Source organism: Nicotiana sylvestris, chromosome 9 (genome assembly GCF_000393655.2).
Source record: "Nicotiana sylvestris chromosome 9, ASM39365v2, whole genome shotgun sequence".
Classification (NCBI taxonomy): domain Eukaryota; kingdom Viridiplantae; phylum Streptophyta; class Magnoliopsida; order Solanales; family Solanaceae; genus Nicotiana; species Nicotiana sylvestris.
Window position 1 is genome coordinate 150,495,166 of NC_091065.1, and position 144,179 is coordinate 150,639,344.

At 38.5% G+C, this 144,179-nt stretch overlaps 6 protein-coding genes and 2 non-coding genes across 12 annotated transcripts; 2 read left to right on the plus strand and 6 right to left on the minus strand.

The window, feature by feature from the left end:
• Positions 1-57,697: 57,697 nt before the first annotated feature.
• On the minus strand, positions 57,698-57,804 carry LOC138878792 (small nucleolar RNA R71). Its single transcript, XR_011402568.1, has one exon. It is a non-coding gene; the product is annotated as a small nucleolar RNA R71 (small nucleolar RNA).
• Positions 57,805-67,374: 9,570 nt separating this feature from the next.
• Positions 67,375-67,446, minus strand: TRNAQ-UUG (transfer RNA glutamine (anticodon UUG)). The gene has a single exon. It is a non-coding gene; the product is annotated as a tRNA-Gln (tRNA).
• A 2,712-nt stretch (positions 67,447-70,158) lies between these two features.
• LOC104232826 (phosphatidylinositol 3,4,5-trisphosphate 3-phosphatase and protein-tyrosine-phosphatase PTEN1) lies at positions 70,159-75,833 on the minus strand. The gene is made up of 8 exons (XM_009786107.2): positions 75,603-75,833; positions 73,716-74,037; positions 72,829-73,005; positions 72,498-72,611; positions 71,834-72,025; positions 71,231-71,467; positions 70,897-70,998; positions 70,159-70,555 (listed from the first exon to the last, which is right to left on the minus strand). Exons 2-8 carry the CDS (start codon positions 74,001-74,003, stop codon positions 70,409-70,411), a joined length of 1,257 nt encoding a protein of 418 aa, XP_009784409.1. The 5' UTR covers positions 74,004-74,037; positions 75,603-75,833; the 3' UTR covers positions 70,159-70,408.
• Positions 75,834-76,586: 753 nt separating this feature from the next.
• Positions 76,587-85,637, plus strand: LOC104237211 (uncharacterized). Of its 2 annotated transcripts, none has more exons than XM_070155879.1 (6): positions 76,587-76,897; positions 78,213-78,362; positions 83,786-84,044; positions 84,133-84,351; positions 84,541-84,683; positions 85,206-85,637. In XM_070155879.1, exons 1-6 carry the CDS (start codon positions 76,598-76,600, stop codon positions 85,503-85,505), a joined length of 1,371 nt encoding a protein of 456 aa, XP_070011980.1. In that variant the 5' UTR covers positions 76,587-76,597; the 3' UTR covers positions 85,506-85,637. The 2 variants fall into 2 exon arrangements, with proteins under 2 accessions (XP_070011980.1, XP_070011981.1); XM_070155880.1 differs by having other exon boundaries at positions 76,587-76,784; positions 78,205-78,362.
• On the minus strand, positions 85,580-89,523 carry LOC104237210 (uncharacterized). 3 transcript variants are annotated; one of them, XM_009791319.2, is made up of 6 exons: positions 89,364-89,523; positions 89,146-89,271; positions 87,860-87,933; positions 87,640-87,719; positions 86,867-87,018; positions 85,580-86,026 (listed from the first exon to the last, which is right to left on the minus strand). In XM_009791319.2, the coding sequence occupies exons 1-6, from the start codon at positions 89,509-89,511 to the stop codon at positions 85,944-85,946; spliced, it is 663 nt and encodes a 220-aa protein (XP_009789621.1). In that variant the 5' UTR covers positions 89,512-89,523; the 3' UTR covers positions 85,580-85,943. The 3 variants fall into 3 exon arrangements, with proteins under 3 accessions (XP_009789621.1, XP_009789620.1, XP_009789622.1); XM_009791318.2 differs by having other exon boundaries at positions 89,343-89,523; XM_009791320.2 differs by having other exon boundaries at positions 85,825-86,026; positions 86,930-87,018; positions 89,343-89,523.
• Positions 89,524-95,639: 6,116 nt separating this feature from the next.
• LOC104237209 (probable galacturonosyltransferase 13) lies at positions 95,640-101,527 on the minus strand. 2 transcript variants are annotated; one of them, XM_009791316.2, is made up of 6 exons: positions 100,689-101,527; positions 99,378-99,433; positions 99,084-99,242; positions 98,098-98,688; positions 97,129-97,431; positions 95,640-96,535 (listed from the first exon to the last, which is right to left on the minus strand). In XM_009791316.2, exons 1-6 carry the CDS (start codon positions 100,906-100,908, stop codon positions 96,254-96,256), a joined length of 1,611 nt encoding a protein of 536 aa, XP_009789618.1. In that variant the 5' UTR covers positions 100,909-101,527; the 3' UTR covers positions 95,640-96,253. The 2 variants fall into 2 exon arrangements, with proteins under 2 accessions (XP_009789618.1, XP_009789619.1); XM_009791317.2 differs by having other exon boundaries at positions 99,084-99,239; positions 100,689-101,406.
• Positions 101,528-109,860: 8,333 nt separating this feature from the next.
• On the minus strand, positions 109,861-110,439 carry LOC138878405 (uncharacterized). Its single transcript, XM_070158082.1, has one exon. It carries the CDS (start codon positions 110,437-110,439, stop codon positions 109,861-109,863), a length of 579 nt encoding a protein of 192 aa, XP_070014183.1.
• Positions 110,440-118,764: 8,325 nt separating this feature from the next.
• LOC104237208 (lichenase-like) lies at positions 118,765-121,054 on the plus strand. Its single transcript, XM_070156297.1, is given in 3 exon segments — positions 118,765-119,824; positions 120,098-120,300; positions 120,303-121,054. Coding segments are annotated over 3 exon segments (969 nt in total). The 5' UTR covers positions 118,765-119,582; the 3' UTR covers positions 120,827-121,054.
• Positions 121,055-144,179: the final 23,125 nt, after the last annotated feature.

The following is a 144,179-nucleotide window of genomic DNA, read 5'->3' on the forward strand; positions in this document are numbered from 1 at the left end:
TCTCCAAAACGATTGGTAAGTGATTTCTAACTTAATTTCTTTATTCCTTGACATCTTTTAACATGATTTCAAATTCAAATCAAAGATTTTCATGGGTGAAATTGAGTGTTTTGGGTAGAACCTATGTTTTCTACAAATGGAGAAGTTGGACCTCAATTTGGGGTCCGATTTCAAAACAAATCATATATTTGGATTCATGGGGGAATGGGTAATCGGGTTTTGGTCTGAACCTCGAGTTTCGACCACGTTGGTCCGGGGATATTTTTGACCTTTTTGGGAAAAACCTTGAAAAATCTATTTTCATGCATTGGGGATGATTCATTTAGTAATTATTAATGTGATTAAGTAACTTATGACTAGATTCGAGCGGATTGGTGGTGGAATCAAGAGGTAAAGCTATACTAGAAGCGTGAGTTGAGTTTGGAGCATTCGAGGTAAGTGTTTGTTCTAACTTTGGCTTGAGGGAATAGGATTAGGATGTTATTTGCTACTTGCTAATGTGGAGTACGGTGTATAGGCATGGTGACAGTTATCTATGCACCGGAGTCTAGCATGACCGTGAGTCTTAATTGTTTTTAATTCGAATAATGTGACACAATCTCCATGTTTACTTGATGAGTTTCATATAATGTGAACGATTGAGGTAAAATTGTGATTGGTGTACTTTTGGAGCGTTAGCTCGAACATGAATGTGTTAGTTGAGGAAGAAGTGATTTAAAAAGAGAATGTGTTGTGAGTACTCCCTTGCCGGGATGTGTAGATTGATATATACTCTCCCTTGTTGGGATATTTTGGGTTGTTAGTTGTACCCTTGTCGGGTTAAAGTTATTGAGTTGTTATCCTCCCCTGAAGGGGTCTACTATATGAAGTCAGATATTATATACTATATTATGGGATCGTGTGGCACGCCATCCACTTGGTTATTGGCCTCCGTTGCCGGTGACATATTGAGCACTGTGATAAAGATGAATTGGGATTGTGTGGCACGTCGTCCACTTATATATGATATTATGGGATCGTGTGGCACGCCGTCCACTTATATATGATATTATGGGATCGTGTGGCACATCGTCCACTTATATATATGATATTATGGGATCGTGTGGCACGTCGTCCACTTATATATGATATTATGGGATCGTGTGGCACACCGTCCACTTATATATGATATTATGGGATCGTGTGGCACGTCGTCCACTTATATATGATATTATGGGATCGTGTGGCACGCCGTCCAGTTATATATGATATTATGGGATCGTGTGGCACGCCGTCCACTATATATATAAATAAATATATATTATGGAAACTGGAGTTTCTTCTGTTTATTTCCGATATTTCATTTTTATCTGTTACTCCCCGATAGCATGTCCCCTCCCAGCTTTACTTTGTATTATCTTATTATTGTTTTCTTGCACTTGTTATATATATCTGTACAGGTTAATTGTGGTAGGTCCTGTCTAGCCTCGTCACTACTTCGCCGGGGTTAGGCCAGGCACTTACCAGCATATGGGGTCGGTTGTGCTGATGCTGCACTCTGTGCATTTTTGTGCACAGATCAGGGAGCAGCTTTCGGACCGCAGCAGTAGGACTTTTGGGAGCTATCTTCAGTCCAGGGACTCTCGAGGTAGCCTAGCTTGTGTTCGCATGCCGAAGTCCCTTTCCATGTTTTTCGTTTGTTTATCTTGTATTAGACAAACATGATGTATTTTCCTTTCAGACATTGTTTGTAGCATTCTGTAGTAGTCCGTGAGCTAGTGACACCAAACTCTGGGTAGCATTTTGGTTCAAACTTCCGCACTTTTGGTTTTCAGTTGTGTTAAATTTAAAGCCTTCCGCTTAGATTCTGTCTCGCTTATTATATTGTTGAAAGAAAGCAGGAAAGGTGTTTTAAACATTTGGCTTGCCTAGCTTCGACAGTAGGCGCCATCACGACACCCGATGGTGGGAAATCGGGGTCGTGACAAGTTGGTATCAGAGCCCTAGGTTACTTAGGTCTCACAACTCACAGACAAACTCAGTAGAGTCTGAGGGATCGGTACGGGAGACGTCTGTATTTATCCCGCAGAGGCTACTAAGTTAGGAAAACTTCACTTTGTTCATTCTTGTCGTGCGATTCTGTTTCTCAAGTACTGATTGTCTTTTCACTCTGTTCTTTCGCATATGGCGAGAACACGTGCTTCCTCTTCTACCACGCAGCATCCTGAGCCCCCAGCACCAGCTCCTATTAGGGGCAGAGGGCGAGGCCGAGGTCGTGCCAGAGGCCGAGGCCGGGGCAGAGCTCAACCCCGTGCAGCAGTCCCAGCGACGGAGCCTCAGGTCGATTTTGAGGAGGAGGTTCCAGCCCCAACTATTCTAGTGGGCCCAGCTCAGGTCCTAGAAGGTTTCATAGCCACTCCAGTGCTTCAGGACGCTTTGGTCTGACTGGTAGGATTTGTGGAGGACATTTCTAGAGCGGGTTTGCTTCCCATAACTCCAGCCACATCTCAGGCTGGGGGAGGAGTTCAGACTCCCGATACTCGTACTCCAGAGCTGGTAGCTCCTCAGGTTCAGGTTCCAACAGTTCAGCCAGCCGTGGCAGTTCAGCTAGTTGTGGCAGCCCAGCCAGGTATTGTGGCTCAGTCCAGTGATGGTGTGGCTATGTCCGCTGATGCTTTGTGGAGGCTTGATCGTTTCACCAAGATCTTCACTACTACATATAGTGGCACTCCCTCAGAGGACGCTCAGGATTTTATATTCAGCTGTCATGAGGTTCTACGGACTATGGGCATTGTAGAGACCAATGGGGTTGACTTCGCCACTTTTCGCCTGGCAGGATCCGCCAAGACTTGGTGGAGGGATTTCTATTTAGCCAGGCCAGCAGGGTCGCCATCATTGACCTGGGATCAGTTTTCAGAGTTATTTCTGGGGAAGTTTCTTCCAGTTACTCAGCGAGATGCTCTTCGCAGGCAGTTTGAGCGTCTCCAGCAGGGTCCTATGACGGTCACCCAGTATGAGACCCGGTTCATTGATCTTGCTCGTCATGCCATTGTGATACTCCCCGCCGAGAGAGAGAGGGTGCGGAGGTTTGTCGATGGGTTGGTTCAGCCGATCCGTGTTCAGATGGCCATGAGTGCCAGGAGTGAGATTACATTTCAGGAGGCGGCAGATGGTGCCCGTCAGATAGAGCTGGCACTTTCTCAGGGAGGTGGTCATGGGTCTGATAAGAGGCCCCATTATTCTGGTAGATTCAGTGGTACCTCATCTGGAGGTAGGGATTCTTATGGTAGAGGCCATCCTTCGAGGCCCTTTTAGTCAGCTCTCCAGGCATCTCATGGTACACCAGGTGGTCGTGGTTCTCAGCCGCAGTATTCTGACCAGCAGCTCTTCAGTTCACCATCAGCACCTATCAGTGCACCACCACTTTGTTATTCTCAACAGCCAAGGGCTTGTTATACTTGCGGCGATGTGAGTCACATTGCTAGATATTTCCCTCGAGCTTCCATCAGCTCACAGCAGCAGGGTCCTCGCCCGATGATCCAGGCACCAATTGCCCCACAGCCTGCCCAGCCAGCTAGAGGCGGGGGTAGAGGACATAGAGGTGGAGGTAGAGGTCTTAGAGGTGGAGCTCAGACCGCTAGAGGTAGGGGTCAGCCAGCAGCAGATCGTCCCAGGGATATGATTCAGGGAGGTAGGGCCCAGCCCCGTTGTTATGCCTTGCCAGCCAGGCCAGAGGCTGAGTCATCAGATGCTGTGATTACAGGTACTATTCTGGTCTGTGATAGGGATGCTTCTGTGCTATTTGATCCCGAATCTACGTATTCATATGTGTCGTCCTATTTTGTACCCTATTTGGTTATGCCTAGTAACTCGTTGAGCATTCTTGTTTATGTGTCAACACCGGTGGGTGATTCTATTATGGTCGACCAAGTTCATCGTTCTTGTATCGTAGTGTTTGGGGGTCTTGATACCCATGTTGATTTGTTGCTTTTGGACATGGTCGACTTCGATGTTATATTAGGGATGGATTTGTTGTCCCCGTATCATGCGATCTTGGATTGCCATGCCAAGACCATGACCTTGGCGTTGCCAAATTTGCCCCGACTAGAGTGGAGAGGGACTCCTGGTCATTCTACTCGCAGCGTTATTTCTTATGTGAAGGCTCGACGCATGGTCGAGAAGGGGTGCCTAGCTTATCTGGCCTATGTTCGTGACTCCAGCACTGAGGTACCGTCTATTGATTCTGTTCCTATTGTTTGGGAGTTTCCCGAGGTCTTCCCTTCGGACCTGCCGGGCATGCCGCCCGACAGGGATATTGATTTTTATATTGATTTGGCTCCGGGCACTCAACCCATTTCCATTCTGCCGTATCGTATGGCGCCGCCAGAATTGAAAGAATTAAAGGATCAGCTTCAGTATTTACTTGAGAAAGGTTTCATTAGATCCAGTGTTTCGCCTTGGGGCGCACCGGTGCTATTTGTGAAGAAAAAGGATGGTTCGATGAGGATGTGCATTGATTACCGGCAATTGAACAATGTGACGATTAAGAACAAGTACCCACTGCCGAGGATCGACGACTTATTCGACCAGCTTCAGGGTGCAAGGGTGTTTTCAAAGATAGATTTGAGATCTGGCTACCACCAGCTGAGGATTAGGGCGTCTGATGTCCCTAAGACAGCATTTCGCACTCAGTATGGGCACTATGAGTTTTTGGTCATGTCATTTGGAATGACTAATGCCCCAGCAGCGTTCATGGAGTTGATGAACCGAGTGTTCAGACCTTATTTGGACTTGTGCGTGATAGTCTTCATTGGCGATATTCTTATATACTCCCGCAGTCAGGAGGAGCATGAGCAACTCCTCAGATCGGTTCTTCAGACCCTGAAGGATAGTCAGTTGTATGCTAAGTTATCAAAGTGCGCCTTTTTGCTGAGTTCAGTCGCATTCCTGGGTCATGTCGTGTCAGTAGCAGGTATTCAGGTAGACCCGAAGAAGATAGAGGCAGTCAAGAATTGGCCTCGACCAACTTCAGCTACGGAGATTCGGAGTTTCCTGGGGTTAGCAGGTTACTACCGTCGGTTCGTGGAGGGGTTTTCATCCATTGCAGCCCCTATGACCAGATTGACCTAGAAAGGTGCCCAGTTCAGATGGTCAGACGAGTGTGAGGCAAGCTTTCAGAGGCTCAAGGCAGCTCTGACCACGACACTGGTGTTGGTTTTGCCCACAGGTTCAGCGCCCTATACAGTCTATTGTGATGCATCTCGTATTGGACTTGGTGCAGTGTTGATACAGGATGGCAAGGGTATTGCCTATGCTTCGAGGCAGTTGAAGGTTCATGAGAAGAACTATCCAGTGCATGATTTGGAGTTGGCACCCATTGTTCACGCATTGAAGATTTGGAGACACTATCTGTATGGTATGGCATGTGAGGTGTTCACGGATCATAAGAGTCTTCAGTATTTGTTCAAGCAAAAGGAGTTGAATTTGAGGCAGAGGAGGTGGTTGTAATTGTTGAAAGATTATGACATCACTATCTTATATCACCTGGGTAAGGCCAATGTGGTGGCCGATGCCTTGAGTAGGAAGTCAGCCAGTATGGGCAGTCTTGCTTATATTCCGGTCGGTGAGAGACCGCTTGCTTTGGATGTTCAGGCTTTGGCCAATCAGTTTGTGAGGTTGGACATTTCTGAGCCTAGTCGAGTATTGGCTTGCACGGTCGCTCGTTCTTCGTTATTGGAGCGTATCCGTGATCGGCAGTTCGATGATCCCCATTTGTGTGTCTTGAGGCACACGGTGCAGCGTGGAGGTGCCAAGAAAGTGACCTTAGATTATGATGGTGTATTGAGATTGCAGGGGCGAGTTTGTGTACCCAATGTTGGTGGGATTTGAGAGTTGATCTTAGCGGAGGCCCACAGTTCCCGGTATTCTATTCACCCGGCGCCGCGAAGATGTATCAGGATTTGAGGCAGCACTATTGGTGGCGTAGAATGAAGAAAGACAATGTTACATATGTGGCTCGTTGTTTGAACTGTCAGCAGGTTAAGTACGAGAATCAGAGGCCCGGTGGTTTATTTTAGTGGATTGAGCTTCCCGAGTGGAAGTGGGAGAGGATTACTATGGATTTTGTTACTGGACTTCTGATGACTCGGAAGAAGTTTGATGCGGTTTGGGTTATTGTTGATAGGCTGACCAAGTCAGCGCATTTTGTTCCTATTGCAGCCACCTATTCGTTTGAAAGGTTAGCCGAGATTTATATCAAGGAGATTGTTCGCCTTCATAGGGTGCCGCTATCTATCATTTCGGATCGGGTACGTAGTTTACCTCGCATTTCTAGAGAGCGGTTCAGTGAGAGTTAGGCATCAGGTTGAGTTGAGTACAACATTTCATCCCTAGACGGACGGTCAGTCCGAGAGGACTATTCAGATCCTTGAGGACATGCTCCGAGCCTGTGTCATTGATTTTGGAGGCTCGTGGGACCAGTTTTTGCCTTTAGCAGAGTTCGCCTACAACAACAGCTACCAGTCCAGCATTCAAATGGCTCCATATGAGGCATTGTATGGTAGGCGATGTCGGTCTCCAGTTGTATGGTTTGAGCAAGGAAAGGCTCGATTATTGGGTACGGATGTGGTTCAGGAGGCCTTGGACAAGGTCAGGATTATTCAGGATAGACTTCGTACAGCTCAGTCCAGACAAAAGAGTTATGCAGACCGCAAGGTCAGAGATGTTGCTTTCATGGTTGGGGAGCGGGTATTGCTCCGTGTATCGCCTATGAAGGGCGTGATGAGATTTGGGAAGAAAGGCAAGCTCAGCCCTAGGTTCATCGGTCCATTTGAGATTCTTGATCGTGTGGGAGAGGTGGCTTATATACTTGCCTTGCCACCTAGCTTGTCAGCTGTGCATCCCATGTTTCATGTATCTATGCTCCGGAAGTATCGGGGAGATCCATCGCACGTGTTAGATTTCAGCACTGTCCAATTGGACAAAGATCTGTCATATAAAGAGGAGCCGGTGGCTATTCTAGACCGGCAGGTTCGACAGTTGAGGTCGAAGAGTTTTCCTTCGGTGCGTGTTCAGTGGAGAGGTCAACCTCCCATGGCATCGACCTGGGATTTTGAGTCCGATATGCGGAGCCGTTATCCTTATTTATTTCCCGACTCAGGTACTTTCTTTCTTTTGTCCGTTCGAGGACGAACGGTTGTTTTAGAGGTGGAGAATGTGACGACCCAAAGGGTCATCACCGTAGTTCTTCCTTGTTATGCGCTTCCGAGGCCTTGAAAACCTCGTTTTTAATTGCCTCGATTTGCGTGCGCAGTTCGGGCGCGTAGCCGGAAAGTTTTTTTATGTTAGAATATGCAAATTTTGTGAAACATTTGATGAATTTTGATATTAATATGCATAATATTGACTTTGGTCAACATTTTGGGTAAAACGGACCCGGACCTGTGATTCGACGGTCTCGGAGGGTCCGTAGAAAAATATGGGACTTGGGCGTATACCCGGAATCAAATTTCGAGGTCCCAAGCCTGAGAAATGAATTTTTGTGTGAAATTGTTTTCTGAAATTAATTAAGGAAAATGAAGAAGAAAATTGATCAGAAAACTGTGGTATCGGGCTCGTATTTTGATTCCGACGCCCAGTACGAGTCTTAAATATGTGTTAAGCACTATCTGTAAAGTTTGGCTAAAAACGGACGTCATATGACGTGTTTCGGACTTAAAATGGGGAATTTGAGTTTTATGAAAGTTGAGAGAAAATCATGTGTTTGAGGCTTGATTCTATGTATATGATGTTATCTTGGCGATTTGATCGCACGAGTAAGTCCGTAAGATGTTTTAAGGTTGTGTGCATGTTTGGTTTGGAGCCCCGAGGGCTCGGGTGAGTTTTGAGTAGGGCCCGAGAGGTCTTAGACTTAGAAAAATATACAGGTTCAAATGTTGCAGGCCCAGCTCGGCGGCGGCCATTTCCGCGCAGTACGCGCTGGCAGCCACGCGGTCGCGGTGCTTTTCTGTGCGGTCCGTGTGGTGGGGTTCAGAGGGTCGACCAGCGCGGCCACGCACCAAATCAGTGCGGTTCGCGCTGGGTGGGTTCAGAGAGAGCCCACTTCTCTCTTCCCTCAGCGCGGCCGCGGTGCATTTCTGTGCGGTCCGCGCCAGCCCCCAGCATATATATAAATTCAGGATTTTCAGTCATTTTTCCACTTTTCAAAAACCCAAAACTTAAGATGCGATTTTCCAAAGAACTTTTCTTCTCCAAAACGATTGGTAAGTGGTTTCTAACTTAATTTCTTTATTCCTTGACATCTTTTAACATGATTTCAAATTCAAATCAAAGATTTTCATGGGTGAAATTGAGTGTTTTGGGTAGAACCTAGGTTTTCTAAAAATGGAGAAGTTGGACCTCAATTTGGGGTCCGATTTCAAAACAAATCATATATTTGGATTCATGGGGAATGGGTAATCGGGTTTTGGTCCGAACCTCGAGTTTCGACCATGTGGGTCCAGGGGTATTTTTGACCTTTTGGGGAAAAACCTTGTAAAAATCTATTTTCATGCATTGGGAGTGATTCATTTAGTAATTATTAATGTGATTAAGTAACTTATGATTAGATTCGAGCGGATTGGTGGTGGAATCAAGAGGTAAAGTCATACTAGAAGCGTGAGTTGAGTTTGGAGCATTCGAGGTAAGTGTTTGTTCTAACTTTGGCTTGAGGGAATAGGATTAGGATGTTATTTGCTACTTGTTAATGTGGAGTACGGTGTATAGGCATGGTGACGGTTATCTATGCACTAGAGTCTAGCATGACCGTGAGTCTTAATTGCTTTTAATTCGAATAATGTGACACAATCTCCTTGTTTACTTGATGAGTTTTATATAATGTGAACGATTGAGGTAGAATTGTGATTGGTGTACTTTTAGAGCGTTAGCTCGAACATGAATGTGTTAGTTGAGGAAGAAGTGATTTAAAAAGAGAATGTGTTGTGAGTACTCCCTTGCCGGGATGTGTAGACTGATATATACTCTCCCTTGTCGGGATATTTTGGGTTGTTAGTTGTACCCTTGTCGGGTTAAAGTTATTGAGTTGTTATCCTCCCCTGAAGGGTTCTACTATATAAAGTCAGATATTATATACTATATTATGGGATCGTGTGGCACGCCGTCCACTTGGTTATTGGCCTCCGTTGCCAGTGACATATTGAGCACTATGATAAAGATGAATTGGGATCGTGTGGCACGCCGTCCACTTATATATGATATTATGGGATCGTGTGGCACGCCGTCCACTTATATATGATATTATGGGATCGTGTGGCACACTGTCCACTTATATATGATATTATGGGATCGTGTGGCACGTCGTCCACTTATATATGATATTATGGGATCGTGTGACACGCCGTCCACTTATATATGATATTATGGGATCGTGTGGCACGCCGTCCACTTATATATGATATTATGGGATCGTGTGGCACGCCGTCCACTATATATATATATATTATGGAAACCGGAGTTTCTTCTGTTTATTTCCGATATTTCATTTTTATCTGTTACTCCCCGATAGCATGTCCCCTCCCAGCTTTACTTTGTATTATCTTGTTATTGTTTTCTTGCACTTGTTATATATATCTGTACAGGTTAATTGTGGTAGGTCATGTCTAGCCTCGTCACTACTTCGCCGGGGTTAGGCCAGGCACTTACCAGCACATGGGGTCGGTTGTGCTGATGCTGCACTCTGTGCATTTTTGTGCGCAAATCAGGGAGCAGCTTTCGGACCGCAGCAGTAGGACTTTTGGGAGATATCTTCAGTCCAGGGACTCTCGAGGTAGCCTAGCTGGCGTTCGCAGGCCGAAGTCCCTTTCCACGTTTTTCGTTTGTTTATCTTGTATCAGACAAACATGATGTATTTTCCTTTCAGACATTGTTTGTAGCATTCTGTAGTAGTCCGTGAGCTAGTGACACCAAACTCTGGGTAGCATTTTGGTTCAAACTTCCGCACTTTTGGTTTTCAGTTGTTTTAAATTTAAAGTCTTCCGCTTAGATTTTGTCTCGCTTATTATATTGTTGAAAGAAAGCAGGAAAGGTGTTTTAAACATTTGGCTTGCCTAGCTCCGACAGTAGGCGCCATCACGACACCCGATGGTGGAAAATCCGGGTCGTGACAAATTAGTTTTTAAAAATAAGTCTAAATCGTTTCTCAAATTCCCTAAATACATTATCTTAAAGTGTAGACAAAAACACCAAATTTCCTTTCAAAATTTCACGTTTTAAGTGTAGAAATCCATGGATAATCACTATATAAAATCAAATCCAAGTGAAAATTGCTCTTCAATGTGGTAGTAAAATTACTCTACAAAAATATCCTTTTCTCGAAGTATAGGGCCCAAAATATAAAATAATAAGCAAGGTGCCAAAAATAGCAACTTAAATGCACTTTTCAACAGTACCCTATGTGATCCCGGTAGTACCCTCGCTATTGCGAAGGTCAAACTGCCTCCAGCTCCAGCAATGCTTCGCAAACGCAAAGCCTTCTATGCAAACTTGCAGGTCCATCCTGCCCAGGCCTATGAAAACGCGATGTTGCCTGCACGAACACGGTGGCCAAAACCTTGCCTAACAATAAAGCTCCACGAACGCGACCACTTCATCTTGAACACGATAAATAAATCAACAAGGAGCTAAAAACACACTTTGTGATTGCAAATCTCCTACTGTTGTCACGATGCTCATCAGAATAGCACCAGAAATCAATAATGCAATGCAACCAAAATGGTCTGAAACCACCACAAATTACACCTGAGCCCCACGGGACCCTATCCAATCATTTCAACAAGTTCAAATACATTATACAAACTTATCCAAATGCTCAAAACTCCACAAATAATATCAAAACCAATAATCAAAGATCAAAATCGTTCGCTTTACTTCAATAACTTCCAACTTGTAACCAAGCGTCTGATTCCCGCCTAACCACATGGATTCTAATCAATCTTTGCACACAAGTTTAACCAACCTAATGAACCTATCCGAAGTCTCGAAATACCAATCAAGTCCCGATAATACCAAATTCAACTTCCGGCCAAACCTATAAACTCTCTAGTTCTTCAAATTGCCAACTTCCGACAAATAGAGCCCAAATTATCTAGGAACATCCAAATTCAAATCCGAACACACGCCCCAAATCCAAAATTATTATACAAACCTATTTAAACCATCAAATCTCGTTTCTCGGGTTGTTTACTCAAAAGTCAAACCTTGGTATTACAAATTAAAGCTTCCAAATTGAAAATTATTCTTCCAAATCAACTCCGAACCTCTCTGAAATTCAAATCAACCGTAAACGTAAATTTTAATGCATAATATGAAGCTACTCAAAGTATCAAACCCCAAATGAAGTGCTAGAGCTCAAAACGACCGTTCGATCATTACACTAGACCACTGCTAATGAGGATAAATTTTCCCCTTCCGGTGTGGGGGCATGCTATTTTGCATGCAGTAGCACTTGTGCTCATAAGGCCAACTAGTTATCATGATTTCTCCCCATTGCAATTATGTTTTGGCCAGGAGTCCAATATTCCCATCTTAGAATTTTTGGATATGCGGTGTATGTTTCAATTGCTCCATCATAATGCACAAGGACGGACCCCCAAAAAAGTTAAGAATATATGTTGGTTTTGAGTCTCCTTCTGTTTTTAAGTATATGGAGCCTATGATAGGAGATTTGTTTATAGCCAAATTTGCTGATTGTCATTTTGATTAATCTGTTTTTCCAACATTAGGGGTCGAAAATAAAAGGTTGGAAAAAGAGATAGAATGGAAACCATTATCTCCATCTCACTTATATCCTCATACAAATCAATGTAAACAATATGTTCAAAAGATTTTACTTAAAAAATATTAAAAATCAACTACCAGATGCATTTGCTAACCTCCCAAGGGTTACCAAATCGCATATTCTCATTGAAAATTCTCCAATTCGAGTTGATGTCCCAATTGGACAATATGATAATGCAAAATGAGTCTGAGCCACATGGTAGACAAATTGGTTCTATGTCACGACCCAATTTTCCCTCCGTTGGGTTACGTAATGGCACCTAGTCTTAGGGACTAGGTAAGCCTAACAGCTTCAACATAGAAATCTTTATGAAATATACATCATCCCAAAATCGGTGGTACAAGTCATAAGCTCTACAGAGTTTTGCTACAACCTCTAAACACAACTGTATGGAAATAAGTACAACAGTGTGAGTACAAAATAGGAAGGTGACTCTGAAGCCTGCGAATGCAGCAGCAGGTTTACCTCTAGTCTCCTCGGCAAGAATCCACTCAGCTACTAATGATCAATACCTGGATCTGCACAAAATATGCAGAAGTGAAGTATGAGCACACCACAGTGGTGCCCAGTAAGTATGAATACTAACCTCGGTGGAGTAGTGACGAGGAACAGTAAAGACACCCACTGGTCTAATAAGCAGAACAAGTATAAGTATAGAAACAACCGAACATGATATCTATATAAAGACTAAGCTATATTGCTAACAATACAGTAACTACAATAAGGAAAGAAAACAGCGGAACACCATAATAAAGCACATAAAATTGAACGGAAATACAACCCAAATTCGAAATCACAAATACAGTAAGGACACATCATAACTCAGCAATTATGGCAATTTTCATATTAGGTCATAGCCAACAAACTTCAATCAATTAGTTGAATTCTTCAATTGATAAAAATATTTCGTAATATACTTCCTTCAAGTAAATATTTTTCCAACATAGTTCTCTAAAAATGAATACCTTTCGAATATAACCCTTTCAAATAAATATCCTTCGAATATAAGTCGCCCTTTGACACCTCATCTCATAATCATAAAATACGGGTCTCAATACCTGAACCCTAACACTTGGTATCCTGTGCCCTCATCACACCTCATAATCATACTGACAACTCACGTGCCCAAAAGAGTCATTCTCACATGGAAGGCAAATAAACAAGGGTGTGCATATATAATCAGCAATATCAAGGAGCCTCCTATCCGATAAGGGTTCTTAGCCACGTGTATGCTTGTGCAATTTTCCTAACATAGTTTATACTAGCCAGTAAGCATAAGGATAAGAACGGACATCACATATAATGTTTACACAGGGATAAGATCAATGAAAACAACAGCTCAGAACACAGTGATAATAACAGGGGATCTCCCAAGATACCGTCTCGTAGTCCCAAATATAAATGTGCAGGGGGATCTCCTGGAATATCATTCCGTAGTCCCAAAGTAAATATGCAAAACAGGGGATCTCCCGGGATACCGTCTCGTAGTCCCAAACATAAATGTGCAGACGGATCTCTCGAAATACCGTTTCGTAGTCCCAAAGTAAATATGTAGCGCAATCAAAGAGATAACAATTACAACACGGCAGAAAACTCGTACATCACCACAACACGTACAACAACAACAATGATAATAATACAAGGTACGACAGGTTAATCAACTCAAGAACTGTAAATCATGGTAGAACCAGATCACAAGGAATAACCACAGAAAAGAATGTTGGCATAAAGGGAACAATTCAACAAAGGGAAAACTAACATGTAGCAACGATCCCATAATATACAAGTCAATAACAAGGAAAATCAACACGAGCCAAGCAGTCCTAAATAAAGGCAAGTCAACAAAGATATAGGTTTTGTAACTCTTTTTAAGGTTGGATAATTACGAGTATATTCGATAATTCAATTAAGGAAACATGATCTTAGTATCACTTAAGACTAAACAATTTCAGGAGGGATAATGATAAATTCTCAATAAGGCAAGCAGTTATAAAAAGATAGCATGACAATAGGAGAGGCGAAATTCTTCAGTTAAATCAAATAGGAGTCAATTAGGCAATAAGAGGGAATCATGAAGCAATTAAATTCCAATTAAGCATGTAGAGGTGAAACTAGTAAATAGGAAACTCAGTCATATCAAGAATAACTTCATACATAGTGAATATAAGGACCTAAGAACCCTAAAGGCCAATTTCCCACAAATAAATCCGAGTACGCACTCGTCACCTCACGTACACGAACTACAATCAACATAGAAGACTCGAACCCTAAGGGGAAGTCCCCCACACAAGGTCAGGCAAGATACTTACCTCAAAGACGACAAACTGATACTCTACAATGCACTTCTCGGGTGAAAAGACATCCGAACGGCTCAAATCTAACCAAATTAACTTCAAAGCACAAATAAAAAAATACATAAGAAACTATTCCGAATCATAGAGTCACAATCTTTAACAAAATCTAAAAATCGGTCCAAAAGTCGACTTTCGGGCCCGCACCTCGGAACCCGACAAATTTTACAAAATCCGAATACCCATTCCCATATGAGTTCAACCATAAAAAATATAAAATTCCGATACTATTTCGTCCCTCAAATCATGAATTTTCATTTTGAAAATTTTCTTCAAAAACCAACATTTTCCTCAACTCAAAACACAAATTAAATAATGAAAATGAAGCTAAAATCATGGAATATGTTAGGTTCTAGGTGAAGAACACTTACCCAATCGATTTTCTTGAGAAACCCCAAAAGAAGCTCCCAAATCCGAAGTTTAAAACTCAAAATATGAAGAAATGGCCAAACCCTCGACTTATATGATTCTGCCAGGACTTCCACATCTGTAGTCAAGAAAATGCATCTGCGGGACCGCATTTGCGAGAGAGAGTCCGCATCTGCGAACTTAGTTGACCAGGCCAGGGACCGCATCTACGGATGTACAGCTGCATCAGCGACACCGCAGAAGTGAAAGGGAAATTGCAGAGGCGAGATTTCATTGTAGGTGCGATAGCTGGACCGCAGAAGCGGCCAGGCTCATGCAGAAGCGGAGTTGCACCTGTGCTCCAAGGTTGCAGGTGCGAAAATACCAGAAATCAGACATGCTCAAAACTATGCAAAACATCTGAAACTCGTCCGAATCACACCCGAGGCCCCAAGGACCCCATCTAATAACACAAACAAGTTCTATAACCTAACACAGACTCGCTCGAGGTCTCAAATCATATCAAACAACACCGGAAATGCCAATCGCGCCATGAATCGAACTATGAACTTCCCAATCTTCCAACTTCAAAAACTCGTAATGAAACCAATAAAACCAATCCGGAATGATGCCAAATTTTGCAGACATGTCGAAAATCACCATACAAAGTTGTTGAGATTATCCAAAACCCATTCTGAGTCCATTTGCACAAAAGTCCAATTCCTGTCAAATTCTTACCGCTTAAACTTCCAAAACTAGAATCCTTCTTCCAATTCGATTCTGAATCATCTAGTAACTGAATTCAACCATGCATGCAAGTCGATACACATAATATGAAGTTGTTCAAGACCTTATGCCATTGTATGGAGCTTAAATTCTTAAAATGACCGACCGGGTTGTTACATTCTCCCCCTCTTAAAACAAACGTTCGTCCTCGAACGTGCCAAGATTCGCATCGAAGTCCTCAAATCATTGAATGCAGACTTCCAACATACACTCGCGGGTGATCCCACGTCACCCCAATCTACATAAGCCTGATGACACCTTCTCGACTGTAATTTTGCCTTTCTACTAACATCGATAAGCCTTATAGCCAAAATTATCATCTTCTATTCACTTCCAAAACACCCGATTTGAAAATCATATACGGTATCAGTCTCAACCAGCTGTATCAACCCATGCCTACACCCAATAGAGTACAACCACACAATATGACACATCACACATAGGTCTACACTAACATTTTTGATCACAATATTCGCCCGAAATCAAATTCCAACACCTACCATAAGCCTTATATTCAATAGGAACCCGTTCCAAACCTTCACAACACTGAGGATGATTCAAGAACCACAAAAACCTCATAACTAACACCCAAATCAACAAGCCACAACTAACATCATTGGGCACACACCCCGTAAAGCTAAAATTTAAGAAGAACAAAATGAAAATGATTGGATATGTAAAGAGAATCACACAAGAGAACTACCAAACAAGCCCGACATGCACAACTCTCTATCAGTAAAAATTCTACAAATTAACACAAGGAATAAAAATTAAAATATATGAACAAATTGCAAGGATCTCATCCCGAGATAACTCTCTACTACGGCATGCAGCCTGGCTCAACACATCAAATCACATGAAATCACGAGGGTCTCACCCTCAACTCTGAATCACAAGTAGGGTACACATCAAACCAGCTGAAAACTCTCACTAGATCAATTTCGTCACAATTTACAACAAGTGCTGGCTCCCACACTGGTGGAGCATAAAAAAAGTCACAGCTCGTAGCCAAAAATACTCATAAATCACATCAAGCCTACCGAAATGGACAACAGAAATGTACTACTAGTCTCATAACTCTCAACAATGACTAAAAACAGACGATAGACACAACTATCACTCATAGAACCTCCCAACATGGTAACACATAAATAGAGTGCAAATCATGAAATGCACCCATAAGTGGAGCAACAAATAGGGGAACTTACCCCGATAAGCAAAACTGTAATGAACTATGGATGGTGCTCCTATATAACCAACCAAAATCATTCCTGAATGGCATCATCTGGCGTAGCGGCCTTAAACCTACTATATGAAACACATCAACGGGTCGGGCCGCCCCCTCTTGGGCGCCCTCTACTCACCTGAATGCCTCGCTATGACGTATCTATCCGAAGTATGGGGCAATATCTCACCACGTGGCTAGTATCTCCACAATCAAAGCAACCTTGTTGCTGACGTGGCTGTAGGAACTGTGCGGTACGGGTACTCTGAGACCCATGAACACCTGAATCACTGTGTGAAGCCTGAAGCGCAAACTGAACTAGCTGACCCACGAAACCTCTACTAGGCCGCACCCTACCTCCAAAATAAGGACCAACAGATCCCTCCAATCTACGACTCCTCCTCACCTCCCCGTACTCTCTCTCCTGATCTCACTTGTCCTCTCGGTCCCAATCCCACATGCTCTCTAACCGGCGAGCAATCCCTACCACCTACTAAAATGAATCACCTGACTCCAACTCCCGAGTCATGCTAAGCTGAATATCATGCCTAAGCCCCCCAATGAATCTACAGACTCGCTCTCTAATTGTAGCGATCAAGGCAGGTGCATGTCTGGCCAAATCACTGAATCTGGCGGCATACTCTAACACTTACATAGTGCTCTAGAGCAGCTACTCAAACTCCATGCGCCATGAATCTCGAAGGTACCAAGGTGCAAACTCTCTCAAGAACATCTCTGAAAACTGATCCCATATAAGTGAAGTTGCATCAGTCGGGCTACCCAACTCATATGCCCGCCACCACTGATAAGTTGCTCCCTGAAGTTGGAACGTAGTAAAAGTAACTCCACTCGCCTCAATAATACCCATAGCGCAGAGAATGCGATGGTACTCCTCTATGAAACCCTGTGCACCCTCTGAATCCAAACCACTGAATGTAGGAGGGTCCTAGTCCTTAAACCTTGCAAATCTAAATTGCCCTTCCTCAAATGTTGCTAACCTGACTATGGGCTGAACTGGAACCACAGGTTGTGTTGCCATGACACCTAGAACCTGACCAACATGAACTCGCTGCTCTAGAGTGTGGGTGATAGGAGTCTGAGTCCCTCCCCCGATCTGTGAAGTAGTTGGTGCAACCAGAATCAACCCCGCCTAAGCCAATATACCAAACATGCTCAGGAACTGTGCTAAAGTCTCCTGAAGTCCTGGGGTAACAATAGGTGCCTCCGGTACCTATCCCCCTACTGGATCTACTGGCGGCTCCTCAACTGCTACTCTGGCAGGTGTTCTAACTGCGACACGTACTCCTCGTCGGCCTCTGCCTCTAGCGACACCTGCTCTTGGAGTAGTGTCGTCGATAACTGCAGCTTGTGTCCTCACTGTCGGTGAGAGAATGGAATGATAAAAGTTCAAACTCCAAGATCAATAAGCTCGCACGGTAGGAACGAAAGAAGTGAGGTCGTCCTAATAGTTCTGTAGCCTCTCGAAGATAAGTACAGACGTCTCTGTAACGATCTGCAAGACTCTACTAACCTCGCTTATGACTCGTAGCACCTATGAACCTAGAGCTCTGATATCAACTTGTCACAACCAAATTTCCCCTCTGTTGGGTTTCATGATGGCACCTAGTCTCAGGGACTAGGTAAGCCTAACATTTACTGAATATCAACCATAATAAAGAAAGTCTAACAGCTTCAACATATAAATCTTTATGAAATATACATCTTTCCAAAACCGATGGTACAAGTCATAAGCTCTACAGAGTTTCGCTATAACCTCTAAACACAACTGTATGGAAATAAGTACAATAGTATGAGTACAAAATAGGAAGGTGACTCCGAAGCCTGCGAACGCAGCAACAGGTTTACCTTGAGTCTCTTCGGCAAGAATCCGCTCGGCTAGTAACGATCAATACCTGGATCTGCACAAAATATGTAGAAGAGTAGTATGAACACACCACAGTGGTGCTCAGTAAGTATCAAGACTAACCTCGATGGAGTAGTGACGAGGAACGGTCAAGATACTCACTGGTCTAATAAGCAGAACAAGTATAAGTACAGAAACAACCGAACATGATATCTATATAAAGACTAAGCGATATTGCTAACAATACAGTAACTACAATAAGGAAAGAAAACAACAAGTAACAGTAGAACACCATAATAAGGCACATAAAAGTGAACGGAAATACAACCCAAATTCAAAATCACAAATACAGTAAGGACAAATCATAACTCAACAACTACGACAGTTTTCACATTAGGTCATAGCCAACAAACTTCAATCAATTAATCGAATCCTTCAGTTGATAAAAACATTTCAAAATATATCTCCTTCAAGTAAATATTTTTCCAAAATAGTTCTATAAAAAAGAATACTTTTCGAATATAACCTTTTCAAATAAATATCCTTCGAATATAAGTCACCCTGTGACACCTCAACTCATAATCATACAATACGGGTCTCAATACCTGAACCCTAACACTAGGCATCTTGTGCCCTCATCACACCTCATAATCATACTGACAACTCACGTGCCCAAAAGAGTCATTCTCACATGGAAGGTAAATAAATAAGGGTGTGCATCTATACTCAGCAATATCAAAGAGCCTCATATCCGATAAGGGTGCTTAGCCACGTGTATGCTTGTGCAAGTATCCTAACATAGCTCATACCAGCTAGTAAGCATAAGGACAAGAACGGACAACACATATAATGTTTACACAGGGATAGGATCAATGAAAACAACAGCTCAGAACACAATGATAATAACAGGGGATCTCCTAGGATACCGTCCCGTAATCCCAAACGTAAATGTGTAGGGGGGTCTCCCGGAATACCGTTCAGTAGTCCCAAAGTAAATATGCAGAACAGGGGATCTCCCGGGAATACCGTCCCGTAGTCCCAAATGTAAATGTGTAGGGGGATCTCCTGAAATACCATTTCATAGTCCCAAAGTAAATATGCAGCGCAACCAAAGAGATAACAATTACAGCACGACAGAAAACTCGTACATCACCACAACACGTACAACAACAATAATGACAATAATACAAGGTACGACAAGTAAATCAACTCAAGAACTGTAAATCACAAAGAAATGGTAGAACCAGCTCACAAGGAATAACCACAGAAAAGAATGCTGGCATAAAGGGAACAGTTCAACAAAGGGAAAACTAACATGTAGCAACGATCCCACAATATACAAGTCAATAACAAGGAAAATCTGTTACACCCCGTAAGCTTAACAATCTTGATATCATTATATATGTACATTTGATATGACATTTTGAGTGGAACATTTTTGTAAATAAATAAATAAATGAATAAATAGTTTGAAAAATATGATTTTTATATAGTTATTAATATTACTACTTTCGAATATGTTTTAAATTATACACATAATATGAGAAAGTTTATAAAGGAGATTTACTTTATTATAAAGATAGAAATTATTTACTCACGGGAAAATAAGGTTATTTTTTTACCATTTTAAGAATTGAGCGTACGAAAAATTTGTACTCTTTATATGAGATTAGGAAAATTATAAGTTGAAAATATATATGTATTTTTATATGGATGTTTTAATAATAGTGTACATATTTATTTTATATGGTACCACACTACCATGATAGTAGGGTATAAGGTGTATTAAAGGTTAATGATATTTTAAGTAAATTGAGATAATTCTTAATTTTGCGGGTAATTGATTAATTACCGGATAACATAACATTACCTAGTTAACTAATAAATTATCAGATAAGACAAAAAAAAAAAAAAAACTCCCAAAACGTGGCAACCCCTCCTATAACTTAAGATGACTCTTACACCATTAAATAGGTGGCAACATTTAAAGAGATAAGAACCTTATCTCATTTGGTAAAAAAAAAGGTGTTATCAAGAAAGCAAAAATAACATGTCTATAACTCTCGTAGAAATACCTCACATATTCATATATTCATACATATACAAGCGTGTGTATGATCTTTTGGAGAGGAGATGAGTGATGCGAATGCTGAAACTACTTCACTTACGGATATACGAGGATTGATCATGGCAGCAGCATGAATAACCAAGCAAATATGTAATGTTTTAATACTTACTTATTGTGGAACCGCTTTACATTAATTTGGTAATGTTTGAGTTGTCATACATGATTTTGTACTACGTACTTTAGCTTGATATGTGTTTGAATCTGTGATATACATGTTTTTATGGAATTTGATTATGTTATGAGTTATTCAGTAAACCAAAAGTATTGTGGCGAAACAAATCGCACTAATTTAGTTTTTAGAATAAGATTATATTGTGGAGGTTATCAACTCCCACAAGTAATTTCCTTTTTAAAGCTTGACATTCATATTGTTGGGGTTACAAACTCCTACCAATTGTTTTTGGAACCGTCACATATTACAAATTTATTTTGTGGCATTCGTTACAAAGGTTTTGAAAAACTCCAGCAAAAATGCTCGTGGCGAATGTAACTATTGCATTTTCTAAAACCGTCACAATTTATTTTGTCAGGGTCTAGAACTGTCACAATTGAAAAAATAACTGTCACAAAAAGAGCATTTTCTTGTAGTGTAAGAAAATAAATTTAGTGCAATTGGTAGTGAACATGACTTTTCATGATAAAAGTACTACTATCAATTTCTATGCTTGCGGTCATTTACTAGTCAACATCTATTAAAAACAGTTTCACAGCCTCCTATATGGGTTAAAAATTCAAATATTTGAGCTTGGCTTAATTGTGCTTTTAATTTGTAAAACAACCAACCTTCTCATCACGTGTTGTGTCGCAATTAACATGTGTGAGAGAGATTGTCAAGAGAATCGACTCAGGTATGTTAAGGCTAATTCTTCCTTCTTTTTGGCATGACCTAAATAACGATACGTAAATGTAATACTACTCCATAAGTAGTTCTACTCTTAGAAGTTAAGGATATCTACATTATTCATTCTTATAAAGTAATATTTAAGCATGTCTAAGTATGTCTTGATTCCCTATATGTCCTACAACCATATTGTCTATTCATGAGTCTCATAATATTCCAAGAGATCATATTGTCTTACTTCATTATGCATTGCATTCATTTATACATGTGCATTCAGACGACGTTATATACGTGTATATATGTATATTTATGTATATGGGATATGGGAAAAGGTTACGGCGTTATATACGCATCACCACCTGATCAGCTGGTATACGATGATGATTTTGCCCATAGTGGCCGAGATGATATGATGGGATGCTCTCAAAGGCGTGATAATGTTATGGCGCTATATACGCATATATATATATATATATATATATATATGTATATGAGATATGAGAAAGGTCATGGCGTTATATACGCACCACCACCTGATTAGCTGGTATACGTTGATGATTTGCCCACAGTGGCCGATATGATATGATGGGATGCCCTCAGAGGCTTGATGATGTTATGTACGTACAAACCTATACATTACATGACATTTATACGTATATGCATGACCTTATAAATATTTCATGATTTACAGAACTATCTAGAATTACAGGTATATATAATCAGTTGAGGAACCCTCATAGTAGACGAGATTGGCATTCAGCGAAGGATCGGCAAGACTCCACCTCATTCGGAGTGCAGCCGAGTCTATGAGTCATCGTGTCAGAGTTTTGCGACAGACTTATGGGTAGGTCGGTACCCTGTCCCATTTTATGTCAAATAATCTTAGAGGCTTTGTAGGCAAAGGTTCATTTTGTACAGTATGTCAGAGGCCTTTCTGGAACATATGTATTAATGTTTTAAGAAAAATTGTTCAGTAATATAGTATTGCCCACTTACAGTTGTACATTATTAGTTGTGGGCAGGTTGACCCATGATAGTTAGAGAAACAAAATGAGTTACAGAGTAGTTCACTCGGACCAGTTAGGCACCAGGTGCCAGCCATGCCTCCCAAGGTTTTGGGGCATGACAAAATCAACACGAGTAAAGTTGTCCCAAATAAAGGCAAGTCAACAAAGATATAGATTATCTAACTCCTTTTAAGGTTGGACAATTACGAGGATATTCGACAATTCAATTAAGGAAACATGATCTTAGATTCACTTAAGACTAAACAATTTCAGGAGGGATAATGATAAATTCTCAATAAGGCAAGCAGCTATGAAAAGATAGCATGACAATAGGAGAGGCGAAATTCTTCAGTTAAATCAAATAGGAGTTAATTATGCAATAAGAGGGAATCATGAAGCAATTAAATTCCAATTAAGCATGTAGAGGTAAAACTAGTAAATAGGAAACTTAGTCATATCAAGAATAACTTCATACATAATGAATATAAGGACCTAAGAACCCTAAGGGCCAATTTCCCACAAATAAGTCCGAGTACGCACTCGTCACCTCGCGTACACGAACTACAATCACCATTGAAAACTTGAATCCTAAGAGGAAGTCCCCCACACAAGGTTAGGCAAGATACTTACCTTAAAGACGATAAACTGATAATCTACAATGCATTTCTCGGGTGAAAAGACCTCCGGGCGGCTCAAATCTAACCAAATTAACTTCGAAGCACAAATAAAACACATAAGAAACTATTCCGGATCAAAGAGTCTCAGTCTTTAACAAAATCTAAAAATCGGTCCAAAAGTCGACCTTCGGGCCCGCACCTAGGAACCCGACAAATTTTACAAAATCCGAATACCCATTCCCATATGAGTTCAACCATATAAAAATTAACAAACTCCGATACTATTTCGTCCCTTAAATCATTAATTTTCATTTTGAAAATTTTCTTCAAAAACCAACATTTTCCTCAACTCAAAATACAAATTAAATGATGCAAATGAAGATAAAATCATGGAATATCTAGGTGAAGAATACTTACCCAACCAATTTGGTTGAAAACCTCCAAAAGAAGCTCCCAAAACCGAGTTTAAAACTGAAAATATGAAGAAATGGCCAAACCCTCGACTTATATGATTCTGCGAGGACTTCTGCATCTACAGCCAAGAAACTGTATCTGCGGGACCGCATTTAAGAGAGAGAGAGTCTGCATCTGCGGACTTAGATGACTAGGACAGGGCCTGCATCTGCATATATACAGCCGCATCAGCGACACCACAGAAGCGAAAGGGAAATCGCATAAGCGATATTTCACCACAGGTGCGATAGCTGGACCGCAGAAGCGGCCTTCGCACCTGCGTGCCAGCCTCCACAAAAGCGAGCAAGCTCCCAAGCCTTCATGACCGTAGAAGCGGCCAGGCTCACACAGAAGTGGAGCCGCACCTGCGCTCCAAGGTCGTAGGTGCGAAAACACCAGAAATTAGACATGCTCAAAACCATGCAAAACATCTGAAACTCGTCCGAATCATACCCGAGGCCCCCGGGACCATGTCTAAGCCCATAAACAAGTTCTATAATCTAACAAAGACTCGTTTGAGGTCTCAAATCACATCAAACAACGTCATAAATGCAAATCGCGCCATGAATCAAACTATGAACTTCCAAATTTTCCAACTTCGAAAACTCATGCCGAAACCAATCAATCCAACCTGTAATGACGCCAAATTTTGCAGACATGTCCAAAATGACATAACGGAGCTTCTCCAACTCTCAAAATTCAATTCCGACCCCGGTATCACAAAAGTCAACTATGGATCAAACTTCTACATTTTCCAAACTTCAATTTTTCCTACTTTTGTCGAAATACCTCAAATTACTCTACGGACCTCCGAATCCGAAAGTGCGCCTAAGTACAAAATCACCATACAAAGCTGTTGAGATCATCCAAAACCCATTCCAGGGTCGTTTGCACAAAAGACCAATTCCGGTCAAATTCTCACCGCTTAAGCTTCCAAAACTAGAATCCTTCTTCCAATTCAATACTGAATCATCCGGTAATTGAATTCAACCATGCACACAAGTTTATACACATAATATGAAGTCGTTCAAGACCTTATGCCATTACACGGAGTTTAAATTCTCAAAACGATTGACTGGATCGTTACATTCCAAGGATAAGAATCCTCGAAAAAGGAAATGAGCAAAGATTAAATTGATCATAATGTGGTGCCAATTTCTCAAGAAGAGCATCAATATATAACAATTTATAAGATCTAAAGGGAGGTCCAGGTACCTAAAAATGATATAAATGAAGAGATCTCAATAATGTATGTCTCAACGGAAAAAAAGTGGAACCAAAATAATATTGTTGTTGACAACAACTTTGTATATAACGTGGTAGTTAAAGTAACACAACAAGATGAGGATACCGATCCAAATTCTTTTTATGAATGTAGATAGAGAAATGATTCGCCAAAATGGAACACCGCAATTCAAGCGAAATTGGCTTTACTTAGAAAATATGAAGTTTTTGGTCCAGTAGTTCGAACACCTGAAGGTGTCAAGCTAGTGGGGTACAAATGGGTTTATGTGCGAAAACAAATTGAGAAAAATAAAATCATAAGATATAAAGCATGACTTGTAGCACAAGGGTTTTCGCAAAGGCCTGGCATTGATGATATGGAGACATATTCTCCTATGGTGGATGCATTTGCCTTCAGGTATCTAATAAATCTGGCAATTTATGAAAAACTTGCTATGCGGCTGATGGACATTGTCGCTGCCTATTTATATGGCTCATTGAACAACAAAATTTTTGTGAAAATCCCTGAAGGATTCAAAGTGCCAAAAACATGAAAAAGTTCCAAGAAAACTTGTTTAATAAATCTTTAGAAATCCTCATACGACTTGAAACAATTAGGGAGGATGTGGTACAATCACCTTAGCGAGTATTTGCTAAATGAAGGGTACAAAAATAATCCTATTTGCCCTTGTATATTTATATAGAGGCACGGATATGAATTTGTCATTATAGATGTGTATGTTCATGTATTTGATGAAAGTGTGTTCTAGTCTTATTTGGATTTCTTTGTTATTGTGTTCATTAATGATATATTGGTATATTCCCATAGTAGGGAGGAGCACGAGCAATATTTGAGGATTGTGCTTCAGATTCTGAGGGAGAAGAAGTTATATGCTAAGTTCTCCAAGTGTATGTTTTGTTTGGACTGAGTGGAATTCTTAGGCTACATAGTGTCTAGTAATGGGATCAAGGTGGATCCGAAGAAGATTGAGGTAGTTCAGAATTGGGCCAGAACTTCGACCGCTACAAAGATCAGGAGTTTCTTAGATTTGGTTGGTTACTATCATTGCTCTGTAGAAGGGTTTTCATCTATAGTAGCTTCATTGATTAACTCAGAAGGGTACTTTATTTAGATGGTCAGACGAGTGTGGGGGAGAGATTTTAGAAGCTCAAGACTGCTTTGACTATGGTTCAAGTTTTGGTATTGCCCTCAGGATCGAGGTTGTATACTATTTATGACAATGTTCTGCGTGTTGGTCTTGGTTTGTATTGTTGCAAGATGGTAGGGTGATTGTCTATGCATTGCGCCAGTTGAATCCTATTGAGAAGAATTATTCGGTGCATGATTTGGAGTTAGTAGCTATTGTGTATGCGCTCATGACTTGGAGGCATTACTTGTATGGTGTGTCTCATGAGGTATATACTAATCATTGAAGTCTTCAGTATTCGTTTAAACAAAAGGATTTGAACTTGAGGCAGCGGAGATGGTTGGAGTTGTTGAAGGACTATGATATCTCTATTTTGTATCATACGGGAAAGGCTAATATGGTAGCGGATGCCTTGAGTAGAAAGGCAGAGAGTATGAGGAGTTTGGCATTCATTCCAACTGTGGAGAGGCCTTTAGCCATGGATGTGTGGGTGTTTGCTAACAACTTCATGAGATTAGATATTTTTGAGTGCAACAGAGTTCTTGCTTGTGTTGTTGCGCAGTCATCTTTGTTTGAGCGTATCAAGGCTCGTCAATATAATGATACCCATTTTCTTGTCCTTAAGACACAGTGCAGCAAGGTGGTGCTAAGGAGATGGCTATTGGTGATGATGGGGTGTTGCAAGGATCGGGTTTGATTTCCTAATGTGGATAGTTTGAGGGAGTTGATTCTTAAGGAGGCTCATAGTTCATGGTATTTTATTCAGCAGGTGCTATGAATATGTATCGTGATGTGAAGCAACATTATTAGTGGAAATGGATGAAGAAGTATATCGTTGGGCATTTTTACGGCATTTGAACTGTCAACAGGTCAAGTATGAAAATCAAAAATCGTGTGGTTTGCTTCAGAAGATTAATAAATTGGAACGAAAGTGGGAGCGAATTATTATAGACTTTGTGGTAGGTTTGCCACGTACTTTGAGGAAGTTTGATGCCATTTAGGTCATTGTTGATCGGTCAATTAAGTTAGCGCATTTCATTCCGGTTATGACTTTCAATACTTTAGAGAAGTTTGCTCACATCTACATAGAGATTGTTTGCTTGTATATGTACTTGTTTCTATCATCTTGGATCACAACACTTAGTCTACTTCACACTTTTGGAGATCTGTTCAGCATTAGCTGGGCATACAAGTAGAGTTGAGTACTGCATTTACCCTTAGACGGATTAGCAATCTGAGCGGACCATTCGGATCTTGGAGGATATGTTGAGGGCCTTCGTTATTAATTTCTAAGGTCAGTGGGATCAGTTTTTAACTTTAGCATGGTTTTCGTACAACAACTATCATTCTAGTGTTCAGATAGACTCTTATGAGGCCTTATATGGGAGGCAATGTTGTTCTTTGTTGGTTGGGACTGGCGAGGCTAGGTTGTTGGGCACAGATTTGGTTCGTGATGCATTGGAGAAAGTGAAGTTGATTTAGGAGCGACTCCGTACAATGTAGGCTAGGCAAAAGAGTTATGTTGATACAAAATGTTCGTGATATGGCTTTCGTGGAGTTGAGAAGGTTCTTCTTAGAGTTTCACCTATGAAGGGCGCAGTGAGGATCGTAAAGAAGGGCAAGTTGAGCCCGAGGTTTATTGGTTCATTTGAAGTGTTGGAGAGAGTTGGCGAGGTTGCTTATAGACTTACTTCACCTCCTAGTCATTGGGGAGTTCATCCAGTGTTTCATGCATTTATGCTTTGGACGTATCATGAAGATATGTCGCATTTTTGTACTTCAACACAGTGCAACTAGATGAGAATATGGCTTATGAGGAAAAACCAATGGTCATTTTGGATAGGCAGGTTCGGAAACTCAGGTCTAGGAATCCTTTAGTGAAGGTTCAGTAGAGAGGTCAATCAGTCTAAGAAGCAACTTGGGAACCATATATCCTCACCTTTTTAGCATTCCAGGTATGATTAACATTTGTTTAAGAGGGGGATAATGTAACAATCCGACTGGTACTTTTGTGTATTTAAGCTTTGTACCCCTATTTGATGCTTCCCGTATGTTTTTCATTGTTTTGTGACATGCGAGGGTGGTTGGTTTGTCTTCGGGAAGGTTCAAGGATGAATTGAGATACTTAGTCTCATTTTGGAAGCTTAAGTTGTAAGAGTTGACCAAGGTTTGAATTCTATATAAACAACCTTGGATTGGTAATTTGATGGTTCCAATAGGTTTGTATGGTAATTTTGGATATAGGCGTATGTTCGGATTTGAATTTAGAGTTTGCTATGATGTTTTGGCTTATTTACCGAAAGTTGGCAATTTAAAGGTCCGGAGAGTTCCTAAGTCTGATCGGGAGTTGACTTTGATGATATCGGATTTTAATATTATTTTGAAACTTGGAATATGTTCGTTTTGCTATTTGTAACTTGTGTGCAAAGTTTGGATGTAATTCGGACTGGTTGGCTAGAATCGGATACTTAGTTGGAAGCTTGGAAGTTCTTGAACTTAATAGAAGTTAAACTTGTGCTTTGATCTTTGATATGTTGATGTGATGTTATTTTATGTGCTTGGAGGATTTGGATAGGTTCGAGTAGTATTTATAGACTTGTTGGTGTGAGTGAATGTGGTCTCGGTTGGCTCGGGTAAGTTTCAGAACACCCAGGCATTCTTGGTGTTGCAGATTTTTGCTGGTGGCAGGTCCTTCATCACGATCTTGAAGGAAGTATCGCGAGCACGGAATGCATTTTAGAGCTGGGGGAGATTGTTCTTCGCATTTGCAATTGGTGGGTCACATCCGTGATGGTAGGGGGAGTTGCTCTTCGCGTTCGCGCCAGGATGGTCACTTTTGCATATGAGAGCTGGGAGTTGAAGGTTAGGCCTTCACATTTGCGAAGGCTTGATCGCATTTGCGTATAGGGGGAAGACTTGGTCATTGAGTTCACGAGGGTTTATGAACTTATTGGTGTGATTGAATGAGGTCTCGAGTGGCTCGGGTGAGTTTTGGAACACCCGAGCATTTTTGGTGTTGCAGATTTTTACAGGTGGTAGGTCCTTCATCACGATCGCGAATGAAACATCGCGAGTGCGGAATGCATTTTAGAGCTGGGGGAGATTGTTCTTCGCATTTGCAACAAGGGGTTCACGTTCGCAATGGTAGGGGGACTTGCTCTTCGCGTTTGCACCAAGATGGTCACGTTCGCATATGAGAGCTGGGAGTTGGAGGTTAGGTCTTCGCATTTGCGAAGGCTTGATCACGTTTGCGTAAAGGGGGGAAGACTTGGTCATTATGTTCGCGAGGGTTATTCTGCAAACAAATAGTGTTATTTTCTAGGCAGAAGTTTTTGTGTTTCGCGAACATGCCCTGGGCAGAACATTTAAGTGTTGTATTTCGGGATTTTGGCTCATTCTCTCATATTTTGATCCCTAGACTTTGAGAGGAGCGATTTTGCTTGGATAATTTCATACAATACTTTGGAGTAAGTGACTTCTATCCATTTTTGGTATTATTTCAAGAATCCACATAGATTTCTACACCTAAAACATGGAATTTTGAGGAAAATTTAAGGATTTTTTCCTACAACTTAATAGAGTAAAAATTGAGGATTTTAGGATCGATTTGGACTTGATTGGAATCTAATCACATATTTGAACTTGTGGGGTTATGGATAATCGGGATCTGCCCATTGACTCGAGTTTTGAACATGTGGGCCCCGACTGATTTTTGTTGACCTTTTGGAAATTGAATAAGGATTGAAGTTTTATAGTTTGGAATTGATTCCTAGAGCTTTATTTGAATTTATTGAGTTATGTTTTGCTATATTCGAGCTAGTGGGAGGCTTTTTTGAGGTAAGTATCTTGCTTAATATGGTTGTGAAAAAAATACCCCTTAGGATGTGATTTATTTGGCTAATTGGAATATGTGAAAAGCGACGATATGTGAAGTGATGAGAATATAAGTATTATGTGTGATTGACCGGAATAGACTGAGGCTTCTATTATGCATTGATTTGATATCTCGGTTGATCATGATACTTGTTGTGAGCACGTGATTTTTGCCCTATGAGAACTACTCCCAAAAATTCAAAATAAAATGGTTTTGTGTTGTTTGTGATTTATTTATATTTTGTCTTTGCATGTTTATTTCTACTTTAATTAAGAAAAATACAAAAATATGCGTTGCATGTGCATTTAGGATTTAATTTTACAATTTAGGAATTAATTAAACAATCAAGTTTGTTTTACAAAATGGAAAAATCACAAAAAATGTACTTTGCATTTTAACATTTAATGTCCAAATTGTGTGATTGTCTTTGTATTTAATTTTGGGTGATAATTATTATCAAGGGTTAATTAGTATTCTTTAAAGTTAATTTTGAGTTTTGGTAATTAAATATCAAAAAGAAAATAAAAGAAAAAGAAGGAACAAGAGAAGAAGGGTTAAAAACGGATTGGGCTGGTTTTTAAAAGGAAGTTTCAGGCCCAATGTCACCCCAAATCAGCCCAATACACGCCCCAATCCAGTCCGGCTCCAGCCTCAGCCAAAACGAGGCCGTTTCAGGCATTTCAATCTGGACCTTTGAAGTTAACTTGATCTAACAGTCCCAGGCTTCCCTCACAACCTGACCAACTTGCCCCCGGATCAAACCGCCCCAGTACTACTCCAAACGACGTCGTGCCTATTAAGTGAATTGATCCAGGATGTTGATCGTGCTTGATCCAACGGCCAGGATTAAAACACCCCCTCCATATATAACCCTAATCCCTTACCCCACGCCCCAAAGCCATACCCCCCCTCACCTCTTCGTCTCTGAGCTTCAGAGACCAAACAGATCCCCCGCCTCTTGCCACCGTGCACCGCCCACCGGAAATCGCCTCACGGCGGTTCCGGTGGTCCAAACGACCCCATCGTTTCACCACTGATTCCCCTCGACCTCCCCATTCCGAATCCCTAACTCTTATCCCTCGAATCTCAGCCATGTGCTTCGAATATTAGATCGAAAATTAGGCCGGAACCCTATCTCGTCCAATAGCCTCCAATTTCACACCACAGCTTCCCCAAGTGTTCCTCGTTCCAGTCCCACGCCCAGTTTTCTTCGAATCACCCCCGAGATCCTCGAATCTTAGATCTAAGGAATCAACCCAAACCCTAATCCGTTCAAATGCCACCAAACTCACACCCTGTGATCTCCTGGACCCCCTCACCATGAATCCCTGATCGACTCTTTTCAAATCATCGTGGGGTAGCTCGGATTCCAGATCGAAGTTAGGCAGGCCAGGTTCCATGAATTTTGAGCCAGAAATTGTGTCTGTTTAGTTTGTTCAAGTTCAGGTTACCAATTATGTTGTCATGGTGATCCCTTAATCAGCAATGTTAGCCTGTACAATAGACCTAATGCTTAGGAAATGGTTCGTGATTGTCTGAGCCTAGACTCGTTTTATTAATCAGGTTTCATTTCATGACACTCGCTTTGCCTCATCTCTAATTGCAGTCACATGTTGATAGTAGTTGGGTTTAGACAAATTGTTGTGAATTAAAACTTATTCTATAGTGTGTGATTCCCTTTGCTTGCAATTCATGTTGTTGATTGCTTGTCTAGATGGTTATCAGGGAGTCTATTGGTTTTTCAAATCTGAAGTTTTGTAATCTGTCCAGTTGAGTTAGGAGTCAGTTGTTAGGAATTTGATAGTTTGGATTGGCTATAGCTGTTTGGGGTTGTTACCAATTGAAGGGATTGGGTAGGACAGCAATTTCAGGGGCTTTAGGAGGGTAATTTGGGCATTGAAAAGTTTAAAAATGGCTAGTTTAAGTGGGTTGTCAGTAAAACACTTAATAAACATTAAACTAATACTTTGTCTAGTAGTAGTGGCTTGGGAAACATAATATCATGGGGATTAATTGAATATTATAAGCTGCCCATGCCTTTGGACACAAGACACTTGATAATGGGCTGTCAGGGAATATCATGGGCAGAAATACTTTCCTAAGTGCTCCTTAGAGCTGAAAAATGGGCTTTGGGTTTAAATATAGAGATTAGTAGAGACATTGGGGAGGTTTTTTGGATAGGAGAGAGGGGGCTGGTTTTAAGAGAGAAGATCAGTTTTCTTTAGTTTTTTTGAGTCTGGTCTGCCTGTTTCTTTTGGGCAGACTTTAAGAGGAGAACATTCTGAAATCTTGAGGGTATTTGAGGATTCTGAAAAATTAGAGGAGAGACCAGGAGGGAGGAAAAGTCAATCTGAGAGAACATTTTTGAATCTTGAATCAGTTCTAAGAGAGAGTTTAAGAGAAAGGATACTGTTCCATTGAGTTCTAGGCAGAATTTAGATTCCAAGCACTGGTTCTTGCCCCTTTTGATTGTTGAATCTATTTGGTAGTCTATTGATTCTGTTTCTGAACTTATCCAAGCACAGTTTGTTCTGTTTTTGGGTGTCTGTATTGCTGTTGGTTGACAAACTCATTCTGGGTTGTGGTTGAGTGTTATTCTGGTTTTAAAACTGGTTTTTGGAGCTGTTCTGAATCCCATTGCTGCTGTATTGTCTGCTGCTTACCTGCTGCTGACTTCTCCTTCTTCTTGTCCTGTTTTCCAATCCAGGTACATGTTGAATCTCCACATCATGTAGAGTTTGGCTGAAATAAAATGAAATGGAAACCTAACTTCATTGGAAAACTTCAGTAGCTACTATATCTTCCTTATAATTGAATGTAATGGTTTGAATTGTAATTAGGACTGTTTGCTTAAGTAATTTGGAATGGCTGAATCTACAACTTGTAATAAACTACCTTTGAACTGCTTCGAACCAATTCAAATTTGTGACCATCTAACTACAATTCAGTACAATGGGTGTATGTGTAGTTTAGTGTTCATTTATGTTTAAAAAGAAAAGTCGGAAACAGTTGGATTTGAAATCGAGTGTGATGTCCAATTGAGTATGTATTGTATTGCAGTAACTCATATCATGCAGATTAGTTCTTAATATATATGTGTTAACTAGTGTTGGTAGAAGTGTATGACCAATAGTCTAACCTTGAAGGCTTGATATGCAATCTTGTTGTCGAACTCAAAGCTACCTCTTAATTTGCTCCTTCACCTTTAGTAAAAATGGACCAGTAGTTAAAATAATCTAATCTTCAAACCATGTTCTGTTCATTTGAGTAAAAGGACACAGTAATTTCGATGGGTACTTGATTTGATTCAACTGAAGCTGCGTCAGTCTAGTGGTCAGCCTAATTCCAGGGCATCTGAGCTTTAGCACTTTAACGAATGGCTCGGGTTTTACCTTATTTGTATACTCGCATGGGCCTGGGCCAAAGACTATGTTGGGCCGGCTTTTGGTAGTGCCAATTCACATTTTTCGGGCATATCCTTGAGCCCTGAGACATATTTGGTTTACAATTATTGTTTTAGGCCCTTGACAAATCGTTTAGGATTTTTCCTTATTTTTAGAGACAAATTAATTAGAAAATCTTAGTTCATTTAGGATGGGCCTATAAATGAAATGATACGAGCCTCGCTAAATAGGACACATAAGTCGCGGGGCCCTCATTAAATGTATATTTGAAATACTTAGATTCCGAGGCGAGCCGTTTAGCAAATTTCACGGTCTTCCCCAAATAACCACGCGTTAGTCTCTTTAGGCGCGTACTTTAATAACATTACCTTCTTAAACGCGGGTGCACATTTATGTGACCCAAATCCAAATCTCAACAAAGTCGAAATGTGTCTCTAATCACGGGTACATTGATTGTGACGTGGTTCGCGATGCATTTCCACGACGTTGTAAATTCTTTTAAAAATAATGAGTGAGACGAGCCTCGACAAACAAAAGTATACAAGCTGCGGGGCCCTCTATACGTGTTGGTATAATTACTTAGACTTCGGGATGGGCCATATAGCAAAATTTCACGGCCTTACCCAAAATAATGATACGCTAGTCGCTTTATGCGCGCCTTTAATAATTTACTTTCTTAAACTCGGGTGCACACTTATGTGACCCAAATCCAAATCTCAATGGAGTCGAGATGTATCAACAACCACGGGTGCATTGATGTGACGTGGTTCGAGATGCGTTTTCACGACGTTGAAATTCTCGTTGAAAAATAATAATAATAATAATAATAATAATAATAATAATAATAAAAGCGGTAAACAGTTAAAATTTGCACATAGGTTCAATATGAATTAAAATCAGATAAATAAGCCGAATATGACAGTTGAGCGACCGTGCTAGAACCACGGAACTCGGGAATGCCTAACACCTTCTCCCGGGTTAACAGAATTCCTTACTCGGATTTCTGGTTCGCGGACTGTAATATAGAGTTAATCCTTTCCTCGATTCGGGATTCAACCGGTGACTTGGGACACCATAAATCTCCCAAGTGGCGACTCTGAATTAATTAATAAATCCCGTTTTGATTGTTCTTTAATTGGAAAAAACTCCCTTTTACGCACCTTTGCGGGGCGCAGGTGAAAAAGGAGGTGTAAAAGGAGGTGTGACAGCTCTGGCGACTCTGCTGGGGACAAGGAGCCCCGAACTTCTGGTTCAGGGTTCGAGAATTTGAGCTTGGAATAATTGCTATAATTGGCTTTGTTTATTATCTGATTTTTACATGTTTGGGCCTAATGTGCTAAATGCTGCTTTTACCGCTTTGATATTATCTGAACTATATATAAACTGTGTCGAAACCCTTCTCTTCTTACCTCCGGGGATGTGCTTGCTGGTCAAGACTCCCTATTCTGTTAGTGTCATACCTTGGAATAAGAAAGAGGCCGGACAAGTTACAAAGTCGGACGATCCCGCGGGTCCCCGGTACGTAGCCCCCTCCTCGACTCGAGTTGTTCGCTCGGGTACACAGTCTAGAACAAATACCCAGGTTACGAACCTAGAATAACTAAGCTTCATGTCGGATCCCTAGTAGGAACGTTTGTTTGCATCATGTGCATTTGACTTTGGAGGCTCAACACAGGGGTTGGGTTTGTCTAGGACAGGTGTACCAAAATGACAAAAGACCATCCTGATGCATCCAACTTGCTACCCGTGCATTTGTTTGCTTCGGACTTGCATGCTGACCGGCTTTTGAATCGTTTGAGGAAAGAGAGATAGAGGTAGTTAATCGCCTGTTTTGAAAAAATCAATGTCCAAATAGCGTCGAAACTCTGTCGAATTTTTGAGAAAATGAAAAACAAAAGAGGGTTTTGTTTATGAAAAATGATTTTATTTGCCATTGGAAAGAGTCTTGTTTTCAAAAGAAGTTTGTTTTATCTACCCGAACTACGCCGGTTTGATTCTCACAGGGTGCGGGATACGTAGGCAATCCTCATCGGGTCCAACCTCCCCTTTTAAAAAATAGCCAAAAAATGTCAAATTTTAATTGTCAACATAAATAAGTCGGGTGATGCCGTTTTTGGCAGGAATAGCCGAATGTTCCCGAAAGGGGCGCCGGAAGGCTGACTTTGCATAAATGGCCACTTTTAGTCATTTTTGGATTTTTTTTTTTGACCAGTTGACTCACCCAACTTTAAAATCTTCGTTCCCGAAGTGCTGAAAAGTTGTGTGCAGAACCGGATCTTCCTTTTAATCTGTGGAAAATTAAAAAATATAGTCAATTTGTTGAGTCAAATAAATTTTATTTCTTAATCACCTTAATAAATGTGCAGGATGAGCACGATGCAAAATGAACCTTTTTCAATAATGACTAAAATCCCTTTCAAGTTGCGGCTATGGTGGGATGATTTAGGTGGTGAAGGGCAAGAAGAGGTCAAGAAATATCTAAAAGGTCTTACGGGTTTATTGGAAATCCAGCCTCGGGGGATATAATAAGAGCTTTGGTCACCTGCTGGGACCCGGCACACAATGTCTTCCACTTCTCCGATTTTGAACTCACTCCGACTTTGGAGGAAATAACCGGGTACATCGGAAATGCTGAAGTTCCGTTGAGGCAAAAATACCTGGTTGCTCCGAGAGTTGTCACTGTGCATCGGTTTTTAGATTCATTAAAGATATCCAGGACGGTCCATAACCCAGATCTGGCCGCAGGTTTTTGTAATCCGCGCTTCATATACGACAGATACGGTCATGTCAGAGGATTCAACAACCCACGTAACAAGTTATGCAGCAAAAGTAACCGTCAGAAATGGGACGAGCATAGACGAGTGGCTTTTATGATAACCTTTTTGGGCCTTTTGGTATTTCCAAGGAAAGTGGAAACATTGATCTGAAAATAGCCGGGGTCGTCAGTACCTTGCTCATTCAAGATAAAAGCACTCTTGTGCCTATGATAGTATCTGATATCTTCTGAGCTCTCACAGCTTGCAAAGCCAGAGGGAACTTTTTCGAGGGGTGTAACTTGTTACTACAAATATGGATGACTGAGCATCTCTGCCACCGTTCCCAGCTCTTGAGTTATGGCTCCTCGAAGAAAACTTGCATAGAAGAGTTCTACACAAGAATCAAGGGGTCAGTCTACCCGAGGGAGTTACGGCATGGACATCATTCTTTCGGACCCTCACCGCCAGCCAAATACAGTGGACACTAGGATGGTTGCCCGTTGACGAGGTCATCCATATGCCAGCAGCTAGGACCCACTTTCTATTGATGGGGCTCAAGAGCATTCAGCCTTACGCGCCATATCGGGTTTTGAGACAACTCGGGAGACGCCAAACAGTGCCACAGGAGGAAGATCTTAATGCTCAAGTAATTGAGATTAGCCCTGACGGACAGTTCCCTGAAGCAAGAGTCCGTCAGATCTGGAGTGAATGCCAATGTTTAAAAGCAAATACTTGTGTGCAGGATCAGGCCAAAGGCGAAGTGGTGCCAGGATATCTTGCTTGGTACATGAGAGAACTTGAGCACGAAAGGCCGGCTAAAAGACCCCATCCTCAGGAGTTCGTCGAGACGTCACAAGAACAGTGGGATTGGTTGGCTAAAGAAGATAGTTACAGGGCAGAAATAGGCAAGCTGAGGCAACAGATTAGAGACCTGGAATTTGAAAATAGTCTGCAAGTTGATGCCGGCCGGGGAGAAAAGAGCAAATTGGCCCAAGAAAATGAGGTGTTGAAAGCCCAAATCCGACAAATGAGGAGAGATGTTGACAAACAACAAAGGATTCGGTCGGATGAGCGGTTAATAAAAGGATTGGAAAAGGAAATCGGTGAGTGCCGGGTTGATTTGAAGAAATCTGAGAATACCTTAGCACAACTCCAGGCACAATGGGCAAAGAGAACAAAAGAGCGCGCACAATACTTACAGCAAGCAAGGAAAGATTATGAAAAGACCATTGTCAGTCTAAGAAGGAATGTGACCACCCTAGAGAGCAAGGCGGCTAAACAATCCAAGGCTTTTGAAACCGAGAGAAAATACTGTTATAATCTGATGGCTTCGATGGAAGATGAAATACAACAGTTACGGAAACAACATCTGCATGATTCTCGGGTTTTGAAGGCTAGAGGAGATCAGATAGAACGCCTACTCCTAGAGAAAGACTGAACCAGGAACAAGATTCTAACTATTGCTCATATTATTACCAGGAAATGTCGGGAGTGTGAAAACATGACCCGCACTACCTTCTTCTCGGCGGTGATGATATTTGTGAAGCAAATCATGTATGAATTGGAAAAGCTGGAAAGGAACCTTGCACCTAAACCCGCGACGAGGCCGAACGAAACCCCGCGGGCGCCAAAATTCAAAACTCTGAAACATTCATAGTTTGAGTCTGTATTTACCTTTTCTTCAGAGTCTGTTGTCCGTCGGAGTTTGTATTTCCCTTTTGGCATAAAGTCTGTAGTCTGTATCGAGGCTGTGAATTTCCTTTCAAAAAATGTTTTGCCTTGTAATAAAATATCTTGCTAATAAAGGTTGAAAAATCCAAAAAATGGTGTCTTTATTTTCCGCACTTGTGGCAGAACTACGCCCGATCTGATTCATGCGGGGACATGATACGTAGGCAATCCACATAAGATTCGACCACCACTAAAAAGAGAAAGAAAAAAAGGCAAAGTGAACAAAAGAAAGGAAAAGAAAGAAATAAAAAGAGAGATAAAGAAAGTTTTGGAAACACTTAAACAAGGCACAAACAAAGTAAGTTGGAATGATGCATGCGGTCGAAGCAAAGACATGTTAGAAATGGTTAAACTGCCTAGGAACATTGCATCCCCCAACGTGAAATTGCAATATGTGTTAAACTCTAACGCTAACAAGTTTGTTGTTTATTCAGAGATTTCGAACCAGTTAGTTTGTTAGAACATTCTGGCATATTACCATTACCAAACAAGATCCAAAGGGCCCATACTAAAAAGCATGACTAGTTTAGACCAAAGTGTCGAGGATGAAAGGATAGAGAATCAAATGCTGAAAGAGGAAATGGATAAGATGAGACAGGAGATGAAAGAAATGCAGCTGGCCTTAGCTAGGGTACAAAAGGTGCCTAACCATCCCGTTACTCCCTCTCTCCCACCAGGACACCCGCCGGAATACCCTCCCTCCGGCCCTTCGACAAGCTTCCCCAGTCACCAATACTATCAGGGAAGAAACGCCTATGACCCCCAAGCTTCACAACCCAATCAGAACTCTCCTCCACCAAATGTTCTTATTTTTGTGGCACCCCCACCAGCCACGCTGCAAAGATCATCCAGCGAGCCATTGTTTCAGGATCACGATAACTAATATTACCCCCTGAACCAACCTTCAAAGCACCCGAGCCTCATACTTATAATACTCACTTCGAGATCCCGGTAGAGACTGAAAAGTCGGCTAAAATCCCAGAGCAAGACGAAGTGCTTCGAAAGTTTAAAAGCCTGGAGCAGTCCTTCAGGAATATCCATGGGTTAGGCAACCAAGTCAGTGTGGCCTACAAAGATCTGTGCCCATTCCCCGACATTCAATTGCCGGCAGGGTTCAAGATGCCAAAGTTTGATCTGTACGAGGGGCACGGTGATCCAATGGCCCATCTGCGAGGTTTTTGTAGTAAGATGAGAGGGGCCGGGGGAAAAGACGAGCTGCTGATAGCTTACTTTGGTCAGAGTCTGAGCGGTTCTGCACTGGAATGGTACACAAGACAGGATCCGAGCAGGTGGTACACCTGGGACGATTTAGCACAAGCATTTGCAGGTCACTTTTAGTACAACCTTGAGATCGTCCCTGACCGTCTCACATTGCTGAAACTTGAGAAGAAGCCTGGGGAAAGCTTCCGAGAATTTGGGTTCTGCTGGAGAGAGCAGGCAGCAAAAGTTGATCCTCCGATGATAGAGGGGGAAATGGTGGACTACTTTCTATAGACTCTAGAGCCAACTTACTTTGGTCACTTGGTGATGTCAGTTGGCAAATCTTTCAACGAAGTAGTAAAAATGGGCGGTATGATTGAATAGGGACTCAAGTCCAACAAAATCTTGAGCTATTCGGTGATTAAAGCAACCACTCAGGCCATCCAGAGTGGCACGGGAGGTGCGCTCGGAAAGAAGAAAAGGGAAGATGTCGCAATAGTCGAGGCAGGTACTTGGTCCAGATCCACAGGTCCCCTCCCTCACTACCAACCTAGACCCCATCACCCAAATTACCCACACACTCCAAATTACCCTCCACAGCCCTACTACCCACCACAAGAACCACATTTCTCCATCCATCAAGCCCAGACATATACCCAGCCTCCGGCTCGCCCGTAATGGCGTGCGCTGGCTCCCCAGAATACATATCCACCTCCACAAAACACGTATCCACCTACACAAAACACTTATCCACCACCAAGGGCCTACAGGAATCCTTCGGGACCAGGTTTCCGCGGGAATCAGACTTTCAGGAATGAAAGGGTGCAGAGGCAAAGAACATTCACTCCGCTGGGAGAAACCTATACTACTATGTTCCACAAATTGAGGCAGTTAGGCCTATTGAGTCCTGTGGAGCCCAAATTGCCAAATCCCCTTCCCAAAAATCTGGACCACTCGGTAAGTTGTGAATATTGTTCGGGGGCTCCCGGGCATGATACTGAGAAGTGTTGGAAGTTGAAGACTGTCGTACAAGATCTTATTGACACAAATAGGATCGAGGTCCAGGAGCCAGAGGCACCTAACATCAATCAGAACCCGTTGCCGGCACACCATGAAGCCCACATGATCGAACTAGTGCACGAAGGAGGGAAGCTCAAGAAGCCCTCGCAAGCGGTAATGATGATCTGTGCCAGTCCGAAAGAAAAGTCGATCAGTGGAGAGGCGGTAGTACAGTCGGAAAGGGAAGAAGTCAAGCCAGTGGTGGTGATGGGGAAGAGTTCGTCTGATGTTGCCAAGAATCCAGAGCCGGTCAAAGTAACGGTGCAAGGGATATTAAGCAAGCCAATAGCCGTGAAGGGGGCATGCATAGGACCAGTTGTTATCAAGCCAGTAATGCAGTTGCCGATAATCAGCGAGAAAGTTGTGTCGTGGAGCTACAGTCAAGTAATGGTAATGCATAAGGGGAAGGAGGTTGTGGAAGAAATATGTAAGGCACAGGAGTTAACTCGTTACGGAAGGTGTTTTGCTCCTGCAGAGTTAAGAAGGGCCAATCCAGTAGCGACAAAGAATCCAGTTACCGAGGAAGAGGCGGAAGAATTTTTAAAGAAAATGAAGGCGCAAGATTACTCCATTGTGGAGCAGTTGAGGAAGACCCCGGCACAGATCTCATTGTTATCGTTATTGATTCATTCAGATGAGCATCGCTAGGTATTGATGAAAATTCTGAACGAAGCCCATGTTCCGGATAAGATCTCTGTGAACCATCTGGAGAAAATAGCAAACAAGATTTTCGAGGTCAACATGGTCACTTTTTCAGACGACGAGTTGCCCGTGGAGGGTACAGAACATAACAGAGCCCTTTATCTGACCGTGATGTGCGAAGACTCGGTAGTTACTCGAGTACTGATTGATAATGGGTCCAGTGTCAATATCTATCCTTTGGCCACATTGAACAAACTGAATCGATGGTGATAGGATTCACAAGAATAGCATATATGTTCGAGGGTTTGACGGTGGTGGTACAGACACGGTGGGTGACATCATACTTGAATTAACAATTGGTCCAGTCGAGTTCACCATGGAGTTTCAAGTGTTAGACGTGGCAGTGTCATATAATCTTCTGTTGGGGCGACCCTGGATCCACGCCGCCAAAGCAGTGCCTTCTACACTACATCAGATGGTCAAATTTGAGTGGGATAGGCAAGAGATCGTAGTACATGGGGAAGACAATGCAAGCGCCGTAAGTAATGCCATCGTACCCTTCATAGAGACTGATGATGATAAGGGGTCGTGGGTTTACCAGGTTTTCGATACGGTTTAAGTGGACAAAGTTCCCGAAGGTGAAAGCATCCCACTTCCCAGAATAGCAGCTGCAACTGTCATGGTAGCCTCGGAGATGTTGAAGAACGGGTTTGTGCCAGGCAAAAGTTTAGGGGCTGATCTTCAGGGTATTGTTCAGCCGGTTTCTTTGCCCAAAAATCTGGATACTTTTGGGTTGGGGTTCAAGCCTACATCGGCGGATGTGAGGCGGGCCCGCAAGTTGAGGAAAAGAGTCTGGGTCCTTCCCAAGCCAATCTCGCGCCTATCCATATCATTTGTCAGAGCAGGTATCAGAAAGTTGTCGGTCCCAAAAGTTCTCGGACCACTGATTGGGCCAGATGGAGATTTGAATAAGGGCTTTGAAAGGTTGTTCGCCGATGTCAACATGATAGAAGCTGGAGAAGGGTCCAGTAGGTTAGATGTACAATTTGTGGGGCCTAGGGCAAATATCAACAATTGGATGGCTACTCCCCTTCCTACCCGGAGGGAGTTTTGGTAGTGGGCTCTGATTTTTCTTTCTTGTCTTTTGGATTATTCCAGGGTTGTAATCCAGTTTTGTTTTGTTTTTTGGCAAAGTGTGAAACTCTGTTATCCCGTATTTTAATAAAGTGAAAGCTTTTTCTTCTTATTTTGTTTTAACTTTGTTTTCTTCTTTTCTCTTTCTGAATAGTTCTCTTTATATTGGTTCTAATGATATGGCATGCACAACGGATCTTCAACCCAGTCTAAAAAATCAATCTGATTCCGAACTAATCGTACAAGAGGTCGATTATGATGATGAATCAGAATACGATGAGGATGAAGCCTTCGAAGAGATAAACAAGGAGTTAAGCCAGTTTGAAGAGAGATCCAAGCCCAACTTAAATGACACAGAAGCCATCAATTTAGGGGATGCAGATGATATCAGGGAAACTAAAATAAGCATCCACATTGCACCGAATATCAGGGAAGAACTAATCAAAGCACTTATTGAGTTCAAAGACATTTTTGCATAGTCGTATGATGACATGCCGAGGTTAAGCACGGATTTAGTGGTTCACAAATTGCCCATTAACCCAGCATGCCCTCCCGTCAAGCAAAAATTGAGGAAGTTCAAAACAGACATGAGTGTGAAGATTAAAGAGGAAGTAACCAAACAGCTACAAGCAAAGGTTATTCGGGTCACTCGATATCCTGATTGGTTGGCTAATATGGTGTCAGTGCCGAAGAAAGATGGGAAGATCAGGGTGTGTGTCGATTACCGCAATCTGAACAGGGCAAGCCCAAAGGATAACTTTCCATTACCCAACATCCATATCTTGATCGATAACTGTGCCAGACATGAGATCGGGTCTTTTGTAGATTGCTATGCTGGGTATCATCAGATTCTGATGGATGAAGAAGATGCGGAAAAGACGCTATTCATTACGTCGTGGGGGACTTATTGCTACCGGGTAATGCCTTTTGGCTTGAAGAACATTGGGGCAACGTATATGAGAGCAATGACTACTGTGTTTCATGACATGATACACAAAGAGATTGAGGTATACGTGGACGATGCGATCATAAAATCCAAGAATCAGGAGGACCACGTTGCAGACCTAAGGAAGTTTTTCCAAAGACTTCGAAGGTACGATATTAAGCTCAACCCGGCCAAATGTGCATTTGGTGTTCCATCAGGAAAGCTGTTGGGATTCATCGTCAGTCGGCGAGGCATTGAGTTGGACCCGTCAAAGATCAAATCCATCCAAGATTTTCCACCGCCGAAGAACAAGACAGAAGTGATGAGTCTATTGGGAAGGTTGAATTATATCAGCAGGTTTATTGCTCAACTCACGGCAACTTGTGAGCCCATTTTTCGTCTATTGAAGAAAGATGCTGCGGTAGAATGGACGGCGAAATGTCAGGAAGCATTTGACCAAATCAAGGGATACTTATCAAATCCACATGTGTTGGTTCCACCTGAGCCTGGAAGACCGTTAATTCTTTATCTAACGGTCCTAGAGAATTCGTTTGGCTGCGTACTGGGGCAACACGACATTACAAGAAGGAAGGAGCAAACCATCTATTATCTCAGCAAGAAGTTTACAGGCTATGAGGTTAAGTACACTCAACTCGAGAAGACATGTTGCGCCCTAACTTGGGTGGCCCAGAAATTGAAGCATTATCTGTCATCATATACTACTTATCTCATTTCACGCTTGGATACACTGAAGTATATTTTTCAGAAGCCTATGCCCACAGGGAGATTGGCGAAATGGCAGATATTACTCACAGAATTCGACATCGTCTATGTGACGAGGACGGCCATGAAGGCCCAAGTATTGGTTGATCACTTGGCCGAGAATCCTGTTGATGAAGATATGAGCCCTTGAGGACGTATTTTTCGGATGAAGAAGTGAAGCATGTAGATGAGTTGGAATTATCTGAGGGACCAGGTTGGAAGCTCTTCTTTGATGGAGCCGCAAATGCGAAAGGAGTTGGAGTAGGAGTAGTACTTATTTCTAAAATAGGACATCATTATCCTGTTACGGCACAGCTACGTTTCTATTGTACCAATAACATGGCTGAATATGAGGCATGCATTTTGGGCTTACGGTTAGCTGCAAACATGGATGTCCAGGACGCCTTGGTCTTGGGAGACTCGGACCTCCTGGTGCATCAGATTCAGGGTGAACGGGAAACAAGGGATTTGAAGCTCATACCATATCGACAATGCTTGCTTGATTTCAGTAAACGATTTCGATCAGTGGAGTTCAGACACATCCCAAGAGTTCATAATGAGGTTGTCGATGCTTTGGCCACTTTAGCATCGATGTTGCACCACCCAGACAAAATTCATGTTGACCCATTGCATATCCAAGTTCGTGATCAGCATGCTTATTGCAACATGATAGAGGAAGAAATGGATGGCGAACCGTTGTTTTATGATGTCAAGGAATACCTCAGGATGGGGATATACAAAGAGCAGGCCACCGGAGATCAAAAGAGAGCCATTCGGCGATTGGCAAATGGATTTTTCCTCAGTGGAGGAGTGTTATACAAAAGAACACCAGATTTGGGATTGTTGAGATGTATAGATGCTGGTCAAGCCACGACAGTGATGACAGAGGTACATGCGGGAGTTTGTGGGCCACATATGAGCGGATATGTATTGGCGAAGAAGATTCTTCAAGTAGGGTATTATTGGCTCACTATGGAGCGTGATTGTATCAATTTCGTGCGAAAATGCCATCAGTGTCAGATACACGGAGATTTGATTCATTCTCCGCCAATAGAATTGCATACAATGTCAGCACCATGGCCATTTGTTGCATGGGGCATGGATGTCATTGGACCGATTGAGCCGGCAGCTTCTAATGTTCATAGGTTCATTCTGGTCACCATCGATTATTTCACCAAGTGGGTTGAGGCTAAAACTTTCAAGTCGGTAACCAAGAAGGCGGTGGTGGATTTCGTTCATTCCCATATCATCTGTAGATTAGGGATCCTCAAAGTGATCATCACGGACAATGGCGCTAATCTTAACAGCAGTTTGATGAAAGAAGTATGTCAATAGTTCAAGATTACACACCGTAATTCCACCCCATATCGTCCCAAGGCGAATGGAGCAGTTGAGGCAGCCAACAAAAACATAAAGAAGATACTTCGGAAGATGGTAGAAGGTTCGAGGCAATGGCATGAAAAATTACCATTTGCATTGTTGGGTTATCGCACTACTGTCCGTACTTCAGTAGGTGCAACTCCTTATTTGTTGGTATACGGAACTGAAGCAGTGATACCAGTAGAAGTTGAAATTCCATCCCTTCAGATTATCGCTGAGGCTGGGATTGATGACGATGAATGGGTCAAAGCCCAATTGGAGCAGTTGAACTTGATTGATGAAAAGAGATTGGTAGCTGTATGCCATGGCCAGTTGTATCAAAGGAGAATGTCAAGAACCTACAACAAGAAGGTGCGCCCCAGAAAATTTGAAGTAGGACAACAGGTGCTGAAACGAATCTTGCCACATCAGGCCGAGGCAAAGGGCAAGTTCGCCCCAAATTGGCAAGGGCCATTCATTGTAACCAGAGTGTTGTCCAATGGCGTTTTATGTTTAACAGATATTGGGGGAAGGTGCATCGACATGGCTATCAATGATGACGCGGTCAAGAGATATTATGTGTAATTCCTTTGATTGCAATTGATGTTTGTCTGTTTGTACTTGGCATTTATCGGAGAATGAAATGACGGAGGCAATTCTTTCTTCTATCCAAACACTTTAACCTTTGCTTCATCCTTTGAGCCTTATTTATTATTTCATACCCCTCTCTTGGAATCACTAATGAAAATGAAAAACAAAAAAAACAAAAAAAAAAAAAGAAAGAAAAGGAAGAAAAATAATGATAATAAAGACAAAAGAAAAGTCACAAGAAAAACAAAGGAATTGGGAACTACGTTTAACCTGATTCCTCAAAGAGGATACGTAAGCGCGTCACGGCTCGGTCATAATGTAAAAAAAAATAAAAAAAATCCCCCAAGCAAAAAAAAAAGGGGCAAAAGTTGTGTTTATAATTTTTGGGAAAGAAAGTTGATTCCAAGAGTTGTAATATTTTACCCATCAAAATTATTTTGAACCGTTTACCCTTTTCTTTTATCCATACAAAAAAACCCATATTGATGTCCAAAAAGACCTCCCGATCAGTATCCGAGAAGTGCCAAGTCATGCAAACGGAAGTCGGGAATAACACTCTGATCCCCAGCAGAGAAGAGGATCATAAGCTGGAAATGAATTGATAGCCGAAAGAATCCCCGACGGAGAGAGTCATATTGGTAACACTTCAATCCCCAACTGAAAAATAAAATAAAATGAGAGAGAGACTTATCGGTGAAAACCTCCACATGCACCATAAGGCAACGTAAGTTGAGAGAAATAAAATGAGAGAGTCTTATCGGTGAAAACCTTCAAAGGCACCATAAGGCGGCGGGAGCTGAGAGAAATGAGAGAGTCTTATTAGTGAAAACCCCTCGAAGGGCACTATGAGGCGATAAGACAAGATTGGCGGAAAGGATCCGCATTTGGCAAAGAGTTGAGTGTTTGTTTATCCCCAGCAAGATAAGGTCGTCCTAAAGATTGATTGATACAAATAGACTGGGATGATCAATCCGGAATGCACGACATGATCGTTGGGATCGGTTATATCATTCAGATAAGTTCTTTTCTTTCTTTTTCCCCAGCATTTGTTCAGAAAGACTTCTTCTTTTTCTATTTTTTGAAATCATCACTTTTTCATTTCTTGGTTTAAAGACTTTACCTCCCCAGCAGTTTGTTTTTGAAAAGGATTTTCAGAGCTTATTACCAGTTGCCAAGATGGTGCAAAAGCACAATGTGGATAGGACGGGACAAAGATAATGCAGTGGAACGAGAAAGACGTTCGTTGCAAGACTAAGTGATGGATTGGTCTAGGATTCCAGGGGAAGTTGGAGAAAAATAGAAAAACAACAGTGGAAAAGTTATGGATCAAAGTCCAAGAGGATCCCCAGCAGATTTGCGAGATGCAGGAACAACTCCGACAGATTATCGACCAAGTTCCGCGATGGTCGGACAACACAGAGCGGGGAAGGAAGAGAAAAGAAAAACCATCCCCAGCAGGAATATCATCCCCAGGAAATAATATCATCCCCAGCAAGTTTTGTAATAAAACGCAAAGTAGGGAAAGGAAAAAGAGAAAAACCATCCCCAGCAGGAGTGGCATGACCACTCACCACGTTTTAAACTAACAAATTTTTCTTTGATTTGAAGTAGGGAAAGGAAATGTTATTGACAGCGGGAAGACATGGCCACAAAGAAGATTATCAAACTGGGGCAGAAAATTTTCTATCATTGCGAAAATTTTCTTGAAATCAGATACCCACTTAGGGAAGATGGAAGATAACACAAGTTTTGAAGGAGGTGGAATCCCCAGCAGTTTACGGGAGAAGGCAATACAAGTTTTAAAGAAAGCAATCTTGGAAGAAGCAAGATAACCCGAGTTTTAAGGGTAGTGGTCTTTGAATCAGTGCCATCCCCACCATTGTTAAAAGGAGGGAAGTAACTAGTCTTAAAGAAGGAAGATAATTCCCCAGCAGTGTTATCCCCGGCAGGTTTCAGAGAAGTGAAAACACCAGTTTGAGGGAAGTAGCTCCAGTGGAAGGAAAGCGCCAGCTTTAAAGGAAGTAGTCTTTGAATAAGGAAAATAACATATTTTTGAATAAAACACCGGTGTTATCCCCAGCTGTTTTCAGAGGAATGAAACACCAGATTTTAGGGAAGCAGTTCTGAAAAAGGATGATTCAAGTTAGAAGGAAAATGGTTCGGGAGGCAGGAAGGAACAACAGCAATAAAACGCATTGTTTAAGAAGAAGTTGAAGTCAGGAACCCGCCTGGAGAATGGAGGTATTACATTTTACAAAATAGTTGAAGTTAGGAGCCCGCCTGTAGAATGGAAGTGTTATATTTTAAAGTTTATAGAAGTCAGGAGCCCGCCTGGAGAACGGAGGTGTTATAATTTTAAGAAGTTATTGAAGTTAGGAGCCCACTTGGAGAACGGAGGTGTTATAATTTTAAGAAGCTGTTAAAGTCAGGAGCCCGCCTGAAGAACGGAGGTGTTACATTTTAAATTGTTTATTGAAGTCAGGAACCCGCCTGGAAAATAGAGTTTGTTATATTCTCAAGTTGTAGTTGAAGTCAGGAGCCCGCTTGTAGAACGGAGGTTGTTACAATTTCAAGTCGAAGTCAGGAGCCCGCCTGTAGAATGGAGGTATTATGTTTTGGGAAGTAGTGAAGTCAGGAGCCCGCCTGAAAAATGGAGGTGTTATGTCTTTAAGAAATTGTTGAAATCAGGAGCCCACCTAAAAAATAGAGGAGTTATATGTTTAAGAAATTGTTGAAATCAGGAGCCCGCCTGAAAAATAGAGGAGTTATATTTTTAAGAAGCTATTGAAATTAGGAGCCCGCCTGAAAAATAGAGGTACTATATTTTTAAGAAGTTGTTGAAGTCAGGAACCCGCCTGAAAATGGAGGTGTTATATCTTTAAGTTGAAAGAGTCAGGAGCCCGCCTGTAGAATGGAGGTGTTTATCTTAAAAGTTGTTGTTGAAGTCAGGAACCCGCCTGGAGAATGGAGGCCGTATTATCTTTTAAAGTCAAGTTGGAATCAGGAGCCCGCCTGTAGAACCGAAGAGTACATTTCAAAACGAAGTCAGGAGCCCGCCTGTAGAACAGAGGAGTAAATTTCAAGATTGAGGTCAGGAGCCCGCCTGTAGAACGGAGGTTGTTATATTTTTAAGTCATTGTTGGAGTCAGGTGCCCGCTTGGAGAATGGAGGTATTATATTTTTAAGAAGTAGTTGAAGTCAGGAGCCCCCCTGTAGAACAGAGGAATAAATTTCAAGATTGAGGTCAGGAGCCCGCCTGTAAAACGGAGGTTGTTAAATTTTAAAGTTGTTACATTCGAGATCCCACCCGTAGAACGAAGGCGTTACTTTTTAAGTTGTTAAAGTCATGAGACCACCTGTAGAACAGAGGAATACATTTCAAGATCGAATCAGAGGTCAGTAATGCGTAGGGTTACAACAAAATACCCCCAGCATGAATCCCATCGCAGAAATCAGAAAGAAGACTACAAGAGCAAGTTGGAAGATAGATAAGATGTTGTAATCCCTAGTTTAGTCTAGCTTCTTGTTTTTCTTTTAGCACGGTGTAATAAGGAGATCGAAAAGCAGTAGCCACAGCATGCAGTAGCAGTAACAGCAAAAAGGCAGTCCCATGGTAGTCCCAGCTACCAAAACTTCTCGAACTACATTAACCTGATTCCCTTTTAGCCAGGGATATGTAGGAAACCTTTGAAGCAAAGGTTCGGTTAAATCTTTTCAAAAACGCTTCACACGGAGTATTCCAACGGGCAAAAAATCTCTCGTATCCGCTCACTTTATCTTTGCACGAAAAACTTTTTGTGTTTTCGGACAAAGAGGGCAGCTGTGAGCACGTGATTTTTGCCCTATGAGAACTACTCCCAAAAATTCAAAATAAAATAGTTTTGTGTTGTTTGTGATTTATTTGTATTTTGTCTGTGCATGTTTATTTCTACTTTAATTCAGAAAAATACAAAAATATGTGTTGTATGTGCATTTAGGATTTAATTTTACAATTTAGGAATTAATTAAACAATCAAGTTTGTTTTACAAAATGAAAAAATCACAAAAAATATGTACTTTGCATTTTAGCATTTAATGTCCAAATTGTATGATTGTCTTTGTATTTAATTTTGGGTGATAATTATTATCAAGGGTTAATTAGTATTCTTTAAAGTTAATTTTGAGTTTTGGTAATTAAAAATCAAAAAGAAAATAAAAGAAAAAGAAGGAACAAGAGAAGAAGGGTTAAAATCGGATTGGGGTGGTTTTTAAAAGGAAGTTTCAGGCCCAATGTCACCCCAAATCAGCCCAATACCCGCCCCAATCCAGTCCGGCTCCAGCCTCAGCCAAAACGACGTCGTTTCAGGCGTTTCAATCTGGACCGTTGAAATTAACTTGATCTAACGGTCCCAGGCTTCCCTCACAACCTGACCCACTTGCCCCCGGATCAAACCGCCCCAGCACTACTCCAAACGACGTCGTGCCTGTTAAGTGAATTGATCCAGGCCGTTGATCGTGCTTGATCCAACGGCCAGGATTAAAACACCCCCTCCATATATAACCCTAATCCCTTACCCCCATTCCCTAAAGCCATACCCCCCCTACCTCTTCGTCTCTGAGCTTCAGAGACCAAACAGATCCCCCGCCGCTTGCCACCGTGCACCGTCCACCGGAAATCGCCTCACGGCGGTTCCGGTGGTCCAAACGACCCCATCTTTTCACCACTGATTCCCCTCGACCTCCCCATTCCGAATCCCTAACTCTTATCCCTCGAATCTCAGCCGTGTGCTTCGAATATTAGATCGAAAATTAGGTCAGAACCCTATCTCGTCCAATAGCCTCCAATTTCACACCACAACTTCCCCAAGACTTCCTCGTTCCAGTCTTACGCTCAGTTTTCTTCGAATCACCCCCGAGCTCCTCGAATCTTAGATCGAATGAATCAACCCAAACCCTAATCCGTTCAAATGCCACCAAACTCACACCCTGTGATCTCTTGGAACCCCTCACCATGAATCCCTAATCGACTCTTTTCAAATTATCGTGGGGTAGCTCGGATTCCAGATCGAAGTTAGGCAGGCCAGGTTCCATGAATTTAGAGCCAGAGACTGACTTTAGCCATGCTGTTTTCCTTCGAAAACACATGGTTAAAGTCCGTTTCGGCTTGAAAATGGGAAGAGCCTCGAGTTTTTTTTATCGAGTTGTGATTCGGGTAAGTCTTTTACATCCAGTTTGATTGTTCACTCTTGCAGTTCCGTTTGTTTACTTTGTCCCTTACCCTTCTATAAATTAGCATGAATTTCCTGTTTGAATTATGATCAGTAGTCTAAGGTCCAAACTTGGGCCAGTTTGCGAGTTTGTGTCTGTTTAGTTTCATTAGTCTAAGGTCCAAACTGGTTGAATTTGTGTCTGTTTAGTTTGTTCAAGTTCATGTTACCAAGTATGTTGTCATGGTGATCCCTTAATCAGCAATGTTAGCCTGTACAATAGACCTAATGCTTTGAAATGGTTCATGATTGTCTGAGCCTAGACTCGTTTTATTAATCAGGTTTCATTTCATGACACTCGCTTTGCCTCATCTCTAATTGCAGTCACATATTGATAGTAGTTGGGTTTAGCCAAATTGTTGTGAATTAAAACTTATTCTATAGTGTGTGATTCCTTTTGCTTGCAATTCATGCTGTTGATTGCTTGTCTAGTTGGTTATCAGGGAGTCTATTGGTTTTTCAAATCTGAAGTTTTGTAATCTGTCCAGTTGAGTTAGGAGTCAGTTGTTAGGAATTTGATAGTTTGGATTGGCTATAGCTGTTTGGGGTTGTTACCAATTGAAGGGATTGGGTAGGACAGCAATTTCAGGGGCTTTAGGAGGGTAATTTGGGCATTGAAAAGTTTAAAAATGGCTAGTTTAAGTGGGCTGTCAGTAAAACACTTAATAAACATTAAACTAATACTTTGTCTAGTAGTAGTGGCTTGGGAAACATAATAGCATGGGGGATTAATTGAATATTATAAGTTGTCCATGCCTTTGGACACAAGACACTTGATAATGGGCTGTCAGGGAATATCATGGGCAGAAATACTTTCCTAAGTGCTCCTTAGAGCTGAAAAATGGGTTGGGGTTTTGGGTTTAAATATAGAGATTAGTAGAGACATTGGGGAGGTTTTTTTGGATAGGAGAGAGGGGGCTGGTTTTAAGAGAGAAGATCCGTTTTCTTTAGGTTTTTTTGAGTCTGGTCGGCCTGTTTCTTTTGGGCAGACTTTAAGAGGAGAACATTCTGAAATCTTGAGGGTATTTGAGGATTCTGAAAAATTAGAGGAGAGACCCGGAGGGAGGAAAAGTCAATCTGAGAGAACATTTTTGAATCTTGAATCAGTTCTAAGAGAGAGTTTAAGAGAAAGGATACTGTTCCATTGAGTTGTAGGCAGAATTTAGATTCCAAGCATTGGTTCTTGTCCCTTTTGATTGTTGAATCTATTTGGCAGTCTATTGATTCTATTTCTAAACTTATCCGAGCTCAGTTTGTTCTGTTTTTGGGTGTCTGTATTGCTGTTGGTTGACAAACTCATTCTGGGTTGTGGTTGAGTGTTATTCTGGTTTTAAAACTGGTTTTTGGAGCTGTTCTGAATCCCATTGCTGTTGTATTGTCTGTTGCTTACCTGCTGCTGACTTCTCCTTCTTCTTGTCCTGTTTTCCAATCCAGGTACATGTTGAATCTCCATATCATGTAGAGTTTGGCTAAAATAAAATTAAATGGAAACCTAACTTCATTGGAAAACTTCAGTAGCTACTATATCTTCCTTATAATTGAATGTAATGGTTTGAATTGTAATTAGGACTGTTTGCTTAAGTAATTTGGAATGGTTGAATCTACAGCTTGTAATAAACTACCTTTGAACTGCTTCGAACCAATTCAAATTTGTGACCATCTAACTACAATTCAGTACAATGGGTGTATTGTAGTTTAGTGTTCATTTATGTTTAAAAAGATAAGTCGGAAACAGTTGGATTTGAAATCGAGTTTGATGTCCAGTTGAGTATGTATTGTATTGCAGTAACTTATATCATGCAGACTAATTCTTAATATATAGGTGTTAACTAGCGTTGGTAGAAGTGTATGACCAATAGTCTAATCCTTGAAGGCTTGATATGCAATCTTGTTGTCGAACTCAAAGCTACCTCTTAATTTGCTCCTTCACCTTTAGTAAAAACGGACCAGTAGTTAAAATAATCTAATCTTCAAACCATGTTCTGTTCATTTGAGTAAAAGGACGCAGTAATTTCGATGGGTACTTGATTTGATTCAACTGAAGCTGCGTCGGTCTAGTGGTCAGCCTAATTCTAGGCCATCTGAGTTTTAGCGCTTTAACGAATGGCCCGGGTTTTACCTTATTTGTATACTCGCATGGGCCTGGGCCAAAGACTACATTGGGCCGGCTTTTGGTTGTGCCAATTCACATTTTTTGGGCTTATCCTTGAGCCTTGAGACATATTTGGTTTACAATTATTGTTTTAGGCCCTTGACAAATCGATTAGGATTTTTCCTTATTTTTAGAGACAAATTAATGAGAAAATCTTAGTTCATTTTAGGATGGGCCTATAAATGAAATGAGACGAGCCTCGCTAAATAGGACACATAAGTCACTAGGCCCTCATCAAATGTATATTTGAAATACTTAGATTCTGAGGCGAGCCGTTTAGCGAATTTCACGGTCTTCCCCAAATAACCACGCGTTAGTCTCTTTAGGCACGTACTTTAATAACATTACCTTCTTAAACCCGGGTGCACATTTATGTGACCCAAATCCAAATCTCAACAAGTCGAAATGTGTCTCTAATCACGGGTACATTGATTGTGACATGGTTCGCGATGTATTTCCACGACGTTGTAAATTCTTTTAAAAATAATGAGTGAGACGAGCCTCGACAAACAAAAGTATACAAGCTGCGGGGCCCTCTATACGTGTTGGTAAAATTACTTAGACTTCGAGATGGGCCGTATAGCAAAATTTCACGGCCTTACCCAAAATAATGATACGCTAGTCGCTTTAGGCGCGCCTTTAATAATTTACTTTCTTAAACTCGGGTGCACACTTATGTGACCCAAATCCAAATCTCAACGGAGTCGAGATGTGTCAACAATCACGGGTGCATTGATGTGACGTGGCTTGAGATGCATTTTCACGATGTTGCAATTCTCGTTGAAAAAATAATAATAATAAAAGCGGTAAACAGTTAAAATTTGCACATAGGTTCAATATGAATTAAAATCAGATAAATAAGCCGAATATGATAGTTGAGCGACCGTGCTAGAACCACGGAACTCGTGAATGCCTAACACCTTCCCCCGGGTTAACAGAATTCCTTACTCGGATTTCTGGTTCGCGGACTGTAATACAGAGTTAATCCTTTCCTCGATTCGGGATTCAACCGGTGACTTGGGACACCATAAATCTCCCAAGTGGCGACTCTGAATTAATTAATAAATCCCGTTTCGATTGTCCTTTAATTGAAAAAAAACTCCCTTTTATGCCCCTTTGCGGGGCACAGGTGAAAAATGAGGTGTAAAAGGAGGTGTGACACTTGTTATTGGATGGCGTACTGCCTAATTGGAGTTGTGGTTGTACACTTAGCACATGCATACACCTTAACATGTTATTAGCCATAGTCCATGAGTATGTGATTTGATATCCATTGTTCATATACATGTATTCTTGTATATGTCTTTCTGAGATATGGACTGGTTTGACACCACGTGAGTTGTTCCTATGATTGCTATGATTATGGCATGTGAGTTGCATGTGCAGCACGTGAGTTGTCCATCTAGTTATTATTGTTATTTGCAAATGAATTGTATGGTAGGCTATGAACCCATGTTTTAGCTACATTTTTCACTTTAATTACTACACTTTATTCGTATTTGAGCTTAATTATCAATACTTTATAATTATTACGTGTGTTATACTGTGTAAAATGTGATTTCAAGTTAAGAAGAAAGTTTAAGCTAAAATGGATGAATTAGAGCTTTGAAGTCTGAGTAGAAGCCCAAGTAATTAAGTCGGGATCATGTTCGGGGTTCGAGGACCAAGTATGGATATCAAAAATTGAAGAAAAATTCCTACTCTGAGAAACATACACTACCGCATAGCATGACGTCCAGAGTTCCTGCAGAGTAAAAGAATTAGCACTCTGATAAATCCTACATGTGTGGCGCATGGGGCGGCTCATAGCGCACCGCGCCTGTGTATTTTTGCTTTCCAGTTTTCCCACTTCGGCTTGGAAAGGTAGTTCAGTCATGTCTATTCCTACATGCTATAAATATAACAAATAGATGTTTTTAGGGAACTTTTCACCTAGGGAGCTTTGGGAGAGCATTGGAGGCTTCAATACACAAGATTTCATCATCTTTCCGCCAGTTCAATACGGGAGTTTAGATTGTAGTGTTGGATTGATGCTTTCTTATTCTTTAACTCTAATTGTGATAACTTCCTCCATGATTATGGAGTAGTTTACCTTAGGGTTTGACATGATTTGGTGACTTGATTGTTATCTATGGATTTGATTGCTTGAATTTGTTGAAGGAGCTTTAACTCTAGTTCTAATTTTATTAATTATCGTGTTTAATTAGAAGAGGAGCATATTGAATATTATTGCAACCATGCCTTAATTTATTTTGGTACCTCTTTAAAGTAATCGAAAGAGCTTTGTGATTTACCGTTTGAATTAAGAGTGAGAAATATTTGCGAGAAGTTTCTCTTAAATCATTCCTATCAATAGATTCTTGCAAGTTTCACCGCACTCCACATTAGCATATTTGTATGGTTAAGGTTTAATCGAGAGAGGAAACTGAATAAGAATAATAGGATAATAACCTGTTGAATTAATGAGAATCAATAGAACACTAAGAGTGAAATTTAATAGTGTCAATTCTAGGATAACAATCTTGCACCTATCATGTCATGACCCTTATTTCTCATACTGATAACAAACTGATTTTGCAAATCTCTAGTTCTCCGTGATCATCCGTTATTTGCTTTACTTTTAATAGTTAATTGTAGTTCATAATTGTTCTAAATCAAAGTGTTAAGTCATCTTGAAGAGCGTTTAACTAGAAATTACTTGAACATTATTTAAATCTAATCCCTGTGGAGACGATAATTAAACTATACTATTTTTGGCTAGCAAGTATTAATTTTCTTATTGTGTTTTGCGCTCGTCAAATTTTGGCGTTGTTGTCGGGGATTCAGGGGCTATTTTTATTTTCCTTGTACTTGTGATTTCTCACTAGTATGCAGGTAACAGATTCATTTGGTGCATGACTAGATCTTCTTCCAAGGAAGTGATTCCATACGATCCAGAGTTGGAAAACCTCCTGAGATAGTTAAGGAAAGAGAAAAACTAACCAAAAATTTATTGGGTCAATCTTCAACCCAAGAAAACATGGCAAACAACGGTGATAATGCAGTTGATTTAGTTGTATGGGTAGCATCCCAACAGGAAGCAGCCGGGCAGTTGCTGAAGCAGCTTTAAGAGCTGATGAAATGGTTGATGGGTACCTGAACCGACCTCTGGTTGAAGATGAATTTGAGAATAGTATGCCTAGACCTAGACGATCACTAGGAGACTACACCAGACCAGTCTACACTCTACAGCCAAGGATTATCTAGTGTGAGACCTCTTCTAATTATAGCCAAAAGTTTTAAAATCAAGCAAGGGATACTTCAAACCATTCAGAACAATTGTTTCTTCCGAGTCAAACCCAAAGAAGGTCCAAGTACTCAATTGATGGATTTTGATGAGTAATCGGGTCCAACCCTACACCACTACAGAGTGGCGAGAGCGGTCGATGCAGCTTTTACCCGAGAAGGTCGGGATCAAATCCACAGGGAGCTAGAATGTCTGGGAGTTGGATTCCTATCTAAACTAGCAGTGTGCAGTGCTCTTGATTACACTTCCAATCATACTTGTTTGTTACTTCTAATTTTATACTAATGATGTGCAAAATTAAGCTAAGTATAAATGTTTGTAAGGTTTTCTAAATAGTTAAAGAGGCACTAGGGAAGTGACTTTCCCCTATGTGAATACTATATGGGTTCTAAAGCCTAAAGCAAAGTTGTTACGGTTGGGATCGCGATATAGCCAATGCACGAAACTACTCACTCTATACTTCTCAGTAGCTTGAGTGACTATGACATAATTGACTTTTTGAAGACCAATTGGGTGTCAAAATTATGCAAGCAATATAGTCTCAAGTCGAGTATTACTATCTCTAAGTTTAACCCTTTAATTGGGGCTATCAATCTCTTGAATACTCCCCAATTCCTTGTTGGTCTGATTTTCCTAGAATCAAGCTCTCTTTCTGAAGAAGATCCCAAGTCAAAAAGGCATAAATTAGTATTTGCAACCACTAATTCAACATGAAAAACACAAATCAGGCCAAATATCAACCACCCATAAACATCTAAGCCCTAAAACAAGAGACCCATCAAATACCCACACTAGAGTTGAGCCACAACCCTAGATAATGGGTATAGCTACTCATAATAATAGAAGAAATCAGATATTGAGATGAAGAATAACCCATAAAATATAATTACAAGCTAAGATTCGAAGATTCAATGTTAAATTAGCTACACAATTACTCAAAATAGCTAAAAAACGGCGTTCACGTGCTCAACTACAGATAAGATGACCTAAAAATCTGAAAAAGAAGTATTTATACAAGACCGAATTTTCTGGACAAAAATGCCCCTGAAGGAGGTACCACGGACCGCGAAAAATGGACTGTGGTCGTGGTGAGGCTTTTTGGCTTCAATTCTTATTCTCTGAAACTGGCCACCGCGGCTACGATGGCCTCACCGTGGACCGCAATAAATGGACCGCGGACCGCGGTGTCTTGAAATTTTTGAACTTAATATTCTCTGAATCTCTTCTTCGCGGACCGCAACAAATGGACTGCGGCCAAGATGAGGCTACCGCGGGTCGCGTTGCTTGAAATTCCAGAAATGCATCCTTTCTGATCTTTGCCACCGCGGACCGCAATAAAAGAACCGCGGTCGCGGTGGGTCTATTGCAGCTGCGGTGGATTTACTGCTGTAGCGGTGCTTTGACTTGTTCTTAGCACTTGTGCAGGTTTCACTCCTTTTTGATCCGGTTTTGACTTCTTGTCACTTTTTGACCAAACACTGCAAACAAGCACAACATGTAAGCTTTCGGGATTACTTGTATACATTTTTAATCCAAAACTCAAGCAAAAATGAGTATAAAATAGACTAGAATCCCTAGTTATCAATGAGATTATGAATACCTTCCAGTATAATGGGGTATCTAAAGATTCTATATAGTTACGGACATTTCCTTTTTCACTGAGAGATGATGCTAAGTACTGGTTGCAGAGTTTGCTAACTAGTTCAATTCAAACTTGGAATGATATGACGAAGAATTTCCTTGACAAATATTTTTCTACTGCAAAAATAAGAAAATTTTGAACGGACATCCACAACTTCGAGCACAAAGATACAGAAATGGTATTTGAAGCATGGGAAAGGTTAAAGGATATTGTAAGAATATGTCTGCATCAATAAGTCGACTTGTGGTTGCAACTCCTAGATTTTTGGGATAGACTAACACCCTCTGCTAGGAGGACTCTAAATAAAGAAGTTGGAGGTCCACTTATAAAGAAAACTCTTGAGAAGATTGTCGCAAATTATCTGAATATGCAAATAAATGGCATACAGATAACAATGAGAGAAGAAAAAAGTTTGGGGGTACATCAAGTGGATTCTAACACTTTTGTCCAAGCCCAGCTAGACTTCATAGCAACAGAGATCAAAAAGTTGACTTTAGCAAAAGTCTAGAGCCAACCACAATCAATTTGTTAACTTTATGGAATGGGCCATCAAAACCATGAGTGTCAGGCTCAGCGACATATGAAGTGGTAAAAGTTGTGACAAGCTTTGACAGAGGCAACTATCAAGGTGGTAATAATTTTAACTCCATGGGTCAGGGTACCTAGGTTTTTCTGGAGTTCACCAAGTGTAGTCTGACCTCGTGGTAGCAGAATAATCCGAGACCCCAATGACAAGGAGCTATAGGTTTTCAAGATCACCAACGATAGCTAAACCAGCCTCAACAGTCCAATCAGTCTAATATAGAAAATCTTATGAAGGTTTTCATTATTAAGACAAATGAGAGACTTGAAACTTACGGTACAGTGATTCGAAACTTAGAAAGGCAAGTGGGACAAATTTCTAATTTGATGTCTGAGAGGGCTCAAGGAACCCTTCAGCTGACACCGAGAAAAATCCAAAAAAAATAATTAATGCGGTATTTTTTGAGGAGTGGACAAGTATTGAAAGACCCTGTTGCAAAAAAAAGGTGAGTTTATTAAAATACAAGTGGAGACTGCAAAGAGCAGAAAAATAATGAAAATCAAGAGGGTGAAGTAAGGGTAGACACAAAGAATGGTCTAAAGAAGAAGAGAAAGACTGGGGCTTTGACAAGGAAGAATAAGAAAAATCAATAAATGAGGAGACCGAGGAATGCAAATATATGCATGCTCTACCTTTCCCATAGAAGCAGAGAAGAGAGAAGTTGGATAAAAATTTTGGATGTTTTCTTGAAATGCTCAAGCATGTGCATGTTAATCTACCTTTCACAGAGGTACTCTCGCAAATTCTAGCGTATGTTAATTTCCTGAAGGAGATATTGTCCAACAAGCGAAAAGTGAAAGAAACATCAGTTGTCAAGCTCACAGAGTATTTTAGTACTATTCCGCACTATAAGCTCCCTCAAAAGTGTGGAGATCCAGGGTACTTCACTATACCTTATTCTCTAGGAAGTACTAAATTTGGAAATTCTTTGTGTGATTCAGGTACTTCTATTAATCTTATGCCCTTGTCTATTTTCAAGAAACTTGAGAGAGAAATTGGAGTAATCATATCTATACATGTGTCCTTGCAGCTGGAAGATCAGACTATAATAATACCCGAAGAAACATTGAAATATGTACTAGTTCAGGTAGATAAATTTGCGTTCCCTGTGGACTTCATTGTGGTAAATATGGAGGAGAATAAGGAGGTCCCTCTGATTTTAAGGAGACCCTTTTTGGCTACTGGCAGAGCTAAACTAAATATTCAAGAAAGGCAACTCATGCTAAGAGGTGAGAAAGAAAGAGCGGTGTTCAAGATGAAGGAAGCAATAGTGGCACCTAGAGAGGATTCAGCTGCTTACTTTGATTTTAAAGCGGGTGCCCTAAAGAAGCTAGATTAAAAGGTAAAACATGATAAGTGTGGGGGTGCTCTAGAAGAAGTCAGAGAAGAAAATCTCGACATAATTGTATGCACTAGGTCGGGCATGCAAAGTAGACCCTGACATCGTTTTGGACCATGACTAGACAATTTAGGGAGTTTCTTTTACCTTTTGCTTTTTGCTTGTATGTTATGGGGACATGTCACAATTTAAAGTATAGCGTGGGATGTATATATGTATATGTGTGTTTTTTTCTTATCTATGTATGTGTATATTTTCGTTATTCTTTAAAATTAAAAATTAAAACATTTTGATGGACTTTTTCCAACGATGAATTTTTTTGACCGTGTTCTTGAGGAATTAAAGTTGAACAAAAATGCAAAAAAAATATCTTTTAATTTATTTTTTTCTAGGTAGCGCAACAAGTCCCCTTTGATTTTTTTTTGTGCAGCGGTACTTTTTCAAGGATTTTGCTTGAACTGGACGTAGTTAGTTTTTGTTATAGGAGTAACAAATCTTGTGTGATAGTGCGAATTGGAGGCAATATTTCTTGGCTTTGTTGTGCTTTGAGTATAATGAGCGCCTTAGTTGTGACACCTAGGCTCATCTTTGGACTCATATTTTGTAGTGCCTTAAAATGCTTGATTTTGTTAAACTGATTTGATTAGAGAGTCGGGATAGATCCGGACCTGATAAAGTTGTGTGTCAATGTGCGTGTGAGGTTATTGTTGATATTTGGTGCATGTCATTTGATGTCTAGAACTTTCCCCACGTATTTAAAAATCAAAATGGTAGTCTTGTTCAGTTTAGAAAGTCATAGAGGCGTTTCTTTGTTGAGCTAAACATGTACTTAATACCCACCTAATTGTAGGTATCCTAGTCATCCCATTTGAGACTTTAATCCTATTTTATTTGGTAACCATATTACAAGTCTGACCTCTTCGGTTGAATTGATTATCTATTTAAACATTTTACCTCTCTTGGACACTTGAAATTGCTATGAATCTGTTAAAAGCTAAGTGAAGGTTTTTGAGTGGAATTAACAAAAATAGAGAAAGATGCACTATTTGAAAAGAATCGTGAGAGTCACTTATAGGAAATTTAAAAAAAAAAGGGAATTGCTTGAAGAAGAAGAAGAAGAAGAAAGAGTTTGTGTATGTATTAGAAAAGAAAAAAAATTAATTTCTTTGCTAATGGTAGTTCTCATCTTGTTTGTGCTTAAAGATATTGTGAGCTTGGTGTTATTATTTTGTAAAGGTTAGGGTATAGTTCAACACAGTGTAGGGTTTGAAATTTTAATATATATGTATTAAAGTACTTAGGGAGGTATAGTCACTATATCAAAATGTATCTTACCCATCCCGCAACCTACATTACAACCAAAATAAAGTGTTATTTGATCAGTGACTGAGCGAGCTCAAATTAGTAGAGTATTACACCACGGACAAGCCTATGGCAAATCTTCTGTGGCACATGAATTTTGTTTCTAAGAGTGAGAGAATTCTTTCTATCTTGAGTTCCTAATTGTTCTTGAACTTTTTTGAGTATGGAAATACTCTCTATTGTTTGTGTGAGGATACATGACTTGTGAAAGAAATATAATATCTTTGGCTTCTGTACTAGAGTAAGTGAGTGGGTTTGAAAAATAATTAGTGTTTTTGAGTCGAGTCTTGAGGCTAGGTTGTTATGGTATGGTGCTTTGTCTGTTTTAAATATTCTTGGCATGATGAGTAGGAGAGTTGCATGAAAAAAGTCGTCTCTATTTGAAGTGTATAGTTTGATTGCTCGGGGAAGAGTAATTATTTAAGTGGTGGGTGTTGAAGGTAGGCTAGGAACCCATATTTTAGCCATATTTTCACTCTAATTATTACACTTTATTTATATTTGAGCTTAATTGTCAATACTTTGTACTTATTACATGTGTTATGTTGTGTAGGATATAATTTCGAGTTGAGAAACAAGTTTGGAGCTAAAATGGATGAATTGAAGCTTTGAAGACTGAGTAGAAGCCCAAAGAATTAAGTCCGGATCGTGTGTGGAGTTCGAAGACCAAATCTGGATATCAAAAATTGAAGAAAATATTCTCCTACTCTGAGTAAAATACAATACCCTCCGCGCTAGTTCAAAATACCTACAGAGTGAAAAAATTAGCTCTCAAATAAATCTCACGTCTGTGGTGCATGGGGTGGCGCATGCAGCTCCGCGACGGTATATTTTCGCCGTCTAATTTTTTCACTTCAACTTGGAAAGGGTAGTTCCATTAGGGCTCGTTCCTACATGGTATAAATACAATAAAAATACATTTTTAGGGGACTTTTGACCTATGGAGCTTTTGGAGAGCATTGGAAGGTTTAAGACACAAGATTTCATCATCTTTCCAAATTGAATAGGAGAGTTTGGATTGTAATATTAGATTGATGTTTTCTTATTCTTTAACTCTAATTGCAATGACTCCCTCCATGACTATGGAGTAGTTTACCTTAGGGTTTGATATGATTTAGTGAATTGATTATTATCTATGGATTTGATTATTGTTTGATTGCTTGAATTTATTGAAAGAGCTTTAATTCTAGTTATAATTTTATTCATTGTCGTGTTTAATCAAAAGAGGAGTATAATATTAAATATTGTTGCAAAAAATGCCTTAATTTATTTTAGTACCTCTTTAAAATAATCAAAAAAAAATTTGTGATCTACCGTTTGAATTAAGAGTGAGAAATATTCACGAGAAGTTTCTCTTATATCATTCCTACCAATAAATTCTTGCAAGATTCACCGCACTTGATATTAGCTTATTTAAATGGTTTAGGTTTAATCGACAGAGAAACTTGAATAATAATAGGATAATAACATGTTGAATTCGTGAGAATCAATAGAACACTAATGGTAAATTTTAATAGTGTCAATTCTAGGATAATAATTTTGCACCTATCATGTCATGACACTTATTTCTCATACTAATAACAAACTGATTTTGCTAATCTCTAGTTCTCCGTGATCAATTGTTATTTGTTTTACTTTTTTTTAGTTAATTACTGTTCATCATATTTCAAATCAAAGTATTAATCATACTGGATAGTTTTTAACTAGAAATTACTTAGACATTATTTAAATCCAATCCATGTGGAGACAATAATTAAAATGTACCATCTTTGGCGAGCAAGCATTAATTTTTTGGTTGTGTTTTGCACTAGCCATCGGTGCAGCACGTGAGTTGTGCATGCGTTTGTTATGATTATCAGCATGTGAGTTGTCCGCAGCGTGTGGATAAGGACCTGTTCCCTAAGTCACGCTCTCATATTTCTCTCTTGATAGCGTACACGTGGATTATGGAAACGGATTGTGTTTGTCTGGTTCGTTACCTTTTAAATATGTATTAAATATTAGTACTCGTTCTTTAGTCTGCTTGTTATTGTATATTAATTTTAGGCATATCTTAAAATTTAGAACTTATATACTTCAAATTTTATAAGAACAAAGATGATATCTAGAGTTGTAACAATTATAGGGGTATCAAATTACTGAGTCATACCATGAAAGTGTGGGAGAGGGTGGCTGAAGTGAGGGTGCAGATGACAGTGTCTATATCCGACAACCAGTTTGGGTTCATGCTGGGTCGTTCAACTATAGAAGCTATAGACCTTGTTAGGAGGGTGGTGGAACTGTGCAGAGAGAGGAAGAAAGATCTGCATATGGTGTTTGTTGACCTTGAGAAAGCGTATGACAAGGTTCCTAGAGAAGTTCTCTGGAGATGCTTGGAGGCAAAAGGTGTGTTAGTTCCCTACATTATGGCAATTAAGGACATGTATGATGGGGCTAAGACTCGGGTTAAGACAGTAGGAGGCGACTCTGAGCATTTTCCGGTTGTAATGGGGTTACACCAAGGTTCTGCGCTCAGTCCGTTCTTATTTGCCCTGGTGATGGACGCGCTAACACACCATATTCAAGGGGAGGTGCCATGGTGCATGTTATTTGTTGATGATATAGTTCTTATTGATGAGTCGCGAGCCGGTGTCAACGATAGGCTGGAGGTTTGGAGACAGACTCTTGAGTCTAAGGGTTTTAAGCTGAGCAGGGCGAAGACGGAATACCTGGAGTGTAAGTTCAGCGTTGAGCCAGTAGAAGTTGGCATGGATGTGAGGCTTGAATCACATGTTATCCCAAGTAGAGGCAGCTTCAAGTACCTTGGGTCGATTATCCAGGAGGGAGGGGAGATCGACGAGGATGTTACACACCGTATTGGGATAGGATGGATGAAGTGGGGGTTAGCATCTGGAGTCTTGTGTGATAAGAGAGTCCCACTGATACTCAAGACAAGTTCTACAAAGCGATGGTTAGACCGACCATGATGTATGAAGCTGAGTGTTGGTCTGTTAAAAACTCACATATCCAGAAGATGAAAGTAGAAGAAATAAGGATGTTGAGGTAGATGTGTGGGCATACTAGGATGGATAAGATTAGGAATGATGTTATTCGGGAGAAGGTGCACGTAGCTCCTATTGATGCCAAGATACGGGAATCGAGGCTAAGATGGTTAGGGTATGTGAAGAGGAGAAGCCCAGATGCTCCGGTAAGGAGTTGTGAACGGCTGGTTGTGGAGGGCACGAGAAGAGGTAGATGGTGACCTAAGAAATATTGGGGGTGAGGTGATCAGGCAGGATATGGCGAGGCTTCGAATTTTCAAGGATATGACACTTGATAGGAAGACGTGGAGGTCGAGTATTAGGGTTGTAGGTTAGGAGGTAGTTGAGTCTTTCCTTACTTCACACCTTTGTAAGACTAGTGTTAGAGTTTTTTGTCTAAGATAGTTAGTGGCAATGTTGTGTCTTACTATTTCGCTTTTCAATGCAGGACCTTTTGATTAGCTTTCGCTTTTGCTTTGCATCTTTTTTTTAGATTTCATATTGTTCCTATTTTTTCTACGATTTCTGTAGTGATACTAATATTGTCTCATTTTTGTCTTTTTATTTTCTTGAGCTGAGGGTCTTCCAGAACAAGCTTCTCTACTCTTTTGGGTAGGGGTAATGTCTGCGTACACACTACCCTCCCCAAACCCTACTAGTATATTTTACTAGATTGTTATTGTTGTTGTTGTTGTATACTTCAAATCTTAGTTTCGTCTCTGGTCTTTAACAAAACTTTTCATTTGCAAACGTTTTCATTTTGGCATATATATCATTACATTGTACATTAAAGAAACACTTTCAACTCAAAAGAATTGCGTAAGTTTTCTTTTTTGGTATTAAAGTATTGTAGGAGTAGATGTTTAAGTGAATGATACAACGGTCTTTTAGTTTTTAATGGATATTTCAGTAATTTAATTTGGCACTTTGGTTTCCCACTTATAACATAGTATTATGATACTATGATATATGATGATTAGGTAGATAATTGTTAAATTCAAACTTGTCAATTCAACACATTGACTTACGAGTTTATTAGATGGTTAGATTAGTTTAGCGTTATGCCTCCTTCTCAAGTTGTCAATCATTTCTCAATAATTGAATTAGCTTGTGAAGCTCGAGAGTAGGGGTGACAAATGGACGGGTTGAGCTGAATTTGGGCGAGCCAAGATGAGTTAGGTCAATAAATGGGTCATTGTCCAACCCAGCCCAAAGTGTATTTGGGTTAAGATGGGCTGAGTCAAGATGGGCTAAACAATGAGTCATAACCCAACCCGCCCAATTTGACCCATGTTTTCGAATCATGCTCATCTTGCATAAAAAACCTTTTTACTTTAAAATATGTAAGTTGACAAATATTTTATGGATGGGGGAGGGGGGATTGGAGTGGGTGGATGGTGCAGAAAAACGAAAAAATATAAAACAGAAAACAGAAAATTGAAATTATAAAAAAAAGTAAAAAAAAAATGGAGGGGAAGGTGGGTGGCGCAGAAAAACTGGTGCAGAAAAAAAATAGAAAATTAAAAATACAAAAAAAAAGTAAAAAAATTTTTTTGAGGGGTTTGGGGGGGGGAGGTGGATGGGTGGTGGGTGAGTGATGCAGAAAAATAAAAAAACAGAAAATTGAAAATACAAAAAAAAGTGAAATTTTTTTAGGGGTTTTGCGGGGAGTTGGGGGGAGGGTGGGATGGTGCAGAAAAACAAAAAAACAGAAAATTGAAAATACAAAAAAAGGTAAAAAAATTTTGGGGGGTTTTGGGAGGGGTGTATGGTTGGGTGGTGTAGAAAAACAAAAGAACAGAAAATTAAAAATACAAAATAAAATAAAATTGGGACAACTAAGTAAATTTCTAGATAAGTTGGGTTGAGATCCTTTGTTTTGAGTGAGTTTCATGGGTTGTATTTAGGCTGTTAAATGGGTCAGAATGAGCTATAAAAAATTATGGGTTAACTTGGGCTCAACCCAAATTAACCCATGAGCTAAAATGTTTGTAGCCCAACTCATTAATCTCTGGGCTAGTTGGGCGAGTTAGATGGGCTTGAACTCAAATTGTCACCCCTACTCGAGATCTAAAAAGGTCCAATATTAGTTGAGAGGATTTATCTCATAATTGCTTATAATGTAAATAATACTTTTACCTAATCAGTGCAATTCAACTTGCGTAAATATTTATTTATCTTATGTTTAAGCTATTAATGTCAGAAACCATGAGTGACTGTCTTTAATTACCTTTAAAGTAAATTGATAATGTATTTTTTAAAACTATATATGGAAGTTAAAGTATCTACAGACATAGAGTAGACTTTATTGAGTAGGATAGCACTCTCCCTATGAAGTGATCAATCAAAAGCATTAGATTTCCACCTTTCAAGTCCCCTCCAACCCCAACCACCAAAAAGAAAGGAAATGAAAAAGGAAAAATCAATGCGAAACAGAGAATGCATTAAATAAAAATTATCCGAGGATTAAAATTAGTATCGGGGTCGTTTGGTATGAGATGTAAGAAGGTATAGTGCTGGTATAAAAATTTAATACCACCTTAATCTTTTGTTTCATTAGCAAATCTTGTATAAGTTACCTTGGGATTAAAATTAGTACCGAAATAACTTATACCTTGTAGAGGGTGGAGTAATTAGTGTCGGGATAACTTATACCTTCTTCTTAAAAATTATGCAATTATCATTTTAATAAACATACCAAATAGTGAATAAAAAATAATGCCAAGATAACTAATTTCAACATAACTATCCCAGTATAACTTATCCCGGCATAAGCCATATTCAAACCAAACGAGAGTAGAACTTTTTATATGTTCCAAGTTGACTCAAGTGCAAACTATCATGTTTTGGTGTTCCAAATTTAGACCCTTGAAAAAAGCAGTTTTTTTCTTTCTTCTTTCCATTTCAATAAGACAGAGGTCTTTGACCTACTTATAAATGCAAGAACATGTGTTTGCTTTTCTATAACTTGCCAACTTGGATAATCATTTAATTTAGCCAATTTGCTTTATACATCTGGAATCGAACACTTCCATTGACCTACAAATTCAATTTCAGTGCTACGTACATTCACTAAAGAGATTAAGCGCTTTCTATTAAGAACTTTGTTTCAAGACCTCGGACTCGAAAGCTCTTATTAAGGTGAAAGAATATCCATTTCCAAAACTCTCTTTGGCTTCAGCAAATTTGAATTAGCGTTAGGTAGATCCATTATTGAGGTAAAGTGCTTCCTATCAAGAAATGTCTTATTCTAAAATCTTGAAGTTCGGACCTCTAATTAAATAAAAAAATCTCATCAACCAACTATACTAATTGGTGGTAACAAACACCATTTTGCATCTCAAATCTGGTTAAGGTATCATTTTTGTTGTCCTAAAGAAAGTCAAAATGGAAATTATTCCCTTGATCAGATATATTACAGCTACGTTAAAAAGGAACTCACCAGAAAATATGTCCACTTTCCCATTGAAATTTTCAAATTCCATTATGAATTGATGCAAAAAAGGTCCTACCGGGAGTCGAACCCAGGTCGCTGGATTCAAAGTCCAGAGTGCTAACCACTACACCATAGAACCCTGCTCTTTGCTATGGTGAGTCTCTTTATTTAATGATATCAACTGATTTTTTTTTTGGTTTATGTACAAAATGGTACTTCATCCGTCTCAATTTATGCGGCGATACGGATTTTGAGAATCAAATAAATTAATTTTCATCATGAATTGAGATACATACTCTTAAGTTTTTTTGAAATAAAATTTGCATATTTGAAAACTATATAAAAAGCAATATAAGACACAATAATTACTAATTACAAATTTTTTAAAAGAACGAAGAAAAACTTTTTAAACTCTGAAAAAAGCGAACACGATACAAAAATTGGGACGAGGGAGTAGCGGTAATAAGATATTTATTCGAACTTCTTCCCATGAGTGAGAAAGACACCTCTAGGTTATCTCAAATTTAGCGTCATAAGACCATCTCCAACCCTAACACTAAATTTCACACCAAAATGTTGTAACACCAAATTTACTCCAACCATTACACCATCTTTTACACCAAAAAAGAATATTTCTTTTTATATTCTTTCCTCTCTTCTTTATTATCTTATTATCTTCTATTTAAATTTTATTTTTTATTTCCTTCAAACAAATTCTATCTTTTTTATTTTTTTCATATTCATCACATATAATTCACATTCACCACTTATATAATCATTTATTACAAAATTATTTTAAAGGATAAATCAACTAAAAGTGAAATAATTGATAAAAAATAATTACTTAAATATTACATCATAGTTAAATTTAATTTAAGTACCACATAAATATTCAACTTTCGCCTCTATTTTCCCATAAATGCTCGATTAATGCATTACGAAATGCGAAATGCGCATCTTTATCTTTAAATTTTTTGTGTAGAGCTAAAAATTGTTCAAATCAGTGATCTTCATCTACTGTCATTTCTACCGCAGGAGCTGGACATTAACGTGCATCTTGAATTGGTGCATTAAGATCACGCTCGTCCTCAATTATCATGTTGTGCAGTATATTACATGCGGTTATATTTCTTTTTATACAATTATAATAATAATAAAATTAACTTATAATTTTATATAAATATAATATATATATATATATAAGGATATAAAATTTAAATTATAAAGATCTTAATATAAAAATTAATTATATACACAATATATGATAAATTAAAAGTTCAAAAAAATAAAAAGATGAAAAAAAAATAATAAATCAAATTTGGTGTTGATGAATAGTGTCACACCAAATTTGGTGTGACACTATTCACACACTAAAATGGTGTAAAATTTGGTGTTCCATTGGAGCCAAAAAAAAAACACCAAATTTTATACCAAATTTAGATTTAGTGCAAAAAATAGTGCACCATTGGAGATGGCCTTAGTTACCATGAACAATGATTGAGTTGTCACAATACTCTCATTATTTTCGTAATTACTTCCATTATGATGTTAAGATTGCCATCACCAAATCCATGTCCAGCACTCCATTCAACTAGCTAGTATTATATGATCTAAACAAATTCAACGGGCAAATTAAACTTTTTCTCTCCCAAAAACCCCTCTATATTTCAAAGCCCTTTTACTAGTCGGGTTGAGTAAACTATGATGGCCCTACATGCTTTCAAGAAATAGGTAGTCGGGATATAGAACTATATATTGCTCGAGAAGTAAGTTAATTAATTGATTCTTTGGTCATAAAGATTAGTATAATTCTTCCTATCGATCTCAAGGCGACTAAACGAAGGTTATCCGCTATCAGTATTGACACAAGAGGAGTGGGTGAAACAAGATTGTGTTATGTCCACCTTATCACTACTACGCAGTCAGGGATCATTTGGTATGCGGGATAAGGTGGGATAAGATGCGATAAGATATAAGATTAAATTATATTGTGTTTGGTTAACCAAGGATAAATTTATACTGTCAATCAAATAAAATAAATTTAATCTCAGACTTAATCCTGAATACCCCACCTTATCCTTTCAAGTTTCAAATTTGGGATTATTTTATTCTACCTCACAGGTGAAATAAATTAATTTAGAAATTATAATTTTGGGATTATGGATAATTTAATCCGCGTATCAAACGACCCCGAATATATCTTTTCTTCCGAAAAGTGAATTTAAGGAGCAGACCTCTTACAGAGTTTTTCCAAAGAACTAGAACAAAAGGAGTGGGATTTCTATGCAATCTTCTCAAGAATGCTCTATTCCAAGAACTCTCTGCCATAAAACCTTAAATCCAAATGGCACCACCAGCCACAATCAATCATCACCTTATAACCTACTATATTTTGTGGTTATAAAATTAAATCATCTGATTTGAAATTTATATTATTAATTTTTAAGGAAAACGGAATTATGAATATTCAGATGTTGAAAAAACAAATAGTCCTGATCATTTAGCTTTTACATTTAAATACATCTTAATAATTATATGTATTCAAATTCAGATATCTAAGTGATCTTAAAAAACAACCGCTCTCTAAAAAGAATAAGGATTTGGCATTGACTTTAACTTAGATACACTAACTATGTAAAAAAAAAATTACACTATAAGAAGTGGGATTAGAAACTTGGAAAATAAGGCAAACTACCTTCTTCTATAACATGTTAAAATACGATGACGTGCATATAAGTAAATTATTAGGGATTTGGGATTAGAGGAATTAGAACTAAACTATAATGTTGAAGTTTATTGTAAGGACTAAACAGAGAATACAATTTAGCCCTCAAAGTCTAATACTAAATGCAACCAAAAAACCTAGATCCTTTTCAAATTCTGAGAATTTTGTTTCCATTAGACTCTAGGATAGGCATGCAAGTTTTAAGATGAAACATTTGTTCTTATAACTACTCCCTCAAGTTCTACTTAACAAAACTATTGAAATCTTCCTAGTCTTCCATCCCCTGAAAAATAGATGGCAAGACAATTGAAATGTAAAATGTACAACACTATAAATTGTACTATATTTAAGGGGTTTTGATAATATATGGAGTAGTTTAATAATCACTAAGATTATCTTCAAGTAAAGGAGGTGTTGGCAAACAATTTCCATTTGCTGGACCAAAGAACAACTCCAAGCAGAATGAAGAACCAGTCATGGACCTACCCTTTTTTCCAACTTTATCTAGCTCTCGTAACGAAAACTGCAAATTTTCAGAATTTAAAACAGAATTAGTAGCACGTCATTGTACAAATTTGACATATAATGCACAAATAGTAATGCAATGATTTGGCTCCTAACGTGAATGCTTTATCTAGATCATACTAAGTTTCTGTTTTTCTTTTATGGCTTTTTGGAGCCGGACAAAATCCTTCAATGGCACGAAGTCAAATGTTAAAAGTTCATTTCTAATCAATATTCTTTTGGAGCTTTTGATCAGCATCCATGATACATGACTTGTGCCATTACATATGTGTTACTTTCACAGTTTTGGTAACATATGCAATATTTTTCAGTTGTAAGTTTGTATAATTTGAAAAATACCTGCAGTAGATCATTCCTAATAAAAGCAGTATTGAAGCAAGCATAGAAGAGACGTCCTCCTATGAGCTTTTCGTAGAATATGATACGTACATCTCCACAGACCTGTTAAGAAATAATCCAACTTATAATTAATAGAGAGCAAAGGAAGAAAAAGATATTCCCTGCGTCCCATTTTATGTGAGTGTTAACTCAAAATGAAATCTAAAGGGTTAATTTGATGTATATATTACTATACTAGTGATGGAGGAAGAAAATATTAATGTGACGATCAAAAGCTAGTTAGATAGAGAAAACATCATATCATAATTTTATAGAATAGGCTAAAGATTCGTACTTGCACTGGTTTGTCATAAAAATGATCCAGACAGGTTTTCTGATAGAGCATTGAACTTTCAGTGTCCATTTGGACAACCAAACGAGGTTCCTTCTTTTCTTGTTTCATCTCATCTTCATTTTCCTCAACAAAGGAATAAAAATATCGAGGGCTATAAGTTCGCTGAATACCATTCTTAATTCGTCTGCAGCAACTTTTTGAGACTTCTGCAGGTGGACAATACTTCTCTCCTGGAACCTGTTTGAATTGCACAAAGTGAAAATTTACCTATTGCAATGAAGAAGCGGACAATGGAACCAAAATGACGATCAACAACTGGAAAAAGTTCAGAAATCTTGTGATTTGAGTTTTCTTTCAACTTTATTCTTTCCTCTGTCAACTTATCAAGATAAATTTCTATGTGCTTGGCTTGAAAAGGGATTAAGTCTGCACGTGAAGGGCATGTAAAACACATAACTAAAGTAAATAAAAGTGTGCTCTTTCTAAGAGTTTAAGCTTTCAGACTTGATGGTCATACAAACTGATCAGTAGTCATCTTAGAATAAGTTTATATAACTCATCATTGATGCTGCAAAAGAATCTTATATGAGTAAGATGGCTTACTCTTTGCAACTCGGATACCACGAAGAAGATGGATTCAACGTTTATAGTGTCATATAATCTAATGCGACGCAGCTCTCTCTTACATGACTTAGGCAATTTGACAGTTGGAGGAGGACCACGAGGAACACCCTTTGAGAAGGAAAGTATGTGCTCCCAATATCTGACATACCTACGTTGGCTTGGAATCGATACCTGTATATGGAAACAATCTCAGGGTTGTAATCACTTCAAGAAGAACAACTTGAAGATTTGCAATGAAAAGGAACTATCCTTACTATATGAAGTATGTCTCCCTTCACAACTTCAAGAAACAAACTAACATCTCATATATCCCCTCCTCTCTTTCTTCGTGAGGTAAAAACAGGCATGCCTCAATATGTTTTATTGCCTATTCTACTGTATTAATTATTAGCACTAAAAACACATTTCACGACAGAAGATTCTCTGTTCCTTTTACATACTTTAGAGTTCTAAATCAGTCATACATCACTTTCTTAGGTTTGTGTTTGGCTAAATGTCTGCCTAACATAATGGAAATCAGTCTTGCTGAAATATGGATATGAATGTGGTAGTCCATTTTGAATGAAAAGCCTCCATGTTATATATTTCAGGTTCCCTCCTTTCCATTGTCAACAGTTCTAATTAGAGGATTGGTATAACTTACTCCTTCATTGTTAGTTGTTCGTTTCTCAGCATACAACCGAAGAGCCTCCTCAGCTGACATGCCAGTGTAAACTAGGTACGAACAAACCATTAAACCAGTTCGGCCTTTACCTGCCTACAGATGTCAAAAAAGAAAAGTTAATTACACTATATTTCAATATAGGATAAACTAAATTCTATCTTCACATCTCCTAAAAGAAACAAAATAGCAGATCCACTTAAATGTCAGAGATGTTCTGAAATTCACAACACCATGATCCATATCCCTCAACATAGCAATATTTAAATACTTCATTAGAAAAGAAAAGTAATGAAAAGGATGCTAGGGGTACCATGCAGTGTATAACAGCAATATTCTTAGGGTCATTTGAAAGCCATGAGTACACATCTTCACAGAATTCTTTGATCATTTGGAGAGGAGGGACATGATTGTCATCCATCGGATACCTCTCCACACGGCCATGAAAATGTGAGGCATCATAAGCTTGCTCTACACATAAGTTATAGACCTACCAGCAACAACATGTGACTGAGAGAGCAAATGTGTTTAGTGCATAAGTTAATAAACAAGCTACTATCAATGTATACATTTTTGAAAATATGAGATTCACATTTAGGTGCAAGGTAAACATGTAATCTAAACTCAGGCTGTCACCTGTTAATCTTAGTGTCTGATATGTTCTCTTCGATGCAGTTATTCAGTAAACTATTTAGGTTCCAAATAAAAATTTCTTCGGTGATTAGAGTTTAGAAAACATTTAAGATGACGGATAGAAGAAGTATCAGTGTTTTTAAGAGCAAAAGGCGAGGTTCGTTGGCTTGAAGCATAAAGCATGGTGTGAAACACATGCTTCATTAAAGTGCACATAGTCTACGGACACTTCCAAAAAAAAAAACATATGAATTTAGTACTATAGTAATTGAATGGCAATTATTATAACTAATTTCAGCATCCAATATAAAACAACGTGGATATTAATCCAAATCCTCAAAATTGAGATTCAAAGAACCAAACCACTTCTTGTTTGGATCACTTTGCGCATTATTGTTTGAAGCGTGCACAATTCTCTCAAGTGCATGTCTTCGCTGATGAAGGAATAACCCCTCGGTTTGCATCACCCAATCGCTTTAAGCGATGAAACTATGACTTTTAATAATGCTAAGCACAGAAGGGAAAGAAAGTAGGTTTAATGGTAAAGTGAGCTATATATGTACTAACCTTATAATGTCCTGCATGTCTCATATCCAGTACAGACTTAACCTGCCACAAAGGGTTGCGAAACATTGCTCGCACGTGTTCTGCAGGAAATGACATTGCTAAAATTCGATCTGATATATAAGTCATGTCAAGATCATACCCGCCAACAAGCATTCGCCTTCTTTGTTTCGACACCAAGTTACGTATGTACAAACTTTTTGACAGATAGTTTATCAGATTATGGTGGAGATCCGTGATACTCAGATTAACAGGCTTCTTGAAACCCTGTTTGGACAATCTTGGCCCCATTTCTTTGTTCTAATCTTAAATCCCAACGCAATACCTGCATAAGATGTAAACCATTAGGTTAAGTAGGGGTAAATATAGAGCACCGGCGCCGGGTTACTTTCAAGGCGGAGCATAAACTTATGTTTGAAAACACTAAAATTGCCATAAATGGTAGGTCTAAACCCATAAGTTTAAAGATACAGTGGGTTGAATGCTAAAAACATTAAATATTGAACTCATAGAGTTTAAATCCTGGATACGCGTTTAAGATATATACCTTTTCGTTGATTGAGGCATGGAATTATACAATGTTTTTAAAAGGCTTGAAGAGAAAAGCTAGAAATGAACTTCACACTTCTAATTTCAACGTCCAATTTCAAATTGTGGACCATGTCTCGTTGGGATCAATTTGGGAGTCATTGAAGTTTACTGAATTGCATGGCTTCGCCCATGAAGCAATAATTCCTTGTTTTACATCACTTTATAGCTTTAAGCGACATCTTTTAATTACACTGAAACTGAATGCCATGAAGCTACAATTTACAGCTAGTCAAAGCATTAAAAAATAGGAAGTAATTACAAGAAAAATGTTCAGAACATGTCAAATGATTAATTCGCAATCTCAACATTGATTTTTCTAAGCACCGAGCATGCAAAACTTGTCCAGTAAAACAAAATCTAGAGAGTGAGCACCAAAGTGGTGGTTATACCCATAGTTTGCAGCTAAAACAGTGATTATTATGTCTACTATATGAGAAATTATGGCCACCCCATGAATTTGAATATAATCAAGTTATAATTTTCCATTAGTAATTTTACTTATTAAGCTACAAGCTGTAGGATTTCAAACAACTTGATTAACTCTAATTAGAAGATATAAGGTGTATTGAATTAAAAAGATAAACAGATATGACCAAAATAATCACTTTCTGCTTATTACAAACTATGAGAGTAAATACGATTTGACAAGGGGAATAACATATCAACTATCCACACAAAAATTCGCCATAGATGTTGCTTGTCCACTTTAGAATATGATGCGAACAAAATTTTTTAATTGTTGTAGTGTTCCAGCATGAGCTTGCAAACAGATAAATAAAAAACCCAAAGTCTTATCCACGCACTTCTGCACAAGAAATTTTAATTGTTTATAGTGTAGTTATGTAACAAAACATAATATTATTATTTATACTGGTGTAATAAGATGTTAGTCACGTATTTACAATGTGTTACCTTGCATCTTTGTGTAAAAAATAGTTTTTAATTACTAATATGAAGATTTGAATAGCTTAATTCAAAGTTCTAAAAAATTTCTATTGTTAAAATATAGACAGCTTTCTACATTTATAAGGAGCCTTTACTTTTTTTTCCTTATATAAGCTTGGCTAAGCGAAAATAAGATAAAAAATTCATAACTAAAAATATTTTTTGGGTGGCTTTACTAGACTTTCCCTTGAGCCATCGCTGTCCATGCACATAACATGAAATACCAACACCATATTAGCAAATGCAAGACAATCTTGATTCCATTTCAACATGGATTTTTGTAACCAAATAGAGACCTAACATCAAAACAATGATAAGGAAAAGCCACAAGGTTAAAATTGAGGAAGGAAGTACCATTCAAATTGAACATAAAGATCCAAATCAACTTGCTATTGATTGGAAAGCAGACCATAAATTTCAGAAATGGTAATAGGTATGCCTCCCTTTTGGTCACTTTTCGTTAAAAATTGGTCCAAGAAACTAGTACAGCTTGTACATAAATTTGGTTCTTGGACCAACACAAGGGAATGGATGGTTTTCTTTTTTCTTTTTTGATTTTATGGGGCCAAGAAGAGGAGTAAATGGAGTCCATGTCTGGTTCAGAAAGAGAGAGAGATGGAGAATTGGGAAGATTCTTAGTATAACTATCATAATGATGAATTAGGAATGAGTTTTGGACAACCCCAAATTGGAGGAAAATGAGCCGCAATACATGCCTGCATGGTTGCTCCTGTGACCATATGTATAGTTTTCCCTATAATAATCTTCTCTTTTTTCCTCACAGCTTGTCCAATACTTATTTTGGGGTCCGACTAATTAAAATTAGTATCAAGAAATCTAATTTTGGGGTAAAGTATTCCCTCCCAAAGATGACTATACTATGCGGGTAATTATCTTAAAAGTACATAATTGAATAACAAATTTAACTATCCGCAAATTTATGCGGATTTCAGTACTGAAAAATAAACATTATTTAGTTATATTACTTATGAAGAATTTTATACCACAAAACGAAATTGTATGAGTAATGCGTAGATTAAAATTTACTTCATTATACATCAAACCAAACGACCCCTAAGCCGTATTAAGTATAATTCGCCGAGGTAGCTTTAATTAATAATATAGTTGCATTATCTGGTTGAAATTCAAGGTAGGAGGTGAGATTTTTGGAAAGTTCGTTAAATTTCCCTGTTATTTGTAATTTATTATTGTCCACAGAAAATTATTTAAAATTCCAAGTAGGACAATCTAAAATGGATCGTCCACGTGTCAAAAATGCGACCATCAAGATAATAACAGGACCTCTATTAACTCTTTTTACTCTATTGCCAAGTTTAATTTGAGAAATAATGGTAGCATCATCTATGGCTGTGGCATCAACAAAATCTACATTTTTCCACTGCGCGTCATCTTCTAGAGAATTTGGATCCAATTTCAGTAGTGGGGTTCCCATAAAGAGTCTTAATTTTCAGTTAAAAAGCAGAAGAACTAAAGCTAGAAATGATATTTGTTTGGTAGTATCTGCTACTGGTACAGGTAAAATTTCTGAAGAGAGTAATGATGTTAGTGGGGGGAGATTTTACCTCAATTTCACTGGATTTCCTTTTCCTCTTGGTCCTTTTCTTAATAGACGCACCATTAGAACTGAGGTAACCATTAGTTTTTTCTTGCAATTATGCTGCTGTTTAGTGTTTATGTGCCAAAAATGGAATCACCTGATTGATCATATTTCATGAATTTAATGATAATTTAAAGGATTCTTTTTGGACTATAGTAGTATTATTTTGCTGGTCACTATTCCCACTTTTTATAGGCACTACCTATAATTATTTTTTATGGTGTAAAATTTCTCTTATGCTGTCAGTTTATAGAAGTTAATCTGATTGTCTTTTTTCTCTTTGGATTCTTTTGAATTTGTTGAGTCCCACATCGATGGGCGTGGGAGGCCATCTGTCCTAGCTTTTGGGTTGAGTTAGGTCCAAGGTCCATTTATCAGAAGATTAACTTAAACTATGAGCTATAGCTTAAAGGAAAATGAATCTAAAAGTGAATGTTATATCATGTGATCACTTCATCTAAAAGGAAGGGTGACATTTATTTACTGTTAGGTCTGCAATATTCCCTTCATGTTTGGGGTTGACTCTTTCTCCTAGATCAATTATGTGGAAATTCATTTGGATATTGAATGGCAGTGAGACATGGACGTCTCTCTGATATCTAACTATGTAGTAGTGTTTCGTGGCTCTACATCATTCTTTTTGTTATATTTCAGATCAATTCACCACATTATAGGATGTCTACTATTAAGAGTAACTACTAGACTTTACCGCCAACACCAACATCAACTGTTACTTAGGAATTATGTTGTTCTTTAAACACGGCATAATATGACAAACATATATAAGAAGACATTACAAAACCTAGATACTGAAAAACAATCTTCGACCTGAGGTTCTGTGATGGCTATTAGCTTGGATACTCCAAGCCATACCTGTGCTGGATCCTCCAAAAATAGTGCATTTGAGGATCCGATATGGGTGCAGCCGAAATTGTGGAGGATCCGAGCAACACTGAGTGATGGAATGAAGTGACGTGAGAAACATACTCATGTCTGCTAGTTCTTTTGGCTCTGTAAAGGCTTAACAGTTAAGCAAAACTCAAAATCTTTTGGAGAAGCAACTTTCATGTTTAACTAAAACGGATATCTGGGAGAAATAACAAGTTTCGCTAATAAAATTCCTGGCAGGTGTATGATCATAATGAAATATACTGCATTTAAGACTCCGGAATTGGACTAACTAGAACAGTCTTAATTTACCTGTCTTTTTTGAATTGTTATATTAGGTGATTGATAGATATAGCTCGGCATCGTAATCTGTAGAGAGGATCTTCAGAAAAACTGTATGTATTCAGACAGAGTACCCGTATTGTGCCACTAACACTTTTTCATCATTAGTATCTCAGGTTGTCAAAGACAGCATATGGTTATTTGAGCAAGAGCAAGCATTGGGATTCAGCAGTGTTTCAACAAACATCAGAATGACTGTCATCAAACTTAAATCTGGTGAATTGTGGGTTCATGCTCCTATTGCTCCAACCAAAGAGTGTATTCAGGTAACTCTAAAGCCAACATCGTCAACTATCAATGATTTTTCAGTAGATTGGATTGAGGATGATATTTTCTCAGTATTTCAAGTATTGAAATGACTAGAAATTATAGGGGTTGTTTCCCATCTTTATTTTTGATGAAGTTGATAGGGGTTCTTGTTTACTGATGGTGTTGATCTACGATTGGCTGTAAACATGCTATATTGTTAGAAGTGTTTAAGATTTGTGCACTAACAGTTGATAGATATTTAGGTTATCATGTTAAGTTGGATCTACTATAACATGTAACTTTTCATAATAAGCCTATGTTTAACTTGACAAATAGAGTAATCACTCTCCGTAACCAGTTAAAATGAGTTGATCAGTGTATATTGTTGAATTTGGCAAAACTTTTTGTCCCACATCGGTGGGAAGAGAAGGGTTGGGGGGATTTCCCCCCTATAAAAGAAGGCTTAATGTTTAGGATTTTAACACACCTCTCATTTGTCTTCTCATCTGTTTAAGACATTTGTATCTTCTCTCTTTAGTATTATTTCACTTGTATTTTTGGAGTGAAATAAAATATTGGTTGTGTCCGAGGAGTAGGCAAAATTAGCCGAACCTCGTAAATTCTGGTGTTCCCTTTATTGTTGCTTTATTGTCTTATTTATTATTTGGTGGCTGTCATAATTTTTGGTATAGTAGTTGTGACTTATTCACACTATATACATTTGGCTTCCGCAACAATTGGTATCAGAGCCAAGGTACTGTCTTAGTATGCTCTGTGGTTGCAGCATAGTCTGATCTTCCACATCAGAAAAGATTTATCTTGGTAACTGTGTCAAGATTCTGTCTTAGTATGCTCTGTGGTTGCAGCTTAGTCTGATCTTCCACACCAGAAAGGAAATAATCTTGATTTGTGTCGTCAGCTATTAAATAATATTTGTGTCAAAGATGGGAGACAATAAACAAGAAGAATCTACATCAAGTGTCAACAATACGTCATCATTGGCATCTTCGCTTATGACAAGAATTGTGTCAAATGCGAAATTTGCGGTCGAAATATTTGACGGGTCCGGACATTTTGGGATGTGGCAAGGCGAGGTTCTAGATGTCCTTTTTCAACAAGGGCTAGATCTGGCCATTGAAGAAAAGAGACCAGATGCTATTGGAGAAGAAGATTGGAGAATTATCAATCGTGTTGCTTGTGGTACCATTCGATCCTACCTTGCTAGAGAACAGAAATATCCATACACAAAGGAAACTTCTGCAAGTAGATTATGGAAAGCACTGGAGGATAAATTTTTGAAGAAAAACAGTCAAAATAAATTGTACATGAAGAAGAGACTGTTTCACTTCACCTATGTTCCTGGTACCACGATGAATGAACATATCACCAGTTTCAATAAGTTGGTCACAGATTTGCAAAATATGGATACAACTTATGATGATGGTGACTTGGCCTTGATGTTGTTGGCGTCACTTCCTGATGAGTACGAGCACCTTGAAACTACTCTACTCCATGGAAATGACGAAGTTTCTCTCAGAGAAGTTTGTTCGGCTTTGTACAGCTATGAACAAAGAAAGCGAGAAAAACAGAAGGGCGGAGAAGGAGAAGCACTATTTGTGAGGGGTCGTCCTCAAAGTCAAACGAGGACAAAGAAGGGAAGATCCAAGTCAAGATCCAGACCCAGCAAAGATGAATGTGCCTTTTGTCGAGAAAAAGGGCACTGGAAGAAAGACTGTCCGAAGTTGAAGAATAAGGCCAAACATAACAATGGAAAGGCCATTATGGATTCAAATGTAGTTGATTGTGATGATTCAGACTTCTCATTAGTTACAACAGAGTCATCAACATCATCAGACATATGGTTGATGGACTCGGCTTGTAGCTATCATATGTGTCCCAACAGGGACTGGTTCGTGGAATTTCAAGAAGGAGAATATGGAGTCGTCCACACAGCGGATAACAGCCCTCTTACCTCATATGGCATTGGTTCAATACGATTAAGGAACCATGATGGAATGATCAGAACATTAACAGATGTTCGATATGTACCGGATTTGAAGAAGAATCTCATCTCTGTGGGAGCCCTAGAATCAAAAGGGTTCAAAATCATTGCAGAAAATGGAGTGATGAGAGTATGCTCCGGTGCACTAGTGGTAATGAAGGCTAATCGGAAGAATAATAATATGTACCGCTATCGTGGCAGTACAGTTATTGGGACAGCGACAGTGACATCCAGTGACGACAAAGAGGCAGAAGCAACCAAGCTATGACACATGCGCTTGGGACATGCTGGAGGAAAATCCTTGAAAACTCTATCAGATCAAGGATTGTTAAAAGGAGTAAAGGCTTGCAACTTGGAGTTTTGTGAGCATTGTGTCAAAGGGAAACAGACAAGGGTTAAATTTGGTACAGCGATCCATAATACTAAAGGCATTTTGGATTATGTACACTCTGATGTTTGGGGTCCTTCCAAAACACCTTCATTGGGTGGGAAGCACTATTTTGTAACCTTTGTTGATGATTTTTCTCGAAGAGTGTGGGTGTATACAATGAAAAACAAAGATGAAGTGCTGGGAATTTTTCTCAAATGGAAGACGATGGTGGAGAATCAAACAGGCAGGAGGATCAAGTGTATTCGCACAGACAATGGAGGTGAATACAAAAATGATCATTTCAATAAGGTCTGTGAAAATGATGGCATCGTCCGACACTTCACTGTTAGACATACACCACAACAGAATGGAGTGGCAGAACGTATGAACCGGACCTTGCTGGAGAAGGTACGGTGTATGTTGTCCAATGCTGGCTTGGGCAAAGAATTTTGGGCTGAGGCAATTACATATGCATGCCACCTCATTAATCGTCTACCATCTGCTGCTATTGATGGCAAGACACCATTTGAAAAATGGTATGGAAAACCTGCTGTAGATTATAACTCTTTGCACGTGTTTGGCTCAACTGCATATTATCATGTGACGGAGTCAAAATTGGATCCAAGGGCAAAGAAGGCTATTTTTATGGGAATTACTTCTGGAGTCAAAGGATATCGCTTATGGTGTCCTATGACAAAGAAAGTAATATTCAGCAGGGATGTTACCTTTGATGAATCTGCTATGGTAAATAAGGTAACAGAAGATACCAAACAAAATAAAGGTGCTTCTAAGCAGGTGGAGTTTGAGGGAAAATTTATTTTTCCTACACAAGAAGCAGAGGAGGAAACAAATGAAGATTACCCTCTGGAAGGAGAGCCAGTAGAGGAGATTCCAACTCAGGAACCTCAACAACAACTTGAATCAATAGCAACCAGCAGGCCAAAAAGAACAATAACGAAACATGTTCGTCTCATAGAGACGGTTGCTTGTGCAACCTCAATTGTAGCTGATGATGTTCCTACTACTTATAAAGACGCTGTCCAAAGTTCAGAAGAAGATAAGTGGAGGATTGCCATGAATGATGAAATACAGTCCCTTCATCAGAATCATACATGGAGATTGGCCAATCTCCCGAAGGGAAAGAAAGCAATTGGGTGCAAATGGGTATTTGCAAAGAAAGAAGGATTTCCTAACCAATTAGATGTTCGCTACAAAGCAAGATTGGTGGCCAAAGGATATGCTCAAAAGGAGGGAATTGATTACAATGAAGTGTTTTCTCCAGTTGTAAAACATTCCTCCATTAGAATTATGTTGGCTTTGGTAGCACAATTGGATTTGGAACTAGTTCAGATGGATGTAAAAACTGCGTTTTTACATGGAAACTTGGAGGAGGAAATCTACATGACTCAGCCAGAAGGATTCAAAGTTGCTGGAAAAGAAAATATGGTGTGCAAACTTGAAAAATCGTTGTACGGATTGAAACAATCTTCTAGACAATGGTACAAGCGATTTGACGAGTTTATGTTGCGGCAAGGGTACAAGAGAAGCAAATACGATCATTGTGTGTATTTGCACAAGCTTAAAGATGGTTCCTTTGTATATCTTCTCCTATATGTTGATGATATGTTGATAGCTTCCAAGAATTCGAAAGAAATTGATAAGTTGAAGATTCAACTGAAGAAGGAGTTCGAGATGAAGGATTTGGGTGAGGCAAAGAAAATTCTTGGCATGGAGATAATTAGAGATAGACGTTCAAAGAAACTCTGTTTATCTCAAAAGGAATATTTGAAGAGAGTACTTCAACGTTTTGGCATAGATGACAAGACTAAGCCAGTTAGTACTCCACTTGCTTCCCATTTTAAGCTAAGTACTATTATGTCGCCAATGGATGAAGCTGAACGAGAGTATATGTCAAAGGTACCATACGCAAATGTTGTTGGTAGCTTGATGTATGCAATGGTTTGCACAAGGCCTGACATTTCACAAGCTGTTGGAGTTATTAGCAGATATATGCACAATCCAGGGAAGGAGCATTGGCAAGCTGTGAAGTGGATTCTACGGTATATTCATAATACTGTAGATGTCGGGTTAGTTTTTGAGCAGGAAGACAATCAGTCTGTAGTTGGATATTGTGACTCAGATTTTGCGGGTGATCTGGACAAACGAAGATCAACTACTGGTTATGTGTTTACTTTTGCAAAGGCACCAGTTAGTTGGAAGTCTACTTTGCAGTCAACAGTTGCTTTGTCTACAACAGAGGCAGAGTACATGGCTATTACAGAGGCTGTGAAAGAGGCAGTTTGGCTTCAAGGATTGCTAAAGGAGCTTGGTGTTGAACAAAAAGGTATCACAATTTTTTGTGATAGTCAAAGTGCTATTCAATTAGCGAAGAACCAAGTTTATCATGCAAGGACGAAGCACATTGATGTTCGGTATCATTTCGTACGAGAAATCATAGAAGAAGGTGGAGTCACAGTGAAGAAAATTCATACTACGGAGAATCCTGCTGATATGCTGACAAAGGTGGTGACTGCGGTCAAGTTTCAACATTGTTTGGATTTGATCAACATTGTTGAAAACTGAAGATTGAAGATGAAGACACAATCAAAATTTGTTATTGAGAGAAAATTGAAGATGTGGAATTTTGCCAAGGTGGAGATTTGTTGAATTTGGCAAAACTTTTTGTCCCACATCGGTGGGAAGAGAAGGGTTGGGGGGATTTCCCCCTATAAAAGAAGGCTTAATGTTTAGGATTTAAACACACCTCTCATTTGCCTTCTCATCTGTTTAAGACATTTGTATCTTCTCTCTTTAGTATTATTTCACTTGTATTTTTGGAGTGAAATAAAATATTGGTTGTGTCCGAGGAGTAGGCAAAATTAGCCGAACCTCGTAAATTCTGGTGTTCCTTTATTGTTGCTTTATTGTCTTATTTATTATTTGGTGGCTGTCATAATTTTTGGTATAGTAGTTGTGACTTATTCACACTATATACATTTGGCTTCCGCAACATATATAAATTAAAACCACAAAATGTTGATGTTTACAAGTGTGTTTTCCTTTTTCAGCTCGTGAAAGAGTTAGGTTATCCAGTGAAATATATCGTCCTTCCTACATTTGCATATGAGCACAAAATATTTGTTGGCCCCTTTTCCAGAAAGTTCCCAAAGGCTGAGGTATGGGTAGCACCAAGGCAATGGAGTTGGCCTTTAAATTTGCCTCTTGAGTTTTTTGGGATTTTCCGTGCAAAAACACTAAAAGATGAGGATATGTCGACACCATGGGCTGATGATATTAAGCAGAAGGTTTTGAGCTCTCCAGAAGTTGGTAACAGACCCAACACTCATATAATTCCGAATTATGCTGTTGTACCTTGTATCTCAAATCTAATAAACTTTTGCCTATTGGTTTTTAGGAATTGGACCATATGTTGAGGTGGCTTTCTATCATAAACGGTCAAGGACACTGCTGGTGACAGATGCTGTGATATTTGTCCCGAAGACTCCACCTGAATGTATTAGCAAAGAATCCTTGTTAGCATCTGCAGAGAATGGTTTGGCTGTTAAACTACTTAGTAAAGGAAAAGAAGTTTCTGATGAACCTGTTGTTGACAACAAAATCAATCGACAGAAAGGTTAGTCCTCTACTGGTAACCAAGAAGTTGATGAACACCTGAATTGTGTGACAATCTCATCTAAAAGCATATTAAGTTGCCTGCTCGGATATTAGAGAGGCTACACTTTCATATACTTAAATATCAACATGGCAGATCCAAGAAATTGCACAGTAATTTGCTTTATCTGTATTTTCTGCATTTTTTCAGGATGGGAGAGGATGGTTCTTCAGATTTTGTTTCTAGGTCCATCAAATCTACTGGAGCCAAATGCTAGCTTTGCTCAGATGTCACAAAAGCTAATTGTTTCACCAATTGTTAAAACATTGGTTTTCAGCAAAGTTCCTGAAAAGGCAAGTCATGCTTTCTCGCATTTACATAATAAAATATATCTTGGCTCATCGAACAATCAATGTGCAAATCTTTGGCACAGCCTAACACTCAATAAACCCCTCACTGTTTTTCATTCTTGCAAAACTGTTGCCTAAAACTTTATTGACTTCCACTAAAGACGAGAATAATATTGGATCAAAACGAGTTTAAATGGAGTGACATGGACAATGAGGATTCATATAGTCAATCCCAACTTGCTTGGGACTGAGGCGGCGTTGCAATTTTTTTGTATCTGATAAGATAACCTTGTCCCAACACATAGTAACATAAATCTAGGATCCTATGTTTAATGATGCCTGCATGCACAAGCAATGGTGTTACCCCTCATCTTTAGAGTCGCCTACAACAGTTTGGGCCATATATCATCCCGGGAGAAGCAACTAATATCCTTTTCCTGTCAGGACAAAGTGTAGGAGTGCGTTCTTTTGATTGCCTTCTTCCGCTATTCTTCTGATAATATGGTGTATTCCTTACAACTTCAGGTTAGAGATTGGATTGACAGCATAGTTCGAGACTGGAGATTCACAAGAATTATCCCTGCTCATTTTGCAGCTCCGATAAATGCAAGCAGGTCAGATTTGCTAGCAGCATTTGCATTTCTTGATGATCTCTTGGGCGAGCGCTATGTCACTCGGCCTTCTCTCTCGCTTCTCTTCTCTTCACTATTAGGAAAGGCTGCTAGCTATTTCCCTCCAGATGACATGAGGACCCTATCATCCCTGGATCAATTCTTAGTGTCTGTTGGAGCAGTGAAGAAAACCGTCTCAGGTCGTAAAAGATGACAGAAAATATACAAATGTACACTAATTGTTAGTACTGGAAATGCTTTCAACGATGAAAGCAAAGCATTCTATACTTGATGAGTAAAGAAATTGTAATCATAGCGTAATAGTAATCACGAGAGTTTAGCTTGACTTTGTGCACCATATATTTACAATTGAGCTCTGAGCTCGAATCCCCCAGTATAACATTGTCAACACTTGGAAATACATCTTAATCTAAAGTGAAAATTAGCAAAACCTATAGCAGCTTTTTAAGTTACTATAATTACAAGAAGCGGCACAACACCAAGATAATAAGCCTGAAACTACATGACTAACAAGATAAATACATCCCGGCCTAACTTCTGAAATAGTTTTCAAGTCAAAGTGCTCGAGTGACTCAAAGGCAGCAGATGAGAGCTGCAGCTCAAAAAGATGGTACTACAGGAATTGGACGCGTCAAATATGCTGCTGGTTATCATCTCCATCTCCAGTTTCATCTTCGAAGTCTAAGCCTACGATGCTCATCTTGCCAACGTTAACTGCAAGTTCTAGCTGTTAGAAATGTGGCAGAGAAGATACGAAGGGTAGAGATAAATCACTTCCATGCAACAATAAAATAAGCTTAACATTGGATTTGCAAATAAAACACCAACCAGACAGTTAAATTTGTTTCTGTACCTTTCCATCGAGGAAAGATGGCTTAAGTAGGTTCTGGATGTAATCTGGTCAAATTAACAGAGAGAGTTGTTCGGCTGATTCTTAAATCAAAACCAACTCCATAAAAGCTTCATATCTAATTAAGTAGTCGCAGAGATTTATGCAGAAGGTCTTCATTTAGCCAGTATTCAGGAGGCAAAAAAAAAAAAAAAAAAGGACGCATTAACAGGTAAATATCTCAAAAGATACCCAGGATCACCAAGAGTTGCAGGAAAGAAGGAAATATGAGTCAAGCACAGTACTATTTCATCCATTCTTAGCATGCTGCAGATCATAACAGGGTCCACACTTTCAAAACATAATACTACAAATTGGTGCAAATGATGGTGAATTTTCCAGGTTGGATGTTTAATTGAGGTAAAGATTTGAAAAGCCTCCTTCCCTTCTTTGTGTTTTCCTTTGTTAGAATAAGAAGGTGCAGGAGAGGGACAGTAAATGGTGAACTGCCACGAGGAGCAGCAACACAGAAAGTATACCCAAGTCATGAAACCCGTCAGTCTAAAACTGTTGTTTGATTTACATATAAGAAAAACAGTTTGACATAAAATTGCTGGGCCATAACTAAAATTATTAGAGAAAGGCAAACACTGTTTCAGGTTCATATTACGATCAGAAAGAGAAATCTTGCAAAGTGTAAAATGATAGGAATATGGTAACTTTACCAACAGCATCAATCCCGGCTAATTTGGGCATGAACTTGTTGATATGGTCCTCAGCTGCTTTACCTGCTTTCAGTGTCTCACACTCGAAAGAAACAAGAATCTTGTGCTTCTGATCCTTCTGGTCGACCATATTCACAACATCGTCCTCCCATCTAGTGATAAAGAAATACAACACAATTAGGAAAGTACAATGGAGAGAAGCCTTTAACTTATATAGCCAGCCTTAGCCATATGTGTGATGATCATTTCTGCTACATGAATATGCTTCTTTATTCCCTTGAACCTATCGTACTCTTTCGAATATTCTTTTTCATGGTCCTCAAAAGTTTTATCTTTCTAAAATAACAATTTTTAAAAGATAAAGAAACTAAGGTTTAGAGTTCTAAAGTACAGCTAATATGTTTGGAAGATGACTCCAGTCCATACACTATCAAATCCTAGATAAAATTTACACCCGAGTCGCAGCCCTCTACCCACTCCTTATGCCTCAAGTCAAAATCGCAATTGACCTCAGCAAAAGCATTATAGGGTGTGTACAGGTTTGCCGATAACAAAAAATTAAATGGATTCAAGTAGAGTTTTCTCGGATGCAAGAAATTGCTTCCAGTTCCATCCTACTCCAAGAGCGAGGACTAGAATAAACACTGGAAGAACTCTGAAAGGTTTCACACAAAAGAAGTTATATACATTTTTTGCTAAAGAGAGACGCTTCGGATTAAAGCAAGAACTTTCCTTTCTAAAACACTCTTCAAAGTAATTTTCAGGCTACTCACCCATGAGCATGGTCAACATTGTGAATCCTTGCAGCATCATGTCCTCTGCACTCCACTACGACATCCCTTTCTCTCTTTTTCTATGATACACCACAATTAAGGAAATAAGAAAGATCAAGCTTTGCTGATCACACCCTGGTAAAATCGCTAAGCTAACAAGTTAATTACAAAGAAATAATGGTAATATGATTGGAAGAGAACCATAGGTAATAGCTCTTACATTGTAGTCAATTATTGTGAGCTTGACCAAGCGGTAGTCCTCGCCCCTGCTGCATTCCCTTTCGCAAACCATCTCTTTCAGGGAGAAACAGAATTAGTTCAAAATCCAATTGAACACCGCAATATTTGATATATAGATACACTAGAAGTGATCTCAACCTATGTCAACCACGATAAAGGAGGGTCGCACTAGGTTGACGACCAATATAAAAATAGGTTAACCATGACAAATCCTACGAATACAGAATTTGTCAAGAGACTAAGAACATGCTCATCTAGACACACGTTACATATAGCGGGAATAGTTGCAAAAGATTTGAATGACCTAAGGCTTAGTTTGGAATTGAGTTATAGTAGATATTTATAAGCGACCTCAATTCACTGAACCTAATTTAGTTACTTCTATTGTATCTCAATTAGTAGATTGATCAGAGATGTAGTAAAAGTAACTAAATTAGGTTCTCGAAAAAAGGTGAAATAGAAGGGAGAGTTGAAACACAATATAACTTAAATGTTTCACTTTAGTCCATAGAGAAGTTCACAAGTAGGATATAAGAAGATTTCAAAGTTAATGACGTGTTATAAACCCAAACACTATTTCATTTTCTCATAACAGTGATATCTGGCCAGCTTGTAGGCATCTCGACTATACCATCAGGTACCTACTACTTGACTCTGCCCAGCAAAGCTTAGCATATCGACAATTTTACTGGGTACTTGCTACTTCCTACCCGTACAGGGACGGGATAACTTTGCGCAACAAGACTTAGGCAAGACTTAGATAGAAATAAAATCACCTAGCATAGTTATAACCCAATACTTAAAAGACCCAAATGCACTTTTATTTTTATTTTATGATGGTTTCCGAACCAATGCGTACACCTCGACTATTCCATAACAAATCTGCTACCTCTCACCAACTTAGGTACCAAATAACTTTGTCCACCATAACTTAGGCGGAATGAAAGAAATCAACCTAGTATTATTTGCCTCAAGTGGAGTCCGAACATAAGACCCCATAATTTCTAATCCACTTTATTGACTAATAGGCACCCTTGGGTGCAGAAGAACCAAATGTACTTAACCAAAAACACTAACCCTCATTAGTGGACAGAGCTACTCATTTCATTTTACCTGCAACTCGTGAGAGGTAAGAAGTATCAAGTAGATTAATCAAGGTGCACCCAAGTTATTTCGAACCAAAAAAAAAAAAAAAAAACTAACAACCTATTCATTTCAAATAAGGAAAAGGAGATATATGATTTGTGACAAATTGAGTAATTATACCAGTGCCATGGAGACCATAACAGATAGAATGGGGAAGATGAACGAAATGACCCGAAATTGACCCGTTTTCTAGAAGTGCTATTGATGCTACCCCTTCCATAACTTTTCCTTCCATTTCTTCTTCACCTGAAAGTATTAAAAAGTTGTTTATATAAATAATAGTATTAACTTTACAAGAGCAAATCTTATGCACATACAAAGTTGATTAAACTTTGTACCCATTACTGCTTGCTGGTGTGTGTGAGAGAGCGGGGGTGGGTAGCCAGAGCGGTGGCAGAGGGCTCTTGGTGGGCCTGTAGAGAAAGGAATGGATCTAAAAGCAAGATCCACTAGTGAAAGCCCATTATGGCCCACCAGAAAATTCATTCGGACTCAGCAGAAAAGAAGAAAAAAAATTGGCATCCTATAACAACACATAATAGAAATTGGTAAGTTTTTAGCCTTATATTAGTTTTGGCAAAGATAGCCCCAAACAATTGGTATTATATAGCCAAATCTTAAAAAAACTACTTTCTTTTATATTCTTTCTCAAAAAGAACTACACGCTTATTTTGGTTTCCCTCCCCCTTTCTCTCTTTGTATTTCTTCTTCTATATCATCTCTTTTGCTCTCATAGTTTAGCACAAATTCTTGCAAATTATGCAAAAAAAATTAGTGGGATGAAAAGGTAAGGTTGATCTCACATCATAAAAATCAGAAGCAACAACTAAGAGCGAAAAAATATATTTCAACTTTGTTTTTCTTTTCTCTTCTTTTTCTTTTGTTGGATTGAATGAGTGGGTGTAATTGAAATTGGTTGAAAATACCTAAACGATACTATATATAAAATTTGAGCAAGATTAGCAAAAACTAACAGGGAGAAAATATATTTCAACTTTGTTTTTCTTCTCTCTTCTTTTTTTTGATTGGATTGAATGAGTGGGTGTGATTGAAACTGGTTGAAAATACCTAAACGAGGCTATATACAAAATTTGAGCAAGATTAGAAGTGATTTAGATTGATTTCAGGTAAAAAACCAGACCTAAAATCCAACTGCGACATGTGTATATCACGTTGTATATCGTGTACATCAGTGTATATCACACACAGGTTTTTAAGGACGTCTGTGTATATCACTTTGTATATCGTGTCTACAACATAATTTTTTTATGGGTGCCCATGTATATTACATTGTATATTGTATATATAACACAAATTTTTATGGATATACACAGATACATATAATATACATGAGATATCACTAATGTACATAGAGATATACATGGGTTACAATAGGGGATATACATGTGAAGTCGTCTTGAACTTGAGTTTTCAATCTGAAATGTGTTATACAAAGAAGGAAAATAAAATTTTATTAAATTTTTTTGATACACACATTATTATTATTATTATTATGTTATACATTGTGATATACAAATAATATAATTATTAATTATTGAGCAAAAAAGGAAAATAAATTTTTGATATAGCATGTTTAAGAAAGTTCTAAAATATAAAATAATAAATATAATAGTGGGAGTAAATAATATTTTGGTATACAAAGAAAATTAATTTTTGATATACATAAAGAAGAAAAATAAACTTATGATATCTATTTTGGTATACACATGTCCAATGTGTTATACACTGTAATATACAAATAATACAATATTTTTATTGTGATATACAATGATATAAAGGCAGCAATAACTATATATATATAATTTTATATTATTGATATACAAAGAATAATATTATTTATATACAAAGAATAAAAATAAAATTTTAATATACATGGTGATATAGACAAAGAAGAAGAAAAAAATTGTGATATACATATTATTATTGTGATATATATTTATTGGCTATTTGATGTCAATATCTATAATTAGGGCTATTTTCTGCCAATTATATGGGTATGTTATACTATGCCAAAACCCTTTTTTTGTGGTCCACAATATTTGATTTTTTCAAATATCAAGAAGGAATTAACTTCTTCTTTCCAAAGTTGCCCTTGGAGTAAAGAGTCTAGGAATAATTTGTTATATTTTAGAGTAAATACCTTAGAACTATCACCTTTTTGTCAGTTTCCTACCTAAGTTATCGCATGTCCCCAAAATCCCTCAGAACTATATCTTCCTTCATATTAAAATAATCCTGTCGCATTTTTAATGGTGTAGATGATACACTCTCGTAAATTTATAAGAAATGTGCCATGGCACTCCACATGAATATTAATTAGCCTAATAAAAAATAACTTAATTACGTATTTTAAATATTTATCCCAATCTATTAAATAGGTACATATTATTCACCCGATTAAAATATATAGGAGGTGTAGGGCAAAAAATATTAAGTACTAAAATCCCCCTCTCTCTCCAATCTTTCGATAATGGCTTCTCTTTCTCTTACTAGCAATCTTTTCCATTTAGCTTTGTTCTGACTTTCATTTGTTCCTAATAACCCTTGATTTGGGTTATTGGGTTATTTCCGTTAAGACAGTGATTGTCTTCTTTCTGCAAAGTATTTAATTTGGGTTGTTTAATATAAAATCGGTTCACTATTGTTTGCCATTTGTTCTCTCTTATTGTTGGTATTTCCTGTCAGTTCTAAGTCTTCCGCATCCTACCGAAATAAAATACAGTCACCAACTTCATCCACTCTTTTCCACTTGAGTACAGAAGAAAGAGTTGCACGAAGGAAATAGGCGAGTGTACTTTTTAAATATATAATAGAATTTTTATGTGGGTTATCTCTCTTGCATACTGAAAACTCTATTGTTCTCATATATCTTGTTCTGCAAATATTTTTTAAAAGCTTGAAGAGAATTCAATAACGAGAGAGGAAGAATTTCAGATTAAACCAGATGGAGAAATGGAGGAGAAAGGTGAAAAAATAGAGAAGAAAGGTGAAAGAATGAAGAAGAAGAAGAAGAAGAAGAAGAATGAAATATAAAAAAATGAGAAAAATAAAAATACAACATACAAAATTTTAGAAAAAATAAAGGCTAATTAGCAGTTAGACACTGCTATGTGAGCCATTTTGATGGATTTTTCTAGCCTTCACGCTCTCTTTCACGAGTTGTTACACACAATACGTCACATAAGCAGCAAAGGGGTTTTAATACGAAGAATGATATAGTTCGAGGGGGTTTTGGGGGCAGACGATAGTTTAAGTAGGAAACTTACAAAAAGGTGATAGTTTAGGCAGATTTTAGGATATTTACTCTATTTTCAATGAGCAAATTAAGGTTAATATGGTCAATTTCATTATTAATTAATGATGAACGGTGAATTCCTTAATATGTGTGAAAAGAGCCAAAAAGCACTTAAAATAGACCGGAGGGAGTACCATTTTATTAATGTTCGTCATTAGGAGTGTACATGGACTGGGTTGGTTCGATTTTTATTAAAACTAAACCAAACCAACTATATCGATATGGATCGGTTCGATTTTGTCGGTTTTTTCGGATTTTTGTTACATGAATATTATTTCAATATTACTTTGTTAATTATTTTTATAAGTAAATATATGTTTTGTAAAAATTGACAAACATATGATCTATTAAAATAATTTTACGAGAGAATTTTGTTAATAACACATGATAGTTATTTTTTTAGTAGTCTTACAATAATTTTTTTTTATGTATACTTTCAAGGTTAAATGAATTTACTAATTAAACATATAAACCAATATGATACCTAATTAATGATATGTTATATTTAATTTTAGATTGTCGAAATACCACTTCAAATTCGAAAAATATATAAGAATTTAATAAATATTGACATATGAAGATGGAAGAAAAAAAAAAGATTAACGCATTTCAGTAGCACTTGATAAGAAAGCGATCATATAACTCATTACTTAAGGTTAATAAAAATGGAATACTTCATATTCTATTAAGGCTTCATTTGTTTTCTTTAAGATTAAGACGTCTGAATCTGAATACACATCTGAATATCAAGATGTGTATTAAGAATAAGACATCTGAATCTGAATACACATCTGAATATATTAAAATGTGTATTAAGATCTGAATACTAAAAATTAAGATTGTTTGATTTTTAACATCTGAATGCATAAAATTTATCTTTATTTAAAAAATAATAAACATAAAATTCAAAAAATACTAACTAATCTAATATTCTATCAATAAAATATATAGTTTTTTAAAATATGATAGTTATTGTTGGTGATGGCTAACGGGTGAATACCGACTAGAGGCGGTGGTTGGTGGTAGTTTTGGTTGATGATGGTGGTTCATGCTAGTAGCTAGTAATATTTGGTAGTGGTGACGATTATGATTGAGGATGGTGGTGGTGGGTGGTGTTAGTTAATCATGGCGGGTGGTGGTTTGTGATTGAGGAAGGTGGTGGTAGGTTATAATGATGGGTGGTGTCCGCTGTGGTTGTTAATAGTGGTGGAGTGGTTGGTTGTGATAGTTGAGGTGGATAAGTATTGACTGTAGGTGAGAATGATGATGGTCAGAGTGGTGAGGATGGTGGATGGTGATGGTCGATAATGATGGCGACTATGATTGAGTATGGTGGTGGTGGTGGTTGAGTATGGTGGTGGTGGTAATAGTGGTGGTGGTGGTTGAGTATGGTGGTGGTGGTGGCGTGGCGGTAGTTGATAATGGTAGGCAGTGGCGGTAGTTAATAATGAATATGTGATAGCATCTTAATGAAATTAAGTCTCTGTAATAGATCTTAATCATACAGACCTATTCAGACTCATTAAGTAGTTATGAAGTAAAAAAAACAAACACACTTAATGATTAAGATTTGAATAATTAAGATTCAGACTTTAAACAAACACACTTAATGTGTGAGATCTGAATGATTAAGATTCAGATCTCCATTAAGTGCAAACAAATGAGGCCTAAATATTACATCCATAAGAAAATCCCAAATATTTCTAGAATTTTTGTAAGGAAAATTCTATATAAAGTCTTAAAAATATATAAAAAATTATATATTTATATGTCGGTTTACTTTGGTTTTTTTTATTCAATACCAAACCAAACCTAGTCGGATTTTTTAATCAGTTTAGTTTGACTTTTCGGTTTGGTGCGGTTTTTCGGTTCAGTTTGTACTACTTGTCATAGAATTTTTCTCGTAATTGCCTTGTAATTTCACATGATTGCATACACATTTTTTACAGTGAGAACTTAAACTCAAGCACTTGAATACAGGTAAAGGTATGTAAGTGGAAAACTTGGTACATAAAAGAATTTCTGCATATAGCAATTGCATCTCATGAACGGGGGAAGTGCACGGTTAGCCACTAATAACACATGTATTTACTTTTAAGCCACTATTTAAAATGTCTTTAATCTTTAGCCACTACTTTAATAAACTTTAACTGCCCGGACGAAAATACCCTTCTGCTCATGTCCTTAACTTTTGAACTTAACTTTAGGACTTTAGGACTAATGTCCTTAACTTTTGAACTTGTAACTCTAAGTTCAGGACTACATGTCCTTAACTTTTGAACTTAACTTCAGGACTTCAAGACTACATGTCCTTAACTTTTGAACTTGTAATTGTAAGTTCAGGACCGAGTGTCCTTAACTTTTGAGCTTGTTAGTCTAAGTTCAGGACTTCAAGACCTATTGTCCTTAACTTTTGGGCTTCTAGCCTAAGTTCATGACCTATTGTCCTTAACTTTTGAGCTTATTAATCTAAGTTCAGGACTTCAGGACCTATTGTCCTTAACTTTTGAACTTGTAACTGTAAGTTCAGGACCTATTGTCCTTAACTTTTGGGCTTCTTAGCCTATGTTCGGGACCTATTGTCCTTAACTTTTGAACTTGTAACTGTAAGTTCAGGATCAAGTGTCCTTAACTTTTGAACTTGAAACTCGAAGTTCAGGACCAATTGTCCTTAACTTCTGAACTTGTAACTATAAGTTCAGGATCCATAACGTAGCAGAAAACCAAACGTTATTTGTATCTTTTCACAAAATAATAATAATAATAATAATAATAATAATAATAATAATAATAATAATAATAATAATAATAATAATTGCAATCTACATATAAGATTGATGTCAAATGAAGTGCACAAAATTCTTCCAGAATCATCGTAGTTTGCTATTGATTGTTCCAATAAATAAAATTGAAAGAATTACAAATCTAAAGAAAATAAGAGTACAATTTCAGAGAGTAACAACCAAATCATCCTACAATTTCTTGTTTGGTACGTTGACGAGTTAACAAAAATTAAATTAATGATAAAAGAACAATGATAAGGACATTCGAAAAGAACAAAGAAAGAAATTATGAATTTTTATTAATGCTTTTGCGCTTCTAAGTTCTGTCCGACGTTTATCATCATTTTCACAAACTTACGAATGATAAATGTTTCTGCATCGAATTTGAGAGAAAGAAGCGAGAGTTTGAGAAGAAAAACAATGGAAGAAAGGATAAAAATGTTTTTTCATATTAATTTTAATAGAGCAGTGACTATTTTTGCTCAACATTAGAATTGCTGGATAAAAAATAAATATCACCTTCAATAGTGGCTACCACACGCCATTTTTACTCATACAAGTACAAAGTAGTTCCCCACTATGTGGGACATTATGACAAAAATCTCCATAAAGTCTAATATGATAGAGATAATTAAATCAAGTAATAGAAGTTGAAATGTGGGTGATGACAACAATATAAAGAAAAAGATTCAATATTTTAAGATAAAAGAATTAACTCTAAATCTAAGGGGGCCAAAGTAGGAGCTTTTCAACATGGCCTGCATCCTAGTTTTTCTTCTCATATCAGCTCCTATCACCAATGGCAAATGAGTAGCATTTTCTGCCCCCTAAACAATAGTGACAATAAGCTACACCCCAGCTAAGAGGCCAAAAAGAATGTCCTTTTTCTCCGCTCAACGAAAATAGATGAACTTCTTACAGACTGAAAGAATGAATCTTATACCAATGCTAGAAATGCAGGTTCTCTTCATAGAAGTGAGCCAAAGCAGCAAATCCGATAACCTGAATATACCTGACCAAATTCAGCCAGTCTAAGAATCTCCTTTTAATTGGATCTTGAAGTTTCCTAGCCAAAAAGGTTCATTCGGATTCCTGCTTTGTGTTTTGTCCTTGAAGTATAATCCATTGATTACTCCAATATGTGGCAATTCTTAATAAAATCGTTCGAGTAGTCTACATACTTGGTCCAAAAAGGACGGAGATGCTCAAAGCCTAACTCGAGCCAAGGTTTGGACTGGCCATTGTAATGAATTACAGCAGCCTTCTTTACGTCCTCAATGTTGGACTTATTCTGATAGCCCAAGCCAAGCATGTGCCATGAAGGGTCAATGGGGTGAACGTGACCTTTGAATGCGATCAAAGCAGGAGGTAGTGTTCCAAGCTTCCACATTGTCAATTTTGATTTTAGATTCTACAAAAGATAAAGAGGTCAAGAATGTCAATTTATAGCACATGCTTACTATTCTTTACAAGAATTAAGATATTTATAATACAAGATAGTCCAATCACCCAAATCTAAGTATACACCAACCCCGTTAGGGGGGTGATATGCAATGCGAAGATTCCATGTCCTGCTTTCATGCAGCTTGTATCTTCAATAGTTAAAGACAGCGACAATTACAAACAACAAAGAACTCTTGAACATAAAAATTACAGCTTTTAAACCTATTAATTTAAAAAAAAAAGTTCTAACGTAAAACAGGAAAGTAGAATAGTAAATTTAAAAGCATACAAACCAAGAAGTGAATGCTGAATTAGCACGTGTTAGTGTTATCGAGAAGAAAATTTCAGGAGGAAAAGCTGAATAAGTCACAAATTAGACAAGATACATAAGCAAGAAGCATACAAGAAATGAAAAAAGTCAATTCATTGAATGCTAAATAACTACATCTATTGCATGATTAGAAAACTAATCCAAAGACGTTCATTAAGCATTCACTTATTGGTTTGTATGTCAAATTGGAAAATTAGTTAAATATCATTAAGCATGCGGGATCGGACTACCTCTTTAAGCCATGAATGGTAAGTGTCTCTTATATTTGTCTTTCTCCATGCATGTAAGTCAAAGACGTTCATCCCATAAGCCCATGCACACTCTTCAGGGTTCAAATGTTTTGCTATGAGAGGATGAGAAAAGTTAAAGTAGTTTCTGAATCTCTTTGACATCACCCACTCATCTTCTCCTTTACAGGTCTCAATAGCTCCATTCACCTTTCCCTTAAGGTCAATGTCCCACAATGGAGACAAGTCGCGCTGAATTACAACATCATCATCCAAGAAAACCACTTTATCAAGGTTTGGGAAGAGCTGCATATAGAATCTCAGATTAGTATTGGGAAAAAGAACCGTATATCTACACAAACTAGAGGTGGGAATTACGTGAAAGAATTAAATAATAAAACTTGCTAACAGCAAGGAGAAAAAGGCAAAAAGAAAAGTGTCACTGGCTGCAGCATTTGTAGTATTAGGGGGCATTTCAAAATAGCATTTCACAACATAAAATTAAGATATTGGCTCAACAACAAATTCAGATCTGGGGCTGATATTGTTTGTCCATACTGCTTCGGGATCGAATCTGGAATAAGCCTTGAAATTGCTAGGTTACATGTGTAATGTAGTTCTATACAAAACTTAGAAAATCCAATCCTATTAGCTGCATACTGCACATGAAATGTGAATGATTTGTGGAGCACAAAAATCTGTACCCTTTAGCACTATAATTTGGATAAGCATTAAACTGAAGTTCTACAAGCTCCAGTCATGTGTCTATAACAGATAAACAAAAATAAAATAAAAGGTTAATTAAGCCTCAAATGTCGTGGGTGGATTAGACCAAAACCAGGGTTCACCCAATAGAGTACATATGTACATATGCCAGTGAGAGGAAAGGATGTAAGGCTTTTGGACTTCACTATTTCATCCTTCAAATTCCATCGCAAAAATAGAAGGCAATAATGTCAGACAAAGTGTTACCTCTGGCAAATATATTCGAATATGATTGAGCAAGGAAATATATTTTGGACTTCTAGCCTGTAGTTTTGAGGCAAAAGATCGTGGACTAGTATCACTGAGATTGGCCCCTAGTACATGATTTCCATGGTAGTATTTCCGAATACCATAATGGCCCTCAACTGCTTCAAGCACTGGAATATTTTCTCTGGTTAACCAGTCAAACTGATGAATACCTCTAACTTCCACAATAGCGGGAGAGACAGGATTCAGAGCAAACCAGGAGTGCATCCCTGCATATGTTTTCTTGTCAGTGATGACGTGGAAAACAATTTTTTCAGGCTTTAGAGATGACCGCACAGCAGAATTGACCACAACTGAAGCAGCTAGGATATTATCAGTTGACAATACAAAATGGTGCAACAACTTCTCAGAAAGCAGAGGGAGTAGTTCTGGCGAAGGCAACTGTCTGCGTGCATGAGCATTAGATGAGTACTCATCAGTCAACCGCAGCGAAAGACAGTGAATGCCTTTTGGAACTGCACTTGCAGCAAAGTGTTTATTCATGAGCTCCGCAAATTTTGATTCCCTGATCTCCCTTTCAGATCTATCCATCTGCAAAATAGTAAATTATTAGATGAAGCAAAAATGAGCTATGAGGTACATACACTTCATCACAATGCATACAAAAGCATTAAAGGAAACAATACTAAACATCAACCTAAAAGTGATTCACAAGCTCATTGAACAAAGGGAGATAACAACACGAATCATCACGAAGCATGAAAATGAAGATAACAATATGAATCATTTTGCTCAATCACAAGAACAACAAACCCATGCCTAACAAGAAGAAGGGATTCTCCGCAAATATTGTGCCACTCAAAAACAAAGTGGGGACTGGAGGCAAGTGTGTCATAAAGCCAAATGAACAGGCCAAGTTAATAAATCAATTGAACATGAAGTCACGAACAATTGAAAAATGGAGAAGAACAGTTATTTGCACATACCATTCCCTTCAGCATCAAAGCAAATTCTTTTGCACTGTACTTGTTATTTTTCATTTCAGAAACAAGTTGACTATAAGACTCTGGGAGCTTCAGGCCAGCTGGCACTTCTTCAGAATTCACTTGATTGAGGATCTTAACAAAATCCTTAACCAACCTCTGCTGAAATAGCAATGAACGATAAAGGCTTGGATTAAGGAAATGTATTCTGCATTACTAGATAAATGCTTAATACAGGATTGAAAATCATTGGCACTACAAACCAGCAACAAATGATACAGAGGGAAGTTTATTTACCTTAGAATCATCAGTACGTCCAAGAAGCTTTGGTCCCAATCGTCTGCCTAAACAATCTGAATATATCAATGAATAAAGAATGAAGTTAAGGTTTGTCACGATGTTAGTTAAATTGTAACAGTGAAAGGTGGCGCTGTGATTTAACTATACAGAAGTAAAATTGAGCAACCAAAAGAAGCAGCAAGAACAAGCATCATAACTAAATCCAACAACACAGACCAAACAGGATTCTTACACACACTGGTACTTTAATGTGGGTCCCAAACCCCAAAAGAATCTGACCAGGAAAAGCTTCTTCTTTTTCTTCACTACAGAACAGAAAAAATAGCATTCAAAGACATCCAAGAGAAACTGAAAGACAAGATCAGTCGATGCAATGAGCAGATACTTAGGCTACATGTGCCAGAAACCACCTTTTTCTAGACTCTAAGAAATACCACAAACCAAAAAAAAAAAATAACAACCCTCAGTCCTCTTGCACGCATAGACATCCATGATTTGAACCCAATCAAGTCTTTGCCACCAAAAGAACAAAAGTACATACATAATCCTTTTGAAATGGTAAACATTTGTAAAATGACACAAAAAGAAATGTCAAGGACTGCAATAAGTTTTTATTATGAGTATCTCCATCCTTTCCTTTTAAGGGTGCATTTGCCATCAAGCTGAAGACTTGACTAAGCTAGGGAAAGAAAGAACTCAACTTTCCCCATACTTTACACAATCCAAATGTCAAAGTAATCAACACGACTTCAATATCATCCAAAACGATCCAAACTAAAAAATAAAAATGACTTTACTGCGTCATTGATGAACAATAACAACAAGAAGTGTGCCTCAATCCCAAACTAGATGAGGTCGGCTACATTGCTGATGAAATTAGTCAACAAAAAAAAGGAATCCCAATTCAGCTCTACAAACAACAATGGCTCAGCCTCAAACAAGTTGGGGTCGGTTATATGAATCTTCACTGACCACGTTACTCCATTTAAATCATCTCATTCTAAACGTAGAGGTCTCCGAAGGTTAAACCACTCCTAGAAAGCATAATTGCAATTCAACTCTAATAAATTTTAAGCTAATCAACAATCAGAAAAGGACATGAAATCCAATCAAAAGGAATCAGGAACGGTGCAAAAAACATCAGGATCAGCAAGCTAATTGCAAGGTCAATGGATGATCTAGCTCACATTAACATAATGGAAATAACATCATCATCATCATCATCAACAACAACAACAACAACAACTAAAATAACTATACCTCAATCCAAAAATTATCATAATGGGAAAGAGAGTAGTTTTAAAGTACCAAATGAGGAGCACTTGTTGACACCTTCAAGGGTAACAACAGCAGTGAGAATGAAGACAAATGGCAACAAGAAAGCTAAGATAAGTATTGTATGAAATAGTGTTCTGTAGGAGAAGTGGCGAGCTGCTACTTTGATCTTCATCAATTCACCAAACCCTCCATTGCTATTGCTGCTCGATATTGTTATACTTCTCATGCTAGGTGAGAAGTGCAGCTGCATCTCTTCTTCCTCCCTGCTTCTCCACTTTAACTTTCCCTATTCCTCTCACCAGTCACCACCCAATCCAACCACCTCAATCCTTAAACAATCCAAATATAATGATGCTATTTTTGTCAACATCAGATCAAACAATATAGCAAATTTAACAATCTTTATAATATTTCAGACACCCTTTATTCCCCTTTGCCTAAAAATCAAAACTTGCTAAACCCCATAAAAATGGAAGATAAAATAAGGATTCTTGAATCATACAACGGTGTTGTTGTCACTATTAGATCCAAAAATACAGCAAATTTAAATATCTTGATAATATTTTCAGAGACCCTTTTTTCTCCTTTTCCTCAAAAACAAAACTTGCTGAACCCCATATTAAATGGAAAACAAAAAAGGGATTCTTGAACCAGTCTCAAGGCAAAAACACACACACTTTTGTATGTGAAATGAATCTGTATAGCTATATTCTATGTATGTAATGAATGAATTAATGAATGAAAATTTTGAAATCTGATGAATTGCTAGTCTCTCCCATTCCCTGATATTGAAGGATTGAAGAGAAAGAGAGAGGGAGGAGAAGGTAATTGGAATTTTCCTATTTCTGTGTGCTTTGTGTGTTCTTTCTAATTTTGATTTGGTCAATGGTAGTACTATTTCCTCTCCATGTTAGGAAATATTTTTTTTAAATGAAAAAAAAGGGAGAGAAGAAGAAGAAGGAGAGGAAAAAAGAATTATATATGCTAATAAGTTGTTTAATGTGAATTTTCATTGCATAAATTTACTTAAAAAATGTGAAGTTCTTCCAATAAATTCATTTCAAAAAGGAAAAGGTCTAAATTTGTTATTCAATTTTATTTTTTATTTCATTTTTGTCTACTATAACTTTATAATTAGCAAATTATCTCGTATTTATTCTTATCACTGCAACGGATAGGCTCCATGTGTCTATATACTTCGAGAAAGACACGTTAAAGTTCTGTTAGTGGGTGAAGGGCAAAAAGAGATTTTCCTAATGGCAAGAATAATATAACAATAGAAATCAAACAAAGGGCAAATATGATAAATTTCAAGTACTACATGAACAAATTTGATTCTTTTCTCTTTAAATATTCAAACTTCTTATGAAAAATGAAAATTTAAATTACCTCTATTATATTTTAAGATTACTCGTATATGCGCCCTTTTGACTATAATTTAAAACTATCATGTTGGTGCTCTATAAAAATTAAAAATGATATATATTAACACTAAAATAGAATGATTTTAAAGTATGATGGAGGTATGATGGAGTATAAAATTAAGATATTTTGTATAGTAAAGAAGAAAAAAAAGTAATAAAGCTAAAAAGTGAGAAGAAAAAAGAGATACTAAACACAACCGCAGAGATATAGAGAGAAGTAAGGGAGGAGTATTCATTCACTCGCCGATTAATGGAGGAAAGGTGTTGAGTTGGAACGAGAAAGGACACTAAAGGGGGTAAATTGAGGTTGCACTAAGGGGTCATTTTTATGCTGGTATTAGTAATGCATAAGTTAGTTATGCAAGAATAAGTAATATAGAGATTAGGTATGTCAGGTTTAATTATTTTCGAGTTTAATTATTTCATCTTCTACTCCACATAAGTAACACATAAATTAACTCATAATCTGTGTTTATTATGTCACAAAATTGCACCAGGTGTCTCCCTAAGGGTTTGTCTTTAAATATTGTTTTCCATTTTGTAATTTTATTGCAAAATAGGCTTCTTCTTCACCAAAAATATCATAGTTCTTCAATATTGAAAGCTTAAAATTATTATTTGGAGGGTAAAAACTAGAAGATAATGATACTATTAAAATCATTTGAATATTGATAATTCATACTTAAATGTTTAGTTCATATACACTTTAGTCTTTAAATATCTCAAAACATCATTATTGGTCATCAGAAAATGTTGAAGAAGACAAAATAGATATTCTTGATTTGGTATTATTTGATTAAATTGGTAACTGCATAGTTTATGTTGATATTTCGAGACTTTGTTTTTAATTTGAGATTATTTTGAGCAGACCTGAGGTGGTTTGATAGAAATTGAAATTGCAAATTCCAAAAACCCTTTGTTGAATGACACAAATAAATCATTTCAATCGGATAGATTTTGATGAATAATTTTTTTTATAGGTCAATTGCAGATAACACAAGGTCACGCCAACCTGGTAGAATTTAGTGAACGGTTGAATATGCACAAAATTATGACAGCCGAATAGTATTTGTGAATAATTTAATAAATGCGTCGAATGTAGGTAATACAAAGTCATGCCAATATAGTGAAGTTTGGTGAATAATTTAAAAATCACAATGTCATGCCAACATGATAGAATATATGAATAATTAATAATATAGGTAGAATAAATATAGCATAAAATCTAATAATTCAGTCAATGAATTTAATTTTTTACTAACTCATATGAATATAGTATAATATTTATGATTTGTTTGATTGTTTAAATTGCAAAAGTATAAACATGAATTTAGAAGGTATTATTTTTTAATAATTATTTATACTGATGAGCAAAAATAAAGTTAGTAAAATATGAATTGTATTTAACAAATAAAAAATAAATAAAAATTGTAAAAGAAAGAAATAAAATATGAAAAGTCGCAAAATTATATCAAAATACATTGGAAGGTCAAAAAATATGAATAAGAGAAATGGCGTAAAAGAATAATACTAAATATATTTAAAAATGAAAAAGAAAAAATTATATTACCTTGTAATTGCATAGTGTAATTACCATCAATTCTCACCTTTCCCTTGAGAATTGAGGAGTGTAATTACCCCCGTTTAATTACATCCAATATCATGATGACCAGGCAATTACTTTTTGAGACAAATATGTCAAATTGTATAATTACATCCAATTACATTCAAATCCAATTCATGTGTGGTTTTTCAAACAGGCTCTAAAAGTGCTTTTTTAAAAAATACTTTTGAGAAAAATATTTTTCTTAAGTTGATTTTAGAAATTTGGCTAAACGGGTTATTAATATCTTTTGATAAAAGTGAACTAGAATTTTAAATTAATAAAGTATGATTATATTAATTTTTAGTTTTATTTTATTTTTATTATTGTGTCAATTGAAGCATACTTTGGTATAATGACTCACTTGTTTTTTGGTAAAATGGATATTATATTTATACTAGTTAACAGAAGGAACTACACTTGGGACATTACTGGGGTATCTCAAAGATCCCATAGTTGAAATGTTTTGCATAATTGTATTTAGGTTACAATCCACAAAAGACCTAACTAGCTCAGTTCCTAGGATGTCTGCCCAAAATACATCATTGGCAAATATCGGAGGAACTGATAATGTCAAAGATTTGTTCAAAAATATCTCCTTTGTTGCTTCCTTAGCCAACGCATCAACTACTCTGTTCCCGGTAAATATGCCCCACCACTACTCTGCCCATCCTTTGGATGATTGATCTGCATTCACAAATTAGAGGGTCAAAAATCAGATTGTCATTCAATAGCATATTAATTGTTTCTGTTGAATCAGTGTTTATTTCCAGTGGAACTAGATTGTTTTGCTCTGCTAGCTGTAGACCCCGAATGAGGCCTGGACTTCTGCCCTTGTATTTGTTGCTTGGGGTATATTGGCCATGTAGCCCAATATCCATTCTCCATTGTGGTTTCTGAATATTCCCCCTGAACCTCCTATTCTTAGGTTTCCCTTTGCTGCTCTATCTGTATTCAGTTTGTAGGAACTTCTGGGTGGGGGTTACCTTTGTTGAGTCATTCTTTGTAAGCATCATGTACTCTTTTGCTTTTGAGATTGTGTTATTGCCATTGATGTATTCTTTCCTATTGTTGAAAACATTGTTGTTTCTTGTTAGCCAGATGTGCCATAGACAAAAGGGAAAGATGTTGTCCCAACAGATGCATTTGTTGTAAGGGACAATTTTGAGAGAGTTCCATGTGGATTGCCACAGATGTCTATTGAAGACAAGGTGATTTGAAGTATTTCCTATGGATTTGGATATGATGTCATTCCAAAAATGGACAACATTGGGACATTCAAAGAAAATGTGGGCAATGTCTTCCTAATCATTGTTACAGTAGTGACATTGGGGGACACAGATGATTCCAATAGAGTGGAGGAAGCTCCTAGTTGGGAGTCTTTTATGGATCAGGAGCCAGATGAAGTATTTAATTTTGTTGGGTGCTTGAAGCTTCCAGATCCATTTGAAGGGTGCTTCTTCCCCAGCAGGGAGGTTGGTTGTAGTCCTGCTTAGGAAGGAGTAAGCAGAGCTGTTTGAGAATTGGTCATTAGGAGTCAAATCCCATATAAGATTATCCTCCTTGGTTGTAGCATTTGGGATGAATACAGAGTTCAGGAGGCTCAGAATACTTAGGGGGATATTAATGGACAAGGCTAAGGTATCCCAATTGCCCAGGTTGTGAATTGAGTTAACCTTGGCTTGAAGGTTGTTTTGTGTTAAAATGCCTTCTATCATGTGCCTGATTGCAGGCTAATTTGGGATCCAAGTGTCATTCAAAAAACTAACTCTATTCCCCTTGTTGACTACCCATCTGCTTGCTTTGTTGCATATCTCCCATCCCTGTAGAATGCTCTTCCAGGTTGGGGATTTTGGATGTTTAGGGTGTCTAAATGCATTAACAGGTCTAGACATGTTGCAATATTTGTGAATAAGCACTCTAGCCCATAGACTATTGGTATTTTTATAAGCTCTCCATGCTAGGTTTGTGAGAGAAGCTTTGTTCTTGATACTAGCCTTTTGGAGCCCTAGCCCTCCCTCTGCCTTGGTCTTAGTGACTACCTCCCACTTAATCAGATGCATCTTTTTTCTTTCAGGGGTGGTGCCCCAAAGGAAATTCCTCTGAATTCTATCAATCTGATTGGTGACTTTGATGGGTAGACTTATGTATTGCATAATATGACTTGGGATGCCATGTAAAGAGGTCTTGGCCAGTATTGTTCTTCCAGCCATGTTAAGGCATTTGGTTTTCCAACCATCCAACTTGGATTGCATGTTGTCAATGATAAATTAGAAGTCTGCAGCTGATTGCTTTTTATGGAAAATGGGAAATCCCAGATATTTTCCAAAGGATATTGTGTGCCTAATGGATAGATGATTGGTGCGATGTTGAAGGGTATCTTGAGTGGTGTTGGAAGAAAATAGGACTCTTGACTTGGTGAGATTTATTTTTTGTCCTGATTGTTTATTGAAGTTCTGCAATATTGAAAGAATGGTATTGCAGTTCCTGTCATTTGCTTTGGCAAAGAGGGTAAGGTCATCCGCAAAGAATAAGTGTGATATTTTTGGTCCAGACCTACTTATACTTATGGGGTGCCATTGGTTATGTAGTACTGCCTTATCAATGGATCTAGAAAGTCTTTCCATGAACATGATGAATAGGTAGGGAGACATATGGTCACCCTGCCTGATGCCTCTTGAGGGTTTGAAAGACACTGATTTCCCCCATTGACAAGAATGGAAATAGAGGATGTACTGATGCATGAAATGATGAGTTTGGATAAGACCTTGGGGAAGTTGAAGGCATCCAGAGTGTCTTTAATAAAAGACCATTTCAGCCTATCAAAGGCCTTTTCTAGGTCTATTTTTAGGATCATGTTGCCACTCTTTCCCTTCATTTTCCTGAAGTGAGTGATATACTCCTGGACAATGCTAGCATTGTCACAAGCCCTCCTATTGGATAGAAAGCTTGCTTGGCTTGGCCTAATGATGTAGGGGAGGATAGACTTTATCATGTTCACAATAATTTTTGTGACTGACTTGTAGATGGTGTTACAGAGGCCAATGGGTCTGAAGTTTTTTAGCATTGAAGCTTGGGGGCATTTAGGGATTGGACACAGAAGAGTTTGGTTCATGGTGCTATCCATGGATCTTGTGGAGAAACATTTTTAGCAGAAGTTTGTGACAGAGTCCCCTACTATATCCTAATATTTTTGGTAGAAGAAAAGGTGGAGGCCATCTGGGCCAGGAGATTTGAAAGGTTTATTGGAAAAGACTGCCCTTTTAATCTCACTCACTTGAATGGGTCTGTCCATAAAAGCTTTTTGGCTTTGGGATATGATTGGTTCCATGGTAGAGTGATTAGTGGTTTCCCAGAGGGGCTTCAGTGTAGGAAGTTGTGTATAGATCAGTGAAGAAGCCCACAATAGCTGAATGGATGTCTGTTTGGTTATGAAGCTAATATCCATTCTCTTCTTTAAGGGAGAGGATTCTATTCCTCCTTCTTCTATTGAGGGTGTATGTGTGAAAGAATCTAGTGTTAGCATCACCCTCATTTAGCCAGTTGATCCTAGCCTTAAGTTTCCAAAAGTCTTCTTCACTTTTGAGGATTAGGTTGAGTTCAATATTTAGCTCAGTTTCAAGGTTTAACAGGTAACTACTGAATTGGTAGCTAGGGGATTTTTGGATTCCAGAGATTCTAGCTAGGAGTCTCTTCTTTTGATGGAAGATGTTTCCAAAGACCTCCTGGTTCCACTTGGTTACTAGAGTCTTGAAACTTTCAGTAGATTGAAGAAGGGTGGAGTGGTCAGTGAATGCCCTATTGATGATGTTGGGGAAAGAAGGGTGGCTAGCCCACATTGATTCAAACCTGAAGGGCCTTGAAGATTTATTGATTGGAGGCCCTACTAGGTTAATTTGCAAAAGGCAGTGGTCTGAGTGGGTCCTAGGGAGGTGAAATACAATAGCTTTAGAGTACTGCTCAATCTAACCTTCATTAGCGAAACACATATCTATTCTTTCCAGAATTAGAGATGTTTTGTTACTGTACCTTTTATTAGTCCAAGTGTATTTGCTTCCCTTTTAGCCTAGGTCTATTAGGTTACACTTATTTATACATTTCCAAAATAGGTTGCTGCGGCTCAGGTTTATAGGGTTACCCCCAAATTTGTCCCTGGCCTTTAAGACTTCGTTGAAGTCTCTTCCTATAAACCAATTTGTTCTTATGCTATTTGATATTGTAATTAGTTGCTCCCATAGGAGTTTCCTATTTACTAAGAGATTGCTAGCATAAATAGCAAAAAATAGCCATGGAGGGTGGTCTGGACTTACCTTCACCATTGCATGGATACCTTGGGGGTAGTTGCCACCTCTTCAACATTGACAAACTCTTCTTTCCATATAAAGACGATACCCCCAGATCGGCCTACTGCTGGAGACTGGATGATCATATCGAATTGGAGTTGCTGGGCTAAAGACTGATGGTCAGCCATCATTGTTTCAAGCAATACCAGCATTGCAGGCTTGTGCATTTTCATCATTTCTAGACAGTGCCGTTTGAACTCGGCATTGTTTCCACCCCGAACATTCCATATGATGTAGTTCATCATTGGAGCTGTGGGTGATTGGTGAGTACCCTCGTGAGGGCTCTTCGGACCTTGCAGACCCAGCATTTGTAGTGGGGGGACTTCCTCTTTAGACTCAGGATTGGAGTTAGGTTTAGGAGGGGTTTCACTGGACCTTATGTTTGGCCTGAGACTAGGCTCATTCCACACTTGGTCATTATTCTGGGGCACAACACCACTACTATCTCGCTTGTTTCCGTGCTGAACTCTATCGATCTCACTGAGTCCAAGAGAAGTGAGTCCGTCCTTGGTGTGGCATAAAACATTTCTGGTTCTTCTGAGGCATTCTTCTTCTTGTGTATCTCCAGAGCTTTGGAGATTCCTTTCTGGATATTCTGAAGAGGTGATGAGTTGCTCTTCCTTTTTGGAGTAGAAGATGATGGGTTGTTTTGGGTTAGTTGATCGATCGTGACAAAGACCGGCTCCGCTGCTGGGCCCTCTTTCATCAGATCTGGGAAGAAAGGTAAGGATTGTAAGCTTTGTAGAATATGGTTATTGAGGGCTTGGGGGTCCGTTAACGGGGAGTTGCTGTCGTTGTGGACCATAGATTGCCATAGGAGAGGTCCGAAGGCTGCTAGTGCCTTGTTCAATGCTTCCACCGTCACCCTAGCTAGGTGGGTTGGGTTTTGCACTATCAGTGTCACCCTATGGTTGCCCAGGGTGAAATCGTAGGAGAGTCCCTGCCCCTACAAGGCAACCTTCAACCAGGAGGCCAGTTGGTGGTCCGGTGGTGGTGGTAGGGTGGTGATGGTGGTCGGTGGTGTTTCTTTTGACATTTTTGTTTTTCTTGTCTTGCTACTTTGGGTAACAAGAGGGGTGAAGTTAAGGGACTATCGTCCCATCAATAAACCCTTTGGTGTCACATCTTGGACAGTGGAAGGGTTTCTGGTCATCGGAACTTGGGGGTTGGGTGTTCATTAATTGGGGATCTAATGGAGGTGACAGTTGTGGTCTTTTCATCTGGAAATAGGGGGTACCAGATAGGGCACTCGATTGTTGTTGGTAACTATTGGTATTTCTCCATTAGAGGTCGTTTCAGGAGATTTGGTAGGGAAAGCATAGGTTTGGGTATTTGGGTGGGGAAATGGGCTGTCAGTGGTGCCCTTAGTGGAGCGCCCGTTTGGGGTAAAGGGGGCAGCCCTATTGGGTGTTTCACCAGGCGTGGTGATTGTGGTTTTGGGAGATGGTCTAGAGGCCCCTTGAAAGCTGGGCTCATGATTGGGGTTAGTGGGGTCGTCAGTTGTTGGCCCCGCTTTTCGTTTGACACCTATATTGGGCTGTGTCCTTGGGCCTAATTTTTGACCCTTTTTGGGTAGCTCTTATATGCTAGTGTGGTTTTTGTTTGGGCCATTTGGACTCTTTTGGGTTTTTTCGGTGCTGAATATTGTTTTTGAATTATAACGAAGAGTTTGAGTTTGGAGAAATTTAACTGAATCGGCATTGAACATATTTACCTGTATCTCCTCCGTCTGTGAAGCATGTTGTGGCTTGTTCGTTTTACCATCATTTTTTTATCGCTTTTGGTTGTCCATGCTTACGTCTTCTTGGGAAGGTGATAGTTTTTCATTCACTTTACTCCGAAATGACTACTTTCCTTTGATAATCCTCATGTGGTTCGTGGGTTGTTGTGGGTGTTGGTGCCCTATAGTTGCAAACATGTGCAATGTGTCCTATTCTGCCACAAATGGTGCATAGAGTCCCCTCTCCTTCATAGATCACAGCCTGCTTATGGTCTCTTATTATTACTGATGTTTCTACTAGGGTTTCCAGAGGAAGTTGGATACAAATACGGGCATATCTTCCCCTTAGGGTAGAGGATGTACATTGGTCTATCTTGAGGAGTTTGCCCAACTTCCTACCAACTTTCTCCAAGATATCCTGGTCATAGAACTCTGTTGGTAATTGAGGTAGCCGGATCCAAATAGCAGTAGAAGTAAGAGTGGCTTCTTGGGGAACAAACTTTGGTTCCCATTTACGTACGGATAGGAAATTTCCAGAAATGAACCAAGGTCCTAGGTGTAGAGCTTTAACCATACTTTCTTCTAGGCTAAATTTTACTATGTAGAAGTCCCACCCTAGGTCAATCAAGATTAACTGTTCGGATGGTTTCCATAGGTCATTTAGCTTAGATCGAAGGAGGTGGTGAGGCATCTTTCGCTTAAACACTTTGATAATCACCGAGTAGCGCCATGGGAGGTAAAGACATTCTTTGTCATCTTGTGAGAGAGGAATTTATCCCTCAATGCGTTTTCCTTTGTCCAGGTCTGTGATTGGTTGGTGATCTATTTCATAGTAGTTTGTTTGGTTGCTCGCTGGTTTGTCCAGGAGCATTTCCTTATAGGATTGATGAGGCATTTCTACCTCCATTTGGCTATGTTTATCCGGGGGTCTTGGTGGGAGTGTTGGCTTAATCGGAGGGGGATCCATGGTGTAGAAAGGTACTGCCAAGCTGAAGTTGGTAGAGAGCATTTTTTGGCGTATGTGGGACTTCTAATAAGAATGTTTTATAATGGCTCACTTATGCATCTGCCTATGTCGACTAGAGTCTTTATTCTATTTGCCTTTTGTTTTAGCAAGTACAAATTAGCTTCATTACATGACAGGATTATGGCCTCGCTTTTTTGCTTCCCCCCCTCAAATCCCCCTATTTGGCTGATGTGAACAACATGAAACAATAAACGACTGATATAATTAGCATGTATGCATAGAATATATGACAACATGTTAAAATTATGGGTTCAACCTTTAAAGTTTTTAATATTGAACTCATTATATTCTTAAAGTTATTGGTTCATATCTACAATTTGTTGCAATTTTAGTAAACTTTTGTATATAAATTTGTGCTCCATTGATATATGGCTACATTCGCCCCTACAAGACAATATGTAACTTTGTATGTAGTGTTGGAATTTGGACTTACGTTAATTGGTTATAGCTTGAAAGGGTAGTGATGTGGCCCAAGTGATGGATAAATAAAAGTCCTAATATTAAATATTATGTGTGTGGATAAGTGAGGCCCAATAACTATTGGCCTGTGATGGGTAGACACTCTTTATAAATAGAGGCCAACCCCCCTTTCCCTAGCTATTAGAAAAAACCCTAGCGTATTCTGCCTCTTGAATACGTGGTAACAGTAGACGTCCCATCAGTCAAGTTCTCGGGGCTGTGAGAGTGCGTAGCTAGTGGATCATGGAAGTTGGTCTCAGGCTTAATCGTCGTTTGCCGTCGCTGCTGAATCTATGGAGTTTAATGGTATGCTTCCTTAGACTCTAACTCTAGATTGATTGTGTAATTGTGTCTTAATCTCTGCTATGACTACAATTTAATTATCTTACAGTTGGTACCAGAGCCACCATAGTCAGAGATTAAGATCAAGAATTAATCTTGGGTTTAAAACGAAAAGGATTGTTGTTAATTCTAGATGAAGGCACGATGTTCTCTTTTTAAAAAAAAACAATTTTTTTTGTTATATCAGTAAACGTCGGCGATCGTTTTGGATAATGAATTAGAGGCGGCGTCGAAAATAAGATGGCTGAAGGACTTTTATTTGTTAAAAAGCATCTGGTTTTATGTGTGGCCTTTCACATTAGTATTAATTGAAATAATAATATCACATAAATTGTAGCGAGTGAAACCCTCGATGACGACAAAAGGCAACATGATGTTCTTGTCTTGTCCAAACTTTTACCTTTGACATATTTTTTATTATTTTAATGTAACACCATCGATTTGAAGTTTGATAATTATGATCAAGCCTTTTGGTATTAGTCATAGAAAGAGTATGTCCTTAATCAAAATTCTCTTTTAATCTGCTACTTCGATCGTTCTTTCTACCTATAGATCGATTTCCTTTTCATCAAAATTTTATAGGTGTTTTATAGCATGTATTAACATGTATAACTAAGAAACTGTGATTAATAAATAGTTTCACCAAAGTGGTCTATTTATTTGGAGTCACTAAAAAGTTCTTAATATTATATACATGTGAGATCATTTAATACATGGATTGAGAATTATGATTAATAGATAGTTTCCACCTAAGTGGTCTGTTTATTTGAGTCATTGAAATATTCTAAATGCATATATCATGTAATTATCCTTTATAAGTGTACACTAGTGTTAGAGATTTTCCCTTTGATACTAGTGACGCTAAATTAATGCTAAGGATAAGTTATTGTAAGAGGAGGTTTTGTGTCTCTTACCTAAAGGAAGGGCACAATGTATGCCTTGTACTTTGGATAATAAGGGGAGTAGGTTTTGTATCTCTTGCCTAAAGGTAAGGTTGCAATGAATGTCTTGGACTCCTTGATTTTTAAAAGGGCAGACAGTTGCATCTTTTACCCAAAGGAGGGGTTTGATGGATGTCTTTGACTCTTTTGATCTATATATTCTAGCCCATAATTTTATCTAATTTTTGTGTTGTTTGCTTATACAGCTGTTAGCAACATGACTAATCAGTTGAATTCCATTGAAACTTTGACTAGTAGCAACTACAAGAAATGGAAACAAGATGTTGAAATAGTGTTAGGTCTGATGGACCTGGACTTTGCATTGACTGAACAGAAACCTGTTGAACCTACAACTACTAGCACTGCTGATGAAAAGGCTAAGTATAAAAAATGGATGAAGGCTAACAAATTGAGTCTTATGATCATGAAGAGATCCATTTCTGATCACATAAGAGGTGAAATTAAGGATAATGAAAATGCAAAAGATTTCTTGAGTGCCATTGGACAGAAATTCCTAGAATCTGATAAAGCTGAGATAGGAAGCCTAATTGATTCCTTGTCTACCATAAAGTATGACCTTATAGGTAGTGTCTGTGATCATATTATGAAATTGGTTAATATTGCTACCAAACTGAACAATTTAGGTGTAACCATTAGCGATGATTTTCTTATTCACCAATCTCTAAGGTCCCTTCCTAAACAGTTTAACCAACTTAAGACAACCTATAATGCACAAAAGGATAAGTGGAGTGTTGATGAGCTTATTACTGTTTGTGTGATAGAGGAAGGGAGGATCCAAAAGGAGAAAGTTGAGGGTGTAGTGAACTTTGTTAGTTCGTCTAGATCAGCTGATTATCCCTCTTATAAAAGAAAAGGTGGACCCAAATTTCACAAAAAGAAACATGGTCATTCTCATCATCCAGATGGTAATAGTGGTCATACTAATAAGCCTGGTGTTAATCAAGGTCAGTCTCATAATCCTATTGGTCCTCAACCTGTAATTAAGAAAGAAATCAAGTGTTGGGATTGCAAACAAGTACTCCCTCCATTTCATATTATATGAGGTAGTTTGACTCGGCACGGAGTTTAAGAAAAAAGAAGAAGACTTTTGAAACTTGTGGTCTTAAAAGCTTAAGGGGTAAAAAGTTTGTGGGGCCATAACATTTGTGTGGCTATAAAAGTTTCTCATTTAGGATAATTGGGTAAAATGAAAGAATTTAAAGTTGAATTATTTCCAAATTTAGAAATGTGTCATTTGTTTTGTAATAGACTAAAAAGGAAAGTACCTCATTTAATATAAAATAGAGGGAGTAGGTCATAAGAAAGTTGGCTGTCCTCTAAAAAAGAAATCAGGTAATTTTTTTGGCTTTTGTCTGCTTTGAAACTAGTCTTGTTCATGTTTCTTTAAATTCTCGGTGGTTGGATAGTGGTACAACTGTTCCTGTAACCAATGACTTGCAGGATCTAGTAAGTAGACGGAAGCCAAAAGAGGATGAAGCCAGTGTTGTTGTGGGCAATGGACTCAAAGCAAAAGTAGAGTTTATAGGGACATCTATTTTACCTTTTAAAAATAATTCTAGTATTCTTTTAGAAAATACTATTTTTGTACCGTCTATGAGACGAAAATTAGTTTCGATTTCCTTTTTGGACAAAGATGGTTATTCATTTCAACAAAATAATGGTATTATTAAAATTCTCAATGATTCACATGTTGTTGCTGATGCTTTTTTAAGTGATGGTCTATATCGCTTGAATGTATTGAATGAAACTTTTTCTGCAATGTATGTTGAAAATATTGCCCACAAAAGGTCTGTTAAGAGTAAACCGTCTTACCTATTATGGCATAGGCGTCTTGGTCATATTTCTAAAGAAAGAATTGAACGATTGGTAAAGGAAAATATTTTACATGTTCTTGATCCAAAAGATTTTGAAACTTGTGTGGACTATGTTAAGGGTAAAATGACCAAGATTAAGAGAAATGGTTCAACTAGGAGCTCTGGACTCTTAGAAATTATTCATACCGATATTAGTGAACCTTATGTACCTACTTTCACCAATCATAGGTATTTTATTACTTTTATTGATGACTTTTCAAGATATTGTTATATATATCTTTTAAAAGAAAAATATGAAGCACTTGATAAGTTTAAAATTTACAAGACTGAAGTTGAAAAACAGCTTGGGAAGTCCATTAAGATAGTGAGGTCTGACCGTGGTGGTGAGTACTATGGAAAATATGATGAGTCTGGTCAATGTATGAGGCCTTTTGCTTTATTTTTGCAAGAATGTAGGATAGTAGCACTATACCATGCCAGGTACTCCTGAGCAGAATGGTGTGGCTGAAAGACGGAATCGTACTCTAATAGAAATGGTGAGAAGTATGATGTCAAGGACTAGGCTACCTGAGTATCTTTATGGTGAAGCCTTAAAAACAGTTAGCTATATCCTGAATAGAGTTCCTACAAAATCTGTCTTGAAAACTCCCTTTGAACTATGGACAACCCGAAAACCTAGCTTGAATCATTTTCACATTTGGGGATGTCCAGCTGAAATTCGTATTTATTCGCCCACAGAAAAGAAAACTGATCCTAAAACTACCAGTTGTTTCTTTATAGGCTATCCTGATTACTCTAAAGGTTTTAGGTTTTTCTGTCCTTGGCGTGGCATTAGAATCGTTGAGTCTATTAATGCAAAATTTCTTGAGCATGATGTTTGTGATTGTGATTGTTCATGTGGTAAGGAAATTGTATTGAAAGAGAAGGAAGTCTTTGTCCATGTTGTACATGAAAAGGTGGTAAACCAACCTATTCATGAGGGGGAGAATCAAGGGAACAACGACGTAGATCCCATAGTTCCTGAGCAAAATGTTCAAAATGAACCATTTCGTAGGTCACAAAGAGAAAGAAGGTCTGCCATCTCCGATGATTTTATCGTGTATGTGACTGAAAATCTCAATGATACTGGAGAGCTGACTGATCCTTTATCATATGCTCAAGCTATTTCCTCTCTATTTGTTGATAAATAGCGTGAAGTAATGAAATATGAAGCTCTATGGAGCACAATGGAGTGTGGGAGTTAGTTGAATTGTCTGTAGGTTTTAGGCCTATTGGTTGCAAATGGGTGTTTAAAATTAAAAGAGACTCCAAGGGAAACATAGACCGTTATAAAGCAAGGTTGGTTGCTAAGGGTTATACTCAAAAAGAAGGTATTGATTATAAAGAAACTTTTTCTCCTGTTTCATCCAAGGATGCATTTAGAGTTGTGATGACTCTTGTGACTCATTTTGATTAGAGTTGCACCAGATGGATGTTTAAACTGCTTTCTTGAATGGTAGTCTGCTTGAAGAAGTTTACATGGTTCAACCTGAAGGGTTTAAAGAAGCTGGTAAAGAACATCTAGTATGTAAGCTTAACAAATCCATATATGGGCTTAAACAAGCTTCCAGGCAGTGGTACTTGAAATTTGATAAAATCATTACAAAATTTGAATTTGTGGAAAATAAGCTTGATGAATGTGTTTATCTCAAAATAGCTAATGACAATTTTATTATTATGGTTCTCTATGTTGATGACATTTTGTTTGCCACAAATGATTTGGGCTTGATGAATGAGACCAAACAATTTATGTCTAGGTCTTTTGATATGAAAGATCTTGGTGAAGCCTCTTTTGTTCTTGGGATAGAAATTAAAAGAGATAGGTCACGTGGTTTATTGGGTTTATCACAACGTTCCTACATTAAGAGTGTTCTTAAAACTTTCAATATGCATGACTGTAGACCTGGTATTGCACCTGTTGTAAAAGGAGACAAACTTAGCAAGAATCAATGTCCGAAAAATGAAATTGAAATGAGAACCATGAAAGATGTGCCATATGCAAGTGTTATTGGTTGTTTGATGTACATACAGGTTTGTACAAGGCCTAATATTGCATTTGTTGTTAACATGTTGGGGAGGATTTTCTTCTAATCCTGGGTGGGCACATTGGGAGGCTGCAAAGAAAGTGATGAGATATCTACAATGCACCAAAGACTTCATGCTTGTATACAAAAAGGTTGATGATCTGGATCTTCTTGTATATTCAGATTCTGATTTTGCAGGTTGTCAAGACAATGTGAAATCAACTTTTGGGTATATTTTTATGTTGGGTGGAGGTGCTATTTCTTGAAAAAGTGAGAAACAAAGCATCACTGCTACATCTACAATGGAAGTTGAGTTTATTGCTTGTTTTGAGACTGCTTCACATGCTGTCTGGATGAAGAATTTTCTTACTAAATTGCAAATTGTGGATTTTATATCTAAGCCGGTGACTATTTTTTGTGACAATAGTGCAACTATGTTCTTCTCTAAGAATAACAAGAGAACAAGAGGCTCTAAGCATGTTAGCCTTAAGTTTCTTAAGGTTAGAGATATGGTAAAAGAAGGTAATGTACGTATTGAGCATATTAGCACAAAATCTATGTTGGCTGATCCTTTGACTAAAGGTCTTAGGCCTGTAGTGTTTAATGAACATGCTAAAAATATGGGCATTTTAGAGTCTTTTGATGTACTTTAGTCAGTGGGAGTCATTTTATAGCTGTGACTGAGATATTACTTTTAATAAATTCTAATTTTATGCAAGCTTGTGTTATTTAATATTTGTTATGCTTATTGACTACATGATAATTTATTTATTTTTATTTCCAATTGAACATTGCATAAACTCATGATATCTTTGAGTTTTGTTATTTGTTGCCTTGATTATCCCGGGTAAGGCACAAGGAAAACCTCCTAAGGTGATATGATTTTAATATCATTTGATTTGGAGGCTCCTGATGTGATATAGTTATAATATCACTTGGAGGATTATTTCTTTCTAAGAGGTGTGAATCTATTCACCTTGATTAGAAAGATAATATGCTTATCACACATGTTTGATCCATGTTGATGGAAATTCTAGCATATGTGGTCGTAGATAGAATTCATACCTTAAAATGGTGTGATGCCTGCTACGATTCATTGTTAGTCTTCTCTATTGATGCTGAATGAATTGTTATATGAGTCATTCTATCCTTGGCTATGTGAGTAGTGTGGCCACTGTAGAGTCTAAAATCTTTTTTCAAAATGATTTTCTTAAAACTCAAATATTTTAAAATTGTTTTCTTGTCCTCAATTAACGTTGGCGTCCAATTGGGAGAATGTTGGAATTTGGACTTACGTTAATTGGTTATAGCCTGAAAGGATAGTGATGTGGCCCAAATGGTGGATAAATAAAAGGCCTAATATCAAATATTATGTGTGTGGATAAGTGAGGCCCAATAACTATTGGCCTGTGATGGGTAGACACTCTTTATAAATAGAGGCCAACCCCCTTTCCCTAGCTATTAGGAAAAAAAACCTAGCGTATTTTGCCTCTTGAATACGTGGTAACGGTAGACGTCCCATCAGTCAAGTTCTCCGGGCTGTGAGAGCGCGTAGCTAGTGGATCGTGGAAGTTGGCCTCAGGCTTAATCGCCGTTTGTCGTCACTGCTGAATTCATAGAGTTTAATGGTACGATTCCTTAGACTCTAACTCTAGATTGATTGTGTAATTGTGTCTTAATCTCTGCTATGACTACGATTTAATTATCTTACATGTAGACCAAAACTAGGTATTTGCCCTCTAATCCCAAGTTCATTTTAGTATCATAAATCACTTTAAAGAGAAACCTTTTTAGTTGTAAACTTTTAATGCTAATTAAGTACTAGCAATTCATCTATGGTATGGGTGTGGAGGATGAAAGAATTTAACTAGCTATATCTTATATTAAAGTCAATGCAACATTTGGCAAGCCACCTTAATTTAGAGAAAATACTAATCTTCTACCTCAACAAATCATTTTTTTTTCTACAAAAAATGAAGTTGACCAAGAAATTAAGTTAGTACTCTATGGACATTATATTCAAACAAAACACGTCAACCTGGCGGCTCTTAACTTACAAAATAAGAGTAATAACAATAACGAAAAGTTGCACGTTATTCTTGACATCGTAAATGTGCCATCTAATGATTAGCTTAAAATTAATGATCTTTGAAAAATGAGAACAAGCAATATATATATATATATATATATATATATATATATATATATATATATATATATATATATATATATATATATATATATATATATATATATATATAAATGAAATTCTTGGCGTCTCAATTTAATTCACCACTTGAATATTTTTACAAAGGCTTAAGGCTATCTCTATATAAATGAGATGTTATGTGAAAGCTTCATCTTAATTAGTTTCTAACAAAAGCCTTTTCTTCATGATTACCTTACATAAACATATTACTCTAGGATTACTTGTTGCCAGCGCTGAGATAGCGGTTATGCCACTCCCTATCAACAAAAATTGCAAAAGAAAGTCTAAACTTTTGAATTTCAGAGTCAATAGTAGTCTTATATTTTGTGTGTGCAAAATATGCATTAGCCATTTTCGTGATAGCTATTTCCTTATTTTTCATCTTGAATTTGTATATTTTTTCTAAATTAACTTGCAAAGTACTTATTTTAGTGTGGTTATTTGCTATTTTCGGGTAAAACTCATATGGTTTTCCAATTTGAGGAGGGACTTACCAAGTCTTTTTTAAAGAAATATCCAGAACTATTTTAATTTTATCTTCTACTATACTTTGGTTCATTCATACATTACTCATTAACAAATCATCTTGTATTTGTACTTAGATTTAATTGAGCTCGAGTATGGACCAAGTGGATTTCACGTGTTAAAATATTAACAGAAAAAAGTTCAAATTGACATCTCTAATTTTGACTAGTGTTTAGAGTTATCCTTTATTATTCTTATGCTAGAGATTCGTTAATCTCTAGGATAAATACAAGACGATTTGCTAATGAAAAAAATATGAATAACCCCAAGTACATTGGAGGGTAAAATTAAGATATTTCGTAAAACAGAAAGGTATTTTGATCTTTCCCGGCTATTTTAACTTTGCAAGAATTACATAACTAATTATAATACGTAACACAACTTTTTATTCTCATATGGAGAAGGGGCTCAATCAGTAGGTGTTTACTATGGAATGCTGGGCAACAACTTTCCACCAGCATCACAAGTTGTACAACTCTACAAGTCAAAAAACATAAGAAGAATGAGGCTTTATGATCCAAATCAAGCAGCTTTACAGGCTTTAAGAGGCTCCAACATCCAAGTTATGTTAGGAGTTCCCAATTCAGATCTCCAAAACATTGCTGCTAACCCTTCAAATGCAAATAATTGGGTACAAAGGAATGTCAGAAATTTCTGGCCAGCCGTTAAATTTAGGTACTGTTCAATGTGTGGCTATATCAAAGATTATATTTTATTTATTTAATTATGTCTTCAACATGCGACTTAACTCTTTTTCATTGGTCAAACACATGGAGTTCTTTTCGAAAATAGGTGTGGGTAAGACTCATATAAAGAAAATGTGACTGCTTTAATACCATGTTGAACTGCATAACCATTTTATTTAAAAGTTTAAATTATTAGAGAGTGTACGTTTTATTTATTTAATTATATCTTCAACAAGTACATTGCCGTTGGAAATGAAGTCAGCCCTGTAACAGGCACATCTTCACTTACCCGATATCTTCTTCCGGCCATGAGGAACATTCAGAATGCAATTTCTTCAGCTGGTTTGCAAAACAATATCAAAGTCTCAACTTCTGTAGATATGACCTTGATTGGGAACTCTTTTCCACCATCACAGGGTTCGTTTAGGAACGACGTTAGGTCGTTCATTGATCCGATTATTGGGTTTTAAGGGGCATAAATTCGCCTTTACTCGTTAATGTTTATCCTTATTTTAGCTATGCTGGTAATCCGCGCGATATTTCTCTCCCCTATGCTCTTTTCACTGCACCTAATGTGGTGGTACAAGATGGTTCACTTGGATATATGAACTTATTTGATGCAATGTTGGATGCTGTGTATGCTGCCCTGTCTCGAGCCGGAGGGGGCTCGATAGAGATTGTTGTGTCCGAGAGTGGCTGGCCGTCTGCTGGCGCATTTGCAGCGACAACAAACAATGCAGCAACTTACTACAAGAACTTAATTCAGCATGTTAAAAGGGGTAGTCCAAGAAGGCCTAATAAAGTCATTGAGACGTATTTGTTTGCTATGTTTGATGAGAATAACAAGAACCCTGAACTGGAGAAACATTTTGGACTGTTTTCCCCCAACAAGCAGCCCAAATATCCACTCAACTTTGGGTTTTCAGATAGATTTTGGGACATTTCTGCTGAAAATAATACTATTGCAGCTTCTCTCATTAGTGAGATGTGATAAGAGAGTACTCTTAAATTCTCTTTAAATAAGTAATACATGGATGGAAAACTTAGTACCAATAACAAGATAGTTTGTTCTCTATGCAATTTTCTTGTAATGAGACACTAGTACTTGCTCTCTAGTGGTCCTCATGGATGGTTAAATAGAGACAAATTAAGCAAATAACATAAACAATTGAGTGCTGATTCTGCAATGATAAATGGAAATTAATAGTGGTGTTTTTTACTTCCTGTTCTTGAGATGTTGTCAAGCAGCCTTTTGTAAGTTTATTAATTGCAAAGAAGAATGCCTCATCTTTTCCAATTAAGATTCCCATTTATCAGTTTGTTGCACCAACTGCTACAGTTTTAGCCAAATGAATCGGTATTTGATTGTCTAGAATTTGAAATCATCTGCCAAAGTACTGAAAAAAAGATGAAAGCAATAATTAACATGAAAAACATATATACATGAAATAAACATATTGCGAAAAGTAGAAAACCATGTACTCAATCGGGCATCAATGCTGAATTGTTTTAGGCCTCTTCTTGCCAAGCCATGACTTGAACTAGTATACGCGTGTTCCGTTATTGACAAATAATAAGACCAAAAAGTTAGGGTTAGAGAGTGTGTTTACCCTTAAAATGAGTAACAATTGATTTTTACACTATTAAAGGATATGTGATTTAATTTAACATGAATGAACTATGAACAATAGATAATTGAACTAAAGGAAATCAGAGCAATCAAACCAAATGCAATGGATAAATAAGTCTAGCTTTGAAATGGATGTTTGGCAATCGGTTCCGATTCGGCCCTCGGAATGAGCTCTGTTACAACTTAATAAGCAGGCAACTGAAGAACACTTTGAACAGTAGCTAAAGAACAATTAACTTTATTTCTTTGATATGCGTGCCAACAATGGTTGTTAAAATATAAAAGTTCCCCCTTTATATAGTAAGGGAGTTTCAATCCAAGTACAAGTCTAAATAAGGTAAAAAAATCTTTGGCTTCTAGTAAACGTTATTACACAGTTGATACCGGTCGAGACTTGTGCCATAATATCTGGTGGTGGGAGGATATTTCGGCCCCTCGTTTATTTTGTCTAACCGCCTTTCTCTTAGCCCCAGTTCTTCACTTTGCTTGAGCTCAACGCTTGGCAGTATCCGGTCTCGGACGCACCATTCGTCCTCCCCGGGTTCTTGTCTGTGGATACTCTCGAACTACCCGAGGTCATATCGGGTCGCACTATCCTCTCGTTTCTTTACCGGGGAATCGGGGATAACTTTTATCCTCGATTTTACCCGTATACAGATAGTCCCTTTACTTTTAGGAGAGCAGATTAACAGAAACGACGAGAATTGATTAATTGACCCCGTTTCCTTCATCTGTACGCTACAATCGGATCGACGAGTCAGTGAAATGTCCCATCAGCCACGTCGTTCTGACTTCGGATACGTGTTATCCGCTGGTTGACCATCCTCGAATGCAAAATGTCACGTATCAATTATCTCCCTCCTACTAAAGCTTCGGTTCCCGTTTTTCACCTTTTTACTTTTCGATTTTAAACCTTCTTAAGTTAACCCTGAACTTTTTACTTGCTCATAATTCCTTGAAATCTTCACACATTGTTCTTCATATCTTCATTCCTTCATCTCCAATCATCAAATCTTCATATTTCTTCTTTGAATCTTCAAGTTTGACCTTCAAATCTTCATACCTATCTTCAAACCTTCATATCCACCTTCAAACCTTCATATTCCCAAATATTGATGGCGAAAACCTCGAAACTCGTGCCTCAAAATACCGCTCATTCAACCGCTACCCCGGCCGATGACATCAAAAAGACCCTGCCCAGCAGTCCCGAAACCTCCTTTTAAGGATTTTATTCCCGGAGGCTCTTCCATAGACAACAACTGAGTCAAGAAGGTCTCCAAATAAGGGGATCGCGGTAAGGAGGTGTGGAGGTATATTTGCTGCATAACCTAAGACACGCTCCCGAAAGTCCAGTAGGATTGCAAGTGGGAGGGCAAGGAAATAGTCATCCATGGTCCTGACGAGGACATTACAACTCACGTTTATATGTACCCCTTAACGCTTGGCCCGGTGGTCCTGGTGGTCCTCAATTTTTGCAAAAGGTACGAGGTCTGCCTCGGGCAGATCCACCCATCTTTTTGGAGGATCGTGATCATCCTTCCTCACTTTGTTAATAACACGGAGTGCCCCATTCACTATTGACCACATTCTCTACATCTACGACCCCCGAATCTTCCAAGGCGGGTTAATCAAGCTCGCCCAACGGGCAAAGAAGGCTCCCTTCTCGAGAATCGACGAGGACTGTGATGACCCGATAGGTCATTTCCAATTTTAACCTTCATTTTATGTTCTGAGACCTTGAATAGATCCGTTTAGCCTTCATCGATTTGCATGCACAATCCGTGTCCTTTTTTCCGAAAAGTTTTTTTTGAGAAAATTGATGAAAATGTGAAATTATGTCTTAAAACTTATTTGAGTTGACTATGGTCAACGTCTTGTATAAATGGACCCAGATTAGTGTTTTGACGATCCCGATGGGTCTATATCGTGATTCGAGACTTGGGCGTATGCCCGAAATCGAATTCGGAAGTCCCTAGCTTGATCTAACGTAATTTTTTGAAAACTAGAAGTTTAAAGGTTTAAAGAATTCCTATATTTGACCGTAGGTTGAATTTGTTGCTACCAGGTTCAGATTTGGTTCCAGAACCTAGAATAGGTTTATTTCATTATTTATGACTTCTCTGCCAAATTTGGTGCAAAACAGAGTTGATTTGACATGATTCAGACCCCCAGTTGAAAAATTGAAAGTTCTTAAATTTCTTTGAAAATTTCGCTTGTTTTGGTATCCGATTCATAGTTCTAGGTATTATTTTTGGTATTTTGATCACACGGGAGAGTTCGTATGATGTTATTACACTTGTGTGCATATTTGGTTTGGTGCCCCGAGAGCTCGGGTAAGTTTCAGTCGCTTTTCGTAGAGTTCATGGGAGAACGGATTTTTGCTGATGCTCAGATCTCACATTTGCGACACTTGCAATTGCGAGCTTCATGCTCGCATTTGCGAAGAGCACAATGTCCTGAAGAGTTCACATTTGCGAACTCCTTATCGTATTTGTGATGATGGCCTGGCATGGGTGTTGGTCGCAATTGCAGTCACTGGGTCGCTTTTGTAACATTTTCAAGTTCGCATTTGCGAACAATTCATCGCAAATGCGATGACAACATAGATGGGAGTTCTTCGCAATTTCGGTACCAAAAAAAAAGAAGAAGAGAAAGAAAAAAGCCTAATCATTGCCTTTAAGTCAAAACTCCCCGGGGGAAACTTTATGATCATTAGGAATTCGGGGAAACATCAATTGCGATGGTTTTCTCGCATTTTTGGGGTTCGCAATTACGAACCCCAGGTCCCAATGGCGACATCTACGCCTGGACAAAAGAGGAAAAAACGAGATTTGGCTCATTTCTTTTAAACTCTCAACCCCAAACACCTTAGAGACGGTTTTTCCAAGAGGTTTTCTTTCTAAATTCATTGGTAAGCAATTTTTGTTACACCTCGCATTTTCGTACGTTAAAATTTCGTTTTCAGTTAACCGACGTAGACTCGGGGATGAGATCATCTTGACGTTAACGTACTTACGTTATTTATAACAAGAGATAAATAAGTGTTATGAAGGATAAAGAGGTACACAGATTAAAAGAAAACGAGTTTCGTTGAAAGTGGCTAACTTGGAATAAAATACGGGTCGAGCGATAATACCCGATAATTATGAACTAGTACTGTGCAAGGTACCATATGACCACGGTAGTATAATATATAAAGTATATATGAAGTATTTTAAAAATAAATAAAATTTTAAGTAATTCGTGGTAATTTTTAAATTATGCAGTTAATTGATTAATTTTCCTTATAATAGGACATTACCCAGTTAACTAATAAGTGGATAAAAAAAATTAATATCCCACCCCCACCCACGTGGCAAGAAGCCACAAAATTGGAAATGACTAAGTAGCCACTTGGCCAGATGGCTAATGTGTAATAATCAAGTAATAATTTAAGTCTTGATAAGATTTCTAAATCTTATCCATAACCTTTAGTAAGAATGCCTTATAAAGGCTTCAAAAAAAAAAAAACCAAGATCTGCCTTTGGCATTAAAAGCCAAGGAAGTTGAAGTAGAAACGTTCCATTTTCAAAACCAAAAGTTTAGGAGCAATTTCGTCCAATACTTCAACAAATCAAAGCAGATTTTGTTCCTCAATTACAAAGCGCAGAAGCTTAATCCGATTTTTAGGTTCTAAGTTCAATCAACGAAGATTTCCAACTGAATATTATACGGAATTTTTCCAACTCCAGGTATGTTTAGGTCATCCCTTCTTTCTTTTGGCATGATTCAAATTATACTGAAGAAACGAGCAAAACACACAGTCTCCATAAATTACTCTATTCATAGAAATAGTAGGGGTGTCTATATTCTTGATTCCCCATGAAAAATATTATTATCTTCTGTTCATGGGTCTCAGAATAATACACAGTTGAAAAAGTTTATCCGGAAGGAATATTGAGATTATTACGTATTTTTCATGTATTTTCGCTCATTTATACATATGCATTGACTCATGAACGAATGTCGTTATATACACGTATATATGTAAATATATGTATATGGGATATGGGAAAAGGTTACGACGTTATATACGCACCACCACCTCATCAGCTGGTATATGTTGAGGATATTGCCCACAGTGGCCGAGATGATATGATGGGATGCCCTCAGTGGCTTGATGATATTATGTACACCCATACCTATGCATGGAACGATATTTATACGCACGTGCATGATATTATAAATGTTTCAGAATTTACAAAGTTATTCTTATTTAAAGATGTGTTTCTATATTCCATGTTTCATCTATGTCTTTTACGTACTAATTTTCATGCCTTACATACTCAGTACATTTTTTGTATTGACGCCCTATTTCACGGGGCCTGCGTTTCATGCCCGCAGGTGCAGGTAGGCAAGCTGACGGTCCCCCTTCTTAGGATACCTGATTAGCGAGAATTTGCGTGCTCCACTTGATCCGGAGCTACTTTGATTTTGGTACGATATGTTTGTATATATATATATATATATATATATATATATGTATATGGGTATGACGTGGCTCAGTCCCATCTTTGTGCAGTTATGTTTCTATTAGAGGTCTGTAGACAGTATGACTAGTTGGGTTGTATGTGGCCTTGTCGGCTTTCAGTTTTGGACGTATAGTTGTCTATAGCAGCCTTGTCGGCTCGCCCACTATATTCTGTATGTATACGTACATATGCCTTGATGGCATGTTTCCTTCATGTAAGTTATTTTCGTAATGCAGCAGATGTTATTTAGATTCTTATCTTAGGCACATGCTTAGAGGTGTTTGACAGGTAGGACTCAGGCACTCATCGCGGCCCATCGGTTTGGGTCATGACAAAAGTGGTATCAGAGCAGTTCTGTCCTAGGGTTATCTACAGACCGTGTCTAGTAAAGTCTTGTTTATGGGTGTGTTGTGCACCACGCTTATAGACAGGAAGCTACAGGACATACATGATGTTATCCTCTAATTTTATCTCAGATCGTGCGATGCAAGAATTCATGTTCCTAACGATATGTTATATTTTCAGCGATGCCTCCAAAGAGTACGACCACCTAGAAGGGAAAGTCTATGGCTGGTGAGACTACTAGTCGAGCGCCACGAGTTACTAGGGCTCAAGGATATTCTCATGGTGAGGTTCCATCTCAAACTTCACATACCCCGCCTATTCCAGAAGAGCTCCGAGGGGCACCAGCTCCAGCTCCAGCGCCCGCCCTTGTTCATTCAGCACCTCAGCCAAATGCGCCGGGTCAGGAGATGAGAGATGCTATTCAGTTATTGACCCGATTAGTAGCCGCACAGGCTCGGCATCAGGAAGTAGGTATTGGTCACGCAGATAGGTCCGTAAGTGCGAGGGTTCATGACTTTATTAATTTAGACCCTCCGGTATTCACTGGAGCAGATCCAAACGAGGACCCTCAGTTATTTATTAATAGAATGCAGAGGACGTTACGGGTAATGAAGGCCACTGCGACTGAGTTAGTTGAGCTAGCTTCCTATAGACTCCGAGATGTTGCAGTTAATTGGTACGAGTCTTGGGAATTGTCTAGAGGTGAGGATGCCCCTCCAGCAGTATGTCAGGAGTTTACAGAAGCTTTTCTTCGTCATTATCTACCCCCAGAGCTTAGACAGGTCAGAGTTGATAGGTTCTTGACCCTTCGACAGGGTAACCTGAGTGTTTAGGAGTACAATCTTCAGTTTGATTTATTGGCTAGGTATACTCCCACTATTGTATCTAAGATAGAGGATCTGGTTCACCGGTTCATGATGGAATTAGAGCCTCACTTGCTTAACGATTGTATGTCGGTCTCACTTCAGCCAGACATGGATATTTCTCGTATTCAGGTATACGCTCAGGGTGTAGAGGAGCATAAACAGAAACAGAGGGCCGATCGTGAGCATGATAGGCCCAAAATAAGAGAGCGAGGTCTTCGGGGTCCTTCTGGTGAGTTTCGATATGGTCAAAGGCAGCAATACTCAAGGTATCCATCCCAGCCCTTAGCTAGCACGCCCCCTTAGTTTGGCAATAAGAGATTTGATCGTTCTACATATTCAGGGTCTGGTTAGAATTTCAGGGCCTCAGGTTTTCAATATACGGGTGAGTCAAATCAAATGAGGCCACCCTTGTCACGATGTACTCAATGTGGTAAGCAACATACGGGGCAGTGTCGTATGGGGTTAGGTATTTGTTATACTTGTGGTTATCCAGACCACGTTATGAGGGATTGTCCGATGAGAGGTGATGCAAGCATAGCTCAGCCGTCGGGATCTGCAGCTGGTTCGTCATCATTAGTACGCCCCCCTGGGAAAGGTCCACAAGCACCAATGAGTCGTGGTAGAGGCAGAAGCGGAGCATCTAGCTCGCGCAACCCTCAGAACCGCATTTATGCGTTGGCAGGACGACAGGACCAGGAGTCATCGCCTGATGTTGTTACAGGTATATTATCAGTCTCCTCCTATGATGTATATGCACTGATTGACCCAGGTTCCACCTTATCATATGTTACTCCGTTGGTTGCTAGTAAGTTTGGAATAAAACCTGAACTGGTTAAACTTTTTGAGGTATCTACACCTGTTGAGGACTCGGTGATAGCTAAGCAAGTATATAGGGGTTGTATAATAGTAGTTCATGGTCGACCTACCGTAGCAGACTTAATCGAGTTAGTTATGGTAGAATTTGATGTTATAATGGGTATGGATTAGTTGGCTTCTTGTCATGCCAACGTTGATTGTAGATCAAAGATAGTCCGATTTCAATTTCCATGGGAGCCTGTTTTGGAGTGGAAAGGTAACACGGCATCGCCGAGAGGTAGATTTATTTCCTATCTCAAGGCAAGGAAGATGATCAGAAAAGGTTGTATTTATCACTTAGTTTGGGTTCAGGATATGGAAGTGGAGTCACCAACCATTCAGTCTATCCCTGTGGTGAATGAGTTTCCAGATAAACTTCTGGGTCTCCTGCCAGAGCAAGAAATTGAGTTTTCTATTGACCTACTACCAGATACTCACCCAATATCTATTCATCCCTATAGAATGGCCCCTGCAGAGCTGAAAGAATTGAAAGAACAATTAAAGGACTTGCTTGAAAAAGGCTTTATCAGTCCTAGTACATCACCGTGGGAGCACCGGTGTTATTTGTGATAAAGAAAGATGGTTCCTTACGGATGTGTATTGATTATAGGCAGCTGAATAAAGTGACGATCAAGAATAAGTACCCGCTCTCGAGAATTGATGATTTATTTGATCAGTTGCAAGGTGCCAAATGTTTTTCAAAGATATACTTGAGGTTTGGGTACCATCAGGTAAGGGTTAAGGATGATGATATTCCGAAGATAGCATTCAGGACTAGATATGGGCACTTTGAGTTTCGGGTTATTTTGTTCGGTCTGGCCAATGCCCCAGCAGTATTCATGGATTTGATGAACCGTGTGTTTAGGCCTTTTTTTAGATCTGTTCGTAATTGTATTTATTGACGATATATTGGTGTATTCTCTTTCAGAGGATGAGCATGTTGGTCATCTGTATACTGTGCTCAAAGTTCTACAAGAAGGGAGGTTGTATGCAGAATTTTCTAAATGTGAATTCTGGTTGAACTCTGTAACTTTCCTTGGGCATATAATTTCGGGTGAAGGCATCCGGGTGGATGCACAAAAGATTGAGGTAGTAAAGACTTGGCCTAGGCCCACAACACCGACGGAGGTTCGTAGCTTTCTTGGTTTGGTAGGTTATTATAGGAGATTTGTAGAGGGATTTTCTTCCCTTTCAGCACCTTTAACAAAGTTGACTCAGAAGGGAGCAAAGTTTCAATGGACTGATGCTTGCGAATGGAGTTTCTAGGCATTAAAGGACAGATTAACTTTAGCACCGGTTCTAACGCTCCCAGAAGGGACCGATGGTTATGTTATCGATTGTGATGCTTCAGGCATTGGATTAGGTTGTGTGCTGATGTAGTATGGTAAGGTTGTGGCTTATGCTTCTAGACAACTAAGAAAGCATGAGAAGAACTACCCGACCCACGATTTAGAGTTAGTTGCGGTGATTCATGCACTAAAGATGTGGAGGAACTACTTGTATGACATTTAGGTTGATATCTATACGGATCATAAGAGCCTCCAGTACATCTTCAAGCAAAAGGAATAGAATCTACGTCAAAGGAGATGGTTGGAGATACTTAAAGACTATGACATTGACATTTTATACCATCCGGGGAAGGCGAACGTAGTAGCCGACACCCTTAGCCGTAGATCTATGGGTAGCCTGTCGTATTTGCAGGCAGAAAAGAGGGGAATAGCCCATGAGGTTCATCATCTAGCTAGCCTTGGAGTTCGGTTACTGGACTCAGGTGACGTTGGAATTACCCTTCAGGATACGACAACATCCTCTTTAGCAACTGAAGTAAAGGAACGCTAGTACGAGGATCATATGTTAGTTCATTATAGGGATACCACCCTTCAGAAGGAGAAGACGCCATTTGAAATTACAAAAGATGGGGTCCTCAGATATCGAGGACGATTATGTGTACCTAATATTGCAGGGCTGCGTCGGCAGGTTATGGGAAAAACTCACTATTCTCGTTATTCTATCCATCCAGGAGCGACAAAGATGTATCATGATATCAGGGAAATGTATTGGTGGGACGGAATGGAAAAGGATATAGCAGAGTTAGTTGCTCAGTGTCCTAACTGTTAGCAAGTTAAAATTGAGCATTAGAAACCCGGTGGGTTATTGCAAGCTATAGAGATTCCGACTTGGAAATGGGAAGTAACCAATATGGACTTCATCGTAGGCTTACCTCGTACCCAGTGTAAGTTCGATTCGATATGGGTGATTGTTGATAGGCTTACAAAGTTAGCCTATTTTTTGCCCGTTAGAACTACATATTCCTAAGAGAATTATGCAAGGCTTTATATTAAGGAGATAGTACGACTGCATGGTGTCCATGTATCTATTATCTTGGATAGAGGAGCTCAATTTACAGCTAACTTCTAGAGGTCCTTCCAAAAAGTATTGGGGACTCAAGTAAGTCTTTGTACAACATTTCATCCCCAGACAGACGGACAGGCTGAGCGTACTATTCAAACACTAGAGGATATGTTACGAGCTTGTGTAATAGACTTCAAAGGTAGCTGGGATGATCATCTGCCGCTTATTGAGTTCGCATATAATAATAGTTACCATTCCAGTATTCAGATGGCTCTATACGAAGCTCTTTACGGACGGAAGTGCAGGTCACCTATTGAGTGGTTTGATGTTGGAGAATCTAGATTATACAGACCAGACCTGGTTCAGCAAGCCATAGAAAAAGTAAAATTGATTCGGGATCGACTATTGACAGCTCAGAGTCGTCAAAAGTCATATTCTGACGTGCGGCGTCGAGATTTAGAGTTTGGGGTTGATGACTGGGTATTCTTAAAGGTGTCACCAATGAAGGGTATAATAAGGTTTGGAAAGAAAGACAAACTTAGCTCACAGTATATTGGGCCTTATTGGATCATTCGGGGAGTGAGCCAAGTAGCTTATGAGTTAGAATTGCCCTCGGAGTTAGAATCTATTCATCCGATTTTTCACGTATCTATGTTACGAAAGTGCATTGGCGATCCTACCCGAGTGGTGCCCATGAATGATGTACAAATTACAGAAGACTTATCATACGAGGAAGTTCCGGTTGCCATCCTAGACCGACAAATCCACAAGCTACAGAATAAGGAGGTAGCCTCCGTGAAAGTACTTTGGAGAAACAACAATGTGTAAGAAATGACATGGGAGGCCGAGGAAAACATGAAGTCTAGATATCCCTACTTATTTCCTCCTCCAGAGAAGGGTCCGACTGATACATCATAATCATAAGGTACGTGTATAAATTCTTATGTTGGTTATTGTCATTGGTCATATGAGGCCATTATCGTTATTGATAATTGTGGTCCGGTATGGCGTTGGATTATTAAGTTTCTACAGGGAGAGTTGGTAGTAGTGTTGTTACAAAGGCGACCCTGCCAAAGTTATTGGATCACGGGGAGTTGAACATTCGAGGACGAATGTTTCTAAGGGGGAATGATGTTACACCTCGCGTTTTCGTACGTTAAAATTTTGTTTTCAGTTAACTGACGTAGACTCGGGGATGAGATCATCTTGACGTTAACATACTTACGCTATTTATAACAAGCGATAAATAAGTGTTATGAAGGATAAAGAAGTACACGGATTAAACGAAAAGGAGTTTCGTTGAAAGCGGCCAATTTGAAATAAAATACGGGTCGAGCGATAATACCCGATAATTATGAACTAGTACCATGCAAGATACCATATGACCACGATAGTATAATATATAAAGTATATATGAAGTATTTTAAAAATAAATAGAATTTTAAGTAATTTGTGGTAATTTTTAAATTATGCAGATAATTGATTAATTACCGGGTAACAGGACATTACCCAGTTAACTAATAAGTGGATAAAAAAATTAATTAATATCCCAGCCCCCACCCCATGTGGCAAGAAGACAAAAAGTTGGAAATGACTAAGTAGTCACTTTGCCAGATGGCTAATGTGTAATAATGAAGTAATAATTTAAGTCTTGATAAGATTTCTAAATCTTATCCATAACCTTTAGTAAGAATGCCTTGTAAAGGCTTAAAAAAAACCAAGATCTGCCTATGGCATTAAAAGTCAAGGAAGTTGAAGCAAAAACGTTCCATTTTCAAAACCAAAAGCTTAGGAGCAATTTCGTCCAATACTTCAACAAATCAAAGCAGATTTCATTTCTCAATTACAAAGTGCAGAATCTTAATCCAATTTTTAGGTTCTAAGTTCAATCCACGAAGGTTTCCAACAGAATATTATACGGAGTTTTTCCTACTCCAGGTATGTTTAGGCCATCCCTTCTTTCTTTTGGCATGGTCCAAATTATACTGAAGAAACGAGCAAAATACACAGTCTTCATAAATTACTCTATTCATAAAAATAGTAGGGATGTCTATATTCATGATTCCTCATGAAAAATATTATTATCTTCTGTTCATGGGTCTCAGAATTAAACATCGTTGAAAAAATTTATCCGGAAGGAATATTGAGATTATTACGTATTTTTCATGCATTTCACTCATTTATACATATGCATTGACCCATGAACATATGTCGTTATATACGCGTATATATGTAAATATATGTATATGGCATATGGGAAAAGGTTACGGCGTTGTATACGCACCACCACCTGATCAGCTGGTACATGTTGAGGATATTGCCCACAGTGGCCGAGATGATATGATGGGATGCCCTCAGTGGCTTGATGATATTATGTACACCCATACCTATGCATGACACGATATTTATATGCACGTGCATGACATTATAAACGTTTCAAAATTTACAAAGTTATTCAGATTTAAAGATGTGTTTCTATATTCCATGTTTCATCTATGTCTTTTACGTACTAATTTTCATGCCTTACATACTCAGTACATTTTTCGTACTGACGCCTTATTTCACGGGGCCTGCATTTCATGCCCGCAGGTGCAGGTAGGCAAGATGACGGTCCCCCTTCTTAGGATCCCTGATTAGCGAGAGTTGGCGTGCTCCACTTGATCTAGAGCTGCTTTGGTTTTGGTACGATACGTTTGTGTGTGTGTGTATATATATATAGGGGTATGACGTGGCTCAGTCATGTCTTTGTACAATTATGTTTTTATTAGAGGTCTGTAGACAGTATGACTAGTTGGGTTGTATGTGGCCTTGTCGGCTTTCAGTTTTGGACGTATAGTTGTCTATAGCAGCCTTGTCGGCTCGCCCACTGTATTCTGTATGTATACGTACATATGCCTTGATGGCATGTTTCCTTCATGTATGTTATTTTCATAATTCAGCAGATGTTATTCAGATTCATATCTTAGACGCATGCTAAGGGGTGTTTGACAGGTAGGACTCAGGCACTCGTGGCGGCCCATCAGTTTGGGTCGTGACAACTTCAATCTATTTCTTTTCAATTATCAATTACTTTTCAAGTGTTTTCAACATTAAATCTAGGATTTTCATGGTAGAAATTAGGAATTTGGGTATAATTATGGATTTTTTTAAAATTGGGAATTAGACCTCAAATTGGGGTCGAATTTCAAAACTAATCACATACTCAGGCTCGGGGGTGAATGGGTAATCGGGTTTTGGTCCGAATCTCAAATTTTTTACAAGCGATTCTGGGGTTGACTTTGTTGACTTTTTGAAAAAAGTGTAAAGATCTTAACTTTATGTATGGTAATTGATTTTCCTAGCATTTATTTATGTCATTGAGTTGATTTTTGTTTGATTCGATTGGTTTGGAGGCGGATTTTAGAGGAAAAGCCCCGATTGAGCTTTGATACTCTTGCAGAGCGGGGTAAGTGTTAGGTCTAACCTTGATTTGAGGGAATTAGGAGCCCTTGGACTATGTGTTATGTGGCCTACATGTGTAATGGCATATATGCGAGTTGACAAGTGTATATGCGCCGCCAAAATAATTGTTTCCATGCTTTCTCGTATTTTATTAATTATTTTATTCCATATCTTAACTTTTACATGTATTAAATTGCTTCATGTGCCTTAACTTGGTACTTGCCACTTATTATTCTCGTATTAAAATATTTGTTTCTCTGCTTCCATGCTTAACTGCTACTCACTTTAATTGTCTTGTACACTTTAATTGTCTTGTATTTGGCTTATCTTGTTGCTTTGTAATAATTGTAGCATTCCTTGATTTGGTACGAGTTTCCTTCATGGCTTTGCTTTTATATTCTTTAATCTTAGAGATTCTTGTTAATTGAGTTGTTAAGTTGATTTCATTCATTGATTTTATTTATGAATCGGGTTGCACGGCGCAACGAGTGGAATAAGAGAGGATTGATGGTGGGATCGGGTTGCACGCCGCAATAGATTTTATATGTGATATTGATATTGTAAAATAATGGAGGATTATGATATTGATTATGATTATATGATGGGATGGGTTGCGCGCCGCAACGGATTTTACTTTTATTATTCTTGATATTGATATGGTGGAATAAGGAAGGATTGTGTTTGTATGGTCGGATCGGGTTGCGCGCCGCAACTGATTGTGTGTTTTGTATTCCTTATTACATTGTGTTAGCTTTTAGTGTTTTCATATGAGATTCTGAGGACTGATGTTTCTGGTTTTACTGATTTCGAGGATTAAGTTTATTTACATAAGTTAACTGCTTTACTTTTCCTGCGATTCTTTCATGTTATTATCATTATACTGCATACATGTTGTTATAAGTGTTTCGCCTTAGCCTCGTCACTACTTCATCGAGATTAGGCTCGACACTTACATTATACATGGAGTCAGTTGTACTCATACTACACTCTGCACTTCTTGTGCAGATTTTGGAGTTGGTCCTATCGACGGTCAGTAGATTGCTAGGATTGATTCCCGATTCAGAGACTTGAGGTACAGTTGCACGACATTAACAACCCTAAAGTCCCCTTCCACCTTATCCTAGCTATTTATTCCATTTCAGACAGTTTTACTTTCATTCAGACTATTATTTGTATATTTCTAGTCGCTCGTGCACTTGTGACACCAGTTCTGGGATGATATTTGGACATCGTTGTTATCTTGGTTTATTCACTCTATTTCGGATTTATTTTAGCTATTTCGATTTCTTGATTATCTTTTAATTTGAACTGTTAAAAATGGATAATTATTTAAACGTTGGCTTGCTTGGAAAGTGAAGTGTTAGGCGCCATCACGGTCCCCAGGGTGGGAATTCCGGATTGTGACAAGGACAAGGATTGGGGATGGCAGGGGAAATTTGTTCGGGTAAAGATCGAGGATCTCATTCCCTCTGATTTCCTTCCGTTCCCTGAGAAAGGGAACTCAACACGTAAGTTCATCTCCTCTTAGGTAGCTAAAATGATTCTTTGATTTTATTCTTCTTTCTTATTGCCCGGCTTTCCCGTTGTGCAGTGGTTGCCTGAGTCCCTAATGTGGTCCCCATTTCAAGGAGTGGGTCGAGGGGAACTGCAAATAATTGACATACTCCGAGTGCGAATGGCGCAAACTTTCAAAAGTCAAATGAGAGGCCCGTTCCCATGGTGAGTGTTTTTCTACTAATTGAATTTTCTTTCCATTCCACTGTCAATGTGGATAAATCCCTTTCTTCCTTCCACAGTTTTTCCCAAGACCACCGAGCTTCAGGCGATGGACGAGGACGAGGCCTCGTTCTTATCTGCAAAACCCTATGCTTTTGGATAGCCTTCCGCCATGGACACTGTGAAAAAAGGAGGAGAAAAAGAGAAGAAAAAAGGGTCTTCTGGTTCCTCGGACGCTCCCGTTGCGGCCAAGAAAAAGAGGGTTACAGTTAGGGTCCGAAATAGTACCAAAAAGGGTAATTGGTCCAAGGTATCGTACCTTGATTCTCTTTTTCGGGTCAGGGACTACCCTGAAGATGACGACATAGAGTTTGTCCCCCATGAGTCGGCCGTCATTTAAGAAGAGCGCACAACAGTGGAGGGAGGCAATGGTAAAGCCAAACCCTCTTTAGTTTGGGAGCCCCAGGAAAAGCCTGTAGCTATTGCATCTCGAGAAGCTACTCTAGTTCCCCGGAAGTCGCCAACATCATCGATGTTCTGGAGTAGCTGTCTCATACGAAGTCTATTTTTTCTGAGGCCTGGGTCGTTAGAGAAAAGCCGAATGAGGCATCACGGGCTGCAGATGAGGCCCTCAACCTATTTTTTGAAGGCATGGATGTTGGTGTACTGGAGGACTACTCCGGTTTTGGCCACCTAGAGATCCCATGAAACGACATGCTACCGGGATCAGATGGGCCCAAATCAATACTGAAGCTTGTCAAGTAATTCCTCTCCCTAAGAGCGGACTCTGGCTGATGCTATCCAGGCCAGTTGGCATGGCTAGATATCTTCGTTCCTTGGTGACCGATGAGGACCAAGCGAAGATGAACGAGGTGGACGCGCAGGACCTTTTTTAACGAGGCACTTAAGGCATTGAACATGGTATGTTTTTTTCCCTTCACATCTTTAAAGAATCCGTTTTGCTTTAGCGTATTTTAATAATTTTGACATTTATCATGCCTCAAGCTTTGGTGCTTCACCATGATCACTTCTATCAGACTCGGATGGAGGTCAGCCATCATAAGTTTGAGCTCAAGGAGCAGGTCCGACAAAAAGAAATATACAAAGCTCTTTTAGAGAAAAATGACGTGGTACTCAAGGACCACTCCGTCCTCCAAGCCGAGCTAGAAAGAGCTCAAAAAGAGGCCTTGAAGGTAAAACGGGAACATGCCATGCTGGCTAAAAAGGTAAAGTGTTTGGGATTAATAACGAAAGGCTAAGCGCAACTGCTAACGCCACAACCTCGCATGTCTAATAGAATATAGACATGATCGACCAGCTTAGGGCCGAAATGAACAAGCTCAAAACCTCAGCCGAGGAGCTGAGGAGCAAAATGGATCTCCTAGCCTCGGAGCGGGATGCCACTAAAGAGGATTTGGTATCGACCAAGGATCAGCTCCAGGTGATAAAGGATAAAGCTGACAAATGGTCTCGGCTAAATGACGAGCTCCGAGAACAACTAGACTCGGTTGTCACGGAATGGGATGCTCTCGACTAGGAACACACTGCGCTGAAGTCCAAGTTGGAGGTAGCTTCGAATGAGGCCTCCGAAGTTCGGGACATGTTGGCCCAGTATAAGAACGATGTGGAGGTGACCGAGACCCGTGTAATAACAAAGACCGAGTATGTGAAGTGGTTGTCCCTGGGGGAGACCTTTGAGGAGATTCATGCCTCAGGGTTTGATCTAGCGTCCGAGATCAAAGAGGCGAAGAAGCTTGAGGACAAGGCAAAAGAGATATACCAGCCCGAGGGTTCGGGTAACAAGTCAGGCTCCGGAGAAGACTAGGCGGGAAATGCCTTAGTTTATTTTTTGTTTTCCCTTGTGTGTGTGTGTGTGTATATATATATTGTTTTGGGGCCGCTTCACGTGCATCTGTAAATACCTTTTGGTACATATATAAAAAATTTCTCTTCAGTTATATTGTGTCCTTTACTTTTCAGTATTGCTTATGCTCAAGAATTAAAACTTGTGTTTCTGTTTTCAAAAGATGCCATCGATGCCTTAGCATAGAATTTGACATAACTTAGACTATTTGTTCCCCCAAAGCTCGGATGAGGCCTAAGTTAAGTAACAACTCTGAGTTGCTTTGACTTTGGAGAATCCGATACAAATGAAGTCTTTATTCAAATATTTATTTGGACATGATTATTCTTTGCCGAAGGTGGCCCTTTTCATGGCCGAGTCTGAAATAATCTTTCATAGACAAAAAAAAGTATAAGGACCGTACTTTTAATGTACGGACTCGGACATCTCCAAGCCGTTTAAGTTGGCTGTAGCCTTTTATTTTCGGGCCCTGCCTAGTCGGCTTGGTGCCCCCGGGATTGAGTAGCTCGAATTGTCCTATTTTATTATCGAGTAGCAGTCCCTGGTTCGAGGAGGCCCGTAGGCTTAAGGATTTTGAACCCTATATTTATTCTAAGCAACTTAACGATAATATCGTTGGTGCAAATGTGAATTGATGAAACATAGAAGGCAAACTTCCTTTATTACTTTGAACGTAGTGTAATATCTACTATGGCGAGAATGATCTACACGGGCGCGGTTCGTTTGACCTTTTGACCCTTATAATTAATTCTAATATTCAAGTCGTGGCTTTTAACATCTAATAAAAATGCCTTCTAAAATTTCGAATTCAGGATCTTGACTTAGGGCCTGGTGCCTGATAAGTGAGGATTTTGACTACTTATTAGTACCTTTTAGCTTTTGTTTTAGTCCAAAAGTGTTTAATTGTATTCTTGAAAACTAATGAAATATGCTTAATTACAGAAGTATTGGAAAATGAGCCACTAAGATGAAATCCAACTCAAAAAGGATTGATTTGAACTCAAGGACAAAATTTAGGCACAAAAGCTCAAGTGCGGACTGCAGATTTCCATATTTTTGTCCAAAAATTCTAGCCTTGTATAAATAGAATAGTTTCACGAAAATAGGCCAAGTTTTGAATATTCAACGTGTTGTAGCCGTTTTTCCTTGCTTCTTTAGGCAACTTTAGCTTACTTTGGTGATATAACATTGGATTTTATCTTTTAATCTTTTAATATGAGTTTTATCATCTTTTCTTCTTTATTTTCTTCTATGCCCATTATGAGTAGCTAGATTTTTAACTAGGGTTGGGTCACAACCCTAGTGTATAAACCAAATGGGTGTTTGATTTATGGCTTGTTTATGGTTGGGTGTTTATTATTTAGCCTTGTTCTTGCTTTTAATTGTAGAATTAATGGTTGCAAACATTACTTCATGCCTATTTGACTTGGTCTTTACTTGAGAAAGAGAGATAGTCTAGAAAAACTTGGCTAACATAAAATTGGACAAAATAAAGAGATTGATAGTCCCAATTAAAGAGTTGAACCTAGAGATAGTAAAACCCTACTTGAGCATTCTATCAACTGTTTTGTTCAATACCCATATGGACTTGAGAAAGCCAAATTGGACAAAATCCCTTACTTATCTAGAGATATTGAGTGAGTACTTAAGTGTTGATAGCTATAATACACTCCGACCAATAAAATAAGCTTTAAAGTTTACAACCTGTTAGGCTAACACCTAGGTGAAGGTCATAGACCTAGGCCTTTTTATATATTTGAATAACATCCAAAAATATTATTCTCTAGCTTTATATCTTTAGAATTGCAATCCTTAGCATAATTTCAGAAGTAAAAACAAAAACATATTTGTGAAAGTGCAATCTTGATACTTTACGTGCTCAATCCAAATATATACTACTAATTCCCATCTCAGCTCCATGTGGATTCGATCCTGACTCCTTGTTGGGGATTATTAATGCAATCCACCATTTCATAACCTCAAATAGAGGTGTGACTTGGATGAGATTAATTTTTGGCGTCGTTTCTGGGGAACTTACTTTTCGGGGTGGTGATGAAAAAGTGATTTTCCATGTGTGTAAGTCTATGCGGAAACCCAAAAGCAATGAGGTGTATTCTTTCGTAGATTTGGTGACCGATGTGATTGTGGATGAAGCAAGTGCCGTGATGAATGTTGATGATACATTGGAGGCCGTCTCGCTCAATTGTGAGGATGAAGAAATTGAGGGTTAAGTGGAATGTGTGAACTCTTTGCAAGGGATAAAGTCATACACTTATGAGCCCCACAAATTGTCCTTGGATCTTGAGAATAGAACCACTCCTCCAACAAAGCCTTCAATTGAGGAGCCTCCCATCTTGGAGTTAAAACCATTGCCCCCACATCTTCGGTATTAATTTCATGGCCCTTCTACTACTTTACCGGTTATTCTTTCCTCTTGTTTCACTAACGTGCAGATAGATTCCACATTGTTCGTGCTACAAAAAAGGAAGAAGGCTATTGGTTGGACATTTGTAGATATTCAGGGAATAAGCCCCCATTTTGCATGCACAAGATTAACTTGGAGGAAGGTGCCAAGCCATCTATTAAACATCAAAGGAGACTTAATGAAGCCATGCAAGATGTTGTCAAAGAGGAGATCATCAAGTGTTTAGATGCCGGGGTTGTTTGCCCCATTTCCGATAGTTTATGGACTTCTCTGGTTCAATGTGTCCGAAATAAAGAGGGCACGACGGTGGTCACCAATGACAAGCATGGGTTGATTCCTACAAGAATGGTGACCGGGTGGAGAGTGTGTATGGACTATCACAAGTTCAACAAAGTCACAAAGAAGTTTCATTTCCCACTTCCCTTCCTAGATCAAATGCTTAATAGATTGGCCGGCCGTGCTTTCTATTGTTTCCTTGATGGTTATTCGGCTACAATCAAATTCTTATTGCTTCGGAGGGTCAAGAGAAAACTACTTTCATATGTCCTTATGGTACTTTCGCATTCTTACGGATGCCATTTGGATTATGCAATGCATCGACTGCTTTTCAAAGGTGTATGATGGCTATCTTCATGGACATGGTGGAGGACTACCTTGAAGTCTTCATGGATGACTTTTTGATGGTCGGGATTTTGATTATTGTTTAGCAAACTTGGACAAAGTGTTGGCAAGATGTGAAGAAACAAACTTGGTGCTCAATTGGGAGAAATGTCATTTCATGGTTGAGGAAGGCAATATCCTTGGCCATAAGATCTCAAAGAATGGCATTGAAGTTGACAAGACAAAGATTGAGGTGATTTCTAAACTTTCACCTCCAACTTCAGTCAAAGGCGTGCAGAGTTTCTTAGGTCACGCGGGATTTTACCAGCATTTCATCACAGACTTCTCTAAAGTGGTGAACTCGTTGTGAAAGCTTTTGGAGAAAGATGCCAAGTTCCATTTCAATGATGAGCGCATGAGAGCCTTTTAATTGCTAAAGCTCAAGTTGACTACTACTCCCATCATCACCGCTCCAAATTGGAGTGTTCCCTTTGAGCTCATGTGTGATTCAAGTGATGTAGCAGTAAGGGATGTTTTTGGGCAACGCATCAACAAGATCTTTCATCTGGTATATTATGCAAGCAAGACCATGAATAGTGCCTAAGTCAACAACACCGTTACAGAGAAAGAGCTTCTTGCCATTATGTTTGCTATTGAGAAGTTTCGCCCGTACATGACGGGTGAAAAATTGATTATTCATACGGATCATGTGGCACTTTGCTATCTTATGAGCAAGAAATATTCCAAAGCCCGATTGATGAGACAGGTACTTTTGTTGCAAGAGTTTGATATAGACATCCAAGATCAAAAAGGAAGTGAAAACCAAGTGGCAGACCACTTGTCTCGTTTGGAGGAGGAGGGAAGTCTGCATGATGGCCTTGAAATCAATGACTTTTTCCCCAATGAGCAACTCTTGGTTATTTCAATGAAAGGGGTGCCATGGTTCGCGAATCTAGCAAATTTTCTTGTGAGTAGTATCATTCCAGTTGAGTTCTCTTCAAACCAAATGAAGAAGTTCAAACGGGATTGTCCAGACTACTATTGGGATGGACCGTACCTTTTCCATATTTATACGGATGGAGTGATTAGAAGATATGTACCGGAGGAAGAACAAGTTAAAATTCTTGGGGCTTGTTATTTTTCGCCTTATGGTGGTCACCATGGTGGATCAAGAACGGCGGCCAAAGTGTTAAGTTGCGGTTTCCATTGGCCCACTCTCTACAAGGATGCAAGTGATATTGTCAAGCATTGTGATGAATATCAAAGGGCCTGTGTAATCTCAAAGAAAAATAAAATGCCCCTCACTACCATTTTGGAGATTGATATTTCGATGTGTGAGGTATTGACTTCATGGGTCATTTTATGAGTTCTTGTGGAAACACCTACATCTTGGTCGCGGTTTATTATGTATCCAAATGAGTTGAGGCCGTTGCTTTGCCCAACAATGAAGCGAGAAGTAGTGTCGTTTTTGAAGAAGAACATTTTTATAAGACTTGGTACTCCAAGGGCTATCATAAGTGATGGGGGGTCGCATTTTTGCAACAAAGCTTTCGATATCTTACTCACCAAGTATGGTGTCACTCATAAAGTCACGACCCCCTATCATCCTCAAGAAAGTGGTCAAGTGTGTAAGGCCCCGTGAAATTTCTACTCAAAAACCTGAGTCTTGCGGTGCCAAGTTAGGATCATGTGTTAGAAATTCATAAAGCTTGTCGTGGTTCGGACCCTTTGGATTGATCTGTGCATTAAAAAGTTAAAGAATAGTGTTTTCCAGAAAAGTGCAATTCTGCGGTCAACTCTGCGGTCGCATAATAGCTATGCGGACCGCATAATCACCGCAGAGTCAGGCAGTGTGAAGGTTAATTTTGAGGTCAACTATGCAGCCAAATATGCGACCGTATAATCGATAAGCGGGCCGCATAGTCGTCACATAATCCCCTTGGAACTTTTGCGAGGAGCAGTTCTGCGGTGCATTTTACGACCGCAAAATGGGTATGCGGACTGCATTTTTGTCACATACCTAGGCAGATTGTTCAGGTTTTTGGGAGCATTTTTGCGGTCCATTCTGCGGGCCGCATGTCAATTTTGCGATCGCATATACAATCGCAGATTTGAGTCGGGGCTCCAGATTTCTAAACTTTAAACCCGACCCCTGTCGCGCAACTTTTTCTCGCAAAATCGGGTTTATGACATTTGGGAGGACAACTCATTCCTTTTGGGAATTGAGTTTGCATTTTAAGAGTCACCACCTAATGATTAGGGATTGAAATTATTCCAAGGGGAAGGTGTTAGGCACCCCTCAGAATCCACTAGTGTGGCTCCCGGCCAAACTATTATTGTGAATTTGGATGCAAATAACATATAGACAAATAAGGCTCAAATAAGAATGGATTTCACATATAAAATTTTGAAAATAAACAAAGTTTGGAAGAGCACTTAAGAAGGCTGATTTTAGAAAATAAGGAGTAAAAAAATGCTAAGAAAATAAGAATAAAGGGAGGGGGGTCCTAGGTTTATTAAAAATATGGATCACATCAATGCAATACCCTGTAATCACTCCTCAAAAGAGGGGTTACACATGGTATTAGCGCACCGGTCATCATATCCATATCTACCCTTCCCACCCCGTTAAGGTATTTAAAGAGCGGATTAGTCTCGTTTACTTATTGCATGCTATTACCCGTCCCAATCCTATCAGTCCCGGAGGCATTTAGGACTACTTATCCTAAAAGGGAGGGATATTACGCTTATTTGTAGTTCCAAAGGTAAAAACTCTAAAGTGACATACAAAACACGTATTGCAAATTGGGGGAAAGCACATAACAATAGAGGCTCAGATATACCTCCTTAAACAAAGAAAAACGTAATTAACATGACTTACACATACTGTTTAGGTCTGATTATAAGTATTATATACGAAGAAGGACGGTTTCTGAGGCAGTTTTAGTTTATTGCATAGCTCAGATAAGAAATCCAAATCAGGCCTGCCTGTTGGTTGTAGCAACTAACAGAAGCAGATTCAGTTTATAATTATACTCTAAGGCTTGCCTAAGTGTTAAACAAGGATCCCATAGGCATGACATCTACTGGATTCAGAAAAAAAACAATGAAATAGTAAGGCTCGAAATGAACTGTTTAAATGCATGCTTGTTAAACTTGCTAAATAATAGAATCAGATTATTAAAAGAGAGGCAGGATTTAAGCGAATTGATTAAAAGCTCTACAACTGACACCAATTATACTGATTTTAGATTTATGCTTAAGTGAAGTGGATTAGATTCAATTAGGAATTCTAATAGGCATGCTTTCTATGCGTTGCTGATTTTAAACCTTGTAGACATGGTGTAAAAAATGCAGAAGCCTTATAGACATAGTATCTAAATGCATAAGACTGGTTTTAAACCTAGAAACATGGTATCTAGCTTGCAGAATTTGTTTAAGAACTATGCGCATGGTATCTAGATGTAATTGAATAGGCAGAATTGACAATCTTATAGGCATGATTTCTATATGAAGTTGAGTATGCAGAATTCAGAATGGACCTATAGGCATGATTTCTATATGCATTTTGAATATGCAGAATTCAGAACACCTATAGACATGGTTTCTATATGAAAGTTGGATATGCAGGAATAAAGTAATCCTATAATCATGATTTCTACCCTTTGCATAAATAGTTACCCACCCTTTTTCACTAACCATCCTCAAGTGTTTATTACAAATTATTACAACCCAGAAT

Bases quoted from the DNA above. Each gene is read 5' to 3' on its own strand.
- LOC104232826 (XM_009786107.2), bottom strand. From the start codon at position 74,003: ATGGGGCCAAGATTGTCCAAACAGGGTTTCAAGAAGCCTGTTAATCTG. The intron at 71,468-71,833 runs GTAAGCCATCTT...CAATTCAAACAG, and splicing joins TGGTATCCGAGTTGCAAAGA to GTTCCAGGAGAGAAGTATTG. The intron at 70,999-71,230 runs GTACGAATCTTT...ATTTCTTAACAG, and splicing joins TTTATGACAAACCAGTGCAA to GTCTGTGGAGATGTACGTAT.
- LOC104237210 (XM_009791318.2), bottom strand. From the start codon at position 89,511: ATGAATTTTCTGGTGGGCCATAATGGGCTTTCACTAGTGGATCTTGCT. The intron at 87,934-89,145 runs GTATAATTACTC...TCTCCCTGAAAG, and splicing joins TTATGGTCTCCATGGCACTG to AGATGGTTTGCGAAAGGGAA. The intron at 87,019-87,639 runs GTGAGTAGCCTG...CTTTATCACTAG, and splicing joins AATGTTGACCATGCTCATGG to ATGGGAGGACGATGTTGTGA.
- LOC104237211 (XM_070155879.1), top strand. From the start codon at position 76,598: ATGGTAGCATCATCTATGGCTGTGGCATCAACAAAATCTACATTTTTC. The intron at 84,045-84,132 runs GTAACAGACCCA...ATTGGTTTTTAG, and splicing joins TTTGAGCTCTCCAGAAGTTG to GAATTGGACCATATGTTGAG. The intron at 84,352-84,540 runs GTTAGTCCTCTA...GCATTTTTTCAG, and splicing joins CAAAATCAATCGACAGAAAG to GATGGGAGAGGATGGTTCTT.
- LOC104237209 (XM_009791316.2), bottom strand. From the start codon at position 100,908: ATGCAGCTGCACTTCTCACCTAGCATGAGAAGTATAACAATATCGAGC. The intron at 98,689-99,083 runs GTATGTGCAAAT...ACTATTTTGCAG, and splicing joins CTTTGATGCTGAAGGGAATG to ATGGATAGATCTGAAAGGGA. The intron at 97,432-98,097 runs GTAACACTTTGT...TTCTATATGCAG, and splicing joins TTCGAATATATTTGCCAGAG to CTCTTCCCAAACCTTGATAA.
- LOC138878405 (XM_070158082.1), bottom strand. From the start codon at position 110,439: ATGCCTCACCACCTCCTTCGATCTAAGCTAAATGACCTATGGAAACCA.